General features: G+C 46.8%; 1 protein-coding gene across 1 annotated transcript; it reads right to left on the reverse strand.

Moving 5' to 3' along the window:
• Nucleotides 1-9,517: 9,517 nt before the first annotated feature.
• Nucleotides 9,518-12,824, reverse strand: LOC123061580 (single-stranded DNA-binding protein, mitochondrial). The gene is made up of 4 exons (XM_044484742.1): nucleotides 12,473-12,824; nucleotides 12,152-12,378; nucleotides 11,333-11,433; nucleotides 9,518-9,850 (listed from the first exon to the last, which is right to left on the reverse strand). The coding sequence occupies exons 1-4, from the start codon at nucleotides 12,716-12,718 to the stop codon at nucleotides 9,777-9,779; spliced, it is 648 nt and encodes a 215-aa protein (XP_044340677.1). The 5' UTR covers nucleotides 12,719-12,824; the 3' UTR covers nucleotides 9,518-9,776.
• Nucleotides 12,825-144,179: the final 131,355 nt, after the last annotated feature.

A 144,179-nucleotide genomic window follows, 5' to 3' on the forward strand; every position in this document is an offset into this window, starting at 1 on the left:
CTCCTTCAACTTGTCAAAAACCTTTTGCAACAAGTCGAGCTTTGTAGACGGTAATGTACAATAACATTACCGTCAGCGTCAGTCTTCTTCTTGAAGATCCATTTATTCTCTATTTCTTATCGATCATCGGGCAAGTCAACCAAAGTCCATACTTTGTTCTCATACATGGATCCCATCTCAGATTTCATGACCTCAAGCCATTTTGCAGAATCTGGGCTCATCATCGCTTCCTCATAGTTCATAGGTTTGTCATGGTCAAATAACATGACCTCCAGAACAGGATTACCGTACCACGGTGTAGATCTTACTCTGGTTGACCTACGAGGTTCGGTAGTAACTTGATCAGAAGTTTCATGATCATCATCATTAGCTTCCTCACTGATTGGTGTAGGAATCACTGGAACTGATTTCTGTGATGACCTACTTTCCAATTCGGGAGAAGCTACAATTATCTCATCAAGTTCTACTTTCCTCCCGCTCACTTCTTTCGAGAGAAACTCCTTCTCTAGAAAGGATCAATTCTTAGCAACACATATCTTGCCTTCGGATCTGTGATAAAAGGTGTACCCAACAGTCTCCTTTGGGTATCCTATGAAGACACATTTCTTCGATTTGGATTCGAGCTTATTAGGTTGAAGCTTTTTCACATAAACATCGCAGCCTCAAATTTTAAGAAACGACAACTTGGGTTTCTTGCCAAACCACAACTCATATGGTGTCGTCTCAACGGATTTAGATGGTGCCCTATTTAACGTGAATGCAACCGTCTCTAAAGCATAACCCCAAAACGATAGCGGTAAATCAGTAAGAGACATCATAGATCGCACCATATCTAATAAAGTGCGGTTACGACATTCGAACACACCATTACGATGTGGTGTTCCAGGTGGCGTGAGTTGTGAAACTATTCCGCATTGTTTCTAATGAAGACCAAACTCATAACTCAAATATTCATCTCCACGATCAGATCGTAGAAACTTAATTTTCTTGTTACGATGATTTTCCACTTCACTCTGAAATTCTTTGAACTTTTCAAATGTTTCAGAATTATGTTTCATGAAGTAGATATAGCCATATCTACTCAAATTATCTGTGAAGGTCAGAAAATAACGATACCCGCCGCGAGCCTCAACACTCATCAGACCGCATACATCGGTATGTATTATTTCCAATAAGTCTGTTGCTCGCTCCATTGTTCCGGAGAACGGAGTCTTAGTCATCTTGCCCATGAGGCATGGTTCGCAAGCATTAAGTGATTCATAATCAAGTGATTCCAAAAGTCCATCAGCATGGAGTTTCTTCATGCGCTTTACACCAATATGACCTAAACGGCAGTGCCACGAATAAGTTGCACTATCATTATTAAACTTGTATCTTTTGGCTTCAATACTATGAATATGTGTATCACTACTATCGAGATTCAACAAAAATAGACCACTCATCAAGGGTGCATGACCATAAAAGATATTACTCATATAAATAGAACAACCATTTTTCTCTTATTTAAATGAATAACCGTCTCACATCAAAAAAGATCCAGATATAATGTTCATGCTTAACGCTGGCACCAAATAACAATTATTTAGGTCTGAAACTAATCCCGAAGGTAGATGTAGAGGTAGCATGCCAATGACGATCACATCGACTTTGGAACCATTTCCCACGCGCATCGTCACCTCGTCCTTAGCCAATCTTCGTTTAATCCGTAGCCCCTATTTCGAGTTGCAAATATGAGCAACAGAACCAGTATCAAATACCCAGGCGCTACTACAAGCATTAGTAAGGTACACCGTACACATCAATAACATGTATATCAAATATACCTTTCACTTTGCCATCCTTCTTATCCGCCAAATACTTGGGGCAGTTCCGCTTCCAGTGACCAGTCCCTTTGCAGTAGAAGCACTCGGTCTCAGGCTTAGGTCTAGACTTGGACTTCTTCACTTGAGCAGCAACTTGCTTGCCGTTTTTCTTGAAGTTCCCCTTCTTCCCTTTGCCCTTCTTCTTGAAACTAGTGGTTTGTTAACCATCAACACTTGATGCTCCTTCTTTATTTCTACCTCTACAGCCTTTAGCATTGCGAAGAGCTCAGGAATTGTCTTATCCATCCCTTGCATATTATAGTTCATCATGAAGCTTTTGTAGCTTGGTGGCAGTGATTGAAAAACTCTGTCAATGACACTATCATCAGGAAGATTAACTCCCAGTTGAGTCAAGTGGTTGTGGTACCCAGACATTCTGAGTATATGTCCACTGACAGAACTATTCTCCTCCATCTTGCAGCTGTAGAACTTATTGGAGACTTCATATCTCTGAATCCGGGCATTTGCTTGAAATATTAACTTCAACTCCTGAAACATCTCATATGCTCCATGACGTTCAAAACGTTATTGAAGTCCCGGTTCTAAGCCGTAAAGCATGGCACACTAAACTATCGAGTAGTCATCAACTTTGCTCTGCCAGACGTTCATAACATCTGGAGTAGCTCCTGCAGCGGGTTTTGCACCTACCGGTGCTTCCAGGATGTAATTCTTCTGTGCAGCAATGAGGATAATCCTTACGGACCTAGTGCGTGTAATTGCTACCATCATCTTTTAACTTATTTTTTTGAACTTCTTATCTTTCAACTTAGCTTTCTTTAGGAATGCATTAAAATTCAAAGTACAAAGGAACGATAGCACGGGCCATTGATCTACAACAACATAGACATGCAAAATACTATCAGGTACTAAGTTCATGATAAATTAAATTTCAATTAATCATACTCCCTCCATTCCACAATGTAGTGTTTCATCTATCCCCGTGCTTCAACTTTGACCATAAATTTAACTATCAAGACCGATTGCCGCGGGATCAAAAGTTATATCAGTGAATTCATATTCGAAAGAAGTTCTCAATTATATAATTTTTTCTCCCGCCGTAGTCGGTCTCGTTAGTTAAATTTATGGTCAAAGTTGAATCTCGGGAAGCGCGGGCGCACTATATTTTGAAATGGATGGAGTATTACTTAAGAACTCCCACTTAGATAGACATCCCTCTAGTCATCTAAATGATCATATGATCCATATCAACTAAACGATGTCCGGTCATCACGTGAGATGGAGTAGTTTTCAATGGTGAACATCACTATGTTGATCATATCTACTATATGATTCACGTTCGACCTTTTGGTCTCAGTGTTCCGAGACCATATCTGCATATGCTAGGCTCGTCAAGTTTAACTCGAGTATTCTGCATGTACAAAATTGGCTTGCACCCGTTGTATGTGAATGTAGAGGTTATCACACCCAATCATCACGTGGTGTCTCGGCACAACGAACTGTAGCAACGGTGCATACTCAGGGAGAACACTTATACCTTGAAATTTAGTGAGAAATCATCTTATAATGCTACCGTTGTACAAAGCAAAATAAGATGCATAAAAGATAAACATCACATGCAATCAAAATAAGTGATATGATATGGCCATCATCATCTTGTGCCTTTGATCTCCATCTCCAAAGCACCGTCATGATCACCATCGTCACCGGCTTGACACCTTGATCTACATCATAGCATCATTGTCGTCTCACCAACTATTACTTCTATGACTATCGCTACCGCTTAGTGATAAAGTAAAACAATTACATGACGATTGCATTTCATACAATAAAGCGACAACCATATGGCTCCTGCCAGTTGCTGGTAACTGTTACAAAACATGATCATCTCATACAACAATTTATATATCATTACGTCTTGACCATATCACATCACAACATGCCCTGTAAAAACAAGTTAGACTTCCTCTACTTTGTTGTTGCAAGTTTTACGTGGCTGCTACAGGCTTCTAGCAAGAACCGTTCTTACCTACGCATCAAAACCACAACAATTTTCACCAAGTGTGCTGTTTTAACCCTCAACAAGGACCGGACATAGTCAAACTCGACTCAACTAAAGCTGAAGAAACAAACACGCGCTAGCCACCTGTGTGCGAAGCACGTTGGTAGAACCAGTCTCATGAACACGGTCATGTAATGTCAGTCCGGGCTGCTTCATCCAACAATACCGCCGAATCAAAGTAAGACGTTGCTGGTAAGCAGTATGACTATTATCGCCCACAACTCTTTGTGTTCTACTCGTGATATAACATCTACGCATAAACTTGGCTCAGATGCCACTGTTGAGGAACGTAGTATTTCAAAAAAATTCCTACGATCACACAACGATTTTTACCTACGTATCAAAAACACAACGATTTTTTGTCAAGTGTGTTGTTTTAACCTTCAGCAAGGACCGGATGTAGTCAAACTCGATTCAACTAAAATTGGAAAAACAGACACCCACCAGCCATCTGTGTGCGAAGCACGTCCGTAGAATCAGTCTCATGAACGCGGTTATATAATGTCGGTCTGGGCCGATTCATCCAACAATACTGCCGAATCAAAGACGTTATTGGTAAGCAGTATGACTATTATCGCCCACAAATCTTTGTGTTCTACTCGTGCATATAGCATCTACGCATAGACCTAGCTCGGATGCCACTGTTGGGGAACACAATATTTCAAAAAAATTCCTATGATCACGCAAGATCTATCTAAGGGATGCACAGCAACGAGAGTGGAGAGTGTGTCCACGTACCCTCGTAGACCGAAAGCGAAAGTGTTTAGTAACGCGGCTGATGTAGTCGAACATCTTCGCGATCCAACCGATCCAAGCACCGAACGTACGATACCTCCACGTTCAGCACATGTTCAGCTCGATGACGTCCCTCGAACTCTTGATCCAGTTGAGGCCGATGAAGAATTCCTTCAGCACGACGGCGTGGCGACGGTGATGATGAAGTTACCGGCGCAGGGCTTCGCCTAAGCACTACGATGATATGACCGAGGTGTGTAACTGTGGAGGGAGACACCACATACGGCTAAGAAAAGACTTGATATGTCTTTGGGGTGCCCTCCTCCCACGTATATAAAAGGAGGAGGAGAGGTGGCCGGCCCAAGAGGGGCGCGCCATGGGGGGAGTCTTACTTGGACTCTCGGCGCACCGGCGCATGTCTACCATCTCCCTGCCCTCCGTCCCCATGCGCGCAACGGCGACCCGAGGAGCTTGAGCCACAATGATGGTCCATGGAGCTGTTGCCGGCCTCCTTAGCAGGAGAAGCGCGGGTTGTAGAAATGGCCGACTCCATCATGTTCGTGCGTCACCGGCGAGAAGAAGCAGCAGCAGATGATTGGCATGAAGAAGACCCTTGTGTTCCACCGAGGACGTGCCCCGAAAAAGGAGCGTACTGGTTGGATCATGCACGAGTACCGCATCACCGAGCCAGAGTTTAAGTCTGGCGAGCAGGTATGGGTTTCTTATCTGACTGTTCAGGAATATGATTCTGAATAATCTTAAGCCTAACCATGTGTTGTTATCTGCCATTCTTTCAGCTTGTAATGGACCAGAATACTTGCTCAAAGGGAAGGAAGTTCATGAACATATTCTTCGTGTCTACAGAGAAATTATGTCTGTTAGCACTTGTCTGGTATTCCAAATGTCGAGAGGTACAAACAGCTAGAAGAATTTTGATGCAACTCCATGCAAAGATCAGGTCATGTTGTCTTCAATGGTATCTGGATACTCTACAAATGGTTGCACTGACGAGGCAATCTCACTATTTCAGCTTATGATGGCAGCTGGTTTTCAGATAGTTGGGTATGCACCTAAGGCAGAAATACTGTCTGATCTATTGGTAAGTACTAACTCCGTAAAGAAATATAAGAGTGTTTATAGATTACTAAAGTAGTGATCTAAACGCTCTTATATTTGTTTACAGAGGGAGTAGTTCACATGTGAAGTTGTACTCCAAAAATGGCAACCTGCATGATTCTCGTAAAGTTTTTGATGAAATAAATTCTCCAGATTTAGTTACTTGGACACTTGGACAGTTATAATTGATGGATATGCTCAGCATGGAAGTGGTCAGGATTCTTTGAGATGTTTGATTTGATGATTATGCGTGGAGTGAAACCAGATAATGTTGTACTAGTGAGTTTTTTAACTGCTTGCAGCCGTAATGGTTTAGTTGAAGAAAGCTTTAACTACTTTAAATCTATGAGAAACGTGTATGGTCTTGAGCCTGTGTTACATCACTATTGTTGCATGGTTGATTTACTTGGTCGATGTGCGAGCTTATAGAGGCAAAAAAATTATCGAGAGTATGCCTATCAAGCACGGCTTGATGGTATGGAGCACACTGCTTTCTGCTTGCAGAGCTCATGATGATGCTGTACTTGGATGATTTGCAGAAAATAAGATACGTGAAGATAATTATGACCCAGGCTCTTTTTCAACTCTGTCGAACAGTCTAGCAAACTCTGGAGACTGGGAGGTAGTAGCGAGAGTCAGAAAATCGTTAAAGAGCGGCAAGAAAGACTGAAAGAGCGTGGATTGAGTATGGTGTAAGAAGTGAAATGGTCAAAGTGTTTTATAAATAAAACAGTTGCATCACAATACATTGACTAAGATGAAATAATGGCATCATCTCGGGGATTTTTGAAAAGAGGGCCAGTTGGTTACATGTAAGCAATGTGCAATGGATATCATTGGTATATTAGATAAACTGTTGCGCCTTTACACTGTTCACCAGATTTGCATTAGTAATTGTTCTAAACATGTTAGGCCTTGTTCGGTTAATCCCCACCACAAGGGGATTGGAGAGGATTGGAGGGGTTTGATGTGGATTTTGACTTGCTGGGGATTTAATCCCTGCCAATCTGCTGCAAACCCCTTGAAACCCTGTGGAACCGAACAAGGCCTTAGGCATCTGATTAGTGACATTTGTTCCTGATCATGGAGAAGACTTGATGCCTATCTAAATTTGCACTGATAATACAACCGAGTCAGGCTCTTTGCTGAACTTAATTAGTCATTCACTTTATGATATTTGACATGTAGGGCACACTTCTAATTCTCAGGAAAAGTATATGTAATGCAGTGTTGCTAGATTCGGTTCACAGTTCGGTTCTACTCCCTCTGTCCCAGAATATAAAAACGTTTTTGACACTATGCTAGTGTTAAAAATGTTCTTATATTTTGGGACGGAGGAAGTAAGTTCTTACATATAGCAGGCTCATTGATGAACATCTTCAGAAACCTACCGCCTTTGTTTATTAAGGCAAACTTCCATCTCGTAGAGAAAAGAAAATCCTCAGCAATACAAGTATGCACATACGCCTCAAGAGGCATGCCACGGTCGTGCCCATCCACTAGTATCTACAATACGATGCTACTCCCTCCGTCCCATAACATAATAGTGTTTTTGACATTACTATAGTGTCAAAAATGCTCTTATATTATGGGACAGAGGAAGTACACGACAATGAACAGCAACTGCTACAGTGTTATATGACATAGTATGGAACCGAGATCCAAGTTAGATAGGGCATAGCGAACCAGCCTGTGGTTGGATGGTTAGGTGGACAGTGATATCCCAGCCCACCAGATGCTCGCATTTATCCTGGATTTATTTCAGGATTTCCGGCGATGCATGTCCAATGGGAGGAGACGTTCCCGTCGACTACGAGGTGCCTACAGTGACTTCGTAAAATCTCAAGATGATATGCCGGCTCAGTCTCTCGAAGGTGCTCATAAGGATAGGGTGTGCGTCTGTATTGTGTTAAAAAAAAGGTTAGATAGGGCGTGTCTGGTAGGTTGTATGAAGCTCAATAACTCTAGTGGGATAAGTCTGAGTTGTTTGGTTGCCTGGCTTGCAGAAAGAACAGGCTCACACGAAACTTAAATCACCCCTCAGCCAGACCCGACAAGAAAGCTCTGTTCGGCGGTTTTTTCAGATGCAGGCTCAGGCTAGTGCAATTTGCACTATGAAGGAGGATGCAATATGGGGTAAATGCAGACGACCAAACGACAAGCAGAACATGGCCCGGAGCCCGCATACCCTCAAACAAAACGGGGTAAATGCAAAGGACTAAACGACATGCAAAATGTGCCCCGGAGCCCGCGTACCCATACCCTTAAACAAGCTCTACTCGGTAGGCTCCCGATAAACGCGAAAAGAATGCAACCAAACATGTCAATACTGTAGCATTCCCTACGCACTGTCCTGTATCCTTCATCGGGTGAAGCGTTTCAAGATTTATCTGGACCATCATTTAGACCAATTATATATAGCATGTGGTGTACTCCCTCCATTTCTTTTTTGCTTTGCATATAAAATTTGGCCAAAGTCAAACTAAACAAAGTTTGATCAAATTTATATAAAAAATATCAACACCTACAGTACTAAATTTATATGGTATGAAAGTTAATTTCATGATGCATCTAATGATATTGATTTTATATTGTGAATATTGATATTTTTTCCTATAAAGTTAGTCAAATTTTATATGCAAACTAAAAAGAAACAGAGGAAGTACTAAAGAGTGCCATCGAAGGAAAATGCCAAATGGAGGCCAGCTCCATGGAGGCCGAATTTGAAAACTTCAAAATTCAACCTTTTCAGTTCTAAAAACTTTAAAAAATACACATATACCAAGAGATATGGTGTACCCGTGTGTAATTTTTCGAGTCAAACTGCGTTAAAATGAGGGCTATACCAAAAAAAAAGCCAAATTTGTGGCTTTCTAGCATATATATTGGTCATCCTCAAAGTCCATGATTTTGGTTTTTGCATGCAACTCGCAATTCAAGGTATTTCATCCTCAAATTTTACAGACAGATTACATCCTTGTATACATGTGTATTTGTTTTCAGAATTTTTTGAAACTGAAAGTTTGGTTTTGAATTTTTCAAATAAAGGCCTCCATGGATCTTGGTCTCCGATATGCCCTATTGGCAATCGAATTCATATTCGAAAGGAGTTTCCAATAGTATGATTTTTCTAGCATACATCTCATGTATTATCGATTTTATCATGGTCAACATAAATCTCAAATATACCATAAATACTATTTATGGATAGAGGGAGTACTTAAAATTAAGGGTATATAAATGTAATTATTGGTGCTAATGTATTCCTCTGTCCTCAAATAAGTGAACATTTAGCATTTGAAATTTGTCCACAAAAGAATGCTTCTATCTTCTCAATGCATTTTAAAGTAGAAAAACAATAATTCTCTCTCATCACAGGAATCAAGCCCAATAACATTTAACACATGATCTCATTTTCTACATACGCTTAGCTCATTGAAGGTGGGAGGAAATTAAAGAGGAGAGAGATGGTAGCTTGCACCTTTCCAATGCATTTTCTACTCCATTCCATAATTCGTCTTAAAATTTCTATACTTATTTGAGGACGGAGGAAGTATATTTATGTATGGAGGGATTAGCAGCGTGAATTATTCGTCCTAATGTATATTTTCAATCTTATTGCTATCGCACTAGCTTAATCCTGAAGTACCCAGCAACATCTGTGGCCAAAAAAGGGAGAAACACAGCGAGAAAGTAACTGTAAAAAGTACTCCCTCCATAGAGAAATATAAGAGCGTTTAGATCGCTATTTCTTTACAGAGGGAGTACATAGTGGGAGATTAAATTCTCTCCATAAGAGCATGCATTGTACTCCAACCAGAGTTAAACCGTACAAGTCAGACACTTGTCAATTACATGGCATCTACAATGGCGTTGAAAGCTTAATGAAGACAGGAATGTGACTAGGCAAGGGGAAACTAACAAACTGCGGCAACAACATACCATTATTTGTCCAATGCTAAGATGTTGACAATACTCCAAAGTGTAGCACACGTCCAGTACCTCAGTCTCAGTTCTCAAATGGATTCTGTTGGACCCAACTTTCAGAAGTACCCAACGCCCTTCACTTCACCTATCTTGGGGCCATTCCCATCGTTACCAAGAAACAGAAACCGACCTGTTCGTAAGAAACAACTTTATCATATTCTACCAAAACCTAAACACGGTCACAAAGCTGAACATAATTCCAAATGCCATGTAACTTTAATTCGTACGTTGAAACTGAGCATAAATCGCAATGCTTAACATAATTCCAAATGCCATGCAAGTTTTAATTCATATGTTGAAAACTGAGCATAAAAAAACCAGCACAGAAAATCAGCTTATCAATGTGACTACAAGGGGCATGTGGACATCATTAATGAGACAATTGGTATACTACATAAACTTTGTCACGAACCAAAATGAGTAAATTAAGGGACAACGCTGAAGCCGGCTATGGAACATTTATATGGTTAGTTGTTCTTTATCTGAAAGTATTAGATGGTGTTTTGATGATTTTAGAGTGGACTAGATCAAGAGTTGTTCTGAATAAAATAATTGTGTCGTCACATGGGTAAATAGTTAGAACCCTGCAGTAGTAACATACTCCCTCCATCCTGAACCGCGACAAGTAATTCGGGACGGAGAGAGTAGGTTAGAGCCTAACCCAATAATGTATGGAAAAAACACAAGCGGAGTCTAAGCTTTGGCGTGGAAAATCACAAACAACAGAGTTTTATCATGCTACAATTAGTAGTTCAAGAGACGAAATCAATACAGCTCTATTTAGCAATGATTTGATGTTTTAATTGACACAAAACAAATTACAATCGGCTACTTTTTTATGTTAAAATGCAGAAGAAAATGTGATCTAAAGTGAAAATGTAGAAGATGAAGATTCAAACTACTACATAATATGCAAGTGCTTATGCAGTTGGTATTTCAGTGCACAATCTAGACTCCTGAACACATTAAGTGTTTAGACAACAACACATTACATGTAGAGCACAGTTCGCAACAGCCTCATAAGTCCGTTTGAAACATTGGGAAGTATGGATCAAGGAGGAGATGCCCCATGAACTGAAGATGGCTGTTATATAGGTTTGCGGCAGAGCAGCTAGTAGTACTCTGCTTGTGCAGTTGTGAATCAGCCTGAAGATATACCAAACCCAGATAGTGGGAATGCAGAAAATATTTTGATTACAAGTGATTTCATTCATGGGGCTTCAAAAATGTATTTTCTATGTTTTTTCTTCACTACAGCACTGTATGTGGTTACACTAACATATGATGAGATGGCAATCTTTTTGTTCAGAACAAAAGTGGGGGAAGGAATGAAGTCAGCAGCTAGCCGTTATCCTGAATAACTGAACAATGATTATTCAATATGCTACCCTTAAAGCAAAGTTTGTAACAAGAAACATTTAGAAAAATAACAAAATTACTAATGGTGGCATTTAACCTATAATATTTAACAAGTTTCCCCGAGTAAAATTTAAAACTGAAGATTTTTCCTGTAACATAAAAACTTAAGGTTCTAAGACAAGGCTGAAAACAAATAATGGAGGTATAGACCAAAAAAAAAGGTGATTATGTGATATCTAATAAAGAAACATACCATTTCCTCGAACAGCTATTTCTCTTATGCGTCTAACGAGCCCAGTTATAGGATCGGAGAACACCTTTGTCTCAATATTTCCTTCCAAATAGAGAACAGATCTGAAATGTTGCAACTGATCAACTTTAGAGGTATAATTGAAGTCAATTAATAAAAGGAAGAAGAAACACAAAGGGGGCAGCATAAAGCTCAAACTACACTGACCATGTTGCCACTTGGCCAATATGCAAATTCAAATCTACAACCAACAGGACGCATATTCAGTTTCCAACTACAATTAAGATAACCAATCCACCGGAACTGAATAACAGTGCTCTCTAACTTCCACTAATTGGAACTTAGTAAAAGGTAAATGGTCCATACTCAATTATTCACCAAGAGAATCAAGTACTCAGATTTTGCAATCTAGGTGAATGAGTGGCTGGAAGGATGAACAAATGAATAGGCTTGAAAACGACATTAGAGGACTTAAGGATGCCTGTTTACATAATACTCCTCCGTTCACAAATAGAAGATGTTTTCGATATTTCAATATGGACTACATACTACGGAATGAAATGAGTGAACAAACACACTAAAATGTGTCTATATACATCCAATTCATTCACAAAAAAGTTAAAACATCCTATATTTATGAATGGAGCGAGTATTTCGCAAAGCTGAATTAGCAAGGGGTTTGGGCGGTATGATCCGAGTTAGCAAAGCTGAGACTGACGCGCTCAAACATCTCGCTACCTCTAAACTGATGCAGGTCAAAATTGCATCCAACAAAAGGAATATCTAAACAACGCAAGTTCGAGGCAAGGCAAAGGCGCTGACCCGGTCTTGACATGCTTCAGCGCGAGGCTACCCAGCCTGTCTGGGTAGATGCATACGCGGTGCCACTGCACGGAGCTGCGTTCCGCGTACTGGTGCGGCTCCTCGTTGTCCAACGGGCGGCGGTTGTTGCGGATGCCGCCGGTGCCCAGCGAGAACAGCACGACGGTCTTCCCACTCCGCAGCCGCTTCTGCACAGGCTCTTGACCCACCTTTCCCACCATTATAGCCTTCGTGAATCCACCAAAACAAAAAGCGCACATCACATTTCGGCTCTCGCCAAACAAGCCCAAACGGAGAAGAGAACCAAGGGTTCCATAAAACCTTGTAGATGCCGTGGTCGAGGCCATTCTCGAGAGGGCGGGTGGTGATGGGAGGCCTCGGCTGGCTCCGGTACTGATTACCCTGATCGGCGGGTGGCTCAGGGTCGGGCTCGGCATCGGATCCCGCGGCCGAGTGTGAGGACGGGGGCGCGGTGGTGGACAAGGAGCGGAGAGGAGAAGCGACGAAGCGGCGGGAGAGGAGGAGGAAGCGGCGGCCGAGGAGGGAGGAGGAGGTGGCGGCCGCCATGGATGCGCGTCGACGAGAGGAAGAGGGGGAGAGATCGCCGCTAAACCCTGTGCAAAGCCCTAGTTTTCGTGGGTTGCGTCCGGGGCTTTTGGTGGGCCGCCGGCTAGGACGATGACTGATGATGATGATTCGAAAACAAAATTGTGACATGCTCTGTGCACGTGTATAGCATGCGCAAATGCAATATACCGCTCTCAGCAGCATATAGAGTTCGCGTCGCCTATGCGAGCCCACATGGGTCTGCCCAGTAAGCCCATTTTCTTTCCTTCTTAACGGTTAGGTCGACCTGCCGGCAATCTTATCGCTTCTCTTTTCCATCGAAATCACTAGTTAAGTGTACCATTCTCCAAAAAAAAAACTAGTTAAGGGTACCCTTTGCAAAGATCACTCTCATTTGGTGATGATAAGTAACGCACTGCATGTGTGACACTTGTCACAAATATGGGAGTTTTGTGTTATTTCATTCATTTGTTTTTTTTAATGTTTTACCTCTTGAACATTGCATCCAAATCATAAATCGTTTTCTTCATCATGTTTCTTTCATTGAGATCTTTGAAACTATATCACATGTTAATAGATTTGGACAAAAAAATCAAAAAAGATGATACAATGAAAATAAAAAATAAAAATAATGAAAACAAAAAAACAGAAATTGATAGAAAGGAAAAACAAGCCCAAAAAATAGAAACCAAAGGCAAATTTGTGCTTTTCACTTTTTTGGGAAGCACACCGGTACCTTTTCACTTTCACTTTCTGAAAAAGCACCGTTGTGCATTTTACTTTTTGGAAGCACTGTTGTGGGAAGCATGTGTTAGGATCAATGTCACGGGATTTTTATTGTGCAATTAAGCTTGAGCCTTGCATGCCAATCTCTGTAAAACCATGACAGTGTGAGGACAAGGGTTTCATTGATCTCTTTTCTCCATTGGTACTCCCATAAAACTTCTCTTCTGTCTGTGCGGATTCAGTCATCTAGTAACCACGGTACGCAAAAGTGAATGGGTATAATTTCACAAGGGAAAAAGTCCAAAATAAACCATAAACTCGTAAACGAAAGCTAAATCAAGCCCTGAACTTCCAATCCCTCGAATCAGCATACCAAACTCTCTGATTCCTTTCTATTTTGAACCTTGAGAGCATTTCCAAATAGGGATTATCGATGTGGCACGTAAAATCCTGGGATTGTTGACTGCATATGCAACTGGATTGGCCCACCAGGCACTAAGTGAGTTTTTTTGTTTTTCCCTAACGTGCAATGTAAAGATATACCCAAAAAACATATCTCTATGAATCGAACTTCGAACTTGGCGATGCTCACTAGATCTAATGGGTGTTAGTGCTACAATGAGAGGCCCGACCAAGTTAACCACATTAAGCAGCGTGGAGATCCGAAACATTTATTCAAGGGCAAACAAATATTGAAAACGTAAACAATATTTGAAATCTCAGAAAAAAAAGTATGAACAGTTTTTGAATTTCTGAATACTTTTCAGAAAAAAATGAATACTTTTTTTAAAAGACATTTGAAAAGTGAACATAATATAAAAAAATGGGACGCATTTTGAAACCTAAATAAAATATTAAAGTGTGAACACTTTTTGCATTTTTTCAAAAAAAATGGGCACAAATTTAACCTGAAAAAATGTGTAAGAAAAATGTTTCTGGCATCTAAAAATGTCACAAGTTCAAAAAACTGTACGTGACATTTAAAAAAATGTATTTATACAATGTCAAAACATATTTGTGTGATTAAAAAAGTAACATTTCAAAAATGTTCATGAGTTTCAAAAAATGTGTTTGTGACACTATAAAAAGGTATACACTATTAAAACAATGTTTGTATAATCCATAAAAATATGTGATGCCATTAAAAAAATATGTGACACTTATTTGAAAAAGTGTGTGCAATTTTAAAAATGTTTAAACAATGCGAAAAATGTTCATTTATTTTTATAAAATGTTTATTGTCATTTAGAAAATGTAAATTGTGTATTTGGCAAAATGTTATTGCGTATTCAGAAAAGTGTTGAAAACAGATAATTTAAAAAAATGCACAAAATGTATTTGAAATTTTTCAAAAGTGTGTCCGAAAGTATTCCATGTGTGCGTCAAAATGTACATTGCGTACTTTGAAAAGTTAGACATGTGTAGTAAAGAAAGCCGGTTAAAACCGGCATAGAAACAAAAAAGTAAACCAAAACAAAAGAAAGAAAAACAGAAAAAACAAAGAAAAAATCTATTACAAAGAAGAAAAAAGCGAAACAAAACCAATGAAAAAAGAAAGAAAAAGAAAAGGAAAAAAATAAAAGAAAAAAAGAAAAAAGAAAAAACTTACAAAGAAAAAGCAGAGCAGCGGGAGCGCGATAGACTGGGCTAATGGGCCCGCCCGATTTGACTTGCCACATCAGCGAACACCAGCTAAAAACTCTCAAGGTTTGAAATAGACCAGATTAAAAATTTGATGTGCTGATTTCAGGGATTATAAGTTAAGGATTCGATTTAGCTTTCGTCTTTATTTTAATGTTTAGATTTAACTTTTGTCTATAAATTTAAGGTTTATTTCAAACTTTTTCCACTTGGTAGGCATCGTCTGTCGATCAAAATTTACAATGCACAAGCTCGACAGACACGAGCGCTGCTATACATGGTCCCATGTGGCAAATTTACAATGCACAAGCCCGACAGACACGAGGCTATACACGATCCCATGTGGCAACGCCAACAGCATGCGTACATGCATGAGGCAATTGGTTTTTTTGTTAGCTGATGCGTGCATAGTATATCGTTCCCAGACCATGCAGACCGTGTCATTTGTGAAGCAATTTGGCACACACACGTCACCACCACCACCACTACGGTTGTTTTGTTTTACAATTGCATTGCATCATTAGGGCATCTTCAAGACGGATCCGGAAACCTTCCGCGACCATCTGGATCGCGCTGTCCGGACCGTAAAAGCCATCCAACGTGATCTTGTATCGGTCTCAGGGCAGTCCGGACGCGATTTTTCTTGTAAACTGGGGACAAACGTGGGGTCTTTATGGGAGTCCTGGTCGCTCCTAAGTCCGTTTCTGACCGCTTCGGCCCATCCAAAACCCAACCCGCCCCTCCCGCGTTTTCCTGCCGATGCACGCGCCGATTACCGCACCACATTTATGCCACCCCAGAGCACGAAACGACCGACATTGATGTCATGATGTGACCGAAGGGAAGGAGGGCGACGCTGACCGACGCGAACTCTCGACGGCAGCCACTACAATGCGAACGCAGGTTCCGAGGAACCAACTCCGGCCGTTGCGACGCATTGAAGCGGACCGCCCTTCGCCTGGGCCTCGGCTATTTAAACCGTGCGTCGGCGATGCACAGAGCCGCACCCCCCCTCCCCGAGCACCGGCCCCCTCCGCTCTCCCGTCTTCGTGCCCGAGCCCCTCCCTCCTCCTCTTCGGCCCAAGCTCAGGCGATGCCGAAGTCGTGGTGCTCCGCACCGGCAGGCGGAGTAGGTGGAAGCTCCTCCTCCGGCGATTCTTGGCGCCGCCGCAGACGCTCTTCGGACCCGTCAGTTTCCATGGCGGCCGGCTCCTCCGCCAAGGAGAAGATCGTCATCTTCTTCGATGACGAGGAGGACCAGGTTCCGTCGCAGCGGCCGCAGGAGCCACCACAGCAGCCGCTGTCAGTGTCAAAACCGGCCGATCTCGGGTAGGGGGTCCCGAACTGTGCGTCTGAGGATCGAAGGTAACAGGAGACAAGGGACACGACGTTTACCCAGGTTCGGGCCCTCTTAATGGAGGTAATACCCTACTTCTTGCTTGATTGACTTTGATGAGTATAGGGGTTACAAGAGTAGATCTACCTCGAGATCGTAATGGCTAAACCCTAGATGTATAGCCTATATGATTATGATTGACTCTACGGACTAAGCCCTCCGGTTTATATAGACACCGGAGGGGACTAGGGCTATACAGAGTCGGTTTACACAAAAAGGAAACTACACGTGTGGCCGCCAAGCTTGCTATCCACGCAACGGAGAGTCCCATCCGGACACGAGGGAAAACCTTCTATCATGTATCTTCATGGCCCATCAGCCCGGCCCATGTCACATAGCCCGGATGCCCGAGGACCCCCTTATCCAGGACTCCCTCATTAGCCCCCAAACTCACCTTCAATGACGACGCAATATCCGGCTTTATGTCTTCGGCTTTGCAAGGCGGGTTCTCCATTACACTTCGGTTTGACGATAATCCGGCTCCACATTAAATATCATATTATATTGGTTCTTTGCTGCCGTCGCCCCGGCTTCCACGTGTCGGATGAATGCGAATGGCCTAGGTGGTTTTTTTTACAAATAACCCCTTGACCGCGCAGGGAAGGCGTCTATTTACGGAGATTGGATCTCAGATGCCATTCCACACCACGCGGAAATCCTTAGAACTCGCCATAGGAAACTGCCCAAACATGGTTGGCGCTCCTGGCTCTTCTTCACGCCCCCACGGCCTCCAAAAAGGCGAGTGGGAAAGATGCTCAATATCCCGCGCCCATCTGAATAAACTTCAGACGCAGGGATATCTTCCTCCCGAGGATCTAGTCTCCGTTCGGGCTGGATTAACCTCCCATAATGGCGAAGCCTTAGCGGAGAATTTCCCCAATCCTTCTAAAGAGGAGCGGGTGTGCTTCGTTTCCTTCCTTCTGAGGGGCGTAGGTGTTGGGGAACGTAGGAGAATTTAAAATTTTCTACGCATCACCAAGATCAATCTATGGAGTCTTCTAGCAACGAGAGGAAAGGAGAGTGCATCTACATACCCTTGTAGATCGCGAGCGGAAGCGTTCAAGAGAACGGGGTTGATGGAGTCGTACTCGTCGTGATCCAAATCACCGATGACCGAGCGCCGAACGGACGGCACCTCCGCGTTCAACACACGTACGGTTGGGGAAGACGTCTCCTCCTTCTTGATCCAGCAAGGGGGAAGGAGAGCTTGATGGTGATCCAGCAGCACGACGGCGTGGTGGTGGAAGCAGCGGTGATCTCGGCAGGGCTTCGTCAAGCTCAGCGAGAGGGAGAGGTGTCATGGGAGGGAGAGGGAGGCGCCAGGGGCTTAGCTGCACAGCCCTCCCTCCCCCCTCTTTATATAGGGGTCCAGGGGGCGCCGGCCCCTCTAGATCCCATCTAGATGGGGGGGGCCAAGGGGGGTGGCTTGCCCCCCAAGCCAAGTGGGGCGCCCCCCACCCCTAGGGTTTCCAACCCTAGGCGCAGGGGGAGGCCCAAGGGGGGCACACCAGCCCATTAGGGGCTGGTTCCCCTCCCACTTCAGCCCATGGGGCCCTCCGGGATAGGTGGCCCCACCCGGTGGACCCCCGGGACCCTTCCGGTGGTCCTGGTACAATACCGGTGACCCCCCAAAACTTTCCCGGTGGCCGAAACTGGACTTCCTATATACAATTCTTCACCTCCGGACCATTCCGGAACTCCTCGTGACGTCCGGGATCTCATCCGGGACTCCGAAAAACTTTCGGGTTACTGCATACTAATATCTCAACAACCCTAGCGTCACCGAACCTTAAGTGTGTAGACCCTACGGGTTCGGGAGACACGCAGACATGACCGAGACGACTCTCCGGTCAATAACCAACAACGGGATCTGGATACCCATGCTGGATCCCACATGCTCCTCGATGATCTCATCGGATGAACCACGATGTCGAGGATTCAGTCAATCCCGTATACAATTCCCTTTGTCAATCGGTACGTTACTCGCCTGAGACTCGATCGTCGGTATCCCAATACCTCGTTCAATCTCGTTACCGGCAAGTCACTTTACTCGTACCGTAATGCATGATCCCGTGATCAACCACTTGGTCACATTGAGCTCATTATGATGATGCATTACCGAGTGGGCCCAGAGATACATCTCCGTCATACGGAGTGACAAATCCTAGTCTCGATTCGTGCCAACCCAATAGACACTTTCGGAGATACCTGTAGTGCACCTTTATAGTCACCCAGTTACGTTGTGACGTTTGGCACACCCAAAGCACTCCTACGGTATCCGGGAGTTGCACAATCTCATGGTCTAAGGAAATGATACTTGACATTCGGAAAAGCTCTAGCAAACGAACTACACGATCTTGTGTTATGCTTAGGATTGGGTCTTGTCCATCACATCATTCTCCTAATGATGTGATCCCGTTATCAATGACATCTAATGTCCATAGTCAGGAAACCATGACTATCTTTTGATCAACGAGCTAGTCAACTAGAGGCTCACTAGGGACGTGTTGTGGTCTATGTATTCACACATGTATTACGATTTCCGGATAACACAATTATAGCATGAACAATAGACAATTATCATGAACAAGGAAATATAATAATAACCATTTTATTATTGCCTCTAGGGCATATTTCCAACAGTCTCCCACTTGTACTAGAGTCAATAATCTAGTTACATTGTGATGAATCGAACACCCATAGAGTTCTGGTGTTGATCATGTTTTACTCTAGGGAGAGGTTTAGTCAACGGATCTGCTACATTCAGGTCCATATGTACTTTACAAATATCTATGTCTCCATTTTGAACACTTTCACGAGTGGAGTTGAAGCGACGCTTGATATGCCTGGTCTTCCTGTGAAACCTGGGCTCCTTGGCAAGGGCAATAGCTCCAGTGTTGTCATAGAAGAGAGTCATCGGGCCCGACGCATTGGGAATGACTCCTAGGTCGGTAATGAACTCCTTCACCCAGATTGCTTCTTGTGCTGTCTCCGAGGCTGCCATGTACTGCGCTTCACATGTAGATCCCGCCACAACGCTTTGCTTGCAACTGCACCAGCTTACCGCCCCACCATTCAAAGTATACACGTATCTAGTTTGTGACTTAGAGTCATCCAGATCTGTGTCGAAGCTAGCATCGACGTAACCCTTTACGACGAGCTCTTCGTCACCTCCATAAACGAGAAACATATCCTTAGTCCTCTTCAGGTACTTCAGGATATTCTTGACCGCTGTCCAGTGTTCCATGTCGGGATTACTTTGGTACCTTCCTACCAAACTTACGGCAAGGTTTACATCAGGTCTGGTACACAGCATGGCATACATAATAGACCCTATGGCCGAGGCATAGGGGACGACACTCATCTTTTCTCTATCTTCTGCCGTGGTCGGGCATTGAGCCGTGCTCAATTGCACACCTTGTAATACAGGCAAAAACCCCTTCTTGGACTGATCCATATTGAACTTCTTCAATATCTTGTCAAGGTACGTACTTTGTGAAAGACCAATGAGGCGTCTCGATCTATCTCTATAGATTTTGATGCCTAATATATAAGCAGCTTCTCCAAGGTCCTTCATTGAAAAACACTTGTTCAAGTAGGCCTTTATGCTTTCCAAGAATTCTATATCATTTCCCATCAACAGTATGTCATCCACATATAATATGAGAAATGCTACGGAGCTCCCACTCACTTTCTTGTAAACACAGGCTTCTCCATAAGTCTGTGTAAACCCAAACGCTTTGATCATCTCATCAAATCGAATGTTCCAACTCCGAGATGCTTGCACCAGCCCATAGATTGAGCGTTGGAGCTTGCACACCTTGTTATCATTCTTAGGATCGACAAAACCTTCCGGCTGCATCATATACAATTCTTCCTTAAGAAAGCCGTTAAGGAATGCCGTTTTAACGTCCATTTGCCATATCTCATAATCATAGAATGCGGCAATTGCTAACATGATTTGGACGGACTTCAGCTTCGCTACGGGTGAGAAAGTCTCATCATAGTCAACCCCTTGAACTTGTCAATAACCCTTAGCGACGAGTCGAGCCTTGTAGATGGTCACATTACCATTTGCGTCTGTCTTCTTTTTAAAGATCCATTTATTTTCTATGGCTCGCCGATCATCGGGCAAGTCAGTCAAAGTCCATACTTTGTTTTCATACATGGATCCTATCTCGGATTTCATGGCTTCTAGCCATTTGTCGGAATCTAGGCCCGCCATCGCTTCCTCATAGTTCGAAGGTTCACCGTTGTCTAACAACATGATTTCCATGACAAGGTTGTCGTACCACTCTGGTGCGGAACGTGTCCTTGTGGACCTACAAATTTCAGTAGCAACTTGATCTGAAGTTTCATGATCATCATCATTAACTCCTCTCTAGTCGGTGTAGGCACCTCAGGAACATTTTCCTGAGTTGCGCCACTTTCCGGTTCAAGAGGTAATACTTCATCAAGTTCTACTTTCCTCCCACTTACTTCTTTCGAGAGGAACTCTTTCTCTAGAAAGGATCCATTCTTGGCAACAAAGATCTTGCCTTCGGATCTGAGGTAGAAGGTATACCCAATAGTTTCTTTAGGGAAACCTATGAAGATGCATTTTTCCGACTTGGGTTCGAGCTTTTCAGGTTGAAGTTTCTTGACATAAGCATCGCATCCCCAAACTTTTAGAAACGACAGCTTAGGTTTCTTCCCAAACCATAATTCATACGGTGTCGTTTCAACGGATTTCGATGCAGCCCCATTTAAATTGAATGCGGCAGTCTCTAAAGCATAGCCCCAAAATGACAGCGGTAGATCGGTAAGAGACATCATAGATCGCACAATATCCAATAGAGTACGATTATGACGTTCGGACACACCATTACGCCGAGGTGTTCCAGGCGGCGTGAGTTGTGAAACTATTCCACATTTCCTTAAGTGCGTGCCAAATTCATGACTCAAGTATTCTCCCCCACGATCTGATTGCAAGAACTTGATTTTCCTGTCATGTTGATTCTCAATCCCACTCTGAAATTCCTTGAACTTTTCAAAGGTCTCAGACTTGTGTTTCATTAAGTAGACATACCCATATCTACTCAAGTCATCAGTGAGGGTGAGAACATAACGATAGCCACCGCGAGCCTCAACACTCATTGGACCGCACACATCAGTATGTATGATTTCCAATAAGTTGGTTGCTCGCTCCATTGTTCCTGAGAACGGAGTCTTGGTCATTTTACCCATGAGGCATGGTTCGCACGTGTCAAATGATTCGTAATCAAGAGACTCCAAAAGTCCATCTACATGGAGCTTCTTCATGCGTTTGACACCTATGTGACCAAGGCGGCAGTGCCACAAGTATGTGGGACTATCATTATCAACCTTACATCTTTTGGTATTCACACTATGAATATGTGTAACATTACGCTCAAGATTCATTAAGAATAAACCATTCACCAGCGGGGCATGACCATAAAACATATCTCTCATATAAATAGAACAACCATTATTCTCGGATTTAAATGAGTAGCCATCTCGAATTAAACGAGATCCTGATACAATGTTCATGCTCAAAGCTGGCACTAAATAACAATTATTGAGGTTTAAAACTAATCCCGTAGGTAAATGTAGAGGTAGCGTGCCAACGGGGATCACATCGACCTTGGAACCATTCCCGATGCGCATCGTCACCTCGTCCTTCGCCAGTCTCCGCTTATTCTGCAGCTCTTGCTTTGAGTTACAAATGTGAGCAACCGCACCGGTATCAAATACCCAGGAGCTACTACGAGTACTGGTAAGGTACACATCAATTACATGTATATCACATATACCTTTAGTGTTGCCGGCCTTCTTGTCCGCTAAGTATTTGGGGCAGTTCCGCTTCCAGTGACCACTTCCCTTGCAATAAAAACACTCAATCTCGGGCTTGGGTCCATTCTTTGGCTTCTTCCCGGCAGCTTGCTTATCGGGCGCGGCAACCCCCTTGCCATCCTTCTTGAAGTTCTTCTTACCCTTGCCTTTCTTAAACTTAGTGGTTTTATTCACCATCAACACTTGATGTTCCTTTTTGATCTCCACCTCCGCTGATTTCAACATTGAATATACCTCAGGAATGGTCTTTTCCATCCCCTGCATATTGAAGTTCATCACAAAGCTCTTGTAGCTCGATGGAAGCGACTGAAGGATTCTGTCAATGACCGCGTCATCCGGGAGATTAACTCCTAGCTGAGTCAAGTGGTTGTGCAACTCAGACATTTTGAGTATGTGCTCACTGATAGAACTATTTTCCTCCATCTTACAACTGAAGAACTTGTCAGAGACTTCATATCTCTCGACCCGGGCATGAGCTTGGAAAACCATTTTCAGCTCTTCGAACATCTCATATGCTTCGTGTTGCTCAAAACGCTTCTGGAGCCCCAGTTCTAAGCTGTAAAGCATGCCGCACTGAACGAGGGAGTAATCATCAGCATGCTGCCGCCAAGCGTTCATAACGTCTTAGTTCTCTGGGATGGGTGCGTCACCTAGCGGTGCTTCTAGGACATAATCTTTCTTGGCAGCTATGAGGATGATCCTCAGGTTCCGGACCCAATCCGTATAGTTGCTGCCATCATCTTTCAGCTTGGTTTTCTCTAGGAACGCGTTGAAGTTGAGGGAAACATTAGCGTGGGCCATTTGATCTACAAGACATATTGTAAAGATTTTAGACTAAGTTCATGATAATTAAGTTCATCTAATCAAATTATTCAATGAACTCCCACTCAGATAGACATCCCTCTAGTCATCTAAGTGAAACATGATCCGAGTCAACTAGGCCGTGTCCGATCATCACGTGAGACAGACTAGTCAACATCGGTGAACATCTTCATGTTGATCGTATCTTCTATACGACTCATGCTTGACCTTTTGGTCTTCCATGTTCCAAGGCCATGTGTGTACATGCTAGGCTCGTCAAGTCAACATAAGTGTATTGTGTGTGTAAATCTGGCTTACACCCGTTGTATTCGAACGTTAGAATCTATCACACCCGATCATCACATGGTGCTTCGAAACAACGAACCTTCGCAACGGTGCACAATTAGGGGGAACACTTTCTTGAAATTATTACGAGGGATCATCTTATTTAAGCTACCATCGTTCTAAGCAAATAAGATGTAAAACATGATAAACATCACATGCAATCAAATAGTGACATGATATGGCCAATATCATTTTGCTCCTTATGATCTCCATCTTTGGGGCGCCATGATCATCGTCGTCACCGGCATGACACCATGATCTCCATCATCGTGTCTTCATGAAGTTGTCTCATCATCTATTACTTCTACTACTATGGCTAACAGTTTAGCAATAAAGTAAAGTAATTACATGACGTTATATGTTGACACGCAGGTCATAAATAAATTAAGACAACTCCTATGGCTCCTGCCGGTTGTCATACTCATCGACATGCAAGTCGTGATTCCTATTACAAGAACATGATCAATCTCATACATCACATATATCATTCATCACATCCTTTTGGCCATATCACATCACACGGCACATGCTGCAAAAACAAGTTAGACGTCCTCTAATTGTTGTTGCAAATTTTTATGTGGCTACTATAGGTTTCTTAGCAAGAACGTTTCTTACCTACGCCAAAACCACAACGTGATATGCCAATTTCTATTTACCCTTCATAAGGACCCTTTTCATTGAATCCGATCCGACTAAAGTGGGAGAGACAGACACCCGCTAGCCACCTTATGCAACTAGTGCATGTCAGTCGGTGGAACCAGTCTCACGTAAGTGTACGTGTAAGGTTGGTCCGGGCCGCTTCATCCCACAATGCCGCCGAATCAAGATAAGACTAGTAATGGTAAGTAAATTGACAAAATCAACGCCCACAACAACTTGTGTTCTACTCGTGCATAGAAACTACGCATAGACCTAGCTCTAATACCACTATTGGGGAACGTAGCAGAATTTAAAATTTTCTACGCATCACCAAGATCAATCTATGGAGTCTTCTAGCAATGAGAGGAAAGGAGAGTGCATCTACATACCCTTGTAGATCGCGAGCGGAAGCGTTCAAGAGAATGGGGTTGATGGAGTCGTACTCGTCGTGATCCAAATCACCGATGACTGAGCGCCAAACGGACGACACCTCCGCGTTCAACACATGTACGATTGGGAAGATGTCGGTGTACTAGAGTAGGGGTACCCTAGTATCCCGAACTTGTGCATGGGCAGTCGCAGCATCCTGCGGCAAGGCTTGCCGGGTGACCGCCAAGGTTCTCCATGGTTCCTTTGGAGCCATTCAAGGACAAAGTATCCAAGCCAAGGAGACAAGACCCCAGCAAGAAGAGCTTGCCGGGAAGGCCAACCAAGGCAAGGCGCTTAAGGAGACAAGACCCCGGCAAGAAGAGCTTGCCGGGAAGGCCAACCAAGGCAAGGCGCTTAAGGACACAAGACCCCGGCAAGAAGAGCTTGCTGGGAAGGCCAACCAAGGCATCTCAAGGAACTTGCCGTGACGCGCCACGCGTCCCGGCAAGGCCCGGTGAGCGACAAGCTCCCGGACGCGACAAGACGACGACCGCGGCAAGGCACTCACCGCGGCAAGCCACCACTCTGTGCCCGTGCTCCAGCACATCCACCAACGCGTCGCTCTGGGACCCTTCCAGGCGTACGTGGCGGGAGGCTGTGCATCCAGCGGTGCACGATGGCAAGCGGCACTGACAAGATTGCCATCGTGGCGAGCAGTGGCGTCCCTGGCGGTCCCTTTTGCACTATTTAGGCGACACAGACGGGCATTTAATGCCCTTGTCCCCTGCCGTTAGGGTTAGGTATGATACACTGTAGTAGGTAGTTGTACCAACTGCAACACCTTTCCATTTTTACCCTTGTCTACGTTGCCACCTGTTGGTGACCCCTTGAGCATATAAAAGGAGGCCCATGCACAACGTAGGGGAGGGGAAGAGAACACTCAGGCTCGGTCCCGTTAGCTGTTGGGGTGTACTGTAGCACTCCGCGCTCCCGAGCAAGAACTCAATACCAACCACAAAGCAGGAGTAGGGTTTTACGCATCCGTGCGGCCCGAACTTGGGTAAACCGCTCGTGTGCTTTGCCTCGATCCGCTCTTCGTGCGACCCTCGCCCCCGCCGAACCAAAAGGGACTCGGTCTGCCGGTCCCATAGGTGCTTGTGGATTCGTCCCCCGGCATCTCTGGCGCGCCAGGTAGGGGGCTCCGGGGTTGTGTGAACCAGATCCGGCGTTCACACGGGCTAGATCTTCATCATCTTCATCGACATGCCACCGAAGAAGAAGGCTTCGGAGGTGGCTCCTCCGTCCGCGCCGAACCCGCCACCGCCGGAGCAAATGGCTGATGGGGCAAATGCCGGCGGAAGAACGGGCGTCAACGAGGGAGCTTACGGTGCTGCCAGGTCCAAGGACAAGGCTGCGCTGCCCATCGGCGGCGTAGCCGGCTCCCACAACGACCGGGTGCACTCCAAGACCTCGGCGTCCGTACATGCACCACGCCCATCTCAGGAGGCGCGGGACCGGCAGCGTCATGGTGCACACAGTACCATGCGTTTGCTGGACCAAGATCGAGCTGGTGGATCTCGGAGTGCTCAAGACCAGCATGCACGCCAACATGCTGGCACGAGCAAAGCACGGTCACGTGGACAGGATACTGCTCCTTCTAACATAGTTAGAAGTCCGAGCATATCCCGCTCCTTGCACCGTTCGCCACCGCCACCCGCCACTCCAGCAGAAGCTTTGGCGCGAGCTCAACTGCTCCTGAACTACCCTCCAACGGCAGACAAGATTGACGACTGGAGGGCCACCATTCAGAGTCTCATCGGCTTCGCCAACGGCGACACTCAACGGCAGCCGAGCACGTCGCAGCTGCGTCAAGTCAGCCAGGCACGAGCCGGTGGCGACAAGACCGGTGGGGGTGCAACCACTGTGCACTCTCCGCCCCGGAGGCCAAGATCGCCGACTCGCCGGATCCACCCCGACAGCGACTCCACCGCGTCATCAGATCCACGAGCTCATCGCGATCAGCGCCAAGTTCTTCACGAACGACAGCAAGAAGACGCTCGTACTCGCATCGAGCGCCGAAGAGAAGCGCGACGTCAATCGGACCAGCGCGCTGGGCCCTCTGTCGACATGCATGCGCCAGGGGAACCAGGCGACTTGCCGTACGCGGTAGGTTGCCCTGCGTTTACTCGTGAGTTGCGGCAAGTCCAGTGGCCCAGCACGAAGAATTTCAAGCCAGACGTACCAGAGAAGTACGACGGCAAGTCGCATCCGTCGGAGTTCCTCAGCATCTACACCATCGCGGTGCAGGCTGCCGGGGGGCGGGATGACAAGATCCTTGCCAACTACTTCCCGCTGGTGCTCAAGCCCAACGCCAGGTCCTGGCTCATGCATTTGCCGGACGACTCCATATCCTCCTGGGCAGATATGTGCCATCAGTTTGTCGGCGCCTTTATAGGCGGCCACAAACCCCATGGCCAAGAGAGTGACCTTCATCTGCTCGCCCAGAAGGAAGGAGAGCCCCTGCGCAAGTACATTCAGAGATTCAGCCGTGTACAGCACAATATCCCAGATGTCCACCCTGCCGCGGTCATCAGCGCGTTCCATCAGAACATGCGTAACCGCAGGATGCGGGAGGAGATGGCGATGTGCAAGATCAGAGACGTCAGTGAGCTGTATGCCCTGGCCGACAAGTGTGCATGAGCTGAGGAAGGGAGGAAACTCCCCGGAGAGAATACAGGAGCAGGAGGATCTGACAGCGAGGATGCTGCCCCGGCAAAGAAAAACCGGCGGCGGAACAACAGGAAGAAGAAAGGCAAGGATGTGCTAGTCATTGAGCAGTCCGGCAACGAAGGTGGCGCCAAGAAAGCCAAAGCTGGTAGCTTCGGCAAGGAGATTGCCGCATGCACCAACTGCCAGACTGTGGCGGTCGCCGACAAGCAGGACGACACCGACAAGCAGTACTGCAAGATCCACCGCACCAAGGGCCATGACCTCCAGAGCTGCAAGAAGGTCGAACAGCTTGTCCAGCAGCAAAAGGCTGAATACGAGCGACGCGACAAGGAGATGGCCCAAGGAGGCGCTGGAGAATCCGACAAGAAGCGCGCCGGCCGGGGAGGACGCCGCGGCAAGGCCAAGCAGCGGCATGGAGACAGACCTCCCCGCGGCCGCGACAAGGATGAAGACAACGACAATGACGAAAACATGGATGATGTCGAGACCAGTGAGCAGGAGTTCCAGAAAGCCACAGACGTCTTGTGCGTTGACGGCGGTGCTTCCCTGCATACCTAGCACCGCCAACTCAAGCAGTGGGTGCGAGAAGTCAATGCGGCGGAACCACCTGTCGAGTCACGCAAGCCTCTGAAATGGTCCAGCACGCCTATCATCTTTGATATTGAGGACCACCCTGATCGCACAACTGCGGTCGGGTGCTTGCCGATGTTGGTTTCACCAACTATCCGCAACCTCAAAGTCACTAAAATGCTAGTTGACGGCGGGGCCGGCTTGAACCTGATCTCCTCTGCTGTACTCCAGAAACTCCAGATCCCTGACAGCGAGCTTGAAGAGACCGACACATTCCAAGGAATCAACCCGGGAAGGAGCAAGCCGAAGGGGAAGGTCACGTTGCCAGTAACATTTGGCAGCGAGGTGAACTTCAGGACTGAGATGGTCACTTTTGACGTTGCCGATTTTCCATTGCCTTACAATGGGATACTCGGTCGTCCAGCACTCGCCAAGTTCATGGCAGCCTCTCACTACGCATACAACATGCTAAAGATGCCAGGCCCGATAAGCGTCATCTCTGTCCCTGGCGACAAGAAAGATGCTCTTATCTGCGCCGACAGGATCTACCGGGAAGCGGCAGCCGCAACAGATCGCAAGTCACCTGCCGTTGAAGCTCCCGGGGGGAAGAAGAAGACCAAGTCCGGCAAGAGTTCTGATGCCCACTCTGGCAAGCGCACCTCTTCGGGGTGCTGCGCTGCCATCGAGGACGCACCATCGAGCTCCACCGGCAAGTGTAAGAAGACAATGGCAGCTCTGCCAGAGACCAAGAAGGTGTCCGCCAAGGAGGACGGCACTGGTGGTACCTTCACCATCGGTGCCACTCTCGACCCTAAATAGGAAAGCGCGCTCATTGCTTTCCTGCGGGCAAACGTCGAGGTGTTTGCGTGGCAACCGTCTGACATCCCCGGTGTTCCCAGGAAAGTAATTGAGCACCATCTTGCCGTTTGTCCTCATGCGCGGCCCGTCAAGCAGAAGGTCAGGAAACAAGTAGTGGAGCGCCAAGAATTCATCGCAGAAGAGATCAAGAAGTTGGAAGCAGTAGGCCTTGTCAGAGGAGTGCTCCATCCTACGTGATTGGCCAATCCTGTAGTCGTGCGCAAGGCGAACGGGAAATGGAGACTTTGTATCGACTTTACCGATGTTAACAAAGCTTGTCCCAAAGACCCATTTCCTTTGCCGCGCATTGACCAGATTGTTGACTCCACGGCCGGATGTGATTTGCTTTCATTTCTTGACGCATACTCAGAATACCATCAGATCTTCATGGCAGAAGAGGATGAGGAGAAGACTGCATTCATCACTCCATGTGGCACGTACTATTTCATACGGATGCCTTTCGGTTTAAAAAATGTTGGTTCAACATTTGCAAGGGTAGTCCATGTCGCTCTTGAGCCACAAATACACAGAAATGTGGAAGCCTACATGGATGACATAGTGGTCAAGAGCAAGGACAAAGAAACTCTGATTCAAGATTTAGACGAGACCTTTGCAAATCTACGCGAGATCAGCCTCAAGCTCAACCCCGAGAAGTGTGTGTTTGGAGTCCCCTCCGGCAAGCTTCTCGGGTTCTTCGTGTCTCAGCGGGGAATCGAAGCCAATCCCGACAAGATCAAGGCCATTGAGCAGATTGAAGCACCGAAGCGCATCAAGGATGTACAAAGACTTGCCGGTTGCGTGGCTGCTCTCAGCAGGTTTATCTCTAGGTCTGCTGAGCGCACCCTGCCGTTTTTTAAAATATTGAAAAAGGCAGGTCCAATGAAATGGACTCCAGAAGAGGAGGCTGCGCTGCAAGACTTGAAGAGATACCTGTCCTCCGCTCCAACACTTGTCGCACCTAAGCCACAAGAGAAGTTGCTGCTGTATATAGCGGCAACCAATCAAGTGGTTAGTGCTGCGTTAGTAGCAGAGAGGGAGGCGGATGACGAGCCAGCAACCGCGGCAGGCGCATCCAACGACAAGCAGGGGGCTTCCCCGACAAGCTCTGGTCCCGACAAGGATGGATCTGCGCAGATGCGTGAGGAGATACAGAAGAGAATGGTACAACGCCCAGTTTACTTTGTCAGTTCCCTTCTGTAGGGGGCTAGGTCAAGGTACTCTGGTGTGTAGAAATTGCTTTTCGGCCTTCTCATGGCCTCGAGAAAGCTGCGCCATTACTTCCAAGCACATGAGATCACAGTTGTCACTCGTTTTCCGCTGAAGAGGATACTACAGAATCCAGAAGCGACAGGCAGGATTGTTGAGTGGGCACTGGAACTGTCAAGCTTTGGCCTCAAGTTTGAGAGTACTTCAACTATCCAAAGCAGAGCATTGGCAGAATTCATAGCAGAATGGACGCCAACATCAGACGAAGAAATTCTAGAAACAAGCATCCCCGTCGAAGAAGCAAGCAAAGAGTGGCTGATGTACTTTGATGGTGCCTTTTCGTTGCAAGGCGCCGGCGCTGGCGTGCTGCTTGTCGCACCCACCGGAGAGCACCTCAAGTACGTAGTCCAGATGCACTTTCCCAAGGAGCAAGCAACAAACAATACTGCAGAGTATGAAGGCTTGCTTGCCGGTCTCAAGATCGTGGCAGACCTTGGGATCAAGAAGCTCATTGTCAGGGGTGACTCGCAGCTTGTCGTCCGCCAAGTGAACAAGAGCTATCAGAGTCTGTTGATGGAAGCCTACGTCGATGAAGTGAGAAAGCTAGAAGAGCACTTTGACGGCCTACAGATGGAGCATGTTCCAAGAGCTCAGAACGCCATTGCCGATGGCCTATCAAAGTGCACCGCACTTAAGTTACCTATCAAAGTCAACCGTCTATAACGCCATCAACTGGATAGAGCAAGAAGAGGAAGTTGATTTCTGGTGACTATTTTCCGGCAGAGCTTCCCGAAGCCGCCACCAAGAAGGTCGCCAAGATCAACGCCAAAAGCGCCGAGGAGCAGTCTGATCCGGCAAGCCCTAGGGTTTGTTCCGTCGAAGCAGAAGCTCCCGACAAGTTTTGCTCCGGCAAGCTTGCCGGGGAACGTCAAGCTCCGGCGGAGCCGCAGGTTCTCGCCGTAGAAGCGGATGTTCCCGCAGCAGCAGATTTGCCTTTAGTCCTTGTTGTCGAGCCACAAGCTCCAGCATGGGCACATCAGATTGTCCGTTTCCTTCAGACAGGAGAACTTCCCGAAGAGCAAGAAGAAGCGGAAAGAGTAGCCCGGCAGTCAAGTATGTACCAGTTTGTCCACAACACACTGTACAGAAGAAGACTCAACGGTGTGAAATTGAAGTGTATTCACCGGGAAGACGGACAAAAGCTGTTGGCAGAGATACATGGAGGCATATGTTGTCACCACATTGGCGCAAGAGCACTTGCCGGCAAAGCATTCCGGCAAGGTTTCTTTTGGCCGACAGCCCTCCAGGATGCAACTGCACAAGTAACCAAGTGTGAAGCGTGCCAGTTCCATTCCAAGCAGATACACCAACTAGCTCAAGCTCTCCAAACGATCCCTTTATCCTGGCCATTTTCGGTCTGGGGGCTCGACATCCTCGGCCCCTTTCCCCGAGCAGTCGGGGGCTTTGAGTACTTGTACATTGCAATCGACAAGTTCACAAAGTGGCCGGAAGTGGAAGCAGTGAGGAAGGTGACAGCACAGTCAGCAGTCAAGTTCTTCAGGTCGATTGTTTGCTGCTTCAGAATCCCTAACAGGATAATCACCGACAACGATACGCAATTCACGAGCCGCACCTTCATGCAGTACGTCCAAGATCTTGGCGCCAAGGTCTGCTTCGCTTTTGTTGCTCATCCGAGAAGCAACGGTCAAGTGGAGAGGGCAAATGCTGAAGTGCTGCGTGGGCTCAAGACCAGAACTTTCGACAGGCTGCACAAGTGCGGAAGAAACTGGATCGAGGAGCTGCCGGTGGTTCTTTGGTCGATCAGGACGACGCCAAATCGAGCCACTGGCCAGACACCTTTCGCTCTAGTCTATGGAGCAGAGGCAGTTCTCCCCACGGAACTCGTATACGGGTCACCTCGAGTGCTCGCTTATGATGAGCTTGAGCAAGAGCAGCTGCGGCAAGATGACGCGCTACTCCTTGAGGAAGACCGTCTTCAGGCTGCTGTACGAGCTGCTCGCTACCAGCAAGCTTTGCGCCGCTACCATAGCCGCAAAGTTAACGCCAGAAGTCTCGAGGAAGGTGACCTTGTTCTTTGGCGTGTTCAGTCCGCCAAGAATTCCAACAAGTTGACGCAGAAGTGGGAGGGCCCTTACCGGGTGAAACGAGTCACTAGGCCTGGCGCTGTCCGCCTTGAGACCGAAGATAGCATTCCGGTGAGCAATTCCTGGAACATTGAGCATCTTCGTAAGTTTTACCCGTAAGGCGCGGTTGCCGGAACCTGTTCCGGCAACCACCTTTTATACAAGTTTTGCCGCTGTTGCATGTAATCCTTTGTACAAAGCTGGGCGCAGACCCCGTGCATAAGTAAAGCTCATGTGCTCCACACATCTTGTCAATATCACGCTTTCTATTTTTTGCATATGTGATCTGACACTTTGTGCAGCATCTACTCCCAGGTAAGCGATAACGAGCTGTAAGGCTCCATATCTTTATTTTCTCTTCTTTCTTTTTTCTTTCTCAAGGAAAGGAAGGTTCCCTCGCCCACAAGTTTGCCGGGGGGAAAGGAGAAGATAATGGTATGGACCAGGCGTCGTTCAAGAAAGTTTCGCCTTACCGAGAAGCAAACGACAGAAAAGCTAAGTTGCCAAAGTTTGAGCAATTAGATTTTTAAATTTTTTAAGTTATCTCCCTTGAACGACCGCACTTTGTATGGAAAACCTGTGTGCGGAGGAACCAACTCGTAGCTAGTTGCGCCCTTATTTTGTTTCGAGTCCGCTCAACAACTTAAGTGAGCTGCGACTAGTTGCGACAAGGTTTCTTGTCGGTAGCGGCACCGCCAGCAGGCTGCTGACGTTCCGCACTCAGCGCTCGCGGCTAAGGTGCCTGCACCGGCAAGTTCCCTAAAAGCGTAGGGCAAAAACATACAAAGGGAGGAATCAAGTAAAGGGAATAACATTGCAATCATTACTCGGAATAGAGTTATAGTACAAGGTAGCTTGTCGCGGCTCTAACAGATTGTTCTCATAACATGACCAGCAGCGACAAGAAAAGAAGAAAACGGGCGGCTTAGTCTACGCGATCGCCCTCAATCCTCTTGATCCTGCTCACCTTGTCCACAATGGGTGCGACAAGGGTCTTGAGCGCCTCCAGATCAGCGTCCGGCGGCAGGATCTTGAGGACGTTGGTGAGGTTGAGGCCCAGGTTGCGGAAGGCCACCTTCACCAACACCTTTAAGAGCTCCCGCGCAGATCTTGCCCAACTCGTCGGCCAGCTGCTTTGGGATCCTCTCCCGGAGTCGCTGGAGGGCCGTCGCCACGCCTTTGAAGAACAAGATGAGCTTGGCGCTGGGTTGGAGGTTCTCGTCGGAGGGATACCCGAAATCCTCCATCCCCAGCTGCGCCAGCTCCCTGTCAATGTCGGCGGCAACATTCACGAGACCCTCCGTCCAGTGCTCCACATTCTCCCTAAAAGCATTCTGGGCGGCGGCAGCACTCGCCAGCAGCGCCTTGTCGGCCTTGATCTCCTTCTTCAAAGCCACCTCCTGCTCCCTGGCGCCATCCAGCGTCTTGGTCAAAGTGGTCAGCTTCAACTCAAGATCTGCGTTGGAGTCCTTGGCGGCGCTAAGCTCTTTGCCCTTCTCGGCAAGCTCTTCACCACTCGCCTTGAGATCGGCCCCCAGCTGCGCCACCTTCGTCTCCAGCTCCTTCTTGGCAGCCTCGGCAGCTGCGGCAGCATCCTCCGCTTGCTTGAGGGCTCCGCCGAATGTTCGCTCGCGCGCGGCAAGCTCCTCCTCGTGTGCGTCAAGGTTGACCTTCCGCTGCGCCAGCTCGCCCTCCTGCGTAGAAAGCTTCTCAACGGCAAGCCGCTGTTGCTCTTCAACTTCGGCCTTCTCGAGGAAGAAGGCCTTCTGCTCTTCGGCGAGTTGCTCCCGCTCCTCTGCCAGGGACCGGAGAGCTTCCTGGTTGAGACCCCGGAGCTCCTCCGCGCGCTTCTCGATGTCCGCTCCCGCCTTCGCGACAAGCGCCTCGCGGGATTCCAGCTTGGCTTGCCGCGCGTGGTAGAGTGACAACATCTTCCGCAGCAGCTGCTCCTCCTCAGGCTCGTCGCTGCTGTTGCTCGGCGCATCAACTAGCGTCAGCCTAGCGGAGGCGAGCACCTCTCCGTCGAAGCTCTCTCCTTCGACCGGCGCCCTGGAGCTTGACGCCCAGGGGAGGTTGATGAAGACGCCATCGCCGGCCTTCAAGTAGACGCCTGGCTGGGGCTCTTCAGAGCCTGACGCTGCGGCAGCGGCGGAGGGATCGGCGGTCGGCGTAGCGCCTGGCGCTCCTGCGGCCTCAGGGCCGTCAGTGCGATCGCCAGACCCCCCGCCTGCTTCTGCGGCGGCAGCTTTGGCGGCCTCCGCGCCGGCGGGATCGTCAGCACCGGCTGCTTCCTCGGTGGCAACGGCGTCGTCGGTGGCAACCTCGGTCTCCATCGGCTCCACAGCAGATGGGTCTGACGGCCGGAAAAGGGAGAAGAGTCAAGCAAATATCCAACAAAAAGAAGATCAAAAGAAGAAGAACCCAAGGGAAGTTTTGAAGTGAGAGGAGTACCTGTACCGGGTTTTGCAGTCATGGTCTCCGCCGCCGGAGGGCCGCTGGTGCTCTCCCTTGCCGAAGAACTCTCCCTTGCCGGAGGACTCTCCCTTGGCATTTCGGGGGCGGCCTCCGGGCGCTCCTGGTGGGGCTGCTCTGCTCCTACACAAACCAACAGTCAGATGTCAGCAAAGAAAGAGTATCCATGCGCGCCCGACAGCGGAAAGCGAACCATATACTTACGCTGGGGGCTGCTCTGGAGAACAGTTGCCGGGTCCGGCAAGGGTGTCTCGGACGCACCCCCTGCTGTCGCGGTGGGTTCGTCCTCGATGATAATCACCGGGACCTTGGCCCTCTTCGCTGCTCTCTGGGCCAGAGTCCTAAAAAGGAATAAGTTCAGAGTAAAGCAAATGAGATACAAGACAAAACAGCAAGAATTGAAGAACTACAAGTACAACAAGAGAATCTTACTCTTCTTCTTCCTCGTCGGAGCTGAACGCGGAGAAGTCGAAGTCTGGCTCAAGTCCGGCGCGAGGAGGCGGAGGAGTGGTTTCCCTTGGCCGCTTGGCGGGAAAAGTGGCGGTGGTATGAGACGACCCCGCTCCGGCTGCCGCCGCGGCGGGAGAAGCGGCAGGAGCAGAAGCGGTGGTCCGGGTGGACCCCGCTCCAGTTGCCGCAGCAGCGTGAGGTGCTCCCGCGGCAACAGTGCTTACCGCGGTGGAGCGTGTCGCGCGGCGCGGCGGCTGTTCACTTGCCCGCTGCCCCGCTACGTCCCCGACCTTGCGGAGACGCCTCCTTGGTGGAGATGGAGGTTCTGCTTGCAGCGAGCTGCCTGAAGATGAGGAGGAAGAGGAGTTGATCTCCAGCGAGCCGCTCGCATCCTCGGCGGGCTCGCTCGACTCGACGCCATGCCCGGCAAGCTCTTTCTCGCCGTCGGGCTCCCCTCGCTCGGCACGGCTTGCCGCCTCTGCTGCATCTGCCTCCTCCACGGTGAATCCAAATTCACCCGCGGCTGCGGCCGCCGCCGCCTCTTCCAGCCTAGTGGCGATGCGTGTCATCTCCGCATCGGTGGTGTCGCGGGTGAGGCTATCCTTTTCGTCGGATCGGACCGGCACTTCTACCAAGCCGTCAAAGAACTCCTGCACGACGTCGTCTGCAGGCTCTTGCCAAGTTGGGACAATTCCATGCGAATCGCACAGCGGCATCATTGCACGGATGTGGTCGAGCGCGGAGTTGTTGCATAGCGGAACGACACCCCCCGGCAACCTGAACACTTCGGGATGTTGAGGGTCGTACTTGAACAGCTCCTGGAGCATCGCGTTGAGCTCCAGAACAGTGAAGTTGAAGTTGAGGCCCGGACGCAGCCTCATGATATCCGCCGCATTCTTGAATTCCCAGGCGGGTCTCCCCCGTTCCTGCAGGGGGCGATGCGGCGGCGAAGAAAATCTGCGCCAACAGCGCCTACAGTGAGCCCGGCAAGCCTGAGGCGTAGGATCCAGGTGACGGCAATTTTCAGCCTATCGTCTTCCGGGGCCACGTCACTCCAATCGCTGCCGCGTGCTACTGGGGCTTGGCGCCGGGCGGTAAACGGCTGCGGGTTCTCCTCGACAATCCAGCACCAGTCTGCTCTCCATTCCTCCCACTTGCCGCGGAACTCTCCCTCCATATAAGTGTCCTTCTTGCCGGCCCTCGAGATCCAGGCGATTCCGCCAGATAAAGGCTCTTCTCTCTCTACTCGGGGCATAAAGAAGTGGCGAAAAAGGACTACATTGGGATTGACTCCGACAAAGTTTTCGCAAAGATGCGCGAAAACTGCCATGGTCAGAACGGCATTGGGGGTGAAATCAAGGAGGTGGAACCCGTAGGTGTTCATAATATCGCAGAAAAACTCCGAGAAAGGCGGGCAGAGCCCGCAGTAGAAGAACAAGGCAAAGAATGGATATCCATTTGGAGCCGTTTTCCAAGCGACGGTTGGAAGTACCTTCATGCGCGGGTGCGCTCGCGTCTCCGTCGACCAGAAGAGGTAGTAATTCTCCCTCAGCTCCCTCGCGGCGAGCTTGGGGGGGAAGATTGCCCACTCCTTTCGCAGCGTCGCAAGCCGCTGCGCCTCGGTCGACTTCACAACCTTCCCCTTGTCGGCTCTCAGAGCCATGGCGGAAGTGGTGGAGGAGGTCGACGGCGTTGGTGGTGCTGGTGGCGATGGGGGGAGGGACGCTGCTCTCTTTCAGCTTTGGGAAGACAAGGGAGCGGCGGAGATTTTCGAGATTGGAGTAGCAACCGGCGAATGGGCGAACTACCCCTGTTTCCCCTGCTTATAAAGAGGGAGAGGGGAGACGTTTCACCTTTCCGAATAAAGAAACCACCCACGATCTCTCCCATGACGCTGCATTCAACGCGTGCCGTTCGGGGAGGGCGCGGTGGATACGGGGAGAGATACGGCGTAACCCAGGCCGCGCGTGCCCGTGCCCTGTTTTGGGCCTGACCCAACAGCGCTCGGCACCGTGTATGGCCCAGGCCCGAGGGCTCCTGTCGGTGTACTAGAGTAGGGGTACCCTAGTATCCCGAACTTGTGCACGGGCAGTCGCAGCATCCCGCGGCAAGGCTTGCCGGGTGACCGCCAAGGTCCTCCATGGTTCCTTTGGAGCCATTCAAGGACAAAGTATCCAAGCCAAGGAGACAAGACCCCGGCAAGAAGAGCTTGCCGGGAAGGCCAGCCAAGGCAAGGCGCTTAAGGAGACAAGACCCCGGCAAGAAGAGCTTGCCGGGAAGGCCAACCAAGGCAAGGCGCTTAAGGAGACAAGACCCCAGCAAGAGGAGCTTGCCGGGAAGGCCAACCAAGGCATCTCAAGGAACTTGCCGCGACGCGCCACGCGTCCCGGCAAGGCCCGGTGAGCGACAAGCTCCCGGACGCGACAAGACGACGACCGCGGCAAGCCACCACTCTGTGCCCGCGCTCCAGCACATCCACCAACGCGTCGCTCTGGGACCCTTCCAGGCGTACGTGGCGGGAGGCTGTGCAGCCAGCGGTGCGCGGTGGCAAGCGGCACTGACAAGATTGCCATCGTGGCGAGCGGTGGCATCCCTGGCGGTCCCTTTTGCACTATTTAGGCGACACAGACGGGCATTTAATGCCCTTGTCCCCTGCCGTCAGGGTTAGGTATGATACATTGTAGCAGGTAGCTGTACCAACCGCAACACCTTTCCATTTTTACCCTTGTCTATGTTGCCACCTGTCGGTGACCCCTTGAGCATATAAAAGGAGGCCCATGCGCAACGTAGGGGAGGGGAAGAGAACACTCAGGCTCGGTCCCGTTAGCTGTTGGGGTGTACTGTAGCACTCTGCACTCCCGAGCAAGAACTCAATACAAACCACAAGGCAGGAGTAGGGTTTTATGCATCCGTGCGGCCCGAACCTGGGTAAACCGCTCGTGTGCTTCGCCTCGATCCGCTCTTCGTGCGACCCTCGTCCCCGCCGAACCGAAAGGGACTCGGTCCGCCGGTCCCATAGGTGCTCGTGGATTCGTCCCCCGGCAGAAGACATCTCCTCCTTCTTGATTCAGCAAGGGGGAAGGAGAGGTTGATGGAGATCCAGCAGCACGACGGCGTGGTGGTGGAAGCAGCGGTGATCTCGGCAGGGCTTCGCCAAGCTCAGCGACAGGGAGAGGTGTCAAGGGAGGGAGAGGGAGGCGCCAGGGGCTTAGCTGCGCAGCCCTCCCTCCCCCCTCTTTATATAGGGGTCCAGGGGGGCGCCGGCCCCTCTAGATCCCATCTAGATGGGGGGCGGCGGCCAAGGGGGGTGGCTTGCCCCCCAAGCCAAGTGGGGCGCCCCCACCCCTAGGATTTCCAACCCTAGGCGCAGGGGGAGGCCCAAGGGGGGCGTACCAGCCCATAAGGGGCTGGTTCCCCTCCCACTTCAGCCCATGGGGCTCTCCGGGATAGGTGGCCCCACCCGATGGACCCCCGGGACCCTTCCGGTGGTCCCGGTACAATAACGGTGACCCCCGAAACTTTCCCGATGGCCGAAACTGGACTTCCTATATACAATTCTTCACCTCCGGACCATTCCGAAACTCCTCGTGACGTCCGGGATCTCATCTGGGACTCCGAACAACTTTCGGGTTACCGCATACTAATATCTCAACAACCCTAGCGTCACCGAACCTTAAGTGTGTAGACCCTACGGGTTCAGGAGACACGCAGACATGACCGAGACGACTCTCCGGTCAATAACCAACAGCGGGATCTGGATACCCATGTTGGCTCCCACATGCTCCTCGATGATCTCATCGGATGAACCATGATGTCAAGGATTCAATCAATCCCGTATACAATTCCCTTTGTCAATCGGTACGTTACTCGCCCGAGACTCGATCGTCGGTATCCCAATACCTCGTTCAATCTCGTTACCAGCAAGTCACTTTACTCATACCGTAATGCATGATCCCGTGATCAACCACTTGGTCACATTGAGCTCATTATGATGATGCATTACCGAGTGGGCCCAGAGATACCTCTCCGTCATATGGAGTGACAAATCTCAGTCTCGATTCGTGCCAACCCAACAGACACTTTCGGAGATACCCGTAGTGCACCTTTATAGTCACCCAGTTACGTTGTGACGTTTGGCACACCCAAAGCACTCCTACGGTATCCGAGAGTTGCACAATTTCATGGTCTAAGGAAATGATACTTGACATTCGGAAAAGCTCTAGCAAACGAACTACACGATCTTGTGCTATGCTTAGGATTGGGTCTTGTCCATCACATCATTCTCCTAATGATGTGATCCCGTTATCAATGACATCTAATGTCCATAGTCAGGAAACCATGACTATCTTTTGATCAACGAGCTAGTCAACTAGAGGCTCACTAGGGGCGTGTTGTGGTCTATGTATTCACACATGTATTACGATTTCCGGATAACACAATTATAGCATGAACAATAGACAATTATCATGAACAAGGAAATATAATAATAACCATTTTATTATTGCCTCTAGGGCATATTTCCAATAGTAGGATTTTCTATCCACCCTTCTTTAGAGGTCTCCTGAAGTATTACGGCCTCCAACTGCACAATCTAACGCCAGGCTCCATCCTGCATATCGCGGGCTTCGTTGCTCTTTGCGAGCTGTTCCTAGGCAGTGAGGCTCATTTCGAGCTATGGCGGAATTTTTTCTGCCTCGTCCCCCGCTCCCAAAAGGGATCTATATTCGATGTGGGCGGCGCCGAGGTATGGCGCATAGCCGGGACAGGATACCTATCCGGCACTCCGAAGAAGCCATTTGAATAGTGGCCCTCGGAATGGTTTTATATGAAGACGTCCTTCTGCCAGACCCAATCCGGCGCGGTCTTCCCAAATTCTCCAGTTCTTCCTTAAAGAAGCGCGCCAGCTAGTATCCTCGAAGCCTCGAGGAAAAAGACAGTGCGGAGGTCGAGAGGCTAGCAAGCAAAATCAGAGTACTTGCCAACTCCAGGCTGTCTATAATCGAGGTAATGGCAATTTTCAATAATGTGATGTGTTCAGCCGCTTCAATCTAGGGATTTTCCCATGTGGCATTACAACGGGGAGGACGATGCATCTCGTTGTCTTCGCAAGGGTCCGGATAATTTTGCCGCCCTAGCCACCATCTTAGCTGACCTTTTCAAAGGGGAGAAGGAAGACTTCACTCGCTTGAAATGTTGGGAAGGTTTTTCTATGTATAACCCCATCGACTGGGTGAGTTTTTCGATTATTGGCCTTACTCAACCTTTTTCCAGAGTTATGCTAGTCGAACTTAATTCGGCTACTTTTAATAGGAATGTAGAAAGGTCGTCGAGGGGATCTACAACCCCTCTCCGTGGCCAGAGGACCATGTTCAAGACCTGGATCCTGGATATGAAGAAGATCCGGATATATCCATAGAACTTAAGGAGGGAGTCTTTTATCAACAAGCTACGATGGCACGGAAGTGGCTATTATAGCCGACTACCCCAGCCTTCTCCCCTCCTCACATGTAAGTACCCAGGAGACATCTCCTCCAAAAGAGTTTCCTCATTGCACCTCACCCACCGCACTGTCTCATGCTCCGAAGGGGTGGCGCTCATCTCGCCGAGCTGTATGAAAGGCGTCCTCTAAGAAGGCGACGCCCGCATAGGGCGAGTCTTTGAAAAGAAGGGTGAATGGTGATACTACCGAGCCCCTATGAGGGAGTCCTGGATTAGGGGGTGTCCGGATGGCCGGACTATACCTTCAGCCGGACTCTTGGACTATGAAGATACAAGATTGAAGACTCCATCCCATGTCCGGAAGGGACTTTCCTTGGCGTGGAAGGCAAGCTTGGCGATACGGATATGTAGATCTCCTACCATTGTAACCGACTTTGTGTAACCCTAACCCTCTCCGGTGTCTATATGAACCAGAGGGTTTTAGTCCATAGGACAACATACAGAACAACAATCATACCATAGGCTAGCTTCTAGGGTTTAGCCTCTCCGATCTCGTGGTAGATCTACTCTTGTACTACCCATATCATCAATATTAATCAAGCAGGACGTAGGGTTTTACCTCCATCAAGAGGGCCCGAACATGGGTAAAACTTCGTGTCCCTTGCCTCCTGTTACCATCCGGCCTAGACGCACAGTTCGGGACCCCCTACCCGAGATCCGCCGGTTTTGACACCGACATTGGTGCTTTCATTGAGAGTTCCTCTGTGTCGTCGCCGTCAGGCTTGATGGCTCCTACGATCATCAATAGCGATGCAGTCCAGGGTGAGACCTTCCTCCCCGGACAGATCTTCGTCTTCGGCGGCTTCACACTGCGGGCCAATTCACTTGGCCATCTGGAGCAGATCGAAAGCTATGCCCCTGGCTGTCAGGTCAGATTTGGAAGTTTAAACTACACGGCTGACATCCGCGGGGACTTGAGCTTCGACGGATTTGAGCCACTGCCGAGCGCGCCGCACTGTCACGACGAGCATGATCTAGCTCTGCCACCGAACAGTGTCCTGGAGGCCGTACCCGCATCGGCTTCGACCCTTAACTCGGAGCCAACTGCGCCGATTGAGGATGGGTGGTTAGGCGCCGCCTCGGGGGTTGTGATCCCAACGGCGATCGAGCCGAACACCAGCCCCGCACTCCGCGAGACTCGTGACTCCCAGGAGCCGGACTCCAAACCCTCCGCGCCCCTGCCGATCGAATCCAATTGGGCGCCGATCATGGAGTTTACTGCCACGGACATCTTTCAGCACTCGCCTTTTGGCGATATTCTGAAGACACTAAAGTCTCTCTATTTATCAGGAGAGCCCTGGCCGGACTACGGTCAGCAAGGTTGGGATACGGACGATGAAGAAATTCAAAGCCCACCCACCACCCACTTTGTAGCCACTGTCGACGATTTAACCGACATGCTCGACTTCGACTCCGAAGACATCGACGGTATGGACACTGATGAAGGTGACGATGAAGAACCAGCGCCTATTGGGCCCTGGAAAGCCACCTCGTCATATGACGTATACATGGTGGACGCACCAAAAGATGACGACGAGGAGCGGAAGGACGCACCGAAGGCTTGTTCCCTCGAGAAGCAGTCAAAGCAGCGACACAAGCCCCGCCCCAAATCCCGCCTCGACAGAAATAACGATCACACAGACCCAGCACTGGAGCAGGGCGAACCGCTACCGAACAACGGCAATCCGGATAATCAAACCGAACAAACAAATTCTATCAAGGATAATGGTCCGGACGACATAACAACGGACAGGCACCCGGAGCAGCAGAATGACCGTAAAGGCTTGTTGCCACCGCGAGGAGTCTTAAAAGGCAGAAGCAAAGGCTCAAGGCTGCGCAAGACACACTCCAAATCAGATGGAGTAAAATACTCAACACAGCAGCGATGTACGGCGACAATCGCCCCTCCAAGAGCTACCCAAAGCGGAAGCTGCTACGTGAATTCGATGAGGAGGCCTCAGACCTCCCACAACCAAATATCAAAGCAGCCACCTGGCCGGATAGATGACCCCTCTACCAACACAGAGCGGCATACAACGCCACTCACAATACAACACGCGACCCATGCGAGGGCTCGCACCCAAAGGACGGCGCAACAAGATCCATCTATGGACCACGCAAGCGCGCCCCAGCATATAATGCAACACAACAAACATCCGAACAATGCGGTACACCCAGCTACAGGGGTGCCGCACACCCCCTATGTTTCACCGATGAGGTGCTGGACCATGAATTTCCAGAGGAATTCAAACCCGTAAACATAGAGACATACGACGGAACAACAGACCTTGGGGTCTGGATTGAGGACTACATCCTTCATATCCATATGGCTCGAGGAGATGATCTCCACGCCATCAAGTACTTACCCCTCAAGCTCAAAGGGACAGCTCGTCACTGGCTTAAAGGCCTCCCCAAAAGCTCCATTAGAAGTTGGGAAGAGCTTGAAGACGCCTTTCGGGCAAATTTTCAGGGGACTTATGTCCGACCTCCGGATGCGGACGATTTGAGTCATATAACTCAACAGCCCGGAGAGTCAGCCCGAAAGCTTTGGAACATGTTTCTTACTAAAAAGAACCAGATTGTCGACTGTCCGGACGCCGAAGCCTTGGCAGCTTTTAAGCATAGCGTCCGTGACGAATGGCTCGCCAGACACCTCGACCAAAATAAGCCGAGAACGATGGCCGCATTAACAAGCCTCATGACCCGCTTTTGCGTGGGTGAGGACAGCTGGCTAGCCAGATGCAGCACCAGCGACCCTAGTACATCTGAAGTTAGAGATGGAAATGGGAAATCACGGTGCAACAGCAATGACAAACGCCGGAATAAAGAAGACAACACGAAGGGCACGGCAGTAAACACCGAATTCAAAAGCTCTCGGCCAGGTCAAAAGCCGCCCTTTAAAGGCACCAGGGATGAACTGTCCAGCCTCAACAAAATTCTGGACCAAGTATGTCAGATCCATAGTACCCCTGGTAAACCTGCTAATCATACCCACAGAGAATGTTGGGTCTTCAAGCAGTCTGGCAAGCTCAACACCGTACACAAGGGGAAGGATACACCAAGTGAAGACGAGGATGAGCCTCCCAAGCAAGACACTATGGAACAAAAGAAATTTCCACCAGAAGTCAAAACAGTAAACATGTTACACGTGATCAAGAGAAAAAACAACGCGGCACTCCCAGGAAAATATACCCAAGTGCCTGTCACCGCGAAGTCCTGCCACTGGTCGTCTCAACCGATCACTTTCGACCATCACGATTACTTAGCAAGTATCCGACGCGCAGGATGGGATGCCCTGGTATTAGACCCAGTAATTGGCGGATATCACTTCACACGAGTCTTGATGGACGGTGGCAGCAATCTAAACCTAATATATCAGGATACAATCCGCGGGGTGGGGTTAGACCCAACAAAAATTCGCCATAGCAATACTACCTTCAAAGGAGTAACGTCAGGCCCAGGGGCTCGTTGTACGGGCTCCCTCCTACTACAAGTTATATTCGGCTCCCCCGATAACTTCCGTCACGAGCATTTAACCTTCCACATCGCTCCATTCCAAAGTGGCTATCAAGCACTGCTCGGACGCGAAGCTTTCGCTCGCTTTAATGCAATACCACACTACGCCTCCCTCACACTCAAGATGCCCAGTCCACGTGGCATCATTTCAGTGAACGGAAATATCAAGCGATCTCTGCGCGCCGAAGAGAGTGCGGCTGCCTTGGCAGCCGCACACTACAGACGCCCGGACCAGCGAAAGCATCCAATAGGTCGTCAAGACGTCAGACACAACTAATCAAGTCCGGCGCCGCTATTTATACCGAATAAATGGTCACACCCCTATTTGTCAATACAAGGGGCTCAACGCGCGCAGACAAGTGGCAATTTCTTCTCATCTTGAATTATACATGGTTTCTTTAAAAACTATCTTTTTGCACGACAACTTTTTCACCTAAATTCCTCTCTTTTACAGACGATCATCGTGCTACACCCGTCCAGGATACGGCACAACGGAGACACAGGCGCAGACGTGCAGCAGGGACCCGCTCCAAGGATTCTTTTTAGGTTAAGACCCTGCGTAAACCTTTTTTGCTGTCTCTTGTTGATACATATCCACCATTGAGAAGGATGCTGACGTCTTGGCATGTGGCCACGCCAGAACAATGCACATACCTGGACACAAGGAGCTTCTTACAAAGGCCATTATTTAGGCCCGGTTTATACCACAAAGACCGAATACCTTAGGGAGTGTTCAGCGTCGCGAGTTTGGCCCTATATGCATCAGCTCCGAATCATTGTCTTTGGTCAAATGTTGGGTTTGCCCGGCTCTTGTGTTTTGGTGCCTTACGTTCCGCTTTACCAGCTACGGTAGCACCAGGAGAACTACTGCGATTGTGCCCTGGTTCATCCGGACGAGCACCTCAGTAGAGAAAACTGAAAACTGACTGTCATGATATAGTGTGAGACTGGTCAACCACTCGATGACCTGTTGGAATGTTAGAATTCCTCCGCCTTAACAAAGGTCCGTTTTCCGGCCAAGCATGTACGCACCCCGGGATCGGGAGAGTGCAGAGCCACCAGGGGCTATCTAGTAGCCCCACTGTCAAACTCCTATGGCTAAGTGAAAGTGCTAAAGCATTATAGTCCGGTTGCCTCGCTCGCTCCCCTATCACCTCCTTAATAGGACCAAGACGTTGGGTTATGTGTGAACGCGTGTTTTTTGCGAGCACCTCCGCATTATATGCGTGGGGGTTGAAGCCGACAGCTGCAATCTTTCAGGTTATACACATGTATACATAAACGGCCGCCCAGGAGGCATCATATTACTTTCAGGCAAAAGTATAAAAATAGCCTTATAAAAATTTATAAAAGCATTTCGCTTACAATGAGATTACATATCACTCAAACATAATATTTTTGAGCACTGGGTCTCTATCAAACGAGCACCCTCAAGAACTTCTTCAAAGTAGTGCTCAGCAACCATTCGACCTATGGCCGAATCCCGCGCTGCAACAGTGGTAGCATCCATCTCCGCCTAGTATGCTTTAACACGGGCAAAGGCCATCCGTGAGCCCTCTATGCACGCCGACCTCTTCATCGCATTAATGCACGGCACCACGTCAAGGAGCTGCTGCACCAAGCTGAAATAGCCGTTCGGTTTTGGCCTTTCCGGCCATAGCTGATCCACAACAGACCTCATGGCAAGTCCGGACAACCTATTCAGTTCGGCCCATTCGGCTAATTGGTCAGTCAATGAAAGCGGACGCTTGGGAGAATGGAATTGTGTCCAAAATAGCTAGTCCACTTCACGGTTCGTTTGACCCTGGAAGTACTTGGCCGCATCAGCAGCGCTCGCCGCCAAATCCATATACACATCCTCCGAACTCCACAGCCGATCCAGAGAGGCACACCGTGGATCTCCGAACTTCCTCCGCAACATAAAGGATTTCCCAGCTACAATATCCCTGGCTTCCCGCAGCTCCTCCTTCTTCGCCCTCATACCAGAGCGGATGTCTTTTCTTGTCGCAGCAGCCTTCTCAAGGTCCGATGCCTTCGCTAGGTTTTCCTTTTCAAGAACCCGGCAACGGTCGGCGACGGCTTTCAATTCTATGGCCATCTTGGCCATCTTATCTAGGCTCTCGCCATGCGCGGCCTTCTCGGTTTTCAACTCTTCGGCCGCCTTCAAAGCAGCCGCATTACCAAACCTCGCTTGTTCCTTGGCTCGGGCAAGTTCTGCCCGCAAGGCTTCAACAGTGGCAGCTCCATCTGCAGTCACAACATATTAAAGATACTGGCATCCTGCTGCTCTTACTATGTGGCGTTTACCAGATAATGACACTTACCCTGTGCCTCGTCAAGCCTTTTGTTAACGAGCTCGATGTCGGCGTCTGCCGCATCCAACTGCCGTTTTAAATGGGCAAACTCGCTAGTCCGGCTAGCCACCGGAGCTTCCATCACCTGCACATAGAGGCAGTATGGCTATTACCTGGGAATATGATCCTCTGTTCGTCGTCATTTCTGATGACAACCAGAGTCTCAGGGGCTACTATCTACACAGGGCACACCTAGCATGTGCAGGACTATCATACATTATTTTACGTACCTCAAACCCTGTCAGTAGACTCATAAAAGCTTCATGCAATCCGCTTTCGGCGGACGAGATTCTCTCCATCACCGTATTCATCAGCACACGGTGTTCATCTGAGATGGCCGCTCGCCCCACCAACTCCCTCAGAACATCCGATCGCACTCCAGACGGTGCCGAACTCTTTTTTCCTCTCTCTTCGGGGGCCGGACACTGGGAGCTTCGGGGGTCTATGGGATTATCTTCTGGCCTCACTGGACTCGGAGAGGCCCTCCGCGACGACACTTCGGGGTCGCCCGCTTCTGGAGCGGAGGAGTCTGGAGGAGGCGTTTCGCTCTCCATCATCTCTGGAAGAAGATCCCCCAAAGACGAGTTCATTTGAGAGGGGCTAAGGCCCGAACTGCAAAGATATATGCGGTGGTTATTTTCTCAGAAGAAAAAGATGGCATACCTGTACTATTAAAGTATTTCGGGTCACTTATGACTCGCTGGAGAATTGATCCCCCCACGGACTTTGTGCGGCAAAAGCACCCCCCAAGGTAGGACCCTCTGTTGGAGACTTATTCTCCCGTTTGGAAGCTTCGGCGTCCGAATCCCCGGGCGCAGTCCTTTTCCTCCTCCGATCGTCTTCCTTCATGGAGACGCTCGCTCCCTCGGTTAGAATGGGCAGCGTTGGGGGCCCACGTCCGCCCGTATTATCCTCCCCAGTATCTTCCTTCAAGGGCTCCGGGCAAGGTGCGACCTGGAGCATCTTTTCCAATACCGGATTATCCAAGCCCTCAGGGAGGGGGGCCGAACACCGAATCAACTTCGCCTTTGTTAGCCAGTCCTGGTCAAAAAGCGAACTCTCAGAAATAACTTTGTAACAAATGAGAGATAGTATGTTCGGCCGGAAGATTCCTTACCTGTTCGGCGGCGCGGTTACTGCTCAGGCCCACGTCCTCGGTGATTTCCGGACACTCTACCTGAGGTCCAAAGAATGACTTGTACATCTCCTCGTGCGTCAGGCCGAGGAAATTTTGGATGACACGCGGTCCCTCGGGATTGAACTCCCACAAGCGAAGGGGCCGGCGTTTGCAAGGCTGGACTTGACGAACCAACATAACTTGTATTACCGCAACCAAACTAAAATCTCCATTGAAGAGATCTCGAATGCGGCTTTGCAGTATAGGCACGTCCTTGGCTGGACCCCAGCTCTGACCTCTGCTGATCCATGACATCAGTTGTGGTGGAGGGCCCGAGCGGAAAACAGGGAAGGCCGCCCACTTGGCACTTCTAGGAGCCGTGATGTAGAACCACTCCTGTTGCCACAATTCAGACACCTCTCGAATGGAACCTTTGGGCCATGGAGCTCCCGTCATCTTGCATATTGAGGCACCTCCACACGCTGCATGTTGCCCCTTGATCATCTTCGGCTTTACTTCAAAGGTCTTGAGCCATAGGCCAAAGTGAGGGGTAACCCGGAGGAAGGCCTCACACACGACAATAAATGTCGTGATATGAAGAAAGGAGTCCGGAGCTAGATCATGGAAATCTAGCCCGTAATAAAACATCAAACCCCTGACGAAAGGATCCAGAGCAAGGCCTAGACCTCGGAGGAAGTGGGAGACGAACACGACGTTCTCGTTGGGTTCGGGGGAGGGGACGGCCTGCCCTCGGGCAGGCAGCCGATGCAAAACCTCGGCGGTCAGATATCTGGCCTCCCTCAACTTTTTGATGTCTTCTTCCGTGACGGAGGAAGGCACCCATCGGCCTTGAAGGCTAGATCCGGACATGATTGAAGGTTCGGAGCACCTGACCTGAACTTTGGGTGTTTGAGCTTGAGGTGGGGGAAGGATTCGATTGAGCACGGGAGGAAAAAATAAAAGCCTTGTTCCTTTATAAAGAAGGTGAATATCAAGCGTCCTCTCCGTGGCCGTTTGGACTTGCCTATAGTCTAGGAGTCCTAGAAGCGGTTGGGTTACCCACGCCCGTATTAATGAGAATCCCGGAATAAGGGGACACGATCTCTGCTTTAACAAGACGTGCCAAGGAAACCGCCTCGCATGACGCGCTGAGGTGGGACAATAAAACGACTCGAATAAAGGCTTGGCCGTGGTGCGATGTCACACTATAGAATACGTCAGCAGATTAGATTTGTGTAAATATTATTCTCTCTATGGCAATATGTGGAAACTTATTTTTGCAGAGTCGGACACTATCTTTGTGTTCAAAATCTTCTATGAAGTACTTGGAGGAGGAACCCGCCTTGCAATGCCGAAGACAATCTGCGCGCCGGACTCGTCTTCATTGAAGCCTGGTTCAGGGGCTACTGAGGGAGTCCTGGATTAGGGGGTGTCCGGATGGCCGGACTATACCTTCAGTCGGACTCCTGGACTATGAAGATACAAAATTGAAGACTTCGTCCTGTGTCCGGAAGGGACTTTCCTTGGCGTGGAAGGCAAGCTTGGCGATACAGATATGTAGATCTCCTACCATTGTAACCGACTTTGTGTAACCCTAACCCTCTCCGGTGTCTATATAAACCGAAGGGTTTAAGTCCGTAGGACAACATACAGAACAACAATCATACCATAGGCTAGCTTCTAGGGTTTAGCCTCTCCGATCTCGTGGTAGATCTACTCTTGTACTACCCATATCATCAATATTAATCAAGCAGGACGTAGGGTTTTACCTCCATCAAGAGGGCCCGAACCTAGGTAAAACTTCGTGTCCCTTGCCTCCTGTTACCATCCGGCCTAGACGCACAGTTCGGGACCCCCTACCCAAGATCCGCCGATTTTGACACTGACACCCTGCCTTCACCAAAGAGGTATAGTTTTCAACACGCACTCGGCGGACAGACCGAATTGTGACGTTATCCGCTAGGCCATTTTGTAGGAAGAGCATACTATTGGGGAACGTAGTAATTTCAAAAAAATTCCTACGCACACACAGGATCATGGTGATGCATAGCAACGAGAGGGGAGAGTGTTGTCCACGTACCCTTGTAGACCGAAAGCGGAAGCGTTTGCACAACGCGGTTGATGTAGTCGTACGTCTTCACGATCCGACCGATCACCTCCGAGTTCAGCACACATTCAGCTCGATGACATCCCTCGAACTCCGATCCAGCTGAGCTTTGAGGGAGAGTTTTGCCAGCACGACGGCGTGGTGACGATGATGATGTTCTACTGACATAGGGCTTCACCTAAGCACTGCTACGATATTATCGAGGTGGACTATGGTGGAGGGGGGCACCTGTGATGCCCCAAGACCGCAGCTTCAGATGCCTTCCAGGGTTTCCGATATTCGTAGTGTGTTTTGTTTTTGCTTGTGTGTCGCATCTTGCCATGTCATCATGTGCATTGCATCATGTCATCATGCCATCATGTCATTAATCTTTGCACCTCACCTCAACTAAATAAATTGCATAGATCTTTCGATCTATTTAAATCGAGGGAATTCACATGGTGTTTCTCTTTATAACATACCCTTCCAATATTTAGGGAGCTATATAAAACCATTCCATTGTCTTGGAATCATCCATAACACATTTGCACCGCTCTTGAAATTTCTTTTATCCAACTCAACTTCATTTCTTCCTTTGGGGCCTTTTAGTAGAATTGAGTTGCAATTTTACTTCATCCATAAATGTCCCAAATTTGCCCATAAATCACATCTAATGTGTGGGATCATCTCCTCAAATCTCAGCCCGTTTAGAGTCTTTTCAAATGGGCTTCAAAAATTCAAACATGTTCCTTTGTGTGAACTTTATTCTCTCTAAAATTCCTTTCGCCGTTTTATTTAAATTCATCATATTTTTATGAGTCCAGGGAATTTATCCACATGTCCAACTTTTCCCCCTAACCTCTCTTTCTTTTTCTTTCATATCTCTGTTTTTTTTGTTCTTTAGAGTAACGGAGAGAGAGAAGCCCAGCTGGCCACTTGGGCCTTAGAGCCAGGCCTGCCCGCTTCCCCACTGTCCCACCGAGGCCAGCTGAGCCCCTCCTGTCCTAACTCTCAGCCAGCCCACCTGAACCATTTCTAACTATAGCTGGCCAAACGGGCCGGCCCGGCCCGGCACGGCACGGCCCATCCTAATCGTGCCTGGCACGGCCCGGCCCGCCTAGGCACGATTATTATACGGGCCGTGCCGTGCCAGCCCGCGTGCTGCAGCCTGCAGCCCAGGCACGGCCCGTATGCTAATCGGGCCGGCCCACCGGCACGCCAGGCCCACTAATCTAGCTCCTATTTTGCGCATTGAGCGTTTTTAGCCTATTTTTACCTGTTGGCCCATATTAGAATACATAAAAAAAATATAAAAAAGTTAATCGGGCCGTGCCGTGCCGGCCCGCGTGCTCGCCCTTCAGGCCCAGGCACGGCCCATGGCGTGCCGCGTGCCGGGCCCGGCCCGTTTAGCACGTGCCGTGCCGTGCCAGGCCCGTGCCGTGCCGGCCGTGCTACCGGGCCGGCCCAACTATCCCGGCCCGTTTGGCCAGCTATATTTCTAACCCTAGCCGCAGGAGAGGCCTCTGCTCGATCCCCTCCTCCTCGTTCCTCCTCCCGCCGCCTCACAAACCCTGCACCGCATCGCCAGGGAGAGGAGCCCCCCAGCACGCGCGCGCCCCTCTCTTCCATCGCCCCCGCTCCAGTCCCTCGCCGTCGCCTCTCCTCCTCCGCGCCCCGCCGCCTCGGCCTTGCCAACCTCACTGAGACAACACCACTGCTCGAGCCTGAGGGCCCTGCCTCCGTCTCCGGTCGTCACCAGCGAGCGACATCACCGGAGCCACGCTCCCAGAGCCACCTTGAGCGCCCCAGCGCCACACCTCGCCGCCGCTTGCTCCCGTGACAAGCAGGACGCCGCTGTAGCGCCGACCAGCGCCGGCCTCGACCTCTAACCTCACGCGCGGCTCGCCTCCTGCCTCCTTCATCTTCTGCGCCTCCATGTTGTCTTCCGCAGCCCAGCCTCCTCGTCACTGCTTCGTCTGTCCCCGGCCACCGGTGCCCTCGCCGGAGCCACCTTACCTCGCCCGCCGGCGAGCCACTTCTCCGGCGACCCCGTACTCTACTCGCCCGCTTCCCCTGTTTCTCCTTCCCACTCGCCGACTCCTTCTCCCTCGTGCCGAAGCCTTTCTGCTGCCTGGGTTTTGCCCACCACTTGCAGCTGACCAGCAGGACCTCCTCGTCGTGGCTCTGCCTCCACCAGCAGCCTCCTGCTGCCTGTCATCTCCATGGCCTTAGGGAGCCGCCCAAGTTGCCGGTTGTTTTGTCCTTTGCATATCATTTTTGAACCGAGGAGACTAGCACCGCCAAGTCCAAGGACAATCCCCGAAGATTTTTGGACGCGCCAAGTTCCTCTTGAAAGTACATCTACATGATGACCCGCCAAGTACCATAGCCCCAAAGACCACGGATTCATTGAGTTCCCACAACGACTTAAGAGTACCCCACTGGATCGCCAAGCTCGGTTACCGCCGCAACCACGTACAACTACTTCCACGACGATACGAGAACAACTACCATCTCCGAAGAACCGTGTAATGGAACCGTCAAGTTCGACTATGACTCGTGTACGACTACGCGGGATTCCTCGGACGCCAAGTTCAATGATGCATCAAGTTCCTCGCCGTGACCCCGAACATCTACGGAAACTCGTGCAACGAGAAACATGTACCACTACCGTCGCTGAGATCGCGAGAACCTCTACCGTCGACCCTAGAGCATGCGAGAACGACTACTTCCACTACGAACGTCCCGAGAACGTCTACTTCCCCTACACCGCATCAAACTCGAACCACTCCGATAATGCACACAACAAAGGTATAACCGCCGAGATGACCTCCCGTGGACGAATGCAGGTGTTGTATGAGATGCATGTTTAGATGTTATCCACCCATGAACGTTAGTTGATCCCTCGTTTGACACCACCGTCGACCCGTGGGAACCCGGTTACCGGGAGCACCCCACCATCCTTGCATGACACGCTCCCGTCACTTTCTTTTGCACCGACGTCTCAATGAGTTGTCGGAACCGGAACGTTGCCGTGGCACCATTTTGTTATCATCACCGTGGCACGATGAAAAATGCTTCTTAATATGCTCTTATCAACATTTTCATAAATATTGCATAACACTTGAACATGTCATCCGCATCATGATAATAACATTTAAATGTTTAAAATTGTTGTTGCACCGAATTGCTAAATGCATATGGGGATTTACCGGAATTATTGTTTGTTATTTCTGGCCTCATTTAAACTTGCCTAAAGGTTTAGTTTACTTATGCTCCACCTCTTGCCATGTTCAAACAACATTTAATTTTGTTGAGTAGTTTAAACGAGAGAGAACTAAATAATTAAATGTGGTGTTTCGTCAATATGCAACTTGTTGCATATTGAGCTCCACTTAACTTGTAGTTTTGCTTGTGCACCTTGCCATGCCATGCATAATTAAACCGGACATGCATCATACTTGGTTGTGCATCATGCCATGTTTATGTGATGGTTGTTTACTATGTTGCTTGCTTCTTTCCGGGTTGCTTCTCTCGTTAGCTTCGGTTCCGTTCCAGAGTTGTGAGGATTCGTTCGACTCCGTCCGTTTGTCTTCTTCATGGACTCATTCTTCTTCCTTGCTGGATCTCAGGCAAGATGACCATACCCTCGAAATCACTTCTATCTTTGCTTGCTAGTTGCTCGCTCTTTTGCTATGCCGCGATACCTACCACTTGCTATATCATGCCTCCCATATTGCCATGTCAAGCCTATAACCCACCTTGTCCTAGCAAACCGTTGTTTGGCTATGTTACCGCGTTGCTCAGCCCCTCTTATAGCGTTGCTAGTTGCAGGTGAAGATGGAGTTTGTTCCTTGTTGGAACATGTTTATTGTTGGGATATCATTATTATATCTTGTTTACTTTAATGCACCTATATACTTGGTAAAGGGTGGAAGGCTTGGCCTTATGCCTGGTGTTTTGTTCCACTCTTGCCGCCCTAGTTTCCGTCATATCGGTGTTATGTTCCTTGATTTTGTGTTCCTTATGCGGTTGGGTTATAATGGGAACCCCTTGACAGTTCGCCTTGAATAAAACTCCTCCAGCAAGGCCCAACCTTGGTTTTACCATTTGACACCTAAGCCTTTTTTCCCTTGGGTTCTGCAGACTCAAGGGTCATCTTTATTTTAAACCCCCGGGACAGTGCTCCTCTGAGTGTTGGTCCAAACTGGGCGATGTCCGGCGCCCCCTGGGCAACCAGGGTTTATGCCAACCCGATGTCTTGCCCATCCAGTGTGCCCTGAAAACGAGATACATGCAACTCCTATCGGGATTTGTCGGCACATCGGGCGGCTTTGCTGGTCTTGTTTTACCATTGTCGAAATGCCTTGTAACCGGGATTCCGAGCCTGATCGGGTCTTCCTGGGAGAAGGAATATCCTTCGTTGACCATGAGAGCTTGTGATGGGCTAAGTTGGGACAACCCTGCAGGGTTTTGAACTTTTGAAAGCCGTGCCCGCGGTTATGGGCAGATGGGAATTTGTTAATATCTGGTTGTAGAAAACTTGACACTTAACTTAATTAAAATGCATCAACCGCGTGTGTAGCTGTGATGGTCTCTTTTCGGCGGAGTCCGGGAAGAGAACACGGTCTCGTGTTATGCTTGAACGTAAGTAGTTTCAGGATCACTTCTTGATCATTATAGCTTCTCGACCCTGCTTTGCTTCTCTTCTCGCTCTCATTTGTGTAAGTTAGCCACCATATATGCTAGTGCTTGCTGCAGCTCCACCTCACTACCTTTTCCTACCCATAAGCTTAAATAGTCTTGATCGCGAGGGTGTGAGATTGCTGAGTCCCTGTGACTCACAAATACTTCCAAACAGTTGCAGGTGCCGATGAGACCAGTCCAGGTGACGCAATCTAGCTCAAGTGGGAGCTCGATGAAGATCTTGTTCGTTGTGTTGTTTTGTTTCCTATTGATCAGTATTGGAGCCCAGTTGGGGCGATCGGGGATTTAGCATTAGGGGTTGTCTTTCTTTATTTGGTTCTATAGTCGGACCTTGATTGTATTCTGGATGATGTAATGTTATATTTATGTATTGTGTGAAGTGGCGATTGTAAGCCAACTCTTTATCCCTCTCTTATTTAGTACATGGGATGTGTAAAGATTACCCCTCTTGCGACATGCCTACTATGCGGTTATGCCTCTAAGTCGTGCTCTGACACGTGGGAGATATAGCCGCATCATGGGTGTTACAAGTTGGTAATCAGAGCCTTCCCCAACTTAGGAGCCCCCTGCTTGATCGAATCGCTGATGTTGTCGAGTCTAGAAAAATGTTTTGAGTCTTTTAGGATTATATATATCGGAGAGTAGGATTCTTTTTACTCCTCAGTCCCTTTGTCGCTCTGGTGAGGCCTCCTGACGTAGAGTTTTGACTCTTCTCTCCTCAAATTTCACTAAATTTTTTTTAGGATCGAGCGGGTATCTTGGAATCGTTCCGATGGTTTTGTGACGAGAACATTGTTCTTGGTGCCTCCTGACATTTAGGGGTTGTGGCAGTGTCAGTTGAGCTCCAAGGTGTTGTCGTCACAATTTTATCGCTGCAGTTCTGGAATACCTGAGTTCGCCGACATCGAAAATCTCTTTTTTGCAGTTGTTGGTGAGATAACCTCGACGCCACCCAGTACTGGGGCGGGAGTTCGGGAGTATTGCCATAACTCGTATAACAGATGCTTTTCGAAGGTTGAGGTAAACGATTTGCGAAGGTTTCTTGGTTTTGTGTTGAAGGATGGATACAGTTGGATGTAGGATTTGCTAGTTTTGGGTGAGATATTATGCTTCCCCTTTATCCCCAACACATGATTGCATAACCGGAAAGTTTCGGGAGTTTATAAGTGGGAATTCAAGTATATCGTAGGATATCTTTCCAACAGACACATGATATGATATGGGATCTATCATATGTTTGATTCCGGCTTATTTTGCAAGCCAATCCTTTGTTTTTTGTTTTGATTGTGGTATTCAAGTTGCTTCAATGTCAAGTGTTGATTCCATACCTTCCCTAAGCGGTGTTCTCATATTTCTATGTGGATGCTAATCCTTCATGATAATCGAGATTGTCATGTTAATTCTTTTCAACCGGTGTGCTTCTCTTCAAGTGGATCCGATCATTTTTAACATCCGCAAGATCTGTTCTAAGTTCTCTCAACGGTGTTCTTTTCATTCATCCCAAGCTGCCTTTGTTTTCCCGCCCTCCCATCCTTTTTTCTTCAAGGACTCAGATCTCTTAATTGAGTATCGATCTTATTGATGCAAAGTCTCTCCATTCTTTTCCGTCAATGTTCTTACCCAGTGGTTCTCGTGAAGATTGCTCTTCAAGTTCATCATCGTCATTCTTTTCTTCTTCGGTGGATTCAACTCAAGTTTTTGGTGTTGATCATATTCCTTTCTTTGTTTCAAATGTTTTCCCATGTCGTTGCACCTCTTAATCTTTCACTTCTCGTTATTCAATTGTTCCGGAGTGCTGAAGATATCTCTGAAGATTCGTGTTCTCATTCCTAAACCGTTCAAGCTATTTCGAGGTTGTTATCTCATTCAAGCCATTTTATTCAACTGGTGCAATCTCTCTTTTAAATCCTTCAACGGTGTTTCTTTTCAGTGGGCCCTAACCCACAGGTCTTTTCCCAGGATCTTACCCAACTCTTCTAATTTTCCCGGAGTTATTCTCAAAATCATTTCTAAGTTTGACGTAAGAATGAATTATCATCAGTCTTATGTATTTCTCCAAGATCGGTCAAATTCTTTTCATCGTTGGCTCAACCTCTTCGTTTTGATTCTTCTGGAGTGTCTAAATAATTCATGGTGGTGTTTCTCGTCGTCATTCTCAACACTTGAAGACCGAAGAAGTGTTTCCTCTAAATCTTGGTCTGTTCTCTCGAAGACTCGTGGTTCTAGCTTCATGCCATCCTCTCATAATTGTTTTCAATTGCGAGAACCCTTTTCACCCTTCCGGAGCAATTCAGGAGTCTTTTCAGTTTGTTTTTCTCCGGAGTCCATCATCTCAGGATTATTCATTCCAGCTTTCAGCTCTCGTTCTTCAAACCTACCGGTGCTTCATTCAAATATCCTCTTATCAGCTCGTGATCTCTTCGTTCTCATGTATCTAAACTCTCTCATGTATCTTCGTTCATTTGCTAATTCTTACCGGTGATTCATCCCTTTACTTCATTCGTTTTTTCAATTCTTACGGTGGTTCTTCCAGGATTCTCTTCCGTTGTTATCATATCAATTTATTCGTTGTTTCAATCCTACCGGTGGATCGTTGAAGACCTTCCCAAGTTTACGCCATATCTCTCTTAATCATTTCTATGAGAATAAGTAGTATGCCTAGTATGCCAAATCCGTTGCTTGTCATCAATTTAAATTGGTGAAGGATAAGCATAATGTAATTCTTAGTCTTGTTTTCTTCCAAGTGATCAATTCCTTCCTTCAAAGTTTATTCATGATGAATAAATTCTCATTTTCAATTGTTTCATCTTTTCTTTTCCCGAAGTTCCAAGCTCTCATCATCACAAAGATCCATCTAATCATTGCAAGGCTTCAACCTTATTCTTTTCATCCTTCATTTCGTTTGACCATTCTTTTATTACCGGAGTTTTTCAGGGAGGCTCTACATGATGGTTCATCAAGGATGTAATTCCTTCTCAAAGTGTTCATTGAGATTCTTTTCAGAGGAGTTCAAGCATTATTCATCTTGCATCCTAAAGTCCAATTCGTTCTATCTTATCTTTTGAGGCGGTGTTATGTCATTGTTGATAATTTTCCCTTCGTGTTTCATGATTCACAAGTTTTCAAAGAGTGACATAGTTAAATCCATCATTTTATCTTCGCTCAAGACATCTTTTCAATCCTTCAATCTCTTCATTGGAGTTATATTGGGTCATATTTCACCTAAAGTTTTCCCAGGGATTGTTGCTATCTATGGTGCTCATAAATGACCCAAGTTCTTCATTTATCCTCCCGGTGAAATAAGTTTCCCGTCTCCTTGTTCATATCAATCCAATCTATTGTTGTTTGTTAGTGGCAGAATTTCACCTCAAGATTTCAAGATGTTTTCCATAAGCCCACAACAAGCTTACTCTTTTCGTTGTTGGTTTTCCAACAACTCCATTCAACCTTTTTTCTCTTTCAAATTTATTTGCGAGACTTGTCATTCGTCTTCTCCATTTTTTTCTTTCTTTCCAACCATCTAGTTTTCCGTTCATTTGTTCCAGAGGCATGGTGATATTGCTCTCTTCGTCCTATCATCTCGTTTTGCCAAGATCATGCTCTTTCCTTGGTCTATCCATTCAACCGGAGTGTCATGTCCTTCATTCAAGTTCTCTCATCTTATCTAGTTTTGCCTCCCTTCTCAACCGGAGTGCTATCCGAAATCTTTCTTACCCCTTCTTCCATTCTTTCAATAGTTTCGGAGGCAGTGTGTTGTTGATTTCATCAAGTATCCTCTCATCTTTTCAAGTTCATGTTCAATTCCTTCCATTTACAGTCGGAGTGCTGTCCAAATTATATCATTCTTATTCATTCTCTATCTTGTTTCAACCGGAGTGTTGTCGTAATTGATCTTTATTGTTCCTTGTACATCTTGTTTCAACCGGAGTGCTTGCATGTACTTCTTGTCCATTGCAACCCCTTTTTCTAAGGTCTTTCAACCTACAGGTTTCTCGTGATGTTCCTTGTTCCTATTTTCTAACGGAGTGTTTTGAACTTCGTTCATCTCCGTTGTATTCTGCTTTCCAATTGTTTAACCTCTCAAGGTTCATTGGTTTCACTCGTTTGTCAAAGAAGCAACTTTGTTTTACCTCTTCCTCTTCCGTTTTCTATCCGGTGCCATCCTAGATCTCGGCACGAGATCCTCTCGTAGTGGTGGAGTGTTGTGACGCCCCAAGACCAGAGCTTCAGATGCCTTCCAGGGTTTCCGAGATTCGTTCTGTGTTTTGTTTTTGCTTGCGTGTCGCATTTTGCCATGCCATCATGTGCATTGCATCATATCATCATGCCATCATGTCATTAATCTTTGCACCTCAACTCAACTAAATAAATTGCATAGATCTTTCGATCTATTTAAATCGAGGGAATTCACTTGGTGTTTCTCTTTATAACATATCCACCCAATATTTAGGGAGCTATATAAAACCATTCCACTGTCTTGGAATCACCCATAACACATTTGCACCATTCTTGAAATTTCTTTTATCCAAGTTAACTTCATTTCTTCCTTTGGGGCCTTTTAGTAGAATTGAGTTGCAATTTTACTTCATCCATAAATGTCCCAAATTTGCCCATAAATCACATCTAATGTGTGGGATCATCTCCTCAAATCTCAGACCGTTTAGAGTCTTTTCAAATGGGCTTCAAAAATTCAAACATGTTCCTTTGTGTGAACTTTATTCTCTCTAAAATTCCTTTCGCCATTTTATTTAAATTCCTCATATTTTTATGAGTCCAGGGAATTTATCCACATGTCCAAGTTTTCCCCCTAACCTCTCTTTCTTTTTCTTTGATATCTCTCTTTTGTTTTTTTGTTCTTTAGAGTAAGGGAGAGAGAGAAGCCCAGCTGGCCACTTGGGCCTTAGAGCCAGGCCAGCCCGCTTCCTGCCACGTCTTGAGCTTGCGTTGGTTTTCCTCGAAGAGGAAGGGATGATGCAGCATAGTAGCGTAAGTATTTCCCTCAATTTTTTAGAACCAAGGTATCAATCGAGTAGGAGCCCATGCTCAAGTCCCTCGTACCTGCACAAAGCGATAGCTACTCGCAACCAACGCGATTAGGGGTTGTCAAGCCCTTCACGATCACTTACAAGAGTGAGATCTGATAGATAGAATATTTTTTGTGTTTTTGATATAAAGATGCAAAGTAAAAAGTAAAAGCAAAGTAAATAGCAAAACAATATAAAAGTGATGGAGATTGATATGATGAGAATAGACCCGGGGGCCATAGGTTTCACTAGTGGCTTCTGTCAAGAGCATAAGTATTCTATGGTGGGTGAACAAATTACTGTTGAACAAATTACGGTGGGTGAACAAATTATGAGAATATCTAGGCATGATCATGTATATAGGCATCACGTCCGTGACAAGTAGATCGAAACGATTCTGCATCTACTACTATTACTCCACTCATCGACCGCTATCCAGCATGCATATAGAGTATTAAGTTAAAAACAGAGTAACGCCTTAAGCAAGATGACATGATGTAGAGAGATAAATTCATGCAATATGAAATAAACCCCATCTTGTTATCCTCGATGGCAACGATACAATACGTGCCTGGTTGCCCCTTCTGTCACTGGGTAAGGACACCGCAAGATCAAACCCAAAGCTTAGCACTTCTCCCATGCCAAGAACTACCAATCTAGTTGGCCAAACCAAACGGATAATTCGAAGAGACTTGCAAAGATAACCAATCATACATAAAAGAATTCAGAGAAGATTCAAATATTATTCATAGATAGACTTGATCATAAACCCACAATTCATCGGTCTCAACAAACACACCGCAAAAAGAAGATTACATCGAATAGATCTCCAGAGAGAGGGGGAGAACTTTGTATTGAGATTCAAAGAGAGAGAAGAAGCCATCTAGCTACTAACTATGGACCCGAAGGTCTGAGGTAAACTACTCACACTTCATCGGAGGGGCTAGGATGATGTAGAAGCCCTCCATGATGACGGCCCTCTTCCGGCGGAGCTCCGGAACAGGCCCCAAGATGGGATCTCGTGGATACAGAAAGTTGCGGCGGTGGAATTAGGTTTTTGGCTCCTGTTCTGATCGTTTGGGGGTACGTGTGTATATATAGGAGGAAGGAGTACGTCGGTGGAGCACCGAGGGGCCCACGAGGCAGGGGGCGCGCCCTAGGGGGGCGCCCCCACCCTCGTGACCACCTCTTTGATCCCTTGCAGTAGGGTCCAAGTCTCCTGGATCACGTTCGGTGAGAAAATCACGTTTCCGAAGATTTTATTCCGTTTGGACTCCGTTTGATATTCCGTTTATCCGAAACACTGAAATAGGCAAAAAACAGCAATTCTGGGCTGGGCCTCCGGTTAATAGGTTAGTCCCAAAAATAATATAAAAGTGGAAAGTAAAGCCCAATATAGTCCAAAACATTAGATAATATAGCATGGAGCAATCAAAAATTATAGATACGTTGGAGACGTATCAGGCATCCCCAAGCTTAATTCCTGCTCGTCCTCGAGTAGGTAAATGATAAAAAGAGAATTTTTGATGCGGAGTGCTACTTGGCATAATTTCAATGCAAATCTTCTTAATTGTGGTATGAATATTCAGATTAGAAAGATTCAAGATAAAAGTTTATATTGACATACAAAATAATAATACTTCAAGCATACTAACAAAGCAATTATGTCTTCTCAAAATAACATGGCCAAAGAGAGTTATCCCTACGAAATCATATAGTTTGGCTATGCTCCATCTTCCCCACACAAAGTATTTAAATCATGCACAACCCCGATGACAAGCCAAGCAATTGTTTCATACTCTAACTTTTTCAAAACTTTTTCAATCTTCACGCAATACATGAGCGTGAGCCATGGATATAGCACTATAGGTGGAATAGAATGGTGGTTGTGGAGAATACAAAAAGGAGAAGATAGTCTCACATCAACTAGGCGTATCAACGGGCTATGGAGATGCCCATCAATAGATATCAATGTGAGTGAGTAGGGATTGCCATGCAACGGATGCACTAGAGCTATAAGTATATGAAAGCTCAAAAAGAAACTAAGTGGGTGTGCATCCAACTTGCTTGCTCATGAAGACCTAGGGCAATTTGAGGAAGCCCATCATTGGAATATACAAGCCAAGTTCTATAATGAAAAATTCCCACTAGTATATGAAAGTGATAACATGAGAGACTCTCTACTATGAAGATCATGGTGCTACTTTGAAGCACAAGTGTGGCAAAATGATAGTAACATTGTCCCTTCTCTCTTTTTCTCTCATCATTTTTTTGGGCCTTTTCTCTTTTTTATGGCCTCTTTCTTTTCGTCCAGAGTCTCATCCCGACTTATGGGGGAATCATAGTCTCCATCATTCTTTCCTAACTGGGACAATGCTCTAATAATGATGATCATCACACTTTTTTTCTTATAACTCAACAATTATAACTCGATACTTAGAACAAAATATGACTCTATGTGAATGCATCCGGCGGTGTGCCAGGATATGCAATATGACAATGATGAAGTGTGTCATGATGAACTAGATGGTGGAAAGTTGCATGGCAATATATCTCGGAATGACTATGGAAATGCCATAGTAGGTAGGTATGGTGGCTGTTTTGAGGAAGGTATATGGTAGGTGTATGATACCGGCAAAAGTTGCACGGTATTAGAGAGGCTAGCAAAGGTGGAAGGGTGAGAGTGCGTATAATCCATGGACTCAACATTAGTCATAAAGAACTCATATACTTATTGCAAAAATCTAGAAGTTATCAAAGCAAAGTATTACGCGCATGCTCCTAGGGGGATAGATTGGTAGGAAAAGACTATCGCTCGTCCCTGACCGCCACTCATAAGGAAGACAATCAATAAATAAATCATGCTCTGACTTCATCACATAACGGTTCACCATACGTGCATGCTACGGGAATCACAAATTTCAACACAAGTATTCTTTAAATTCACAACTACTCAACTAGCATGACTTTAATATTATCATCTCCATAACTCAAAACAATTATCATGCTTCAATCTTTTCTTAGTATTCGACACACTCAAAAGAGAGTTTCACAAATCTTGAATACCAAGCATATTATTATTAGGAAAATTACCATGCTATTAAGAGACTCTCAAATTAATTTAAGTGAAGCATGAGAGATCAATAGTTTCTTTAAAACATATCCACCACCGTGCTCTAAATGATCTAAGCGAAGCACATAGAGCAAAATTATAACGCTCAAAAGATATAAGTGAAGCACATAGAGCAAAATTATCTAGCTCAAAGGATATAAGTGAAGCACATAGAGCAAAATTATCTAGCTCAAAAGATATAAGTGAAGCACATAGAGCAAAACTACTTAGCTCAAAAGATATAAGTGAAGCACATAGAGTATTCTATCAAATTTTAATTCATGTATGGCTCTCTCAAAAGGTGTGTATAGCAAGGATGATTTTGGCATACTAACAAACAAATACACAATAATACAAGACGCTCCAAGCAAAACACATATCATCTTGGTGAATAAAAATATAGCTCCAAGTAAATTACCGATGGAAGTGGACGAAAGAGGGGATGCCTTCCGGGGGCATCCCCAAGATTTAACTTTTTTGTGTCCTTGGATTATCTTGGGGGTGCCATGTGCATCCCCAAGATTAGGCTCTTGCCACTCCTTGTTCCATGATCCATCAAAAGAATTCACCCAAAACTTGAAAACTTCACAACACAAAACTCAAAATAGAAAACTCGTGAGCTCCGTTAGCGAAAGAAAACAAAAGACCACTTCAAGGTACTGTAATGAACTCATTATTTATTTATATTGGTGTTAAACCTACTGTATTCCAACTTCTCTATGGATTATAAACTATTTTACTAGCCATAGATTCATCAAAATAAGCAAACAACACACGAAAAACAGAATCTCTCAAAAACAGAACAGTCTGTAGTAATCTATAGCTAGCGCAAGATCTGGAACCCCAAAAATTCCAAAATAAATTTCTGGACGTGAGAAATTTATCTATTAATCATCTGAAAAAAGAATTAACTAAATATAACTCTTCAAATAAAAATGACAGCAGTTCTCGTGAGCGCTAAAGTTTCTGTTTTTTACAGCAAGTTCAACAAGACTTTCCCCAAGTCTTCCCAACGGTTCTACTTGGCACAAACACTAATTAAACACAAAAAACACAACAAAACAGAGGCTAAATAATTTATTTATTACTAAACAGGAGCAAAAAGCAAGGAATAAAAATAAAATTGGGTTGCCTCCCAACAAGCGCTATCGTTTAACGCCCCTAGCTAGGCATAACGAGCAAGAATAGATCTAGGTATTGCCATCTTTGGTAGGCAATCCATAAGTGGCTCTCATGATAGTTTCATATGGTAATTTTATTTTCTTTCTTGGAAAGTGTTCCATGCCCTTTTTTAATGGAAATTGAAATCTAATATTCCCTTCCTTCATATCAATAATCGCACCAACCGTTCTAAGGAAAGGTCTACCAAGAATAATAGGGCAAGAAGGATTGCAATCTATATCAAGAACAATGAAATCTACGGGCACATAATTCCTATTTGCAACAATAAGAACATCATTAATCCTTCCCATAGGTTTCTTAATAGTGGAATCCGCAAGATGCAAGTTTAGAGAGCAATCATCAAAGTTACGGAAATCTAGTAAATCACACAAAGTCTTGGGAATAGTAGAGACACTAGCACCCAAATCACACAAAGCATAAAACTCATGATCTTTAATTTTAATTTTAATAGTTGGTTCCCACTCATCATAGAGTTTTCTAGGGATAGAAACTTTCAACTCAAGTTTTTCTTCATAAGATTGCATCAAGGCATCAACAATATGTTCGGTGAAGGCTTTATTTCGATTATAAGCATGTGGAGAATTTAGCACGGATTGCAATAAGGAAATACAATCAATCAAAGAGCAACTTTCATAATTAAATTCCTTGAAATCCAATATAGTGGGTTTAGCAACATCTAGATTTTTATTTCTTTCAATCCCACTTTCATCAATTTCATCATTAAAATCTAAATACTCCGAATTTTTAGAACGCCTTCTAGGTAAGGGAAGATCATATTCAGTTTCATCAAGATTCATATTGCAAAATAAAGATTTAATTGGAGACACATCAATAAATTTTAGATCTTCATCTTGATTTTCATAGATATTCGGTTTAGCGGCCATCTTATTGACTAAGGTGGCTTGCATATCCGAAATTTCAGCAGTCATCTTCTCTAGATGAGAAATCTAGGATCTTGTACCCTCAAATTCTTTAGACATATCATCAAGCTCTTTATTCATATAATTCATAAAACTTTTTTGTTCTTTAAGTTCGTTTCTAAAGAAATTATTATGCTCAAATTGCAAAACCATAAACTTCCTAACATTGTTTTTGATCTCCTCTAACCTTTTAAGGTGAAGATCACCAAATCTTGGTTGAGCCGTCACGACAAACAAGCAATCTAACACACAAGCAAACAAAAAGCAAGCAGACAAAAGAGGCAAACAGAGAGGGAGGATAGAGAGAGCGGGCGAATAAAACGGCAAGAGTGAATTGGGGGGAGAGGAAAACGAGAGGCAAATGGAAAATAATGTAATGCGAGAGATAGGGATTGTGATGGGCACTTGGTATATGACTTTTTGCGTAGACTCCCCGGCAACGGCGCCAGAAATCCTTCTTGCTACTTCTTGAGCTTGCGTTGGTTTTCCCCGAAGAGGAAGGGATGATGCAGCAGAGTAGAGTAAGTATTTCCCTCAGTTTTTGAGAACCAAGGTATCAATCCAGTAGGATCCCACGCTCAAGTCCCTCGTACCTGCACAAAGCGATAGCTACTCGCAACCAACGCAATTAGGGGTTGTCAAGCCCTTCACGGTCACTTACGAGAGTGAGATATGATAGATAGAATATTTTTGGTATTTTTGATATAAAGATGCAAAGTAAAAAGTAAAAGCAAAGTAAATAGCAAAACAATATAAAAGTGATGGAGATTGATATGATGAGAATAGACCCGGGGGCCATAGGTTTCACTAGTGGCTTCTCTCAAGAGCATAAGTATTCTACGGTGGGTGAACAAATTACTGTTGAGCAATTGATAGAATTGAGCACAATTATGAGAATATCTAGGCATTATCATGTATATAGGCATCACGTCCGTGACAAGTAGATCGAAACGATTCTGCATCTACTACTATTACTCCACTCATCGACCGCTATCCAGCATGCATCTAGAGTATTAAGTTAAAAACAGAGTAACACCTTAAGCAAGATGACATGATGTAGAGAGATAAATTCATGAAATATGAAATAAACCCCATCTTGTTATTCTCGATGGCAATGATACAATACGTGCCTTGCTGCCCCTTCTGTCACTGGGTATGGACACCGCAAGATCGAACCCAAAGCTAAGCACTTCTCTCATGGCAAGAACTACCAATCTAGTTGGCCAAACCAAACAGATAATTCGAAGAGACTTGCAAAGATAACCAATCATACATAAAAGAATTCAGAGAAGATTCAAATATTATTCATAGATAGACTTGATCATAAACCCACAATTCATCGATCTCAACAAACACACCACAAAAAGAAGATTACATCGAATAGATCTCCATGAGAGAGGGGGAGAACTTTGTATTGAGATTCAAAGAGAGAGAAGAAGCCATCTAGCTACTAACTATGGACCCGAAGGTCTGAGGTAAACTACTCACACTTCATCGGAGGGGCTAGGATGATGTAGAAGCCCTCCGTGAAGACGGCCCTCTTTCGACGGAGCTCCAGAACATGCCCCAAGATGGGATCTCGTGGATACAGAAAGTTGCGGCGGTGGAATTAGGTTTTTGGCTCCTGTTCTGATCATTTGGGGGTACGTGTGTATATATAGGAGGAAGGAGTACGTCGGTGGAGCACCGAGGGGCCCATGAGGCAGGGGGCGCGCCCTAGGGGGGGCGCCCCCACCCTCGTGACCACCTCTTTGATCCCTTGCAGTATGGTCCAAGTCACCTGGACCACGTTCGGTGAGAAAATCACGTTTCCGAAGATTTTATTCCGTTTGGACTCCGTTTGATATTCCGTTTATCCGAAACACTGAAATAGGCAAAAAACAACAATTCTGGGCTGGGCCTCCGGTTAATAGGTTAGTCCCAAAAATAATATAAAAGTGGAAAATAAAGCCCAATATAGTCCAAAACTGTAGATAATATAGCATGGAGCAATCAAAAATTATAGATACGTAGGAGACGTATCACTTCCCCATTGTCCCACCGAGGCCAGCTGGCCCCCTCCTGTCCTAGCTCTGGGCCGGCCCACCTGAACCATTTCTAACCCTAGCCGCAGGAGAGGCCTCTGCTCGATCCCCTCCTCCTCGTTCCTCCTCCCGCCGCCTCACACACCCTGCACCGCATCGCCAGGGAGAGGAGCCCCCCAACACGCGAGTGCCCCTCTCTTCCATCGCCCCCGCTCCAGTCCCTCGTCGTCACCTCTCCTCCTCCGCGCCCCGCTGCCTCGGCCTTGCCAACCTCGTCGAGACAACGCCACTGCTCGAGCTAGAGGGCCCTGCCTCCATCTCCGGTCGTCACCAGCGAGTGACATCACCGGAGCCATGCTCCCAGAGCCACCTTGAGCGCCCCAGCGCCACACCTCGCCGCCGCTTGCTCCGGTGACCAGCAGGATGCCGCCGTAGCACCAACCAGCGCCAGCCTCGACCTTTTACCTCATGCGTGGCTCGCCTCCTGCCTCCTTCATCTTTTGCACCTCCATGTTGTCTTCCGTAGCCCGGCCTCCTCGTCACTGCTTCGTCCGTCCCCGGCCACCGGTGCCCTCGCCGGAGCCACCTTGCCTCGCCCGTCGGCGAGCCCCTTCTTCGGCGACCCCGTACTCTGCTCGCCCGCTTCCCCTGTTTCTCCTTCCCACTCGCCGACTCCTTCTCCCTCACACCGAAGCCTTGCTGCTGCCTGTGTTTCGCCCACCACTTGTAGCTGACAAGCAGGACCTCCTCCTCGTGGCTCTGCCTCCACCAGCAGCCTCGTGCTGCCTGTCATCTCCATGGCCTTAAGGAGCCTCCCAAGTTGCCGGTTATTTTGGCCTTTGCATATCACTGTTGAACCGAGGAGACTAGCACCGCCAAGTCCAAGGACAATCCCCGAAGATTTTTGTACGCGCCAAGTTCCTCTCGAAAGTACATCTACATGATGACCCACAAAGTACGGTAGCCCCGAAGACCACGGATTCATCGAGTCCCCACGACGACTTAAGAGTACCCCATCGGATCGCCAAGCTCGGTTACCGCCGCAACCATGTACAACTACTTCCACGATGATACGAGAACAACTACCGTCTCTGAAGAACCGTGTAATGGAACCGTCATGATCGACTATGACCCGTGTACGACTACGCGGGATTCCTGGGACGCCAAGTTCAACGATCCATCAAGTTCCTCGCCATGACCCCGAACATATACGGAAACTCGTGCAACGATAAACATGTACCACTACCGTCGCCGAGATCGCGAGAACCTCTACCATCGACCCTAGAGCATGCGAGAATGACTACTTCCACTACGAACGTCCCGAGAATGTCTACTTCCCCTACACCGCATCGAACTCAAACCGCTCCGATAATGCACACTACAAAGGTATAACCGCCGAGATGACCTCCCGTGGACGAATGCAGGTGTTGTATGAGATGCATGTTTAGATGTTATCCGCCCGTGAACGTTAGTTGATCCCTCGTTTGACACCGGCGTCGACCCGTGGGATCCCGGTTACCGGGAGCACCCCACCATCCTTGCATGACACGCTCCCGTCACTTTCTTTTGCACCAACGTCTCAATGAGTTGTCGGAACCGGAACGTTGCCGTGGCACCATTTCGTTATCGTCGCCTGGCACCCCTTTCATTTCCGCCACGATGAAAAATGCTTCTTAATATGCTCTTATCAACATTTTCATAAATATTGCATAACACTTGAACATGTCATCCGCATCATGATAATAACATTTAAATGTTTAAAATTGCTGTTGCACCAAATTGCTAAATGCATATGGGGATTTACCGGAATTGTTGTTTGTTATTTCTGGCCTCATTTAAACTTGCCTAAAGGTTTAGTTTACTTATGCTCCACATCTTGCCATGTTCAAACAACATTTAATTTTGTTGAGTAGTTTAAACGAGAGAGTACTAAATAATCAAATGTGGTGTTTCGTCAATATGCAACTCGTTGCATATTGAGCTCCACTTAACTTGTAGTTTTGCTTGTGCACCTTGCCATGCCATGCATAATTAAACCGGACATGCATCATACTTGGTTGTGCATCATGCCATGTTTTTGTGATGGTTGTTTACTATGTTGCTTGCTTCTTTCCGGGTTGCTTCTCTCGTTAGCTTCGGTTCCGTTCCGGAGTTGTGAGGATTCGTTTGACTCCGTCCGTTTGTCTTCTTCATGGACTCATTCTTCTTCCTTGCGGGATCTCAGGCAATATGACCATACCCTCGAAATTACTTCTATCTTTGCTTGCTAGTTGCTCACTCTTTTGCTATGCCGCGATACCTACCACTTGCTATATCATGCCTCCCATATTGCCATGTCAAGCCTATAACCCACCTTGTCCTAGCAAACCGTTGTTTGGCTATGTTACCGCGTTGCTCAGCCCCTCTTATAGCGTTGCTAGTTGCAGGTGAAGATGGAGTTTGTTCCTTGTTGGAACATGTTTATTGTTGGGATATCATTATTATATCTTGTTTACTTTAATGCACCTATATACTTGGTAAAGGGTGGAAGGCTCGGCCTTATGCCTGGTGTTTTGTTCCACTCTTGCCGCCCTAGTTTCCGTCATACCGGTGTTATGTTCCTTGATTTGGCGTTCCTTATGCGGTTGGGTTATAATGGGAACCCCTTGACAGTTCGCCTTGAATAAAACTCCTCCAGCAAGGCCCAACCTTGGTTTTACCATTTGACACCTAAGCCTTTTTTACCTTGGGTTCTGCAGACTCAAGGGTCATCTTTATTTTAAACCCCCGGGACAGTGCTCCTCTGAGTGTTGGTCCAAACTGGGCGATGCCCGGCGCCCCCTGGGCAACCAGGGTTTATGCCAACCAGACGTCTTGCCCATCCGGTGTGCCATGAAAACGAGATACATGCAACTCCTATCAGGATTTGTCGGCACATCGGGCGGCTTTGCTGGTCTTGTTTTACCATTGTCGAAATGCCTTGTAACCGGGATTCCGAGCCTGATCGGGTCTTCCTGGGAGAAGGAATATCCTTCGTTGACCATGAGAGCTTGTGATGGGCTAAGTTGGGACACCCCTGCAGGGTTTTGAACTTTCGAAAGCCGTGCCCGCGGTTATGGGCAGATGGGAATTTGTTAATATCCGGTTGTAGAAAACTTGACACTTAACTTAATTAAAATGCATCAACCGTGTGTGTAGCTGTGATGGTCTCTTTTCGGCGGAGTCCGGGAAGAGAACACGGTCTCGTGTTATGCTTGAACGTAAGTAGTTTCAGGATCACTTCTTGATCATTATAGCTTCTCGACCGTGCTTTGCTTCTCTTCTCGCTCTCATTTGCGTAAGTTAGCCACCATATATGCTAGTGCTTGCTGCAGCTCCACTTCACTACCTTTTCCTACCCGTAAGCTTAAATAGTGTTGATCGCGAGGGTGTGAGATTGTTGAGTCCCCATGACTCACGGATACTTCCAAACAGTTGCAGGTGCCGATGAGACCAGTGCAGGTGATGCAATCCAGCTCAAGTGGGAGCTCGATGAAGATCTTGTTCGTTGTGTTGTTTTGTTTCCTATTGATCAGTAGTGGAGCCCAGTTGGGGCGATCGGAGATCTAGCATTAGGGGTTGTCTTTCTTTATTTGGTTCCGTAGTCGGACCTTGATTGTATTCTAGATGATGTAATGTTATATTTATGTATTGTGTGAAGTGGCGATTGTAAGCCAACTCTTTATCCCTCTCTTATTTAGTACATGGGATGTGTAAAGATTACCCCTCTTGCGACATGCCTACTATGCGGTTATGCCTCTAAGTCTGCTCCGACACGTGGGAGATATAGCCGCATCGTGGGTGTTACAGCACCGCACACGGCTAAGAGATCCAAGAGATCAATTGTTGTGTCTAGAGGTGCCCCCTGCCCCCGTATATAAAGGAGCAAGGGGGAGAGGCGGCCGGCCAGGAGGAGGCGCGCCAGGGAGGAGTCTTACTCCCACCGGGAGTGGGACTCCCTCCTTTCCTAGTTGGAGTAGGAGAAGGGGAAGGAGGAGGGAGAGAGGAAGGAAAGGGGGGGGGGGCTCCCCCTCCTTGTCCAATTTGGACTAGAGGGAGAGGGGGCACGCGGCCTGCCCTGGCCACCCCTCCTCTTCTCCACCAAGGCCCATCTTGGCCCATTAAACCCCCCGGGGGGTTCCGGTAACCCCCAGTACTTCGGTAAAATCCTGATTTCACCCGGAACACTTCCGACATCCAAATACAGGCTTCCAATATATCAATCTTTATATCTCAACCTTTTCGAGACTCCTCGTCATGTCCGTGGTCACATCCGGGACTTCGAACTTCCTTCGGTACATCAAAACACATAAACTCATAATATAACCGTGATCGAACTTTAAGCGTGCGGACCCTACGGGTTCGAGAACTATGTAGACATGACTGAGACATGTCTCCGGTCAATAACCAATAGCGGAACCTGGATGCTCATATTGGCTCCTACATATTCTACGAAGATTGTCGGTGTTAAAACCGGCGGATCTCGGGTAGGGGGTCCCGAACTATGCGTCTAAGGCGGATGGTAACAGGAGGCAGGGGACATGATGTTTACCCAGGTCCGGGCCCTCTTGATGGAGGTAATACCCTACGTCCTGCTTGATTGTTCTTGATGATATGAGTATTACAAGAGTTGATCTACCATGAGATCATAGAGGCTAAACCCTAGAAGCTAGCCTATGGTATGATTGTATGTTGTCATACGGACTAAACCCTCCGGTTTATATAGACACCAGAGGGGGCTAGGGTTACACAGACTCAGTTACAAGGGAGGAGATCTACATATCCATATTGCCTGGCTTGCCTTCCACGCCAAGGAGAGTCCCATCCGGACACGGGACGAAGTCTTCAATCTTGTATCTTCATAGTCCAACAGTCCGGCCAAAGGATATAATCCGGCTGTCCGGAGACCCCCTAATCTAGGACTCCCTCAGTAGCCCCTAAACTAGGCTTCAATGACGATGAGTCCAGCGCACAGATTTGTCTTCGGCATGGCAAGGCGGGTTCCTCCTCCGAATGCTCCATAGAAGATTTTGAACCCAAGGATAGTGTCCGACTCTGCAAAACAAGTTCCACACACCACCATGGAGAGAATAATATTTCCACAAATCGAATCTGCTGATACGTTTTGACAGCACGGCATCATGTCATGGCCCGATCATTATTCGAAACCGTTTTTCTCAACCAGCACCGCACATATCGCGAGGTAGTTTTCTTGACACGTCTTGTCAAAGCAGAGATTGTGTCCCCCTTATTACGGGATTCTCATCAATACGGATGTGTAACCCAACCGTGCCATCAATTACGGTGTTTGGGGAATAAGCGATTTTACCAGGCAAGTGGGGAGGTGCATCGCCTCTTCTGCCCCTATAAAGGGACAAGGATTCACCCTTTTTACCCACGCCTTCTTCCTCCTTACTTACCCATTCTTGCACACTCGAGCTCCAGCACCCAAGTTCGCGTCTTTCTTCTCAAACCACTCCAAGCATGTCCGGAGCGGGAGGCAAGTGGATGGTCTCCTCCGTCACGGAGGAGAACATCACAAAGTTACGGGAAGCCGGATATCTGCCCGCGGATATCGCGCACCGGCTGCCAGATGTAGGGCAGCTCATCCCTACACCCGAACCCCATGAGAGGGTACTTTTTCTTACCCACTTCGTTCGCGGACTGGGATTTCCCCTCCACCCGTTTTTCCGCGGGCTCATGTTCTACTACGGGCTGGATTTTCATGATCTGGCCCCCAATTTCATCCTCAACATCTCGGCGTTTATCGTCGTGTGCGAGGCCTTCCTCCGCATCAGGCCCCACTTCGGCCCGTGGTTGAAGACCTTCAATGTTAAATCGAAGGTGGTGGTCGGCCAACAAGCAGAGTGCGGAGGCGCCATGGTGGGCAAAATGCCTAACGTCACCTGGCTCGAAGGCTCCTATGTGGAGAACATAAAGGGGTGGCAATCGGGGTGGTTCTACATCACCGAGCCGCGCAACACCAACTGGGTGGCGGCCCCCAAATTTCAATCTGGAATCCCCACGCGGCTCGCTTCCTGGAAAGAGAAGGGCATGTCCTGGGGTTCTTCAGTAGAGCTGACCGGACTCCAGACCTGCATCAGGAACATGATGAGCAAGAAAATCAAACTCGTCAACGTGGTCCAGGTCATGCTCTTCCGCCGGATTCTCCCATGTCAACGACGAGCATTTAATTTGTGGGAGTTCGACCCGGCCCAGCACCAGACACTACGGGAGCTCTATGACACGACGCACAAGGACGTTTGGAGGGTGCTGTCAAGGGCACCGAGGTACCTCCTTCCCTCACCGAGGACCGCGGACTCAGCACAAAGCACCATGCCAATCCGGTAAGTTCTTGTATCTCACAGGGTATTTATTTGCCCCAGTTAAATGATGTGCGGGATCTAAGCTCCCATGCCATTAACAGGACTGGATAAAGACAGTGGAGCAGCTCAATTGCCCATCCCCCCTGCCTGAAGATCTCGCAGATGCTCTCCTAACGGAGATGCTGGCTCCGGCACCTTATGAGGTGCCGGCGAAGAAGACCAAGAAGAAGGCCACGGGGACCCGAAAGGGTCTCCGGCGCAAGGTTGTATCGGACTCATCGTCCGATGACTCCGACGCGCACTCCTCCCACGAAAACGAGGAGGAGGAGGAGGAGGAAAGTTCTCTCCCCCCAGCCGGGGGAGACAAGAAAAGGAAGGCCGACCCAACCGGGGAGGCCGAAGGGTCCAAGAAGGGAAGGACCCTCCCTCCGGACTGCTCCACGACGGCCACCTACAGCGACGATGAGTGGCTACCCAGGGTCAAGCCCCTGGCGCAGTCGTAAGTATCCGAACATCATAGTAATTCATGGTATGTTTTGCACTGCTTCTCCTCATGCCGAACATGATTGTGCAGTCCGTCCCGAGCTCATCTCGACGTATCTTCGTTGAGCGGTTCATTGGACTCGTCGGATATGAACATCGGTTCTCTTTCAGCCGCCTCCACCCCTCGCCCTATGGACAATGTTGAGGTGTTGTCTCGAAAGGCACCGAGCCGAGGGGAGGTGGTCCTGGGGGCGCCTCAAGGCGACCTCCCGGACCCTGGGCGCAAAGGGAGCAAAACTCCCTCGGCCTCCGAGTTCGGCCCTCAGCCAAACACTACGCCCGAACCTTCGATGGTTCCGGACTCCGGCAGGCAATCCCCCATTAAGGGGGGCCAGCCGCCCGTGCCGGTGTCCTCTGTCCAACCAGAGGCACCAGACAACTTGCTGGAAGCGCTTCACAACGCCTCCATCGACGAAGAGCACCACACTATCATGAGTGCGGTGATCGAGAAAGTTCAGTCCGTCAAAAACGGACCGACCGAAGCTTGCGCCAGCCTCCTAACAGGCTTTGAGGTAAGAAATCAAAATATAAGAAAATATTACCGCATAGATAGTAGCCCCTGATGCTCTGTTCGGCGTTCGAGAAGAAAGGCCGAATACATGATCAAATGATGACTCAGGAGTCTAATCAGAATATGTCTATGTGTATGTGTAGGCTTCACTGCTGGCCGCTGCCGCATGTACGGCGGAGGTCTCTGCACTGAAGCAGGACCTGGAGCGGTCTGAGAATGAGCTCGGCCTTATCAAGAGGCAGCTCGAGGAGAGCAAAGGTAAGCAATACCTTGTCTATGCTTTGAAAATAAGTTCGGTTGTAAAATAATAGGATCATCATGAATTTGCCAGGGGCCATGACCGAAGTGGCGACCCTGAAGAAGGCACTGTCCGAGGCTGAGAACAAAGCGGCCAAGGAGCGCCTTGAGCGGGAAAACCAAGAAGCCCGAGTAGGTGAGGTGCAAAGCTCGAGGCTCTCGCCAAAAAACACGAGTCCTTGGAGCTTGGCTCCAAGACACGAGAGTCCGAGCTTGCGCTGGTGCTTGAAAGCGCCTGGAGCGCCAAGGCTGAAGCCCACAAGACCCTCCAGGAGATTGATGCGGTGAAGAAGATAGCAGCGGGTAAGGCATTCATTATGCAAAGCAAGCATGTGAAGGAAACTTTCCTTTTTCTTACCCGGGTTCGGAGCTCTCTAGGAGCGTTCGCAGATCTTCCTCGCAGTGTACTGGATGCCGCGGAGTTTTACCGAGCTGAGGAGGGGAGCTCAACAGAAAAGTTGTTCTGGTCTCACTATACTGGGACTGAACACCCAATGCCCTTGAGCGACCAGCTGAAGCAATTGGTCGAGCTTCAGAAGGCGGCCAAACAGGCCATGAGGGGCCTTATAGTCCGGATGTGGCTTGGCGAGCCCCTGTCCGGCAGCTACTTCGGTCTGGTGAGGCGGCTTGTGGAGGCCTGCCCATGGCTTGAAGTCATAAAGCGGTCCCTCTGCATCAAGGGTGCGCGCAGGGCTTTTGCCCGGGCGAAGGTGCACTGTGCGAAGCTGGGCGCCATGAAGCTGGTGAAGGAGGGGCCGCCGGAGGGCAAGGAGCATCGCTGCCCCGAGATGTATTATGAGAGTGTCCTGAAGGGTTCCCGCCTTGTGGCGGATGAATGCGCCAAGGATGTAATTTTTGAGTGAACATGTTCATGTGATCCTGTAGTGTGAAATGAGTTCAACTGCGCTATGCAACGCTTTTTTAATTTAAAATATTACCTTCTCTGCGGTCGTTTATAAAATCTGAGAGTTGGCCAGTCGTCGGCTTCTGCCCCCATGTAACTAGTACTGGGGTGTTCGGGATAAACCTGAGCACTCTTTACCCCAATTTTGGGTCCTTCAAGGGAGGTGTTCAGCGCAACGAACTAGGCAATCGGACTGTAAGGCTTTATCACTCTCACTTAGCTATAGATATCTACAATTTTGAATTTTGGCGAAGCCCCTAGTATTCAGAAGGCCGAATTTGGGGCGCTATACACGCCTAAGCTGGACAAGGACGACTCCTCGCCCGAAGCGGAAAAAGTCTTTAAGGACTTGAGACCTCTCGAACAGCGACCAGTCTCTCGCCTTATCATGACAGTCGGTTTTCGGCTTTCTCTACTGAGGTGCTCGTCCGGAAGAACTGGGACACAATCGCAGTAGTTCTCCCACCGCTACCTTAGCCGATATAGCGGAACGTAAGATACCAAAGCATGGGAGCCGGGCAAACCCAACTATTGACCCAAGACATGATTCGGAGCTGATGCATATAGTGCTATAAGTTCGGGGTGCCGCACTGTCGAAAGTGTTCGGACTTCTCACGCCGTATTATGGGGTAAATGAAAGCCCCTGGCGTACTGACCATACCCGAATGTACGGGTGCGGATTGTCGCAAATGGACATATAAAAAAAAGATAAGTGATGCAATAATAGAATAATGCTATGCATTGTTATTTAAATAATACGTCGAAGCATACTGGTACAAGTAGTGCAATAAGCAGAAAGTAGGACTATTCGAAATGTCCTATCCAAGGGCAAGATGCGCATGGATAGTAGAAAGCGGGTATATCAATTATTGTTAGAGACCACCTGGGGGATCCCATGTACATCTTAGTTTCGTGCCCCCTTGGTTGTTCCTTCCTGTAATGTGTCCGACAACCGTACTGCCGGAAAGGGCTTCCAGAGAGTTATGCCCTGAAAGAGAAAAGAAATGATAAAGGTATACAACCCCTAGGGCGGTTAAGCCGCATTGCGGGACGTGCCCTGATCGTGCCCCCGCCTATGTCCATGGTATTTTCAGTGCGTAATTATGTACACACGACACGGATTTCATCGCTTGACTGGGACTGGGACGGGGGCCGAATTGCTTGGCGAGCTCTGAACGTGTCAGGCGATCCTGTTGCAGTTTACTCTGAACTCGCTGGAAGGTGTTCGGGGGCTGTAACGCCGAATTAGTGGTTTGCCTTAAAATGTTGCTTTGTGATTCTGCTGCGAGGGTCGCAGTGTGCTCTTCTGTGCGGAGCGAGCGTTTTGTGTTTCCATTTGCTGTTATGACCCCCCTAGGTCCTGGCATCTTGAGCTTGAGGTATGCGTAATGCGGTACTGCATTAAATTTTGCAAATATTGTTCGTCCGAGCAGTGCGTGATAGCCACCGTGAAACGGGACGATGTCGAAGATTAACTCCTCACTTCGGAAGTTATCCGGTGATCCGAAGACCACTTCCAGTGTGATTGAGCCCGTGCAATGGGCCTCTACACCTGGGATGACACCCTTAAAGGTGGTTTTGATGGGTTTGATCCTCGAGGGATCGATACCCATTTTTCGCACTGTATCCTGATAGAGCAGGTTCAGGCTGCTGCCGCCGTCCATAAGGACTCGAGTGAGGTGAAATCCGTCGATGATGGGGTCTAGGACCAGTGCGGCAGATCCGCCATGACAGATACTAGTGGGGCGGTCCCTGCGATCAAAGGTGATTGGACAAACGGACCATGGGTTGAACTTTGGGGCGACGGGCTCCATCGCATAGACGTCCCTTAGTGCACGCTTCCGCTCCCTCTTGGGAATGTGGGTTGCGTATATCATGTTCACCGTCTTCACTTGTGGGGGGAACCCCTTCTGTCCTCCCGTGTTCAGCGGCCGGGGCTCCTCCTCGTCATCACTATGCAGCCCCTTGTCCTTGTTTTCGACATTTAACTTGTCGGCCTGCTTGAACACCCAGCATTCTCTGTTGGTGTGATTGGCTGGCTTGTCGGGGGTGCCGTGAATTTGACACGAGCGATCTAGTATGCGATCCAAACTGGACAGAGCCGGAGTACTTCTTTTAAATGGCTTTTTCCGCTGACTGGATCTAGAGCCTCTGAATCCGGCATTGACTGCCGTATCATCATTGTTGCAATGCTTTGGTCTGTTATGACATGGTCTGCCGTTGGCATCTTTGGTATCCGAAGTGCCCAGATTCCTTGATGTGCTGTTGCTGCGAGCCAGCCATCTATCCTCGCCCGCGCAAAAGCGGGTCATGAGTGTTGTGAGGGCTGCCATAGACTTCGGCTTCTCCTGGCCAAGGTGGCGGGCAAGCCACTCGTCGCGGATGTTATGCTTGAATGCCGCTAGGGCCTCTGCATCCGGACAGTCGACAATTTGGTTTTTCTTGGTCAGGAACCATGTCCAGAATTGTCTGGCCGATTCCCCTGGCTGCTGAGTTATATGGCTCAAGTTGTCAGCATCCGGTGGTCGCACATAAGTGCCTTGGAAGTTGTCAAGGAATGCGTCTTCCAAATCCTCCCAACTGCCAACGGAGTCTGCTGGCAAGCTATTCAGCCAATGCCGAGCTGGTCCTTTGAGTTTTAGTGGGAGGTACTTGATGGTACTTGAATTGCTGTGGCGGGACTTAGAGCGGCGCTGCTGACGTCGGCTCTTGGGTTTCTTCTTGGAGGGGTCATCCTCCGCTGTCTCGTCGCCATTGCCTTCTTTGTGGGTGTCCACCATGTATATATCATATGATGAGGTGGCGGTACAGCGCCCTGTGGGCGGTGGTTCCTGTTCGTCTCCTGCATCATCGTCCATGCCGTCGATGTCTTCGGAGTCGAAGTCGAGCATGCCGGTTAAATCGTCGACAGTGGATACTAAGTGGCTGGTGGGTGGGCAGGGAATTTCTTCGTCGTCCGCATCCCATTCTAGCCGGACGTAGTTCAGCCAAGGTTCTCCTGACAAGGAGAGAGACCTTAAAGAATTTAGCACATCGCCGAAAGGTGAGTGCTGAAAGATATCCGTGGAGGTGAACTCCATGATCGGTGCCCAGTCGGATTCGATGGGTGCGGATGCAGGCGGCTCGGAGTCCGTGGCCGGAGACGAATCCAGTGGTTCGGTGACACAGCTCTCGTGAGGGGTGAAGTCAGTATCCGGCTCTAACGCCACTGAGAGTGCGGCCTCCATGGCGGGGTCTATCCCTTCGCTCTCAGATGGCGTGATTTGCTCCGGATTAACGGCCGGAGTAGTTGCAGATGCGATCTCCTGAATACTGTTCGATGGCAGAGTTACATCATGCTCGTCGTGACTATGCGGTGCACCTGACACGGGCTCGAATCCGTTGAATATCAAGTCTCCGCGGATGTCGGCAGTGTAGTTTAAGTTTCCGAATCTGACCTGATGGCCAGGCGCGTAGCTCTCAATCTGCTCTAGATGGCCAAGCGAATTGGCCCGCAGTGCAAAGCCGCCGAATAGAAAGATCTGTCCAGGGAGGAAAACCTCACCCTGGATCGCATCGCTACCGATGATTGAAAGAGCCATCAAGCCTTATGGTGACGACATAGTGGAACTCTCAGTGAAAGCACCAATGTCGGTGTCAAAACCGGTGGATCTTGGGTAGGGGGTCCCGAACTGTGAGTCTAAGGCGGATGGTAATAGGAGGCAGGGGACACGATGTTTACCCAGGTTCGGGCCCTCTTGATGGAGGTAATACCCTACGTCCTGCTTGATTGTTCTTGATGATATGAGTATTACAAGAGTTGATCTACCATGAGATCATAGGGGCTAAACCCTAGAAGCTAGCCTATGGTATGATTGTATGTTGTCCTATGGACTAAACCCTCCGGTTTATATAGACACCAGAGGGGGCTAGGGTTACACAGAGTCGGTTACAAGGGAGGAGATCTACATATCCGTATTGCCTAGCGTGCCTTCCACGCCAAGGAGAGTCCCATCTGGACACGGGACGAAGTCTTCAATCTTGTATCTTCATAGTCACACAGTCCGGCTATCCGGAGACCCCCTAATCCAGGACTCCCTCAAAGATCTTTATCGGTCAAACCGCATAACAACATACGTTGTTCCCTGATACGTCTCCAACGTATCTATAATTTTTGATTGTTCCATGCTATTATATTATCAACCTTGGATGTTTTATATGCATTTATATGCTATTTTATATGATTTTTGAGACTAACCTATTAACCCAGAGCCCAGTGCTAGTTTCTGTTTTTTGCCTGTTTTAGGGTTTCGAAGAAAAGGAAAATCAAACGAAGTCCAATTGACCTGAAACTTCACGGAACTCATTTTTGGAAGGAAAGAAGCCCAGAAGACTTGAAGTGCATGTAAGGGAAGCTTCGAGGAGGCCATGAGGTAGGGGGGCGCCCACCCCCTGGGCGCGCCCTCCACCCTCGTGGCCCCCCTGACGTATTTCTTCCGCCTATATATCTCCATATACCCTAAAACGATCGGGGAGCACAATAGATCGGGAGTTCCGCCGCCAGAAGCCTCCGTAGCCACCGAAAGCTAATCGAGACCCGTTCCGGCACCCTGCCGGAGGGGGCAATCCCTCTCCGGTGGCCATCTTCATCATCCCGGTGCTCTCCATGACGAGGAGGGAGTAGTTCTCCCTCGGGGCTGAGGGTATGTACCAGTAGCTATGTGTTTGATCTCTCTCTCTCTCTCTCTCTCTCTCGTGTTCTTGAGGTGATACGATCTTGATGTATCGCGAGCTTTGCTATTATAGTTGGATCCTATGATGTTTTCTCCCCCCTCTACTCTCTTGTAATGAATTGAGTTTCCCCTTTGAAGTTATCTTACCGGACTGAGTCTTTAAAGATTTGAGAACACTTCATGTATGTCTTGCCGTGCGTATCTGTGGTGACAATGGGATACCACGTGATTCACTTGATGTATGTTTTGGTGATCAACTTGCGGGTTCCGCCCATGAACCTATGCATAGGGGTTGGCACACATTTTCGTCGTGATTCTCCGGTAGAAACTTTGGGTTCTATGCGTTGGTTGAATAGATGAATCTGAGATTGTGTGATGCATATCGTATAATCATACCCACGGATACTTGAGGTGACATTGGAGTATCTAGGTGACATTAGGGTTTTGGTTAATTTGTGTCTTAAGGTGTTATTCTAGTACGAACTCTAGGGCTGTTTGTGACACCTATAGGAATAGCCCAACGGATTGATTGGAACGAATAACTTTGAGGTGGTTTCCTACCCTACCATAATCTCTTCGTTTGTTCTCCGCTATTAGTTACTTTGGAGTGACTCTTTGTTGCATGTTGAGGGATAGTTATGTGATCCAATTATGTTATTATTGTTGAGAGGACTTGCACTAGTGAAAGTATGAACCCTAGGCCTTGTTTACCAGCATTGCAATACCGTTTACGCTCTCTTTTATCATTAGTTACCTTGCTGTTTTTATATTTTCAGATTACAAAAACCATTATCTACCATCCATATACCACTTGTATCACCATCTCTTTTCCAAACTAGTGCACCTATACAATTTACCATTGTATTGGATGTGTTGGGGACACAAGAGACTCTTTGTTATTTGGTTGCAGGGTTGCTTGAGAGAGACCATCTTCATCCTACGCCTCCTACGGATTGATAAACCTTAGGTCATCCATTTGAGGGAAATTTTCTACCGTCCTACAAACCTCTGCACTTGGAGGCCCAACAACGTCTACAAGAAGAAGGTTGTGTAGTAGACATCAAGCTCTTTTCTGGCGCCGTTACCGAGGAGGTGAGTGCTTGAAGGTATATCTTTAGATCTTGCAATCGAGTCTTTTAGTTTCTTGTTTTATCACTAGTTTAGTTTATAAAAGAAAATTACAAAAAAATGGAATTAAGGTTACCTCATATGCTTCGTCTTTTTAATATCTATCATGAAAATAAGGATTCCGATAATTGTGCTCAAGTGCTAGAGGAAGAGTGCATTAGAATGTTTGGCACTAAATCTTTGAATGATGAGCATGATTGCAATGTTGTTAGTATGAATTCCTTGAATATCCATGATGCTAATTATATGCAAAGCCACAAGCTTGGGGAAGCTATGTTTGATGAAGATGATATTTTTTGTCCCCCAAGTTTTTATGAGAAAATTTATTATGATGAAAGCATGCCTCCTATTTATGATGATTATATTGAGGAAAGTGGATTTGGAGAGGTCATGACTTTATTTTGTGATGAATCCACTATTACGGAAGAGGTTCCAATTGATTATGAGAACAAAGTTGCTATCTATGATGATTATTGTGATGACTTGTATGCTATAAAGAATAATGATATCCATGAAACTTGTCATCATTATTTTAGTTTTCAATTGGATTATGCCTCACATGATAATTATCTTGTTGAGTTTGCTCCCACTATTATTCATGAGAAGAATCTTGCTTATGTGGAGAGTAGTAAATTTTCTATGCTTGTAGATCATGAAAAGAATGCTTTAGGTGCTAGTTATATTGTTTAATTCATTCATGATGCTACTGAAAATTATTATGAGGGAGGAATATATGCTTGTAGGAGTTGTAATAATATCAAGTTTTCTCTCTATGTGCTTAAAATTTTGAAGTTATGCTTGTTTTACCTTCCTATACAAGTTGATTCTTGTTCCCACAAGTTGTTTGCTCACAAAATCCCTATGCATAGGAAGTGGGTTAGGCTTAAATGTGCTAGTCATATTCTTCAAGATGCTCTCGTTATGTTTCAATTCTTATCTTTTATGTGAGCATAATTGAAATCATCATGCCTAGCTAGGGGCGTTAAACGATAGCGCTTGTTGGGAGGCAACCCAATTTTATTTTAGTTCCTTGCTTTTTGCTCCTGTTTAGTAATAAATAATTCATCTAGCCTCTGTTTAGATGTGGTTTTAGTTTCTTAATTAGTGTTTGTGCCAAGTAGAACCTTTGGGAAGACTTGGGTGAAGTCTTTATGATCATGCTGTAAAAAACAAAAACTTTAGCGCTCACGAGAATTGCTGCCATTTTTTATTGGAGAGTGCTATTTAGTTAATTATTTTTTAAGATGATTAATAAATAAATTCCTCAGGTCCAGAAATTTATTTTAGAATTTTTGGGGTTCCATAAGTCTGCGTTAGTTACAGATTACTTCAGACTGTTCTGTTTTTGACAGATTCTGTTTTTCGTGTGTTGTTTGCTTATTTTGATGAATCTATGGCTAGTAAAAGAGTTTATAAACCATAGATAAGTTGGAATACAGTAGGTTTAACACCAATATAAATAAATAATGAGTTCATTACAGTACCTTGAAGTGGTGTTTTGTTTTATTTCTCTAACGGAGCTCACGAGTTTTCTACTTTAAGTTTTGTGTTGTGAAGTTTTCAAGTTTTGGGTAAAGATTCGATGGACTATGGAATAAGGAGTGGAAAGAGCCTAAGCTTGGGGATGCCCAAGGCACCCCAAGGTAATATTCAAGGACAACCAAGAGCCTAAGCTTTGGGATGCCCCGGAAGGCATCCCCTCTTTCGTCTTCGTTCATCGGTAACTTTACTTGGAGCTATATTTTTATTCGCCACATGATATGTGTTTTGCATGGAGCGTCATTTTATTTCCTTTTGTTTTGCTTGCTGTTTGAATAAAATACCAAGATATGAAATTATTAAATATTAGAGAGTCTTCACATAGTTGCATAATTATTCGACTACTCATTGAGCTTCACTTATATCTTTCGGAGTAGTTTGTTGTTGCTCTAGTGCTTCACTTATATCCTTTTAGAGCACGGTGGTGGTTTTATTTTATAGAATTAGATGAACTCTCATGCTTCACTTATATTATTTTGAGAGTCTTTAGAACAGCATGGTAGTTCGCTTTGGTTATGAAACTAGTCCTAATATGATGGGCATCCAAGAGGGATATAATAAAAACTTTCATATAAAGTGCATTGAATACTATGAGAAGTTTGATACTTGATGATTGTTTTGAGATATGGAGATGGTAATATTAGAGTCATGCTAGTTAGTAGTTGTGAATTTGAGAGATACTTGTGTTAAAGTTTGTGATTCCCGTAGCATGCACGTATGGTGAACCGTTATGTGATGAAGTCGGAGCATGATTTATTTATTGATTGCCTTCATTATGAGTGGCGGTCGGGGACGAGCGATGGTCTTTTCCTACCAATCTATCCCCCTAGGAGCATGCGCATAGTACTTTGTTTTGATAACTAATAAATTTTTGCAATAAGTATGTGAGCTCTTTATGACTAATGTTGAGTCCATGGATTATACGCACTCTCACCCTTCCACCATTGCTAGCCTCTCTAGTACCGCGCAACTTTCGCCGGTACCTCAAACCCACCATATACCTTACTCAAAACAGCCACCATACCTACCTATTATGGCATTTCCATAGCCATTCCGAGATATATTGCCATGCAACTTTCCACCATTCTGTTTATTATGACACGCTTCATCATTGTCATATTGCTATGCATGATCATGTAGTTGACATTGTATTTGTGGCAAAGCCACCGTTCATAATTCTTCCATACATGTCACTCTTGAGTCATTGCACATCAAGGTACACTGCCGGAGGCATTCATATAGACTCATATTCTGTTCTAAGAATTGAGTTGTAATTCTTGAGTTGTAACTAAATAAAAGTGTGATGATCATCATTATTAGAGCATTGTCCCAGTGAGGAAAGGATGATGGAGACTATGATTCCCCCATAAGTCGGGATGAGACTCCGGATGAAAAAAAAGATTAAAAAAAGAGGCCATAAAAAGAGAAAAGGCCCAAATAAAAATAATAATAAAAAAATGAGAGAAAAAGAGAGAAGGGGCAATGCTACTATCCTTTTACCACACTTGTGCTTCAAAGTAGCACCATGATGTTCATGACATAGAGTCTCCTATGTTGTCACTTTCATATACTAGTGGGAATCTTTCATTATAGAACTTGGCTTGTATATTCCAATGATGGGCTTCCTCAAAATGCCCTAGGTCTTCGTGAGCAAGCGAGTTGGATGCACACCCACTAGTTTCTTTTGTTGAGCTTTCATACACTTATAGCTCTAGTGCATCCGTTGCATGGCAATCCCTACTCACTCACATTGATATCTATTGATGGGCATCTCCATAGCCCGTTGATACGCCTGGTTGATGTGAGACTATCTTCTCCTTTTTGTCTTCTCCACAACCACCATTCTATTCCACCTATAGTGCTATATCTATGGCTCACGCTCATGTATTGCGTGAAGATTGAAAAATTTTGAGAACATCAAAAGTATGAAACAATTGCTTGGCTTGTCATCGGGGTTGTGCATGATTTAATTATTTTGCGTGGTGAAGATGGAGCACAACCAGACAATATGATTTTGTAGGGATAGCTTTCTTTGGCCATGTTATTTTGAGAAGACATGATTGCTTAGTTAGTATGCTTGAAGTATTATTATTTTTATGTCAATATTAAACTTTTGTCTTGAATCTTATGGATCTGAATATTCTTGCCACAATAAATAAGAATTACTTAGAGAAATATGTTAGGTAGCATTCCACATTAAAAATTCTGTTTTTATCATTTACCTACTCGAGGACGAGTAGGAATTAAGCTTGGGGATGCTGATACATCTCCAACGTATCTATAATTTTTGATTGATCCATGCTATTATATTATCAACCTTGGATGTTTTATATGCATTTATATGCTATTTTATATGATTTTTGGGACTAACCTATTAACCTAGAGCCAGTGCCAGTTTCTGTTTTTTGCATGTTTTAGGGTTTCGAAGAAAAGGAAAATCAAACGGAGTCCAATTGACCTGAAACTTCACGGAACTTATTTTTGGAAGGAAAGAAGCCCAGAAGACTTGAAGTGCATGTAAGGGAAGCTTCGAGGAGGCCACGAGGTAGGGGGCGCGCCCAGCCCCCTGGGCGCGCCCTCCACCCTCGTGGGCCCCTCGTGGCCCCCCTGACGTATTTCTTCCGCCTATATATCTCCATATACCCTAAAACAATCGGGGAGCACAATAGATCGGGAGTTCCGCCGCCAGAAGCCTCCGTAGCCACCGAAAGCTAATCTAGACCCGTTCCGGCACCCTGCTGGAGGGGGCAATCCCTCTCCGGTGGCCATCTTCATCATCCCGGTGCTCTCCATGACGAGGAGGGAGTAGTTCTCCCTCGGGGCTGAGGGTATGTACCAGTAGCTATGTGTTTGATCTCTCTCTCTCTCTCGTGTTCTTGAGGTGATACGATCTTGATGTATCATGAGATTTGCTATTATAGTTGGATCCTATGATGTTTTATCCCCCTCTACTCTCTTGTAATGAATTGAGTTTCCCCTTTGAAGTTATCTTATCGGATTGAGTCTTTAAAGATTTGAGAACACTTGATGTATGTCTTGTCGTGCATATTTGTGGTGACAATGGGATACCACATGATTCACTTGATGTATGTTTTGGTGATCAACTTGTGGGTTCCGCCCATGAACCTATGCATAGGGATTGGAACATGTTTTCGTCGTGATTCTCCGATAGAAACTTTGGGCACTCTTTGAGGTTCTATGTGTTGGTTGAATAGATGAATCTAAGATTGTGTGATGCATATTGTATAATCATACCCACAGAGACTTGAGGTGACATTGGAGTATCTAGGTGACATTAGGGTTTTGGTTGATTTGTGTCTTAAGGTGTTATTCTAGTACGAACTCTAGGGCTGTTTGTGACACCTATAGGAATAGCCCAACGGATTGATTGGAACGAATAACTTTGAGGTGGTTTCGTACCCTACCATAATCTCTTCATTTGTTCTTCGCTATTAGTTACTTTGGAGTGACTCTTTGTTGCATGTTGAGGGATAGTTATGTGATCCAATTATGTTATTATTGTTGAGAGGACTTGCACTAGTGAAAGTATGAACCCTAGGCCTTGTTTACCAGCATTGCAATACCGTTTACGCTCTCTTTTACCATTACCTTGCTGTTTTTATATTTTCAGATTACAAAAACCATTATCTACCATCCATATACCACTTGTATCACCATCTCTTCGCCGAACTAGTGCACCTATACAATTTACCATTGTATGGGTGTGTTGGGGACACAAGAGACTCTTTGTTATTTGGTTGTAGGGTTGCTTGAGAGAGACCATATTCATCCTACGCCTCCTACGGATTGATAAACCTTAGGTCATCCACTTGAGGGAAATTTGCTACTGTTGTCGTGGTTTTGTCACGGCAGATGTCCTAGAGAAAGGACTTCGTCGTGGAGCCATCGCGACGGGTTAGCTTGAAGGGGTTAGAGCGGACACAAGGACGCAAGAGAGTTTATACTAGTTCGGCCCCTTCGATGAAGGTAAAAGCCTACGTCTAGTTGTTATGGAATTGATGGGGTTTCGATGACTAGGGAGCAAACAAGCTTCGCCTATGTCTCGAGTTGTTGTCTGTCCTCCTTGAACCGCCGCCGGGTCATCCCCTTATATACACGGGTGACTCCCGTCGGCTTACGAAGTCCCAATACCGGCTCATAGATGTGTCCGATTTGGTCTCTACTTATTCCTAACTTACAATACATGTTAACTACTAACGCCGGTTTACGGCTATAGGCCTTGAACCGACCATGGGCCTTGAGCCCTCCTCTGTCTTCTAGGGCTTTAACATACTTAACTACTGACGAAGTTAACCCGGCCCAGATAGGTCGGTTTACGCCCAGTAGTAATATCCCCAACATTAGGCCCCAGATTGATTTGAACGGGTTCATGTCAATCCTTTAATAAAAGCTTCATCTTCAACATCTTTTTATAAATTAGTAAACCGCCATGATGTCATCTTCTCTGATTGCTGTAAATCAGAGTGACGTCACCTGTCATAACGAAGCTATCCATTATGCTTCTTTGTTTAATAGATCGGCGGGAATCGAGGCAACAACTCTGTTTTGTGGCCCCTTGATTGTCGCGCCTGACTCATGTTCTTTTGCCTTATAAATAGGACCGAAGGGTCATTTCTTTTCTCCTTCCGTGTCTTCTTCGTCTTCCTCGCGTCGCCAGCCTCGGAGCTCCGCTGCCGCCGTCGACCTCTGCCTCATCCTTGGCCGCTGCATCAACCTGAGCACACCAGAACATCGCGGCAACCTTCCACATCTTCCTCAGCTCCGGTAAATCTTCTATCCTTTCCCCCGCAGATCTGGCCTAGGGTTTCGCAGTTCTTCAGTGTTCATCGTCTGCATCTTGCTCATACGATAGATCTTTAGATGAATCCGCAAATCTTTACTCTATGCAACGATAGTTGTTTGACCTTCGCCTTCACTTATGCATCTCAAACCATAGATCTATATGAACGTTTTGCTCATTGGTTCGGTACTGCTCCTTTGAACCTCTAAGCATTTATCTCTTTTCTGAACTTGCTTCAGATCCAATGCTTTAAAGAAATCTTGTGAAACCTGTTTCTGCGTACTTGTCCATCCGCAATCTCAGCTTTTCAATGCTTAGATCAGGCGGTTTAACCTTATAGAAAATTTTCCAAACCGGTATATGCCATTAGTCCCCTTGTTGAACCGCCAGATGTTGGTTGCTTCATGAAACTCCGGTTCAGATAGTTCTGTCTCCGGTTTAACAGTGCACATACCAACGTACCTTGATCAAATGCATTTTTGAACCGGGATCTTCTACCTTGCAGATTCCATCATGGCCAAGCAAGTATATGAGTGCAATTGGGTTCCTTCTCGCGTCACAGAGGATCAACTGGACGATTTAGTCCTGATTGGCGCTTTAGGCAGCAAAGATACCATCCATTGGAGGGATCCTGGCAAAGAATGCCCTCCCACACCTCGAGAAGGAGAGGTTGTTGTTTTCGTAGATCACTTAGCCCGGGGCTTTAAGCCACCCGGTTCTAAATTTTACCGGGATGTTTTAGCCGATTTCCAACTCCATCCGCAAGACACTGGCCCCAACTCTGTTACAAATATGTGTCACTTCCAAGTGCTCTGTGAGGTGTTCTTTCAAGAGGAGCCCACAGTGGAATTGTTCAGAGACCTTTTCCATCTAAACCGCCATACTGAGTTTACTGATGGCTCTAATACAGAGTTGGGTGGCGTGGCGATTCAGAAAAGGAAAGAGGTCACATACCCTCACGCCAAGCTGCACAGTCACCCCAAGGAGTGTAATCAGACATGGTTCTACTGCAAAGACACCTCCCCTGCTGGTGAGAATCCCTTGCCTGGCTTTTGTCCGGAGCGGCTCAGCAATACACACCCTTTTCCTCAAAGATTGGCTGCCTAGGAGAGAAGCAAATATGCTCCCCAACTATCAAAGCTCAGAGCCTTTATGGCCAACGGTTTAACAGGGGTTGATCTCGCTCGCTGTTGGATATCATGGAGCATACTGCCCCTTAGTCAGCCCTCCGGTTTGATGTGCGAGTATACTGACAGTGTTGATGACCCACTGCGACATTCAAAAATCCAGCTCTCCGATGAAGAAATCACAGAGGCTGTGAATAAGATGCTGAATGAACCCGAACACGTCTGCGCTAGAACCGGCCTGCTTCCCTTCTGTGCCACCAACAAACCGCCAGCTGTAAGACTTTGATTTTTCTCTTTGCTGAATCTGTTATTGATATGTCTGGTCATTTTTTAATATCAGTGTCTGCATAATCAGGGCAATGATCCGTTTTGGAGCAAAAACTTGCCGCAGGAGAAACCAGACAAACCGGAAGGAGCAACCCGGCAAAAGACTAAAGCTGTGAAGAAGACTGCCCACAGGAAAAGAACCACTGCATCTTCTAATCCGGCCCCTGATGATGATGTGGATAATCCGGACTTTGAGGTAGAGCTTGACTCACTTGGTTTATTTTTCATGCGTCTTATTGATGATGATATTTGTCAGGATGATGCCGAAGCCAGCCACGCGGATGTTGCAGAGGTAATTATTCTCTCTTCCGATTCAGAAACTTTGCCTTCACAAAAAATCCGCCAGGCAAACCGAAAGTTAAATTTTCTCATCCTCTTGCTTATTTGGATCCTAAATTTCTTATGAAGACCCAACAACACGAAGCTCGTCGCACAACCCGGCACAGCGGCCAGGTAGTTACCTCCGCCGGTTTACCGAATAGTCCGGTTCGGAAATGCCATTCAGAGGTCTCTAATTTGCTTGTCAGTGCTTGTCCTAAAGCGGGCTGCTTTCGTCAACCTCTTAATCCGTCTGACTCTGATTACCAGGTTACTTCCCACTCATCTTCTGGCGAGTCATCGGCTACTCAGCTCCCACCGCTTAAAACGGTGCTTGGGTAAGCTATACTTATTGTGATGTTTGCAGTACATCGCCTTAGAACATATGCTGTATTTGATTTTATTATTCTTCTCAGGGCCAAACCTAGGCCAAGCAAGAAGGCCCGCCTGGACAAAGCGGCTGAAGAAGATGTCATTCTTGAAGCAGGAAAGACACCCAATGCTGAAGCGGCTATTCCTGAGGATATTCCCAACGATCCACCGTAGCAAGATGATGATCTTATTGCTGAAGAGAGACCTACTGATACCTCAGGTCCTATCCATCAGCCCACAGGTTCCATCCGGATTGAAAGCTCCACCGGTCCAGCAAAACCTACTGACAAGCCAACAGCTCCAGTGCAAACCGGCGGTACCAAGGATGATGAGGTTGTCATTACTGGCACTGGCCATACCGAGCCAAGCAATCATGTCGCTTTATCCAAACATTCTGCCAAGGAAGAATTTGCTGCCTTTGGCAAAGGCAAGTGGAACGCTGATCTGACGACTTAGCTGCTCTGAACGCCCAAGATATCCATTCCGGCTATCTGAACCGGCTGTATACCAGTCGTGACTATGAAGCCGGTCTGGTTAATATGATGAAAGATAAATATGAGGTAACTTCCATATGCTCCTTCCTGCTTGTATGCTTCCATTCTTGCTGACTCTCCTAGCCCCCAAGGGCCGGTTTGAAATATTCTTTCAAACCGGGACTTAATAATATAAATCTTGATGCTTTGAAATTCGCTGATGTAGCCCCCAAGGGCCGGTTCAACTTAGCGTAGTTAAACCGGTACTTTAAGTAATTGAAACTGCCGCATCAGAATATATATGATCAAATAGCCATTAGCCCCCAAGTGCCAAGTTGAATACTTGTATTGATCTTGGGACTTTGTAAACAATTGAAAGATGAAGATCGAATATGCATTAGCCCCCAAGTGCTAAGCGCATAACTTGTTATGTGGTTGGTACTTGAATCCTTATACCGATTTGTTGAAGCATATATCTGTATGCATGCAGGCGGAGCTGAAGACGAAAGAAAACCAAGTCATCGATCTTCAAGAAAACCTGAAAACCCAACAGGCTGAAACCTCCAAAGCAAAAGAGGAATTGGCCAGCGCTTTAAGCGCCATGGAACAACTTAAGGAGAACTTCAAGAAGAAACGGGCGGATTGGGCCACTGAAAAGTCCGCTTTGATCAAACGAGCAGAGGATGCCGAGGCTGCACTAAAACCAGTGACGGATGAACTGACCAGCATAAAGCGGCACGTGCATGCCATGACCACTGCTATCTTTGGTAAGCCAGCTTGCCTTCTGAATTGGCTCTGCCTTCTTACAGAGTCGCCGGTTTATTAACCCTTTATGGTATTTCAGGGACACGCATTGGTCACTTGGGGTCAGATGTGCGGAAGAAATTGAAAGCCGCCTATACATTGGTTGAACAATTGTATACTGGTGCCCAGCGGATCATCTGTACCGCGTCTCATAACAAACCGGCGCCCACTTTGATTCAAGATACTCTGATGAAACTGTCAGTGCTTCCTGCCCGGGTTGAAGAGCTGAAGAAATCTGCTGCTCGAACCGGTGCAATCAATGCCTTAATCCGGGCAAAAGCCTGGGTGCCGGATTTTGATCCTATTGAAGCGGCTCAGGGCTATCCCAGCTTGAAGGAAGACGGGTCAGAATTTGGTGAAGCGGATCTGCGAGCAATAAACCGGGAGGTACGTCCGCTAGCTTGTCAGTTGGCTGAGGAAGCAGACTTGTCTCATTATCAAGCGCAATATGACAGTCAGAACAAGCGAATAGCTGCACCAATCCATGAATCGGAAAATCTGATCCCTCCAATCCGTAAGCATACTTACGCTCCCGATATTGACCCGTCATTGCTGATCCATGATGAAGCTATTTTTCAAGCATTAATGGGAATCGACTGGACAACTGTGGATTTCCAGCCACTGGGTAGAGAAACGGAGGCTGAAGCGGCGCAGGATGACCCACAACCATCAGGCCAGGCTGGTGACCAAGCTTGAACCGGAAGCCGGTTTTAAAACTGCCTCTCCTTTGTGAAAAACAATTATATTATTATGGGCACCATGTTGCCTTGTAATAGGCTAGCTGATACCTTTGATGTTGATATGCCTTCGTGCATAATTTGTTCTTCCTGTGGTAATGAACTTTCCAAAACACTTTCTGAAATGAGAAATTCGTCAAGTGCCACCGCGGTTGTACCGTCAGGCGGAATATGATGTCTGTATATATGAAATCAAAAACATCCAAAACAAAATTTTAAGTATATGATCAAATTTTTGAGATACATAATACCTGCCATCGTTGAGTGTGAAGTTGGCTTGGCCAATCTTGAAGCGGAGTTTTGCAAACCCACACTGTTGGAGGAGATAACAGCTCCTGTATATATATATATGTATATATATATATATATATATATGACGCTGGTTTACCATGTAAACCGTGCCGGGTTATAATAAACACCGTGTTACTCCATAAGAGGATGTTAACAACAAGGATCAAACCGGGCAAATAGTCTCCGGATTGACGTGAACTGTGTTCCGTCAATTGATTGGTTAAAAAACTTTGTCGGTTTAAAAAACACAATAAAAAGCAAAAAACCTCCCTTCAAAGAAAAGTGTGAAGCAAAAGCAATGACAAAACCGTTTGCCAAAAAAGGTTTATTTAAGCTGATCAAATGGCGTTACCATGGCCAAACACGACCAAGCTCCCGTTAGGTGTAACTATGGTTCTAGTCAGCCAGGTCCCCAAATGAAACTGTGGCATTTATGCCGACCAAATGGCATGGTCATGGTTCGGGTTTGACCAAGCCCCCAAGTGATTCTGTGGCCTTAGGCCGATCAGGAGGCATGACTGGTTCAGACATGACCAAGTCCCCAAGTGATCTGGTGGCTCTCGCCTATCAGGAGGCATGGTATTGGTTCGGACACGACCAATCCTCCAAGTGATATAACATGATGCTTTTAGCAAAGCGAACTCAAGGGGTAAACCGGAAGCCGCTTTAAAACAACTCCGTGTAACCACACATGATGTAAAAGAACAGATACCCCGCTTTAGTTGAGGTTCCGGTTTATTATAGTTAATATATACATCGCTGTAATATGTACATAAGTAGAACCAATGGCTCAGGTATAATAAGGCCAAAGATGAGCTATGTTCCACGGCCTGTTGGTCTCCTCCTCTGATGTACGTGAGTCCTTATGTTCTCGAATATCGATCAGATAATATGACCCGTTGTGAAGATTCTTGCTGACCACGAAAGGCCCCTCCCAGGGTGGGGATAACTTATGCATACCAGTCTGATCTTGGATGAGCCAAAGCACCAAATCTCCCTCCTAAAAGGTTCTGGTTCTGACCCGGTGAGTGTGATAACAACGAAGATCCTGCTGGTAAATCGCCGATCGGGTGGCTGCGATGTCACGCTCTTCATCCAACCGGTCCAAAGCATCTTGCTGTGCTGTCTCGTTGTCCGCTTCAATATAAGCCGTTACACGAGGTGAATCATGCCGGATATCACTGGGGAGAACCGCCTCCGCTCCATAAACCATGAAGAACGGTGTGTATCCTGTTGATCTGTTGGGTGTTGTATTGATGCTCCATAGCACAGATGGTAATTCTTCTACCCAACAACCCGACGTTCTCTGCAAAGGAACCATGAGCCGGGGCTTGATGCCTCTCAGGATCTCTTGATTAGCTCTTTCTGCTTGACCATTGGACTGTGGATGTGCCACTGATGAAACGTCGAGCCGGATGTGCTCCCGTTCGCAGAACTCCTTCATAGCACCTTTGGACAAATTGGTACCATTATCTGTGATAATACTGTGCGGAAAGCCAAACCGGAAAATCACCTTTTTGATGAACTGAACCGCCGTGGCCGCATCACACTTGCTAACAGGTTCTGCCTCCACCCACTTTGTAAACTTGTCAACCGCCACCAGGAGGTGGGTCTTCTTATCTTTGGACCTTTTGAAAGGCCCAACCATATCCAGCCCCCAAGTCGCAAATGGCCAAGTAATTGGAATCATTCTCAATTCTTGAGCCGGTACATGAGCACGTCTTGAAAACCTTTGGCAACCATCACATCGTCTGACCAGATCCTCCGCATCAGCATGAGCAGTTAACCAATAGAAGCCATGGCGAAACGCTTTAGCCACCAGAGACTTTGAACCGGCGTGGTGACCACAATCTCCTTCGTGGATCTCACGCAAAATTTCACGGCCTTCTTCAGGAGACACGCAACGTTGAAAAGCTCCTGATACACTGCAATGATGCAACTCGCCGTTGATGATAGCCATGGACTTGGATCGCCGGATTATCTGCCGGGCCAGAATCTCATCCTCTGGCAACTCGCCCCGGTTCTTGTACGCCAGGTAAGGAAGCGTCCAATCCGGAATAACATGAAGAGCTGCCACCAATTGAGCCTCCGGATCAGGAATAGCCAAATCCTCTTCACCAGGGATCTTCACCGACGGGTTGTGCAGCACATCCAGAAAAACATTGGGCGGGACCGGTTTGCGCTGAGAGCCCAGCCGGCTTAAAGCGTCCGCCGCTTCATTTTTCCGCCGGTCCACGTGGTCCACCTGATAGCCTCTGAAATAACCTGCAACAATATCCACCTCACGATGATATGCTGCCATGAGTGGGTCCTTGGAGTCCCAAGTGCCAGACACCTGCTGAGCCACAAGGTCCGAGTCACCGAAGCACTTAACTCGACTTAGATTCATCTCCTTAGCAATCCGGAGACCATGGAGCAAGGCTTCATACTCAGCTGCATTGTTAGTACAAGGGAACATTAAGCGGAGAACATAACAAAACTTATCACCTCGTGGGGAGGTTAATACGACTCCAGCCCCCGAGCCTTCCAATTGCCTGGATCCATCAAAATGGATGGTCCAATACGTATGATCCGGCTTTTCTTCAGGTGCTTGCATTTCCGTCCAATCATTGATGAAATCAACAAGTGCTTGAGACTTAACCGCTGTCCGAGGCACATACTTCAAACCGTACGGCCCCAGCTCTATAGCCCATTTTGCAATCCGGCCAGTTGCTTCCCGGTTCTGGATGATATCTCCCAAAGGAGCAGAACTGACCACTGTAATTGGATGCCCTTGGAAGTATTGTTTAAGCTTCCGGCTTGCCATAAAAACTCCATACACCAGCTTCTGCCAATGCGGATACCTTTGCTTGGACTCAATGAGCACCTCGCTGATATAATAGACCGGACATTGAACCGGATGCTCCTTACCTGCCTCCTTTCGCTCTACCACAATAGCCACGCTGACCGCCCGAGCATTAGCAGCAACATATAGCAGCAACGGCTCCTTGTCAATGGGAGCAGCGAGCACAGGCGGATTGGCCAATTGCCGTTTTAAGTCCTCAAATGCTTCATCAGCAGCAGAACTCCAGACAAACTGATCCGTCTTTTTCAACATCTGATACAAAGGGATTGCCTTCTCACCGAGGCGACTGATAAACCGGCTTAACGCAGCAATCCGGCCTGCCAGGTGCTGAACATCATTGATACACTTCGGTTTAGCGAGGGAGGTGATGGCTGTGATCTTCTCCGGATTAGCCTCAATTCCCCTATTGGACACCAAGAAGCCTAATAACTTGCCCGCCGGTACACCAAAGACACACTTGTCCGGATTAAGCATCATCTTGTATGTCCTCAGGTTATCAAAGGTTTCCTTCAAATCATCAATCAGAGTCTCCTTCTCCCTGGACTTAACCACGATATCATCCACGTAAGCATGTACATTACGGCCAATCTGCTTGTGAAGACAATTTTGTACACACCGTTGGTAAGTCGCTTGGGCACTCTTGAGCCCGAAGGGCATAGACACATAGCAGAAGGCTCCAAAGGGAGTTATAAATGCCGTCTTCTCCTGGTCCTTAACTGCCATTTTGATCTGATGATAGCCAGAATACGCATCCAAAAACTTAAACGCTCACAGCCCGCCGTAGCATCAATAATTTGATCAATACGGGGGAGAGCAAAAGGATCTGCTGGACAAGCCTTATTAAGATCTGTGTAATCCACACACATGCGCCAGGTGCCGTTTTTCTTGAGGACCAGCACCGGATTGGCAAGCCACTCAGGGTGAAAAACTTCAACAATAAAGCCAGCTGCTAAGAGCCTGGCTACCTCTTCTCCAATTGCCTTGCGTCTTTCTTCGTTAAACCGGCGGAGGAACTGTTTCACCGGTTTATATTTAGGATCCACATTAAGTGTGTGCTCAGCGAGTTGCCTCGGTACACCTGGCATGTCAGAGGGCTTCCATGCAAAAATGTCCCGATTCTCACGGATGAACTCGATGAGCGCGCTTTCCTATTTCGGATCCAAGTTGGCACTGATGCTGAACTGCTTGGACGAATCACCAGGTACGAAGTCAACAAGCTTAGTTTCTGCTGCCGATTTGAACTTCAGGGCCGGATCATGCTCCGTAGTTGGCTTCTTCAACGGAGTCATGTCCGCCGGATCAACATTGTCTTTATAGTACTTCAACTCCTCGGTGGCACAAACCGACTCTGCATAAGCCGCATCTCCTTCCTCGCATTCCAAAGCGATTTTGCGGCTTCCGTGAACCGTTATTGTCCCCTTGTGACCCGGCATCTTGAGCTGCAAATACACATAACAGGGCCGAGCCATAAACTTGGCGTAGGCCGGTCGCCCAAACAGGGCATGATATGGACTTTGGATTTTCACCACTTCAAACGTCAATATCTCCGACCTGGAATCATGATCATCCCCAAAGGCCACTTCCAGAGCTATCTTACCAACGGGATATGCTGATCTGCCAGGCACTACACCGTGGAATACTGTATTAGACGGTTTGAGATTCTTATCTGTTAGTCCCATACGACGGAAGGTCTCATAGTACAGGATGTTAATGCTGCTCCCTCCATCCATGAGCACCTTGGTGAACTTGTAACCTCCCACCTGAGGCGCCACCACCAGAGCCAACTGACCCGGATTATCGACCTGGGGAGGGTGATCTTCTCTGCTCCATATGATTGGCTGTTCAGACCAACGTAGATAACGGGGTATGGCCGGTTCAACAGAGTTGACCGCCCGCCTCTGAACTTTCCGGTCTCGCTTGTCCAAGCTAGTGGTGAAGACATGGTACTGCCCATTACTCAACTGCTTTGGGTTGCTCTGGTAACCTGACTGTTGCTGCTGTTGGTTGTAACCACCCTGGTTGTTCTGACTATTTTGACCATTATGTCCGCCCGGATTACCATTGAATCCTGAACCGGAACTTCCTCCTCCGTAACCCGGCCCGGATCCCGAGCCACCGCCAGATTCGTGATCATACCGGAAATTATTAGAATTCTTGAACTCCTGCATAATAAAGCAATCTTTCCAAAGGTGGTTTGCCGGCGCCTCCTTCGTCCCATGTCTTGGACAGGGCTGGCTTAGCAGATAGTTTAGGCGGTTTGGGTTAGGGTTGGGCGCTCCATTACGATTTTTCGGCCTACCCTTGCGTCGCTGGCCATTGTCCTGTGCGTTGGTATTAGCCACAAAGTCCATGTTACCATCCGCTTTACGCTTGCCTCCTCCACCATTGCCTGCCCAGTGATGCTGCTGACCTTTGGAGCTGCTGTTCTTCTTCCCTTTCCCTGTCTTGTCATCATCAGATTCGGGATCCTTGGTACTATCAGAATCAGCATATTTCACCAAAGCGGCCATGAGGGTCCCCATGTCGGTGCAATGACGCTTCATCCGTCCCAACTTCAGCTTCAGGGGTCCAAACCGGCAGTTGCCTTCTAGGGTTAATACTGCGGTGTCAGCGTTGATGCGGTCTGAGGAGTGCAACACTTGTGAAACCCGGCGCACCCAATGAGTCGTTGATTCTCCTTCCTCCTGGACGCATGCAGCTAAGTCCACTATCGACATAGGCTGTTTACAGGTATCTTTGAAATTGCTGATAAACTGGGCTCGTAATTGGGCCCATGAACTGATAGAATTAGCCGGCAAGCTTTTTAACCAAGTACGGGCCGTTCCTTCGAGCATCATGGTGAAGTATTTCGCACACGCCGCGTCATCCACATCAAGCATCTCCATGACCATCTCATAGCTCTCCACCCATGTCTCTGGAGGTTGATCCGCCATGTAATTTGGTACCTTGCACGGGCCTTTGAAATCCTTGGGAAGGCGCACGTTGCGTAAAGCGGGGATAAGGCATGGACGAACCGGCGTGAGCTGCCGAGCCTAATGCTGTGCGGCTAACTCGGCCTCCTTGCGCGCGCGGGCCCGGTCCACCACTCCCTGAGCGTCATCAGCACCACCCGCCGGGTGTTGTCACGGGGTGCCCCACGTCGTTCATTACTCGACACTGCCGGCTCATCCATATGTCTGCTATAGCTCCAGCTTGGACAAGGGGTCGAGTGGATCCGGTCGCGGCTGTACGAGTACGCTTCCTGTTGGGCCAAAGCTGTCCTCAGAAGTTCCTTGACCCGTCGCGTCTCTACTGCCTGCGGCGAGTCACCTTCAATTGGAATGGCCTCCAGCCGTGCAGCAGCGGCAACAAGATTGTCCATTGGGTTGGAGTAGTGACCCGGAGGTGTTAAAGCAGCCTGAGGTACAACGGTGTTTTGACGAGGCGGGTCCATCTGACGAGGCTGAACCAGTGCACTGATCCCAGGGGCTTCTGCCCGGTTTCCCTCCAGCGGATTGCCGACTCTTGGTCCTGGAGTGTTGAAAAGGTCTCTGGCCTCGAAAACCGGAGGTAAGCGGGATCGGTGCTTCCTCCTCATGACTTCATGCGACGCGCTCTGGTCCAACATAAGCTTGTAGGCCTGTGCGTCTAAAGCGGCCCGCTCTACGGCCATCCTGGTGTCCTCAGCCGCCAGATCCGCCTTGGCCTGGGTGATCTGTTCCTTTACCTTTGCAATCTCCGCGTTGTGAACGTTCTGATCCGGCGGATTAACTTCCACCATAAGCACAGCCAACACATCAAATAGTTCTGATAGAACCTGAGCCGGCGGGCGCACAGGGCCTCCTGCCCCGACAGCCGTCGGCGCTGCTGAACCGGAGATCGTTGCTGCAGCTGTCGAAGAATGAAGCGCTGCTTGTGTTCCGGCCATGAATATTCCAACCCGGTTGGGCAGATCAGAGGGGTCCGAAATACTATCGCCATCAGAACAACTCCCAATCCGGCCATCTTGTAGCTGATAAAGAGATTCGGTTTCTCTGGTCGAAGATTCGTCACCGGAACAAACGACGGTCGCGCCGCGAAATTCCGATCTGTCCTCATAACTTCCTCCATGGATGACTCCCACGAAGGCACGCTTCATGGCCGGTTTAACCCGGGCGGATCGCGCACGCTGAGCCGTCTCGACGAGGTCAGTGCAGATGTCCGGCTCAGGGCCCGGTTCACCGATCTTGCCAATGAAAACGTGAATGCTACCAAAGGGGACCCGGTACCCGTACTCAATTGAGCTGGCCTCGGGGCCCCAGCCTGCGTCGTCGATGTAGAGCTTACCGCGACGACTCTTAGTCATTCGGCCTACAACGTAGCCCTCGAGTCCTTCAAAGCGGCCCTCCAAGAACCGGAAACCATCATGCGACGGCCCCATGGTGGGCGCCAACTGTCGTGGTTTTGTCACGGCAGATGTCCTAGAGAAAGGACTTAGTCGTGGAGCCATCGCGACGTGTTAGCTTGAAGGGGTTAAAGCGGACACAAGGACGCAAGAGAGTTTATACTAGTTCAGCCCCTTTGATGAAGGTAACAGCCTACGTCTAGTTGTTATGGAATTGATGGGGTTTCGATGACTAGGGAGCAAACAAGCTTCGCCTATGTCTCGAGTTGTTGTCTGTCCTCCTTGAACCGCCGCCGGGTCGTCCCCTTATATACACGGGTGACTCCCGTTGGCTTACGGAGTCCCAATACCGGCTCATAGATGTGTCCGGTTTGGTCTCTACTTATTCCTAACTTACAATACAGGTTAACTACTAACGCCGGTGTACGGCTACAGGCCTTGAACCGACCATGGGCCTTGAGCCCTCCTCTGTCTTCTTGGGCTTTAACATACTTAACTACTAACGAAGTTAACCCGGCCCAGATAAGGCTGGTTTACGCCCAGTAGTAATATCCCCAACAACTGTCCTACAAACCTCTGCACTTGGAGGCCCAACAACGTCTACAAGAATAAGATTGTGTAGTAGACATCATTCCCTTTATCATCGGTATGTTACTTGACCGAGATTCGATCGTCAGTATCTTAATACCTAGTTCATTCTCGTTACTGGCAAGTCTCTTTACTCATTCTATAATACATCATGCCGCAACTAACTCATTAGTTGCAATGCTTATAGTGATGTGTATTACCGAGTGGGCCCAGAGATACCTCTTCGACAATCGGAGTGACAAATCCTAATCTCGAAAGACGCCAACCCAACAAGTACCTTCAGAGACACCTGCAGAGCACCTTTATAATCACCCAGTTACGTTGTGACATTTGGTAGCACACAAAGTGTTCCTCCGGTAAACGGGAGTTGCATAATTTCATAGTCATAGGAACATGTATAAGTCATGAAGAAAGCAATAGCAGAATACTAAACGATCGTGTGCTAAGCTAACGAAATGGGTCAAGTCAATCACATCATTTTCCTAATGATGTGATCCTATTAATCAAATGACAACTCATGTCAATGGCTAGGAAACATAAACATCTTTGATGAACGAGCTAGTCAAGTAGAGGCATACTAGTGACACTCTATTTGTTTATGTATTCACACAAGTATTATGTTTCCGGTTAATACAATTCTAGCATGAATAATAAAAATTTATCATGATATAAGTAAATAAATAATAACTTTATTATTGCCTCTAGGGCATATTTCCTTCAGTCTCCCACTTGCACTAGAGTCAATAATCTAGATTACACAGTAATGATTCTTACACCCATGGAGTCTTGGTGCTGATCATGTTTTGCTCGTGGAAGAGGCTTAGTCAATGGGTCTGTAACATTCAGATTCGTATGTATCTTGAAAATTTCTATGTCTCCCACCTGGACTTGATCTCGTATGGAGTTGAAGCGTCTCTTGATGTGCTTGGTTCTCTTGTGAAATCTGGATTCCTTTGCCAAGGCAATTGCACCGTATTGTCACAAAAGATTTTCATTGGACCCGATGCACTAGGTATGACACCTAGATCGGATATGAACTCCTTCATCCAGACTCCTTCATTTGCTGCTTTTGAAGCAGATATGTACTCCACTTCACACGTAGATCCCGCCACAACACTTTGTTTAGAATTGCACCAACTGACAGCTCCATCGTTCAATGTAAACACGTATCCGGTTTGCGATTTAGAATCGTCCGGATCAGTGCCAAATCTTGCATCGACGTAAACATTTACGACTAGCTCTTTGTCACCTCCATAAACGAGAAACATATCCTTAGTCCTTTTCAGGTATTTCAGGATGTTCTTGACCGTTGTCCAGTGATCCACTCCTGGATTACTTTGGTACCTCCCTGCTAAACTTATAGCAAGGCACACATCAGGTCTGGTACACAGCATTGCATACATGATAGAGCCTATGATTGAAGCATAGGGAACATCTTTCATCTTCTCTCTATCTTCTGCAGTGGTTGGGCATTGAGTCTTACTCAACTTCACACCTTGTAACACAGGCAAGAACCCTTTTTTTGCTTGATCCATTTTGAACTTCTTCAAAAATTTGTCAAGGTATGTGCTTTGTGAAAGTCCAATTAAGCGTCTTGATCTATCTCTATAGATCTTGATGCCCCATATATAAGCAGCTTCACCGAGGTCCTTCATTGAAAAAACTCTTATTCAAGTATCCCTTTATGCTATCCAAAAATTCTATATCATTTCCAATCAGCAATATGTCATCCACATATAATATCAGAAATGCTACAGAGCTCCCACTCACTTTCTTATAAATACAGGCTTCTCCAAAAGTCTGTATAAAACCATATGATTTGATCACACTATCAAAACGTTTATTCCAACTCCGAGAGGCTTGCACCAGTCCATAAATGGATCACTGGAGCTTGCACACTTTGTTAGCTCCCTTTGGATCGACAAAACCTTCCGGTTGCATCATATACAACTCTTCATCCAGAAATCCATTCAGGAATGCAGTTTTGACATCCATTTGCCAAATTTCATAATCATAAAATGCAGCAATTGCTAACATGATTCGGACAAACTTAAGCATCGCAATGGGTGACAAAGTCTCATCGTAGTCAATCCCTTGAACTTGTCAAAAACCTTTTGCAACAAGTCGAGCTTTATAGACAGTAACATTACCGCCAGCGTCAGTCTTCTTCTTGAAGATCCATTTATTTTCAATGGCTTGCTGATCATCGGGCAAGTCAACCAAAGTCCACACTTTGTTCTCATTCATGGATCCCATCTCAGATTTCATGGCCTTCAAGCCATTGTTGCGAATCTAGGCTCCACCATCGCTTCTTCATGTTCGATAGGTTCATCCCTGTCTAGCAACATGATTCCAGACAGGATGTACTGTACCACTTCTGGTGCGGAATGTGACTCTGTGTGATTCCAGAGGTTCAGTAGAACTTGATCCGAAGTACTGATCATCATCATTAACTTCCTCCCTATTGGTGAGGACACAAGGAACTTTCTGATGCTGCGCTACTTTCCTTAAGGAGCAGGTACAGTACCTCATCAAGTTCTACTTTCCTCCCACTCACTTCTTTCGAGAGAAACTCCTTCTCTAGAAAGGATCCAAAATTTAGCAACAAAAGTTTTGCCTTCAGATCTCTATGTGAATAGAAGGGTTACCAACCAGTTTCCTTTGGGTATCTATGAAGACACATTTCTCCGATTTGGGTTCGAGCTTATCAGGTTGAAGTTTTTTCACATAAGTCGCAGCCCAAAACTTTAAGAAACGACAACTTTGGTTTCTTGCCAAACTACTCTCAACGGACTTCGATGGTGCCCTATTTAACGTGAATGCAGCCGTCTCTAAATCATAACCCCAAAATGATAGCGGTAAATCAGTAAGAGACATTATAGGTTGCACCATATCTAGTAAAGTACAATTACGACGTTCGGACACACCATTACGTTGTGGTGTTCCAGGTGGCGTGAGTTGCGAAACTATTCCGCATTGTTTCAAATGAAGACCAAACTCGTCACTCAAATAAACCCCTCCATGATCAGATCATAGAAACTTTATTTTCTTGTTACGATGATTTTCAACTTCACTCTGAAATTTGTTGAACTTTTCAAATGTTTCAGACTTATGTTTCATTAAGTAGATATACCCATATCTGCTTAAATCATCTGTGAAGGTGAGAAAATAAAGATACCCGCCGCGAGCCTCAACATTCATCGGACCATATACATCTGTATGTATGATTTCCAACAAATCTGTTGCTCGCTCCATAGTTCCGGAGAACGGCGTTTTAGTCATCTTGCCCGTGAGGCACGGTTCGCAAGTACCAAGTGATTCATAATCAAGTGGTTCCAAAAGTCCATCAGTATGGAGTTTCTTCATGCGCTTTACACCAATATGACCTAAACGGCAGTGCCACAAATAAGTTGCACTATCATTATCAACTCTGCATATTTTGGCTTCAATATTATGAATATGTGTATCACTACTATCGAGGTTCAATAAGAATAGACCACTCTTCAAGGGTGCATGACCATAAAAGATATTACTCATCTAAATAGAACAACCATTATTCTCTAATTTAAATGAATAGCCGTCTCGCATCAAACAAGATCCAGATATAATGTTCATGCTCAACGCTGGCACCTAATAACAGTTATTCAGGTCTAAAACTAATCCCGAAGGTAGATGTAGAGGTAGCGTGCCAACCGCGATCACATCGACTTTGGAACCATTTCCCACATGCATCGTCACCTCGTCCTTAGCCAATCTACGCTTAATCCGTAGTCCATGTTTCGAGTTGCAAATATTAGCAACAGAACCAGTATCAAATACCTAGGTGCTACTGCGAGCATTAGTAAGGTACACATCAGTAACATGTATATCACATATACCTTTGTTCACCTGCCATCCTTCTTATCCGCCAAATACTTGGGGCAGTTCCGCTTCCAGTGACCAGTTTGTTTGCAGTAGAAGCACTTAGTTTCAGGCTTAGGTCCAGACTTGGGTTTCTTCTCTTGAGCAACAACTTGTTTGTTGTTCTTCTTGAAGTTCCCCTTCTTCTTCCCTTCACCCTTTTTTCATGAAACTAGTGGTCTTGTTGACCATCAACACTTGATGCTCCTTTTTGATTTCTACCTCCGCAGCCTTTAGCATCGCGAAGAGCTCGGGAATTGTCTTATTCATCACTTGCATATTATAGTTCATCACGAAGCTTTTGTAGCTTGGTGGCAGTGAATGAAGAACTCTGTCAATGACACTATCACCAGGAAGATTAACTCCCAGTTGAGTCAAGTGATTATGATACCCAGACATTTTGAGTATATGTTCACTGACAGAACTATTCTCCTCCATCTTGCAGCTATAGAACTTATTGGAGACTTCATATCTCTCAATCCTGGCATTTGCTTGAAATATTAACTTCAACTCCTGGAACATCTCATATGCTCCATGACGTTCAAAATGTAGTTGAAGTCCCAGTTCTAAGCCGTAAAGCATGGCACACTGAATTATCAAGTAGTCATCAGCTTTACTCTGCCAGACGTTCTTAACGCCATCAGCAGCATCTGCAGCAGGCCTGGCACCCAGCGGTGCTTCTAGGACGTAATTCTTCTATGCAGCAATGAGGATAATCCTCAAGTTACGGACCCAGTCCGTGTAATTGCTACCATCATCTTTCAACTTTGCTTTCTCAAGGAACACATTAAAATTTAATGGAACAACAGCACGGGCCATCTATCTACAATCAACATAGACAAGAAAAATACTATCAGGTACTAAGTTCATGATAAATTTAAGTTCAATTAATCATATTACTTAAGAACTCCCACTTAGATAGACATCTCTCTAATCCTCTAAGTGATCACGCGATCCAAATCAACCAAACCATGTCCGATCAGCACGTGAGATGGAGTAGTTTCAATGGTGAACATCACTATGTTGATCATATCTACTATATGATTCACGCTCGACCTTTCGATCTCAGTGTTCCGTGGCCATATCTGCATATGCTAGGCTCATCAAGTTTAACCTGAGTATTCCGCGTGTGCAACTGTTTTGCACTCGTTGTATTTGAACGTAGAGCCTATCACACCCGACCATCACGTGGTGTCTCAGCATGAAGAACTTTCGGAACGGTGCATACTCAGGGAGAACACTTATACCTTGATAATTTAGTGAGAGATCATCTTATAATGCTACCGTCAATCAAAGTAAGATAAGATGCATAAAAGATAAGCATCACATGCAATCAATATAAGTGATATGATATGGCCATCATCATCTTGAGCTTGTGATCTTCATCTCTGAAGCACCATCATGATCACCATTGTCACCGGCGCGACACTTTGATCTCCATCGTAGCATTGTTGTCGTCTCACCAACTTATGCTTCTACGACTATCGCTACCGCTTAGTGATAAAGTAAAGCATTACATGGCGATTGCATTACATACAATAAAGCGACAACCATATGGCTCCTGCCAGTTGCCGATAACTCAGTTACAAAACATGATCATCTCATATAATAAAAAATAGCATCATGCCTTGACCATATCACATCACAACATGCCCTGCAAAAACAAGTTAGACGTCCTCTACTTTGTTGTTGCAAGTTTTACGTGGCTGCTATGGGCTGAGCAAGAACCGTTCTTACCTACGCATCAAAACCACAATGATAGTTTGTCAAGTTAGTGCTGTTTTAACCTTCTCAAGGACCGAGCGTAGCCACACTTGGTTTAACTAAAGTTGGAGAAACTGACACCCACCAGCCACCTATGTGCAAAGCACGTCAGTAGAACCAGTCTCGCGTAAGCGTACGCGTAATGTCAGTCCGTGCCGCTTCATCCAACAATATCGCTAAACCAAAGTATGACATGCTGGTAAGCAGCATGACTTATATCGCCCACAACTCACTTGTGTTCTACTCGTGCATATAACATCTACGCATAAAACCTGGCTCTGATACCACTGTTGGGGAACGTAGTAATTTTAAAAAAAATCCTACGCACACACAGGATCATGGTGATGCATAGCAAGGAGAGGGGAGAGTGTTGTCCACGTACACTCATAGACTGAAAGCGAAAGCGTTTGCATAACGCGGTTCATGTAGTCGTACGTCTTCATGATCCGACCGATCAAGTACCGAACGTACGGCACCTCCGAGTTCATCACACATTCAGCTCGATGACATCCCTCGAACTCTGATATAGCCGAGCTTTGAGGGAGAGTTCCCAGCACGACGGCATGGTGACGATGATGATGTTCTACCGACGCAGGGCTTCGCCTAAGCACCGCTACGATATTACCGAGGTGGACTATGGTGGAGGGGGCACCGCACATGGCTAAGAGATCCAAGAGATCAATTGTTGTGTCTAGAGGTGCCCCCTGCCCCCGTATATAAAGGAGAAAGGGGGAGAGGCAGCTGGCCAGGAGGAGGCACGCCAGGGAGGAGTCCTACTCCCACCGGGAGTAGGACTCCCTCCTTTCCTAGTTGGAGTAGGAGAAGGGGGAAGGAAGAGGGAGAGAGGAAGGAAAGGGGGCGCCGCCCCCCTCCTTGTCCAATTCGGACTAGAGGGAGAGGGGGTGCGCAGCCTGCCCTGGCCACCCCTCCTCTTCTCCACTAAGGCCCATCTTGGCCCATTAAACCCCCCCGGGGGGTCCGGTAACCCCCGGTACTCCGGTAAAATCCTGATTTCACCCGAAACACTTCCGATATCCAAATATAGGCTTCCAATATATCAATCTTTATGTCTCGACCATTTTGAGACTCCTCGTCATGTCCGTGATCACATCCAGGACTCCGAACTTCCTTCAGTACATCAAAACACATAAAACTCATAATATAACCGTCATCGAACTTTAAGCGTGCGGACCCTACGGGTTCGAGAACTATGTAGACATGACCGAGACATGTCTCCGGTCAATAACCAATAGCGGAACCTGGATGCTCATATTGGCTCCTACATATTCTGCGAAGATCTTTATCGGTCAAACCGCATAACAACATACGTTGTTCCCTTTGTCATCGGTATGTTACTTGCCCGAGATTCGATCGTCGGTATCTTAATACCTAGTTCATTCTCGTTATCGGCAAGTCTCTTTACTCGTTCTGTAATAGATCATCCCGCAACTAACTCATTAGTTACAATGCTTGCAAGGCTTATAATGATGTGTATTACCGAGTGGGCCCAGAGATACCTCTCCGACAATCGGAGTGACAAATCCTAATATCGAAATACGCCAACCCAACAAGTACCTTCGGAGACACCTATAGAGCACCTTTATAATCATCCAGTTAGGTTGTGACATTTGGTAGCACACAAAGTGTTCCTCCGGTAAACGGGGGTTGCATAATCTCATAGTCATAGGAACATGTATAAGTCATGAAGAAAGCAATAGCAGAATACTAAATGATCGTGTGCTAAGCTAACGGAATGGGTCAAGTCAATCACACCATTCTCCTAATGATGTGATCCCGTTAATCAAATGACAACTCATGTCAATGGCTAGGAAACATAACCATCTTTGATCAACGAGCTAGTCAAGTAGAGGCATACTAGTGACACTCTGTTTGTTTATGTATTCACACAAGTATTATGTTTCTGGTAATACAATTCTAGCATGAATAATAAACATTTATCATGATATAAGGAAATAAATAATAACTTTATTATTGCCTCTAGGGCATATTTCCTTCACATACGCCCGACTATATCTGGGGACCTCGCCAGCCATGCATCGACCAATCCGGCCCTGGACCCCGCCATAAGGACTAGGGTTGATACGGGCAAAATGCCGGATGGTCATCTCCAAGAGGATTTGGATAATGTGTCCGTCACCAATTCCGAAGTGGGGAGCACGATGAATCATCGGCGGTGGAAATAGGCCATGTGCGACCCAAGTTTTACCGAAGAGGCGTACAACGCCCTTAGCTCTATGGATGCATATATCCGAGCTGCTCGGGATGGACTTGCCGGAGCCACTCACCAGCTTTCAAAGGATATGCGGATAAGAACTTTTGTGTAGATTCAGTAATCTTATGCCAGTAGCCCCCGAGACTTGAAGCAGTTAGCCCAACTGATTTAAGGGTCGTTAATATTATCAGGTGCTCACGGCTAAAAATAACACGCTATCCAAGGAGCTTGAAGAATGTCGGACCAAGCTAATTGTTGCCACCGCCGAACTGGAAAATTTGAAGGAATTCAAGAAGGCTCCGGATGGTAAGCACAACAGTGTCCGGAAAATACGATTATGTGCTAACAATGATTTTTGAATATTCATTGTTTTGTTTACAGCAGCATGATCGGCAGATCAGTTGGAGGAGAGGCTAAAGGCTGCTCAGGCGGACAAACAACATGCCGAAGGGCAAGAAGCCACTGGTCAACGTGTATTAACACGTGCCATTAATGAGAAGAACAAGCTACAATATGCCAACATCAAGCAAGCCGAGGAGCTAAAGGGCGTAAGAGCCCAACTGCCGGATGCCTTGAAGGAGAACCAAAAGCTGAAAGGCGGCATATTCAGTATGTCCCTGAACCTAACTTTCATGAGATCTCCTGATGGAAAACTTTTTACGAGATTTGTTCATGTAGGTTTGTTAACTGGGCGGCCCGAAGGAGAAGTGTCCGGATTTCAAGGCGACTTGCTGCAAGAGCTATCGAAAGTGCACGAGCGAGCTCGGAAAGCAATGAGGAACATGGCTAAGGCTTTATGGCCATCCGATTCTCCTCTAGGAATGATGGGGGAGCTCGCGGAGTTATTCAAGGGAGCTCGTCTTTGTTTTGAGCTATGGAAGGCATCAGCATGTCGAGAAGGTGCACGAGAGGCCTGGGCCATGGTGAAAATGCGGTATACTGGACTTGATCCGAATCATATGGCCCGGGTCAGACCTTGGGGACCAGAAGGACAGGAAATTCCGGTTAGCTTGGCGTACGATCAAGTAAAGATAGCCGCCAAATTCTCACAATTGGACTATAAACTAGACAACCTGATAGATGGCATAGATAAAGAGTAGGCGTGTGATTTCATGTAACAATACACTTTATCATCAAGCTTATCTCTGACCAAATTGTAAAAGATTGTCATGGCAGACCTTCCGCTTCGACCTCCGAAACCCAAGGGTTGGAGTGTTTCCGAATACTATATCTGTGGGAAACACCCATTATGTTCGAAAACCAGGCAATCTGGTCATAGTGCGTGAACAGACAGACTGTATTCGGGGAGCTATGTTATATTACTTTTTAACGTAAGAAACATCTTCTAGAGAGAATAGTTCCGTTAAGGGTTCCTCTCCCTAGGTCAGCATGCCTTATGTATACATGCCTAAGTCGTGGTGCGAAAGGATCACAGAGTCTTTGTGTTTTGATAGTTTATATTGCCATGAAGGCAGTTCATCGTTTGTCCGCCGACCAATTATTCCATTAAGAACGCGAGATTTCGGCTTCACCCGTCTGAGGTACATGCCCGGATGACCCGGTTGTAACAATCGCAGATGTGCTCCCTTTATGCCCTGGCCGAACAAGTAGGAACGTAGGGCATAAGCACAGGAGCCAAGCAACCCAGCTTGGCAAAAACTTAAGTATAGAGGTGCATATAATGGCGAAGACAGGACGTATGTGAAAAAACAACATATATATGGCGAGCTTTATGCTCAAAATAATAAGCTTCTATTGAGAGAAGCCCCCAGTTATGATGGGGTGTGTACATTTAAGGATGCATACCCCTCAAGTGTGCGGCTTACCTGAACACACGCTAGAAATCAAAAAAGAAACAACGAAAAAGAGGAAAAATGAAAAAGGAGAAAAAGGGAACGAACAAAGTATGTGTCCGGACTCAGGCGTAGAATCTTCGGAGTCGAGCAACGTTCCATGGGTTCGGCTCTAAGCGATTATCTGATGCATTGCGAAGGCGATAGGCTCCTCCAGTGAGAACTTCATCTATAATGAAGGGACCCTCCCATTTGGGCTTGAGCTTGTCCTTTTTCTTCTCTGGTAGGCGCAGAACGAGTTCACCGACATTATAAGTCTTTGCACACACTTCTCTGCTTTGGTATCTTTGAGCTTGTTGTTGGTAGAAGGCGGAACGGGCTTTTGCAACATCACGCTCCTCCTCTAGGCCATCTAAGTCGTCTTGCCGATCGAGCTCGGCCTCTCTCTCCTCATACATGTGCACTCAAGGTGAGTCATGAATAATATCGTAGGGCAAGATAGCCTCTGCGCCATACACCATGAAGAACAATGTGTATCCGGTCATGCGATTGGTCATGGTCCATAGCCCCCGGAGTATGGAGTCAAGCTCCTCGACCCAGTGTTTGTCCGACTCCTTTAGGGATCGCACTAGTCTGGGTTTGATGCCGCTCATTATCAGGCCATTGGCCCGTTCAACTTTACCGTTTGTCTGGGGGTGATATACGAAGGCGTAATCGAGCTTAATGCCTAGATTAGCACACCAAGTTTTCACCTCGTCGGCTGTAAAGTTAGAGCCGTTGTTAGTAATAATGCTGTGTGGGACACCATAACGGTGTATGACATCGGATATAAAGTTTATCGCCGGTCCAGCTTCGACCGTTTTAACTAGTTTGGCCTCTATCCACTTAGTGAATTTATCTACCATAACCAGCAAGTATTTTTTCTTATTGCTTCCCCCTTTAAGGGGTCCGACCATGTACAGCCCCCAGACCGCAAAAGGCCAAGTAATGGGGATTGTTCGTAGGGCAGTGGGCGGCAAAAAGCTGGCATCCGACACAGTGTTGTACGAGGTCCTGTGCATCTACTCGGGCCATGGGCCAAAATAAACCTGTACAGAAGGCCTTACTTACAAGGGCCCGAGCTATGGTGTGATGGCCGCCAAGACTAGCATGTATTTCGGCCAAGATTTGTCGTCCCTCCTCTTCGGAGATACATCTTTGAAGGACTCCGGTAGTACTTTTCTTGTAGAGTTCACCTTCATGGACTTTTTAGGCTTTGGAGCGTCGAACTATGCAACAGGCCTCGTTTTGGTCATCAGGGAGCTCCTGCCTATTGAGGTAGGCTAAGAAGGGTTCGGTCCATGGGGTGATCACCGCCATGATTACGTGGGAGGAAGGCGTTCGTTCAGTTCCCGAGCCCCCGATGATATCCGAATTGTGTTCGGCATCCGAGGGTGTGGTCAGCGCCGGACTGGAATTTCCGCTCTCGTCCTGCCATACCACGGATGGCTTGAAAAGCCTTTCCACGAAGGTGTTAGGCGAGATGGGGTCGCGTTTAGCGCCCATTCGAGCAAGGATGTCCGCTGCTTGATTACTGTCTCGGGCCACATGATGAAACTCGAGCCCCTCAAACTGAGCTATATTTTGAGTACGACGTTGTGTTAGGCCGCCGTGTTTGCATATTTTGCATCAAATTCTCCATTTATTTGGGATATTGCAAGGATCGAGTCTACGCGCACCTCCAGGCGTTGTATGCCCATAGAAACAACCATCCAGAGACCATGCAGTAGTGCCTCATATTCGGCTGCGTTATTGGAGTCCGTATGCATGATTTGTAATACGTAACAGACTGTGTCCCCTGTGGGGGATGTTAGGATGTCACCAGCCCCCAGTCCAACCAACATTTTAGAGCCGTCGAAGTACATCACGTAGTTGGAGTATGTGCTATATTCTTTAGGGAGTTTGGATTCTGTCCATTCGGCGACAAAGTCGGCCAACACCTGAGATTTAATAGCTCGGCATGACTTGTATGTTATTTCAAATGGTAAGAGCTCGATAGCCCATTTTGTAATGCGGCCGGTGGCGTCTCGATTGTTTATGATGTCATTGAGTGGTACCTCGGAGGCCACCGTGATCGAGCACTCTTGAAAGTAGTGCCGCAGCTTCCGAGACGCCATGAAAACCGCATATGCTATCTTTTGATAGTACAGGTATCGGGATTTGCATGGTGCGAGGACCTCCGACACATAGTATACTGGTTTTTGGAGTGGGAACTTATGTACCTCTTCCTCTTGTTCAACGACGAGCACAGCGCTCACCACCTGGTGAGTTGCAGATATATACAGCGGCATAGGTTCGCTGACGTTAGGTGCGGCAAGGATTGGGTTCTTTGCTAACAAAGTTTTTATTTCTTCCAACCCGGTTGTTGCCGCGTCCGTCCACTCGAAGTGGTCGGTATGTCGGAGCAGGCGATATAGCGGCAGCGCCTTCTCTCCCAATCTGGAAATGAAGCGGCTCAAGGCTGCCACACACCCAGCTAGTTTTTGGACCTATTTTAGGTCCGTTGGTGTTGCCAACTGTGACAGGGCTCGGATTTTGGCCGGATTTGCTTCGATTCCTCTATTGGAAACAATGAACCTGAGCAGCTTTCCGGCCGGAACGTGATACATCTCTAATGTATCTATAATTTTTGATTGTTCCATGCCATTATATTATCAACCTTGGATGTTTTATATGCATTTATATGCTATTTTATATGATTTTTGGGACTAACCTATTAACCTAGAGCCCAGTGCCCGTTTATGTTTTTTTCCTTGTTTTTGAGTTTTACAGAAAAGGAAAATCAAACGGAGTCCAATTGACCTGAAACTTCAAGGAACTTCTTTTTGGACCAGAAGAAGGCCATGGAGTAAAAGAGTTGGGCCAGAAGAGTCCCGGGCTGCCCACTGCTACCTCTTGACCACTGCGTTGGATTTCCCCGAAGAGGAGAGGATGATGCAGCAAAGTAGCGTAAGTATTTCCCTCAGTTTTTGAGAACCAAGGTATCAATCCAGTAGGAGGCTACGCGCGAGTCCCTCGTACCTACACAAAAATAATAGCTCAACGCAACCAACGCGCTTAGGGTTGTCAATCCCTTCACGGTCACTTACGAAAGTGATATCTGATAGAGATGACAAATAATATTTTTTGGTATTTTTGGTATAGAGATGCAAAGTGAAAAGTAAAAGGCAAAGTAAAAAAGCAAAGCAATAATAAAGTGATGGAGATTGATATGATGAGAAAGAGACCCGGGGGCCATAGGTTTCACTAGTGGCTTCTCTCAAGAGCATAAGTATTCTACGGTGGGTGAACAAATTATTGTTGAGCAATTGACAGAATTGAGCATAGTTATGAGAATATCTAGGTATGATCATGTATATAGGCATCACGTCCGAGACAAGTAGACCGACTCCTGCCTGCATCTATTACTGTTACTCCACTCATCGACCGCTGTCCAACATGCATCTAGAGTATTAAGTTAAAAACAGAGTAACGCCTTAAGCAAGATGACATGATGTAGAGGGATAGTTTCATGCAATATGATAAAAACCCCATCTTGTTATCCTCGATGGCAATGATACAATACGTGCCTTGCTGCCCCTTCTGTCACTTGGAAAGGACACCGCAAGATCGAACCCAAAGCTAAGCACTTCTCCCATGGCAAGATATATCAATCTAGTAGGCCAAACCAAACTAATAATTCGAAGAGACTTGCAAAGATAACTAATCATACATAAAAGAATTCAGAGAAGATTCAAATATTTTTCATATATAGACTTGATCATAAACCCACAATTCATCGGTCTCAACAAACACACCGCAAAAAGAAGATTACATCGAATAAATCTCCACGAGAGAGGGCGAGAACATTGTATTGAGATCCAAAAAGAGAGAAGAAGCCATCTAGCTACTAACTATGGACCTGTAGGTCTGAAGTAAATTACTCACACTTCATCGGAGGGGCTTGGATGATGATGTAGAAGCCCTCCGTGATCGATGCCCCCTCCGGCGGAGCTCCGGAACATGCCCCAAGATGGGATCTCGTGGATACAGAAAGTTGCTGCGGTGGAATTAGGTTTTTGGCTCCGTATCTGATCGTTTGGGGGTACGTGGATATATATAGGAGGAAGAAGTACGTCGGTGGAGCAACAGGGGGCCCACGAGGGTGGAGGGCGTGCCTGGGGGTAGGTGCGCCCCCTACCTCGTGGCCTCCTGTTAATTGGCTTGACGTAGGGTCCAAGTCTCCTGAGTTGTATTCGGTGAGAAAATCACGTTCCCGAAGGTTTCATTCCGTTTGGACTCCGTTTGATATTCATTTTCTTCGAAACCCTAAAACAGGCAAAAAACAGCAATTCTAGGCTGGGCCTCCGGTTAATAGGTTAGTCCCAAAAATAATATAAAAGTGGATAATAAAGCCCAATAATGTCCAAAACAGTAGATAATATAGCATAGAGCAATCAAAAATTATAGATACGTTGGTGACGTATCAAGCATCCCCAAGCTTAATTCCTGCTCCTCCTCGAGTAGGTAAATGATAAAAACAGAATTTTTGATGCGGAGTGCTACTTGACATAATTTCAATGTAAATATTCTTCATTGTGGTATGAATATTCAGATTCAAAAGATTTAAGACAAAAGTTCATATTGACATAAAAATAATAATACTTCAAGCATACTAACAAAGCAATTATGTCTTCTCAAAATAACATGGCCAAAGAAAGTTATCCCTACAAAATCATATAGTCTGGCTATGCTCTATCTTCACCACACAAAGCATTTAAATCATGCACGGCCCCGATGACAAGCCAAGCAATTGTTTCATACTTTTGACATTTTCAAAACTTTTTCGATCTTCATGCAATACATGAGCGTGAGCCATGGATATAGCACTTTATGTGGAATAGAATGGTGGTTGTGGAGAAGACAAAAAGAGGGGAAGATAGTCTCACATCAACTAGGCGTATCAACGAGCTATGGAGATGCCCATCAATGTGAGTGAGTAGGGATTGCCATGCAACGGATGCACTAGAGCTATAAGTATATGAAAGCTCAACAAAAGAGACTAAATGGGTGTGCATCCAACTCGCTTGCTCACGAAGACCTAGGGCATTTTGAGGAAGCCCATCATTGGAATATACAAGCCAAGTTCTATAATGAAAAATTCCCACTAGTATATGTAAGTGACAGAATGAGAGACTCTCTATCATGAAGATCATGGTGCTACTTTGAAGCACAAGTGTGGTAAAAGGATAGTAACATTGTCCCTTCTCTCTTTTTCTCTCATTTTTTGGGCCTTCTCTTTTTTATGGCCTCTTTTTCTCTTCTTTTTTTATTTTTCATCCGGAGTCTCATCCTGACTTGTGGGGGAATCATAGTCTCCATCATCCTTTCCTCACTTGGGACAATGCTCTAAAAATGATGATCATCACACTTTTTATTTTTCTTACAACTCAACAATTACAACTCAATACTTAGAACAAAATATGACTCTATATGAATGCCTCTGGCGGTGTACCAGGATATGCAATGAATCAAGAGTGACATGTATGAAAGAATTATGAACGGTGGCTTTGCCACAAATACGATGTCAACTACATGATCATGCTAGCAATATGACAATGATGGAGCGTGTCATAATGAAAGGAACGGTGGAAAGTTGCATGGCAATATATCTCTGAATGGCTATGGAAATGCCATGATAGGTAGGTATGGTGGCTGTTTTGAGGAAGGTATTTGGTGGGTATATGATACCGGTGAAAAGTGCGCGGTATTAGAGAGGCTAGCAATGGTGGAAGGAAGGAAAGTGCGTATAATCCATGGACTCAACATTATTCATAAAGAACGCATATACTTATTGCAAAAATCTAGAAGTTATCAAAGCAAAGTATTACGTGCATGCTCCTAGGGGATAGATTGGTAGTAAAAGACAATCGCTCGTCCCCGACCGCCACTCATAAGGAAGACAATCAATAATTAAATCATGCTCCGACTTCATCACATAACGGTTCACCCTACGTGCATGCTATGGGAATCACAAACTTTAACACAAGCATTTATCAAATTCACAACTATTCAACTAGCATGACTCTAATATCACCATCCTCATATCTCAAAACGATTATCAAGCATCAATGTTTTCTTAGTATTCAACGCACTTCAAAGAAGGTTTTACAAATCTTGAATACCAAGCATATTATTATTAAGAAAATTACCATGCTATTAAGACTATCAAAATAATCTAAGTGAAGCATGAGAGATCAATAATTTCTATAAAACAAATCAACCACCGTGCTCTAAAATATATAAGTGAAGCACTAGAGCAAAATTATATAACTCAAAAGATATAAGTGAAGCACATAGAGTATTCTATCAAATTCCAAATTATGTATGGCTCTCTAAAAAGGTGTGTACAGCAAGGATGATTGTGGCAAACTAATAAGCAAAGACTCAAATCATAAAAGACGCTCCAAGCAAAACACATATCATGTGGTGAATAAAAATATAACTCCAAGTAAAGTTACCGATAGAAGTAGACGAAAGAGGGGATGTCTTCCGGGGCATCCCCAAGCTTTGGCTTTTAGGTGTCCTTGGATTATCTTGGGAGTGCCATGGGCATCCCCAAGCTTAGGCTGTTGCCACTCCTTGTTCCATAATCCATCAAATCTTTACCCAAAACTTGAAAACTTCACAACACAAAACTTAAAGTAGAAAATCTCGTGAGCTCCGTTAGCGAAAGAAAACAAAAGACCACTTCAAGGTACTGTAATGAACTCATTATTTATTTATATTGGTGTTAATCCTACTGTATTCTAACTTCTCTGTGGTTTATAAACTATTTTACTAGCCATAGATTCATCAAAATAAGCAAACAACACACGAAAAACAGAATCTGTCAAAAACAGAACAGTCTGTAGTAATCTATAGCTAGCGCAAGATCTAGAACCCCAAAAATTCTAAAATAAATTGCTGGACGTGAGGAATTTATCTATTAATCATCTTAAGAAAGAGTTAACTAAATAGCACTCTCCAAATAAAAATGACAGCAGTTCTCGTGAGCGCTAAAGTTTCTGTTTTTTACAGCAAGTTCAACAAGACTTTCCCCAAGTCTTCCCAACGGTTCTACTTGGCACAAACACTAATTAAACACAAAAACACAACCAAAAGAGAGGATAAATAATTTATTTATTACTAAACATGAGAAAAAATCAAGAAATAAAAATAAAATTGGGTTGCCTCCCAACAAGCGCTATCGTTTAACACCCCTAGCTAGGCATAACAAGCAAGAATAGATCTAGGTATTGCCATCTTTGATAGGCAATCCGTAAGTGGCTCTCATGATAGATTCATATGGTAATTTTATTTTCTTTCTAGGGAAGTGTTCCATGCCCCTTTTTAATGGAAATTGGAATCTAATATTCCCTTCCTTCATATCAATAATTGCACCAACCGTTCTAAGGAAAGGTCTACCGGGGATAATAGGGCAAGAAGGATTGCAATCTATATCAAGAACGATAAAATCTATGGGCACATAATTCCTATTTGCAACAATAAGAACATCAATAATTCTTCCCATAGGTTTCTTAATAGTGGAATCCGCGAGATGCAAGTTTAGAGAGCAATCATCAAAATTACGGAAATCTAGCAAATCACACAAAGTTTTGGGAATAGTAGAGACACTAGCACCCAAATCACACAAAGCATAAAACACATGATCTTTAATTTTAATTTTAGTAGTTGGTTCCCACTCATCATAAAGTTTTCTAGGGATAGAAACTTCTAATTCAAGTTTTTCCTCATAAGATTGCATCAAGGCATCAACGATATGTTTAGTAAACGCTTTATTTTGACTATAAGCGTGAGGATAATTTGACACGGATTGCAACAAGGAAATACAATCAATCAAAGAGCAATTTTCATAGTTAAATTCCTTGAAGTCCATAATAGTGGGTTTAGCAACATCTAGGGTTTTAATTTCTTCAATCCCACTTTTATCAAATTTAGCATCAAGATCAAAAGATTTAGAATTCTTGGAACACCTTCTAGGTAAAGGTGGATCATATTCAGTCCCATCATTGTCAAGATTCATATTGCAAAACAAAGATTTAATAGGGGACACATCAATAACTTTTAGATCTTCATCATTATTTTCATAGGAACTAGAAGACCACGCTTTTATAAAGGCATCTTTCTTAGCACGCATCCTAGCGGTTCTTTCTTTGCACTCGTCAATGGAAATTCTCATGGCTTTGAGAGACTCATTGATATCCTGCTTAGGTGGAATAGATCTAAGTTTCAAAGAATCAATATCAAGAGCAATTCTATCAACGTTCCTAGCCAAGTCATGAATCTTAAGCAATTTTTCTTCAATCAAAGCATTAAAATTCTTTTGCGAAGTAGTAAATTCTTTAATATTAGATTCAAAATCAGAGGGCATCTTATTATAATTTCCATAAGAATTGTTGTAGGAATTACCATAATTATTAGAGGGATTACTAGGATAAGGCCTAGGGTTGAAATTTCCTCTATACGCGTTGTTACCAAAATTGTTCCTACCAACAAAATTCACATCCATAGATTCATTATTATTCTCAATCAAAGTAGACAAGGGCACATCATTAGGATCAGAAGAAACACTCTTATTAGCAAATAATTTCATAAGTTCATCCATCTTTCCACTCAAAACATTAATTTCTTCTATCGCATGCACCTTTTTAGTAGATCTTTCAGTATGCGATTGAGAATAATTAACCATAATATTATCTAGGAGTTTAGTAGCTTCTCCTAAAGTGATTTCCATAAAAGTGCCTCCCGCGACCGAATCTAAAAGATTTCTAGAAGCATAATTCAATCTGGCATAAATTTTTTGTATAATCATCCACAAATTTAAACCATGAGTAGGGCAATTACGTATCATTAATTTCATTCTCTCCCAAGCTTGTGCAACATGTTCATGATCAAGTTGCTTAAAATTCTGTAACACCCTCGATGCGGCTATAGCTCCCACGTGTCGAGGCACGACTTAGAGACATAACCGCATTGAAAGCAATGTCGCAAGTTAGGCAATCTTCACAACATCCCATGTAATATAAATAATAGAGGGGAGATACATAGTTGGCTTACACTCGCCACATCAATCAAGAACATAAATAGCATTACAACATTCAAACACTCACGGCCCGACTACGGCGCCAAAATAAAAGATAAACCCAACATGCGACACGGTCCCGATCACCCCAACTGGGCACCACTACTGATCATCAGGGAAAGACACGTAGTATCAGCGTGAGTCCTCGTCGAACTCCCACTTGAGCTCAAGCGCGTCATCTGGAACGGAATCATCAGGCCCTGCATCTGGTTTGGAAGTAATCTGTGAGCCACAGGGACTCAGCAATCTCGCACCCTCGCGATCAAGACTATTTAAGCTTAATAGGTAAGGCAAGGCAATTATGTGGAGCTGCGGCAAGCGACTAGCATATATGGTGGCTATCCTGTTCGCAAAAGAGTGCGAGAAGAGAGGGCAAAGCGCGAGCGAGAAACTAGAGAACAACCTGCGCAAGCATTACTCCAACACCGTGTTCACTTCCCGGACTCCTCCGAGAAGAGACCATCACGGTAACTCACGCTGTTGATTCATTTTAATTAAATTAAGGTTCAAGTTATCTACAACCGGACATTAACAAATTCCCATCTGCCCATAACCGCAGGCACGGCTTTAGAAAGTTCAAATCCCTGCAGGGGAGTCCCAACTTAGCCCATGACAAGCTCTCATGGTCAACGAAGGAATAGACCTCCTCCCGAGACCTTCCGATCAGACTCGGTATCTCGGTTCTTCAAGACACTTCGACAGGTTAAAACAAATCCAGCAACACCACCCAGATGTGCCAACAAATCCCGATAGGAGCTGCACATATCTCATTCTCAGGGCACACCGGATGAGCAAGACGTCGGGTAGGCCAGCCCAAAGTTACCCCTGGTAGCCCCGGACATCGCTCGGTTGGACCAACACTCAGAGGAGCACTGGCCCGGGGGGGCTAAAATAAGATGACCCTCGGGCTCCGGAAACCCAAGGGAAAAAGAGGCTAGGTGGCAAATGGTAAAACCAAGGTTGGGCATTGCTGGAAAAGCTTTAATCAAGACGAACTATCAAGGGGTTCCCATTATAACCCAACCGCGTAAGGAATGCAAAATCCGGGAACATAACACCGATATGACGGAAACTAGGGCTGCAAGAGTGGAACAAAACACTAGGCGAGAGGCCAAGCCTTCCACCCTTTACCAAGTGTATAGATGCATTAAGATAACATGATAATATAATGATATCCCAACAAGTAAATAATGTTCCAACAAGGAACGGTCTCCAATCTTCACCTGCAACTAGCAACGCTATAAGAGGGGCTGAGCAAAGCGGTAACATAGCCAATCAACGGTTTGCTAGGACATGGTGGGTTAGGGTTTGACATGGCAATTTGGGAGGCATAATAAGCAAGTGGTAGGCATCGTAGCATAGGCATAGCAAAAGAGCGAGCATCTAGCATAGCAAAGATAGTAGTGATTTCGAGGGCATGATCATCTTTCCTGCAAAGTTGTCAGAGTTGACTGGACCCTCGAAAGCAAACTCAACGGGCTCCTCGTTAGCGAACTCGTCTCCCGGATCTACCCAAACAAGACAAACAAGCAAAAAGGACACAATCAACCATGTGCAAACTCAAACAACATGATGCAAATATGGTATGCTATGCGGGATGCAAAATGTGATGCATATGCAAGATTTGACAAGGAATAAATGAACCTGGCCTCAACTTGGAAATCCAATTGTGCCACTGGAAAGGTGAGATGAAATCGCTTGAAAACGATATAAAGAACGCCGGAATCGGAGTTACGGTTTGGAAATAGCAAGCAATTTAAATATGGCCATGTTCTGCAATTTACAGCTAGTAGCCAACTAAATGCGACAAGATGAACATGCTACAACACCCAAACATGGCATCAAAATACATGATAGGGATCCATTCATGATGCCTACCAAAAGACTAGCACTGAGCTACGGCCAATTCATCCATTAACAGGTTCAAACAAGCATGGCAAAAATGCATATGGTAAACAGATTTCAGACTTAGTGATATCAACACTTGTCTGGAATCCCAGATCAGATAGCACTCTTTGGAGCAACAAAACTACATGCTACAGGACCTGAACATGGCAAAGTAAAACTTGGCATGGAGCTACTCAAAAAGCTTAACAAAATTCCCTTAGTGACCTTGAGCCACAATGGATCAGAAAACACATTTGCAAGCATGTGAACATAGCAAAAGCATAAACAGTTCTCATACTTAGTGAAAACTGGAGCATGCTGAAACATATCTCAAGTAGGCATGTTTACGAGCTCGATGCACTCACTACGGAGCATGTCATGATAATCTAAGCATACACCCATCAAGAATACACAAAATACAAGCTAGACATGGCAAGAACAATAACATAGCATGCACGGATCAACTACAACATCCTCGGCAAAATCGCTAACAAGTAGACAATCTGCCCAGATTCATAAAATGACAAAAGTAGAGCTCGATTGACTCAAGCTAGGGTGCTCCATAATTGCAAACAAAGACATGGATGGATAGAGCACTACAAGATTAACAAAACATCCTTACTGAACATCCTCAAAAGAGGCACGGATCAGTAGGAAACAACATGAACATAAGGCCATATGATATAAACAGATCAAGGACTTAGTGGAAATGCTAAGTCCCTGAAATCAGCATTACCAAGTGCCTCACTTTGCAAGCTTGTGCTAGTCACTACACACATCACAAAAATACATGGGTTGCACCTCTGGATAGATGGCAAAATATATAACAAAACTCATGAAGAGCTCAGGGGCATATCATGCACACAATAATCATGGCAAAAATGACAAATATCTAATTGGAGCAGCAGATCTGACAAATATCTCAAATAGCATTCTTCCAACAGCATTTCGAGCATCAAGATGAACTCAAATGAAAATGATGCAATGAGATGAAATGATTTGCTCTCTGAGACGAACATTTTGATATGCTATATGCCCAAAATGGAGCTACGAATGCAAAGTTATAGCACGATGAACATGAGCAAATAATTAGGGTTTCGGGCAGAAAAGTCAACCGAGACGGGATCTCAGATCCAGATCCGGGGCACATTTCCCGAGGTTCGTCGAGATCTCGCCGGAACAGTGGAGTCTACCGCCGGAGTCGTACTTGCCGGTGACGACGCGGAGGACGGCGGGGGCGGCGGAGGCGGAGATGGCCGGAGCTGGCCTCGGGGGCGGCGGGCGAGGACGCGGCGGCCCGGATCCGCCGGAGGAGGCGAGGGCGGCGCCCTAGCGCGGCGGCGGGCGAACGCCCGCGGGGAGGCGGCGGATGGCGGCGGGCGAGGGAGCCGGGCGGCGGGCGGAGTGGATCGGGCGAGGCCCGATCGGGCGGCGGTGAGGGCCGGCGCTGGGCCTGCGGGCCCGCGTCGGTGGCGGCGGCGAAGTGGCCTCGGCAGGGACACGTGGCGGCGGCTGATTGGTTGGCAGCGGCGGGCGGACGTGTCCGGCTCCGCCCGGACGTGTCCGGTGGCGGCGGGGACGAAATTTTTTAGGGTTTGAAGGAGGGGATCCGGGATTTGAAGGAGGGGGTCTATATATAGAGGTAGAGGGAGCTAGGAGTGTCCAAATGAGGTGCGGTTTTCGGCCACGCGATCGTGATCGAACGCTCTAGATGATGGAGAGGTTTTTGGTGGGTTTTGGGCCAACTTGTAGGGGTGTTGGGATGCAACACACACGAGGCCTTCTCGGTCCCTCGGTTAACCGTTGGAGTATCAAACGAAGTCCAAATGGTACAAAACTTGACAGGCGGTCTACCGGTAGTAAACCAAGGCCGCTTGGCAAGTCTCGTTCTAATCCGGAAATGTTTAATACCCACACACGAAAGAAAGGTAGAAATGACCACTGGAGGAGAACGAAGCGCCGAAATGCAAAACGGACAACGGGGAAAATGCTCGAATGCATGAGATGAACACGTATGCAAATGCAATGCAGATGATGACATGATATGAGATGCATGACAATGATAACAACACACGGAGACAAAAACCCGAACCCAAGAAAATAAAATAACTTAAAGCCGGAAACGGCAAGAGTTGGATTACATATTGGGTAAACCATATCCGGGGTGTTACAAATTCATAATATCGTTTCTAGGAGAGATTATCTTAGCGGGAGGAAAATACTTAGAGATAAAAGCATCTTTGCACTTGTTCCATGAATCAATACTATTTTTAGGCAAAGACGAAAACCAAGCTTTAGCACGATCTCTAAGCGAAAAAGGAAATAGCTTCAATTTAACAATATCATTATCGACATCTTTCTTCTTTTGCATGTCACACAAATCAATGAAGCTATTAAGATGGGTAGCGGCATCTTCACTGGGAAGGCCGAAGAACGGATATTTCATGACAAGATTCAGCAAAGCAGTATTAATTTCACAAGATTCAGCATCGGTAAGAGGAGCAATCGGAGTGCTAAGGAAATCATTGTTGTTGGTATTGGTGAAGTCACACAATTTAGTATTATCTTGAGCCATCACGACAAACAAGCAAACTAACACATAAGCAAACAAAAAGGCAAGCGAGCAAAAAGAGGCAAATAGAGAAAGAGAGGAAGGATAGAGAGAGAGCGAATAAAACGGCAAGGGTGAATTGGGGGGAGAGGAAAACGAGAGGCAAATGGCAAATAATGTAATGCGGGAGATAGGGATTGTGATGGGTACTTGGTATGTTGACTTTTGCGCAGACTCCCCGGCAATGGCACCAGAAATTCTTCTTGCTACCTCTTGAGCACTGCATTGGATTTCCCTGAAGAGGAGAGGATGATGCAGCAAAGTAGCGTGAGTATTTCCCTCAGTTTTTGAGAACCAAGGTATCAATCCAGTAGGAGGCTACGCGCGAGTCCCTCGTACCTACACAAAAACAATAGCTCAACGCAACCAACACGCTTAGGGGTTGTCAATCCCTTCACGGTCACTTACGAAAGTGAGATCTGATAGAGATGATAAATAATATTTTTTGGTATTTTTGGTATAGAGATGCAAAGTGAAAAGTAAAAGGCAAAGTTAAAAAGCAAAGCAATAATAAAGTGATGGAGATTGATATGATGAGAAAGAGACCCGGGGGGCCATAGGTTTCACTAGTGGCTTCTCTCAAGAGCATAAGTATTCTATGGTGGGTGAACAAATTACTGTTGAGCAATTGACAGAATTGAGCATAGTTATGAGAATATCTAGGTATGATCATGTATATAGGCATCACGTCCGAGACAAGTAGACCGACTCCTGCCTACATCAACTACTATTACTCCACTCATCGACTGCTATCCAGCATGTATCTAGAGTATTAAGTTAAAAACAGAGTAATGCCTTAAGCAAGATGACATGATGTAGAGGGATAGTTTCATGCAATATGATAAAAAACATCTTGTTATCCTCGATGGCAATGATACAATACGTGCCTTGCTGCCTCTTCTGTCACCGGGAAAGGACACCGCAAGATCGAACCCAAAGCTAAGCACTTCTCCCATGGAAAGAACAACCAATCTAGTAGGCCAAACCAAACTAATAATTCGAAGAGACTTGCAAAGATAACCAATCATACATAAAAGAATTCAGACAAGATTCAAATATTATGCATAGATAGACTTGATAATAAACCCACAATTCATCGGTCTCAACAAACACACTGCAAAAAGAAGATTACATCGAATAGATCTCCACGGGAGAGGGGGAAAACATTGTATTGAGATCCAAAAAGAGAGAAGAAGCCATCTAGCTACTAACTATGGGCCCGTAGGTCTGAAGTAAATTACTCACACTTCATCGGAGGGGCTTGGATGATGATGTAGAAGCCCTCCGTGATCGATGCCCCCTCCGGCGGAGCTCCAGAACAGGCCCCAAGATGGGATCTCATGGATACAGAAAGGTGCGGTGGTGGAATTAGGTTTTTGGCTCCGTATGTGATCGTTTGGGGGTACGTGGATATATATAGGAGGAAGAAGTACGTCGGTGGAGCAACAGGGGGCCCACAAGGGTGGAGGGCGCGCCTGGGGGGCAAGCGCCCCCCTACCTCATGGCCTCCTGTTAATTGGCTTGACGTAGGGTCCAAGTCTTCCGAGTTGTATTCGGTGAGAAAATCACGTTCCCGAAGGTTTCATTCCGTTTGGACTCCGTTTGATATTCCTTTTCTTCGAAACCCTAAAACAGGCAAAAAACAACAATTCTGGGCTGGGCCTCCGGTTAATAGGCTAGTCCCAAAAATAATATAAAAGTGGATAAAAAAGCCCAATAATTTCCAAAACAGTAGATAATATAGCATGGAGCAATCAAAAATTATAGACACGTTGGAGACGTATCACCCACGAGGGTGGGGGGCGCGCCCACCCCCTGGGCGCGCCTCCCTACCTCGTGGACAACCCGGAGACCCCCCTAACTTGTTCTCGACGCCAAAACCTCTTATATATACTGAAACTTCTAGAAAGAAACCTAGACCGGGAGTTCCGCCGCCGCAAGCCTCCGTAGCTACCAAAAACCAATCTAGACCCGTTCCGGGACCCTGCCAGAGGGGGGGATCCCTCTCCGGTGGCCATCTTCATCATCCCGACGCTCTCCATGACGAGGAGGGAGTAGTCCACCCTCGGGGCTGAGGGTATGTACTAGTAGCTATGTGTTTGATCTCTCTCTCATGTTCTTGATTCGGAACGATCTTGATGTATCATGAGCTTTGCTATTATAGTTGGATCTTATGATGTTTCTCCCCCTCTACTCTCTTGTAATGGATTGAGTTTTCCCTTTGAAGTTATCTTATCGGATTGAGTCTTTTAGGATTTGAGAACACTTGATGTATGTCTTGCATATGCTTATCTGTGGTGACAATGGGATATCACGTGATCCACTTGATGTATGTTTTGGTGATCAACTTCGAGTTCCGTGACCTCGTGAACTTATGCATAGGGGTTGGCACACGTTTTCGTCTTGACTCTTTGGTAGAAACTTTGGGGCACTCTTTGGAGTTCTTTGTGTTGGTTGAATAGATGAATATGAGATTGTGTGATGCATATCGTATAATCATACCCACGGATACTTGAGGTGACATTGGAGTATATAGGTGACATTATAGTTTTGGTTGATTTGTGTCTTAAGGTGTTATTCTAGTATGGACTCTATGATAGATCAAACGCAAAGAATAGCTTCATGTTATTTTACTACGGACTCTTGAATAGATCGATCAGAAAGAATAACTTTGAGGTGGTTTCGTACCCTATAATAATCTCTTCGTTTGTTCTCCGCTATTAGTGACTTTGGAGTGACTCTTTATTGCATGTTGAGGGATAGTTATATGATCCAATTATGTTATTATTGTTGAGAGAACTTGCACTAGTGAAAGTATGAACCCTAGGCCTTGTTTCCTATCATTGCAATACCGTTTACGCTCACTTTTACCACTTGCTACCTTGCTGTTTTTATATTTTCAGATTACCAAAACCTATATCTACCATCCATATTGCACTTGTATCACCATCTCTTCACCGAACTAGTGCACCTATACAATTTACCATTGTATTGGGTGTGTTGGGGACACAAGAGACTCTTTGCTATTTGGTTGCAGGGTTGTTTGAGAGAGACCATCTTCATCCTACGCCTCCCACGGATTGATAAACCTTTGGTCATCCACTTAAGGGAAATTTGTTGCTGTCCTACAAACCTCTACGCTTGGAGGCCCAACAATGTCTACAATAAGAAGGTTGTGTAGTAGACATCAGAACGCCGTAAACACATTTTTCCAGATTGAGCCGTATGTCATATGTTCGGAGGTTGTCAAATGTAAGGCGTAACTCGTCCACCAATGATTCGACATGTTTAGTTTTGATGACTACATCATCTACATATGCCTCTACCGTCTTGCCAATTTGTTTTTCCAGTCACGTTTGAATCATGTGCTGGTAAGGGGCGCTGGCGTTTTTGAGTCTGAAAGGCATAGTGTTGAAGCAAAAAGGCTCATACGGAGTAATGAATGCCATTGCGGCCTGATCGGATTCCTTCATCTTAATCTGATGGTATCCGGAGTATGCGTCGAGGAAACATAGTGAATCGTGTCCCGCAATTGCATCGATATTTGGTCAATGCGGGGCAGTGGGAAGGGGTCCTTAGGGCAAGCCTTGTTGAGGTCATTGAAATCGACACAAAGGCGCCAGGGATTCGTCCTTCTTTGGCACCATGACCAGGTTAGCTAGCCAATCTGGGTGTTTGATCTCTCTGATGAACCTGGCTTTGAGTAGTTTGGCTAGCTCCTCCCCCATAGCTTGTCGCTTGGGTTCGGAAAATCGCCGCAGCGTTTTCTTAACTGGCTTGAACCCCTTTATTATGTTGAGGCTATGTTAGGCCAATCTGCGTGGGATTCCTGGCATATCCGAGGGATGCCAGGCAAAGATGTCCCAATTGTCGTGTAGGAATGCTCTTAGAGTGGCGTCGACCGTCGGATCCAGCTGTGCTCCAATGGCTGTAGTTTTATTAGGATCCGTTGGGTGAACTTGGAATTTGACTATTTCGTCTGCTGGCTGGAAAGAAGTGGACTTAGGCCTTTTATCGAGGATTACATCATCTCTATCCACTGTGGAACGCAGAGCGGTGAGCTCCTCGGCTGCAAGGGCCTCGAATAATGCCTCGAGGGCTAGGGATGCAGTTTTGTTTTCGGCACGGAGTGCTATGTCCAGATCACTAGTGATTGTGATAACTCCATTGGGCCCGGGCATTTTGAGCTTCATGTACCCGTAATGGGGTATGGCTTGAAAGCGTGTGAATGCGTCTCACCCCAGCAGGGCGTGATATCAACTGTAGAAAGGTGCCACATGGAAGATTAACTCTTCAGACCTGTAGTTCTCCGGCGTGCCAAATACACATCAAGTTTAATTTTCCCCGAGCATCGCGCTTCTCGGCTGGGGATAATGCCTCGAAAGGTTGTGCTGCTCTGCTCGATGCAACTCTTGTCTATTTGCATTTTATCGAGCGTGTCCTTATAGATGAGGTTCAGTCTGTTGCCGCCGTCCATGAGTACTTTAGCGAGCCTAAAGCCATCGACGATTGGATTTAAGACCAAAGCGACAGGTGCGCGGACTGATCGAGCCCTTGGCTCGTTGTTGGTGGTGACAGTTATCGCCGTATCGTTCCAAGGGTTTATTGCGGCTACTTGGTTGACTTTGGCGAGGTCGCGGAGTGCCCTTTTACGCCGATTATTTGAAGAGAAGGTCGAGAAGACCGTAAAGACGTTGAGGCCGTCGTCCTCCGGAGGGTACTTCTTGGAGGTCGTATTGGTGAGGATAGCCTCACTGCTCTTGGCTACCTGTCGGAGCACTCAACATGCCCGAAGGCTGTGAGTTGGTTCGGAATTTGATGTCGTGTGTATCCGACAGGGCTTATCAAGCCATTCATCAAGGACAGTTCTTTGTCCCGTTGAGGGCTTAATTCTCTTGTCCGTAGGGTGATGATCAGGTGCCCTGTGAGGGTGCATCCTTTTTGCCCGTCCGGTGGGTGGCTTAAAGGCAGGCGGTTCCCACCGAGCTGTCTGGGCTTTCCAGGCGCTTTCCATGGCGCAATATTTCTGTACTATGTGTGCCAAATCTGCAAAGTGCAGTATGAGGCGTCGGTTGAGGGCATTGAGGATACCCTCATCCGTATAGTTGCGGCAAAATACTGAAACCGCGTCGTTGTCGCAACAATCTTTGATCTTGTTTTTAACAAGGAGGAATCTGGCCCAAAAGTGATGGACTGTTTCCTGAGGTTGCTGCCGCACATACATTAGGTCGCATATGTCTGGAGGACCAGAATTGCTTGGGGAATATTGCTTGTGGTGGGTGGGCGGGTTTGAATCCGAACCCTGACCCACTGTGAGATCCGGAGTTTTAAGAATTTCTGAGATCACTAGCCCAAGATCCGGAGTTTCCTGGGGGTTTTCAGGCTCGGCGCCTGCTTCTATGTTCGGAGGACAGGGAGTCTCTCCCCGAAGATGGGTATCCGGCTCGCAGGGCTCGGAAATTCGAACATGGCTTGTTCCCAGCATAGGGGGAGAGTTATCCTTGGCTTTCTCCTCCACAACCACAACTAGATGGGTGATCAGCGGGGACTTGATTTCCCTTTGATCGGGCTTAATCCTGACCCGATCGTAGTCTGTTGTGACCCCTAGGGCAGCGATGCGATCTAGCAGTTCATTCAAAGATGAAACATCTGCCGGATCCATCTTCTCAGAGTGTTCGAGGCCAATGCGGAGATGATTTTTGGTGGTTTGGGGGCCAGCTTTGGCTTAACGGCGAGCGGGCGCCCATGGTAAAACTGCCGGGCTGGAGGATCTACCTAGGAGCTAGGGCCCTTCCAGAGGCGATTTTGTCGTTGACGACAAGACGAGCCATCGATCCTTCTATTGACAACAGAGAGAAACTCTCAATGAAAGCACCAATGCCGGTGTCAAAACCGGCCGATCTCGGGTAGGGGGCCCGAACTGTGCGTCTGAGGATCGAAGGTAATAGGGGACAGGGACACGATGTTTACCCATTCGGGTCCTCTTAATGGAGGTAATACCCTACTTCCTGCTTGATTGACTTAGATGAGTATAGGGGTTACAAGACTTGATCTACCTCGATATCGTAATGGCTAAACCCTAGATGTCTAGCCTATATGATTTTGATTGCCTCTACGGACTAAGCCCTCCCATTTATATATACACTGGAGGGGACTAGGCTGTACAGAGTCGGTTTACAGAGAAAGGAAACTACACGTTTGGCCGCCAAGCTTGCTATCCATGCAACGGAGAGTCCCATCCGGACACGTGGGAAAAACTTCTATCATGTATCTTCACGGCCCATCAGTCTGGCCTGTGTCACATAGCCGGATGCCCGAGGACCCCCTTATCCAGGACTCCCTCCACCGCCCCGATGATACGTCTCCAACGTATCTATAATTTTTTATTGTTCCATGCTATTATATTATCTGTTTTGGATGTTTTATATGCATTAATATGCTATTTTATATGATTTTTGGGACTAACCTATCAACCTAGAGCCCAGTGCCGGTTTTCTGTTTTTTTCCTTGTTTTAGAGTTTCATAGAAAAGGAATACCAAATGGAGTCCAAACGGAATAAAACTTTTGCGATGATTTTTCTTGGACCAGAAGACACCCAGGATACTTGGAGTGCAAGTCAGAAGAGCCGTGAGGCGACCACAAGGTTGGAGGGCGCGCCTAGGGGGTGGGGCATGCCCCCAACCTTGTGGGCCCCTCGGTGACCTCTTGAACTAGATCTTCCTCCTATATATACTCTTATACCCCAAAAACATCCAGGGGAGCCACAAAACCACTTTTCCACCGCCGCAACCTTCTGTACCCGTGAGATCCCATCTTGGGGCCTTTTTCAGCATCCCGCCGGAGGGGGATTCGATCATGGAGGGCTTATACATCAACACCTTGCCTCTCTGATGAAGCGTGAGTAGTTTACTTCAGACCTACGGGTCCATAGCTAGTAGCTCGATGGCTTCTTCTCTCTCTTTGACTCTCAATACAAAGTTCTCCTCGATGTTCTTGAAGATCTATTCGATGTAATACTCTTTTGCGGTGTGTTTGCCGAGATCCAATGGATTGTGGATTTATGATCAGCTTATCTATGAATATTATTTGAATCTCCTCTGGATTATTTATGCATAATTTGATATCTTTGCAAGTCTCTTCAAACTATCGATTTGGTTTGGCCAACTAGATTGGTTTTTCTTGCAATGGGAGAAGTGCTTAGCTTTGGGTTCAATCTTGTGGTGCTCGATCCTAGTGACAGAAGGGGAACTGACATGTATTGTATTATTGCCATCAAGGACAACAAGATGGGGTTTTCATCATATTGCTTGAGTTAATCCCGCTACATCATGTCATCTTACTTAATGCATCACTAAGTTCTTATGAACTTAATACTCTAGATGCAGGCAGGAGTCGGTCGATGTATGGAGTAATAGTAGCAGATGCAGAATCGTTTCAGTCTACTTGACACGGACGTGATGCCTATATTCATGATCATTGCCTTAGATATCGTCATAGCTTTGCGCTTTTTTATCAATTGCTTGGCAGTAATTTGTTCACCCACCGTAATAATTTCTTTCTTGAGATAAGCCTCTAGTGAAATCTATGCCCCCGGGGTCTATTTTATGACATATTAGTTTCCCGTCAACTTGCCAATTTTTGTCGCCGTTCCCTCACTTTGCAATCTTTTACTTTCCGTTCCATAAACCAAAAATACCAAAAATATTACTTTATCATTTATCCATCTCTATCATATCTCACTTTTCGAATAACCATGAAGGAATTGACAACCCCTTCATCGTGTTGGTTGCAAGTTGGTGTTAGTTTGTGCAGGTATTCGGTGGCTTGTTGTGTTGTCTCCTACTGGATTGATACCTTGGTTCTCAAAACTGAGGGAAATACTTACACTACTTTGCTGCATCACCCTTTCCTCTTCAAGGAAAAAACCAACGCAAGCTCAAGAGGTAGCAAGAAGGATTTCTGGCGCTGTTGCCAGGGAGATCTACGCCAAGCCAAGACATACCAAGTACCCATCATAAAATCTCATCCCTCGCATTACATCATTTGCCATCCGCCTCTCGTTTTCCTCTCCCCCACTTCTAAAACGATTTTCGAAAAGATTCGCCTTTTCTTCGCCCCTCTTACGTTCGTCTTTTTTGTTTGATTTTTGTGTGCTCTTGTGTTGGATTTCTTGCTTTGTCGCAATGACTTCTCCAGAAAACGTTGACCCTCACCTTAGGAGGTTAGATGAAATTGAGAATAATGTTAGAAGCTTCGTGTCTTTGCAATCTGAGCATAACAATTTCTTTAGAAATGAGCTCAAGGAGCAGAAAAGCTTTATGGGATACATGAATAAAGAGCTTGATGATATGTCTAAAGAATTTTATGGTTTGAGATCTCAGTTTGCGCATCTTGAAAATTTAGTAGGCAAATTTCTGATAAACAAGCTACTTTAATAAACAAAATGGCCGCCAAACCGGAGGCTAAATATGAAGATCTTAAAATGATTGATGTGACTCCTATTGAATCTTTGTTTTCCAATGTTAATTTTGATAAAAATGGGACTGGAGATGAGTCATCTTTATTTAGAAGGCGTCCCAATGATTCGGAGTTTTTAGATCTTGATGCAAAAATTGATAAAAGTGGGATTGGAGAGGTCAAAATGTTAGGTAGCAATGAACCCACTCTTTTGGATTTCAAGGAATTTAATTATGATAATTGTTCTTTAATAGATTGTATTTCCTTGTTGCAATCCATGTTGAATTCTCATCATGCTTATAATCAAAACAAAGCTTTTACTAAACATATCGTTGATGCTATGATGCAATCTTTTGAAGAAAAACTTGAATTGGAAGTTTCTATCCCTAGAAAACTTTATGATGAGTGGGAACCTACTATTAAGATTAAAATTAAAGATTGTCAGTGCTATGCTTTTGTGATTTGGGTGCTAGTGTTTCCACGATTCCAAAAACTTTATGTGATGTGTTAGGTTTCCGTGAATTTGATGATTGTTCTTTAAATTTGCATCTTGCGGATTTCGCTATTAAGAAACCTATGGGAAGAATTAATGATGTTCTTATTGTTGCAATTAGGAATTATGTGCTCGTAGATTTCATTGTTCTTGATATAGATTGCAATCCTACATGTCCTATTATTCTTGGTAGGCCTTTCCTTAGAACGATTGGTGCAATTATTGATATGAAAGAAGAAAACATTAGATTTCAATTTCCGTTAAGGAAAGGCATGGAACACTTCCATAGAAAGAAAATTAAATTGCCTTATGAATCTATTATGAGAGTTCATTATGGATTGCAAGCCAAAGATGATAACACTTAGATATATTCGTGTTTTTATGCCTAGCTAGGGGCGTTAAACAATAGCGCTTGTTGGGAGGCAACCTAATTTTATTTTTCTTCTTGAGTTTTAGGTCATGTTTTGCAATAAATTTTTCATCTAGCCTCAGGTTAGATGTGGTTTTGTGTTTTAATTAGTTTTTGTGCCAAGTAAGACCTTTCGGATAGCCTACGGTTATAGTTAATTTGATCCTGCTGAAAAATAGAAACTTTTGTGCCCAGGAGTTTAGTTTTCATTTTTAACAGAGGCGCGATAAAATACTGATTCTTCTTGCAGACGGTTTATAAACAAATTGTATAGGACTTCCTAATTTCTCAGGATTTTTGGAGTTACAGAAGTATTAGAAATATCCATATTGCTACAGATTGTTCTGTTTTTGATAGATTCTGTTTTTCGCGTGTTGTTTGCTTATTTTGATGCATCTATGGCTAGTATCGGGAGGTATGAACCATGGAAAAGTTGGAATATAGTAGATATATTACATCAATACAAATGAAGAATGAGTTCACAACAGTACCAAAAGTGGTGAATTATTTTCTTATACTAACGGAGCTTACGAGATTTTCTGTTGAGTTTTGTGTTGTGAAGTTTTCAAGTTTTGGGTAAGGATTCGATGGACTATGGAATAAGGAGTGGCAAGAGCCTAAGCTTGGGGATGCCCAAGGACTCCAAGGTAATATTCAAGGATGTCAAAAAGCCCAAGCTTGGGGATGCCCTGGGATGGCTTCCCCTCTTTCGTCTTCGTCTATCAGTAATTTTACTTGAGGCTATATTTTTATTCACCACATGATATGTGTTTTGCTTTGAGCGTCTTGTACGATTTGAGTCTTTGCTTTTTAGTTTGCCACAATCATCCTTGCTGTACACACCTTTTGGAAGACACACGCATGAATCGTGATTTATTAGAATGCTCTATGTGCTTCACTTATATATTTTGAGCTAGGCAAAATTGCTCTAGTGCTTCACTTATATCATTTTAAAGCACGGCGGTGGTTTTATTTTATAAAAATGGATGAATTATCGTATTTCAATTATATTATTTTCAGAGTATTTAGAACAACATGGTAATTTTTTTTGGTTATAAAATTAGTCCTAATTTGATAGGCATCCAAGAAGGATATAATAAAAACTTTTATATAAAGTGCATTGAATACTATGAGAAGTTTGATTCCTTATGATTGTTTTGAGATAGGAAGATGATGATATTAGAGTCATGCTAGCAAGTAGTTGTGAATTTGAGAAATACTTGTGTTAAGGTTTGTGAGTCCCGTAGCATGCACGTATGGTGAACTGTTATGTAACGAAGTTGAAGCATGAGATGTTTTTTTTATTGTCTTTCATATGAGTGGTGGTCAAGGACGAGCAATGGTCTTTTCCTACCAATCTATCCCCCTAGGAGCATGCGCGTAGTACTTTGTTTCAATGACTAATAGATTTTTGCAATAAGTATGTGAGTTTTTTATGACTAATGTTGAGTCCATGGACTACACGCACTCTCACCTTTTCGCCATTGCTAGCCTCTCTAGTACCGCACAACTTTCGTCTGTATCATAAACCCACCACACATCTTTCCTCAAAACAACCACCTACCTATTATGGCATTTCCATAGCCATTCCGAGATATATTGCCATGCAACTTTTCACCGTTCCGTTTTTATGACATGTTCCATCATTGTCATATTGCTATGCATGATCATGTAGTTGACATCGTATTTATAAAAAAGCCACCGTTTGTCATTTTTTATACATGTCACTCGATCCTAGTGACAGAAGGGCAATCGACACGTATTGTATTGTTGCCATCGAGGATAATAAGATGTTGCTTTCATCAAATTGCTTGAGTTAATCCCGCTACATCATGTCATCCTACTTCATGCGTTATTCTGTTCTTATGAACTTAATACTCTAGATGCAGGCAGGAGTCGGTCGATGTGTGGAGTAATAGTAGTAGATGCAAAATCATTTCGGTCTATTTGATACGGACGTGATGCTTATATTCATGATCATTGCCTTAGATATCGTCATAGCTTTGCACTTTTCTATCAATTGCTCGGCAGTAATTTGTTCACCCACCGTAATAATTTCTTTCATGAGAGAAGCCTCTAGTGAAATCTATGACCCCTGGGTCTATTTTACGACACATTAGTTTCCTTTCAACTTGCCAATTTCTGTCGTCGTTCCCTTACTTTGCAATCTTTTACTTTCCGTTCCATAAAGCAAAAATACCAAACATATTACTTTACCATTTATCCATCTCTATTAGATCTCACTTTGCGAATAACCATGAAGGGATTGACAACCCCTTTGTCGCGTTGGTTACAACTTGGTGTTTGTTTGTGCAGGTATTCGGTGGCTTGTTGCGTTGTCTCATACTGGATTGATACATTGGTTCTCAAAACTGAGGGAAATACTTGCGTTATTTTGCTGCATCACCCTTTCCTCTTCAAGGAAAAAACCAACGCAAGCTCAAGAGGTAGCAGCCTACTCCTCAAGGAGGCCGCTCTGGCGGACGAATATTTCGTCCGTCGAATCCAGATAATGACGGAGCAGTCGCTCCGTTACATGGGGCCGTCGCAGGCTCCCGTGAAGGAGGAGTCGCCGTCCCTGCCGTGTCACCGCGTGAAGCTCGAGCCAGCGTCCACGATCCTGATTGTGAAGGAGGAGCCGGCCTCGCCCCGGCACATCCACTGCGTCCAGATCGAACGCCACATGAAGGAGGAGCAGGCCTCGCCTCCGCACCACTGTGTCGTCCAGATCGGACGCCGGGTCAAGGAGGATCCCGCGTCCCCGCCACGCAGCCGGTACGGCCGCATCGATGTGCCATTCTCGCCATCGTGCCGCGACCGCCTCACCGTCAAGGAGTACCTGCCGCCCGCAATCAAGAAGGCGCGGGGCCGCCTCCTCCACCACCTCGGCGGTCCCTTGGGCACGAGGGCTATCGTTTTGAGGTGGAGCGCCTGGCTCGACAGCATGAGCGGGGGGGGGGGGGCTCCTCCACCACCTCGGCGGTCCCTTGGGCATGAGGGCTGTCGTTTTCAGGTGGAGCGCCTGGCTCGACAGCAGGAGCGCGGGGGGGGGGGCTCCTCCACCACCTCGGCGGTCCCTTGGGCACGAGGGATGTCATTCTGAGGTGGAGCGCCCGGCTCGACAGCAGGAGCGATACAACCAGCGCAATGCCAGTCCCCGCTCCGCATTCGCCAAGAGCGACGCAGCGCCAGACTGGGTCCACAACGACCCAGACCTTGCCACTGCCTGGGCGCTCAACCGCTCTGTGACCACTGCGGAGACGCCCGCTAGGCGTTGTCGCCGCCTTGACAACGAGGAGTGGTCACTTAGCGACTGCTCCGCCAATGTCGGTCGCGGCAAGGCCGCTGCCAGGGATTCAAAGGCCACGTCGGCAGTGGCCGTGGCGGCACTTCGCACGGCACATCAGGAGCACGGAGCGACTCCTCCGTGAGCGACAGGCAGCTGTCGGACGAGGCTGCCGCGACCCTCTTCGTCGTTCCGTCGCTGGAGGGACCACCACGACGACGACACTGACGGAGACAGTGGTGCGGCAAGGCATGGCGGCCACGCGTACGAGGGTGATCGTCCGGTATAGGGTTTAGATTTTTTTTCTAGTTTTTTTGTTAAACTGTTGAAAGATCGACCTTTTTATGTAAACTATATCCGAATGTGAATGAAATTCGTCCGGTTTGACCGAATTTTAAGAGGTTGGTTCGAATTGTTAGCTGGATGTATGCTGTTAGGATTAAATGCCGTTCTTTCGCATCCGTGTGCGTGGACTCGTCCACTTGTCTGTAGATAGATGTGAGAGGAAATTTACGGGTTGCAGTTGAAGATGCTTAAGCCCGACGGTGGTGCAGCGTTATCTGGATTGACATTGCACATGCCATGGTCCATGAACGCGACACACATGCATGAAGCTGCTTCAGTTTCTGTTGCGTACAATTCGATTAGGCCGCAGGCTGCATGGTGTAAAACGACGCACTCATGGCTTCGTGACGGTAGGGATCGATCGCGCGCCAAGACCACGAGACGTGACGGCGCCAACTCGGGCGTGGGCCTGTGGCTGCTCCTAGCTGTAGCACAATCGGACGGATGGCAAAAGCAAACCGGCCATGCATGTGACGCGAGATCTTGGGCGACGACAAATCGCCCGCAGCTTTTTCTGCGTGTTTCCTTCGCGACACCACGTCTCGCCGGACCACGTCGTGCATGCATGCACGGCCCGCGTGGGTTCAGTCCCGGGCTCCCGGCCAGCCGGCCCGGCGTTGCATGTGATGTCTCTGCCAGTGTGCCTGCCGCGTTCTTTATGAACTCTACCCAGTGGCCTACTACGTTTTGTTGTTTAATGATTTGAACTCACGACCGATCATCGAGTTCCCGCGTAGTAGTAGTACCGCTGTACTGCGAGATGGACCGGCTTCGAAGGATTAATCCGACGAGACGTGACACAAAAATCGAAGGTTATTAAAAAATCAAGGGTCCCGATAACTGCCACACATGTGGTGTATCGGATAGTTGTGCCACACGCTTCATGTGACATGGACAGCAACCAGCCCACATATCTACGTGTGGGCAAAACAACTAATGCCCACACACATCTTTTTTTCCCTCCTAAATCCTCTCACACGCGTGCTTGTGGGTGAAGTTGATAACGCACACACGCCCGTATGTCAGGCCTCGTACCCTTCTGGCCCCGCACGCGACGCGTGACGCCCACCGCGCGCCCGCAGTTGCTATGGTCCAGATCCTCGTCCATGTTCGTTTATCTGCAGTTGCCATGTCGCTGAACTACGGTTGCCATGTCGGACAACTGCAGTTGTCATGATTGCTCAATTGCAGTTGCCATGTATGGTCTGATCTAATGTAGTTGCTATGATTTCATAACTTTAGAGTTGCCACATACCAACACTAGACAGTTGAGAGAGTTGCCATGTGCTCACAAGCATGCTAGGGCAGTTGCCATGTAAAAAAGGAAGAGTTGACATCTGCTTACGTGCACGTTAGGGCAGTTGTCATGTACGTGCACGTTGGGGCAGTTGCCATGTACCATGCAAAAACATATGGCAACTTGGTAAAAGACAGTTGACATCTGCTTATGTGCACACTAGGCAGTTGCCGTGTACTCTGCAAAAACACATGACAACTCGGGTAAAAAAAGAGAGTTGTCACCTACTTATAAAGCACACTAGAGGCAGTTGCCATGTGCGCTGCAAAAACACATGGCAACTAGCAGCTTACGTGTGGGAGAGGAGACGGGCGTGTGGGCGAGATGGAAAATGCCCACACACCAGCCCTTGTGCGTGACTGAAAACTGATGTGTGGGTGAACTGCTAAACGCCCACACACCGGCCCCTCCGTGTGATAAAACGGATTGTGGGCGAACTATGTCACACACCACACACACGCCTTGTCCTACGTGGCACAAAAAATCAGCCAGATTGTGTCAAGATTCATGCATATAGTACTGGACGGTGATGAATACGTGTGGTCGAGATGGTCAACACCCACACATGTGGGCATTAACATTTCCAAAAATCAAAGGTTAGTGAAGAACTGGAAAGATTGAAAATAATTTACCTATCTTTTAAGCTAACCTTGAGGACATGTATAATCTACTACTAATAAGAGAGGCACGAGGCGAGAGAACGTTGCCCTAGCGCCCAACACAGCATCTCAACTATACTTCGTTTTAAATTACTTGTCTTAAATTTGTCCAGATACTGATGCATCAAGAACATGTTATACTGATGCATCAAGTACATATTAAATACATCCATATCTTGCTAAATGTAAGACAAGTAATTTAGGATGAAGATAATGGTAACCAGTGTTCAAACATGAAAAATGGAAACGATCTTGATGACCAATCGTTAGGCACCAATCAGCCGATCTTACAATCCCTTTTTTTTTAGAAAAAGAGGATTACCCCCGGCCTCTGCATCTCTGTGATGCATGTAGCCATTTTATTAATTATTCTTAGAGATCTTACAAATCATTACATCAGTAAGTCTGAAGCCATCATCTAGGCGACACATATCGCTACTCCTATCCCCTTGATGCAGGGGTGCCGAATGTTTGAGCCTAATACCAAATAGACATCACACCAAAGCCTAACATCTAATGTCGGATGCCCCATCCCAGCCACATGCCGGGAATGGGTCACACACCAGTCCGGCGCACTCACCGATGCTACCGCCGCCGTCATCCACCTAACCATCTTTAGAGCAGGTACCGACGCAAAGACCTTGCCAGGTCAGCTGTCGACGCCACCATGGCGCCAGATAGCGCCACTGCCCTGCGCGAGGCCATCATGCCATGTTCAGCGCCGAGACCCTACTGCTCCATGCCGCCGGGACCCGCCATCGTCGACACGAGAGAAGGCACGCCACACCACCACACACCTCTTCCATCCGGCGCCGCTCCACAAACGATGCCCCCAATAGGGAACACGACACCGCAGCACCGCCATCGCCCGATCCGATGATCTTAGGATTTCTCCGGGAGCAGATCGAGAGCTACGCCCCTGGCCATCAGGTCAGGTTTGGAAGCTTAAACTATACTGCTGACATCCGCGGAGACTTGATCTTCGACGGATTCGAGCCCATGTCAGGTGCGCCGCACAGTTGCGACGAGCATGACTTAGCTCTGCCGCCGGATAGTGTTCGGGAGATCACACCTGTGGCTACTCCGGCCCTCAATCCGGAGCAAATCGTGTCGTCCGAGGACGGGTGGATGGACCCCGCCATGGAGGCCGCACACCCAGCGGCGATAGAGCCGAATACTAACTTCACCTTCGGTGAGACCTGTGTTGCCAGACCCTTGGATTCATCCCCGGCCACAGGCTCCGAGCCGCCTGCGTCCGTGCCCATCGAATCTGATCGGGCACCGATCATGGAGTTCACCTCCGCGGATATCTTTCAGCACTCGCCCTTGGGCGACGTGCTAAATTCATTAAGGTCTCTCTCATTGTAAGGAGGCCCTTGGCCGAACTGTGTTCGGCTCGAGTGGGAAGCGGACGACGAAGAAATTTGTCCCCCACCCACCACCCACTTAATAGCCACTATCGATGACTTAACCGACATGCTTGATTTCGGCTCTGAAGACATTGATGGTATGGACGACGATGCAGGAGAAGAATAGGAACCACCACCCACAGGGCGCTGGACAGCCACCTCATCATATGATATGTACATGGTGGACACCCCCAAAGAAAGCGATGGCAATAAGGCAACGGAGGATAATCCCCTCGAGAAGCAATCTAAGCACCGGCGTCATCGGCGCCGCTCTAAGCCCCGCCATAGCAAAAGCAGCGATACCGGCACAAAAGACAATAACGCTACGGACAGTGCCGAAGACAATCCCCTCCAGCCAGGCTTCGAGCGGGAGGATGGGCAAGCTAGCCCTAAGGAACAGGCGGCAGACGAAGAATCAGAGGATGACAATTACATGCCTCTCTCCGATAACGAGGTGAGCCTCGGCGACGAAGAATTTATCATGCCTGAGGATCCCGTCGAGCAGGAGCGCTTCAAGCACCGGCTTATAGCCACAGCAAAAAGCCTGAAGAAAAAGCAGCAGCAACTTCAAGCTGATCAAGATCTGCTAGCGGATAGATGGACCGAAGTGCTGGCAGCCGAGGAATACGAACTCGAGCGCCCAACCAAAAGTTACCCAAAGCGCAGGTTGCTACGCCAGCTCGAGGAGGAAGTATTAAATCCTACACTACCAGCGTATGATGCGGCTGACCGGCCACCTCATGGCCGAGACAAAGCGGCGTATCAGCCCGAAGTCTAGCCTGCACCCTGTCACTAGTCAAACAAAAACACCAAGGCCCGGGGCAACACGCAGGACCTGCGAGACGTATTGGAAAACAAAGCAGGACATACAAGATCGATCTACGGATCACGGGGGCGCGCCCAACGAGTACGACGACCGTCACACCGGATATACTAAAAGCAAATCCGACCGGGCCGAATATAGCATACAAGACTCGTATGAACTGCGTCGTGATATAGCCCGGCACAGAGGCGCCGCACACCCCCTATGCTTCACGGATGAAGTAATGGATCACGAATTCCCAGAAGGTTTTAAACCCGTGAATATTGAATCATATGATGGCACAACAGACCTCGCGGTATGGATCGAAGATTTCCTCCTCGACATCCACATGGCCCGTGGTGACGATCTACATGCCATCAAGTACCTCCCATTAAAACTCAAAGGACCTGCTCGGCATTGGCTCAATAGCCTGCCGACAAACTCCTTTGGCAGTTGGGAGAGCTTGGAAGACGCATTCCTTGATAACTTCCAGGGCACTTATGTGCGACCGCCGGATGCCGATGACTTGATTCACATAACCCAATAGCCAGGGGAATCAACCAGGAAATTCTGGACCCGGTTCCTAACTAAAAAGAACCAAATCGTCGATTGTCCGGATGTCGAGGCCTTAGCGGTGTTTAAGCATAACATCCGCGACGAGTGGCTCGCCCGACACCTCAGCCCAAAAAAGCCGAAGTCCATGGAAGTCCTCACGACACTAATGACCCGCTTTTGTGCAGGCGAGGATAGCTGGCTGGCTCGTAGAAACAACACTTCAAAAAACCCTGGCAATTCCAATGCCAAAGATAGCAACAGCAGGCCACGTAGCAACAGACACAAGCGCCGCAACAATGGTGACAACGCCGAAGACACGACAGTCAATGCCGGATTCAGTGGCTCTAAATCTGGTCAGCGGAAAAAGGCGTTCAAAAGAAGCAATCCGGGCCCGTCCAGCTTGGACCGCATACTCGATCGTTCGTGTCAAATTCACGGCACCCCCGATAAACCAGCCAACCACACCATCAGAGAATGATGGGTGTTCAAACAGGCCGGCAAGTTAAATGCCGAAAACAAGGAAAAGGGGCCGCATAGCAATGAGAAGGAGGAGCCCCGGCCACCGAACACAGGAGGACAGAAGAAATTCCCTCCCCAAGTGAAAACGGTAAACATGATATACGCAACCCATATTCCCAAGCGGGAACGGAAGCATGCACTGAGGGGCGTCTATGCGATAGAGCCAGTCGCCCCAAAATTCAACCCATGGTCTTCTTGTTCGATCACCTTCGATCATAGGGACCACCCCACCAGTATCCGTCATGGCGGTTTTGCCGCGTTGGTCCTTGACCCCATCATTGACGGTTTTCATATCACTCGAGTCCTTATGGACGGTGGCAGCAGCCTGAACCTGCTCTATCAGGATACAGTGCGTAAAATGGGCATATGCCCCTCGAGGATCAAACCCACCAAAACCACCTTTAAAGGTGTCATCCCAGATGTAGAGGCCTGTTGCATGGGCTCAATAAAACTGGAAGTAGTCTTCGGATTTCCGAACAACTTCCGAAGTGAGGAGTTAATCTTCGATATCATCCCCTTCCGCAGTGGCTACCATGCACTGCTTGGACGAACCGCATTTGCCAGATTCAATACGGTACCGCATTATGCATACCTCAAGCTCAAAATGCCAGGACCTCGCGGGGTCATAACAGTTAATGGAAACATAGAACGCTCGCTCCACATGGAGGAGCACACTGCACCCTCGCAGCAGAAGCGCAAAGCAGCCTTATGAGGCAAACTACCAATTCGGTGAAGAAGACCCCGAACACCTTCAAGTGAGTCCGGAGTACCCCGCAAGAGGATCGCCAGGCACATTTAGAGCTCGCCTAGCAATTCGGCCTCCGTCCTAGTCCCAGTCAAGCGCCGAAATTTGTGCCGCGCGTACATAATTATGCACTCAAGATACCATGGGCATAGGCGGAGGCATGGCTATAGCACGGCTCACAATGTGGCTCAACCGCTTCAGGACCCATATACCTTTAACATTTTCTTCCTTTCAGGCTCCTATTCTCTGAAGGCCCTCTCCGATCGTCTGATTATCGGACCCATCATGGGAAAGAAACACCAAGGAAGTAAGAAGCTTTGACGTATAAGGGAATCCTCAGGTGGTCTCTGATAACGATCGATATACTTGTTTTACATACCCACATGCAGCTTGAACTTGGACAGGACATGTCAAATAGTCCTATTTTTTACTTATTGTACTACATGTATGCATACACTTTGACGTATCATTTAAATAACAATATACAACATCAGCTCATTATTGCATTCCTTTATCTTTTTTTCCTCTTTCTTTCCTGTCTGCTTACTTACGATAAGTTGCACCAGTACATTCTCATACGACCAGTGCGCCAGGGGCTTCAGTTTACCCCATAACACGACATGAAAAGTTCGAACACTTTTGACAGTGCGGCACCCCGAACTTATATCATTATATGCATTAGCTCCGAATCATGTCTTGGGTCAATAGTTGGGTTTGCCCGGCTCCCATGTTTTGGTACCTTACGTTCCGCTATATCGGCTAAGGTAGCACTGGGAGAACTACTGTGATTGTGTCCTGGTTCTTCCGGACGAGCACCTCAGTAGAGAAAGCCTAAAACTGACTGTCATGATGCAGCGAGAGCTGGTTGCTATTCGAGAGGTCTCAAATCCTTAAATATTTTTTCCGCTTCGGGCGAGGAGTCGTCCTTGTCCGATTTAGGTGTACATAGCGCCCCAAGTTCGGCCTTCCGAATACTAGGGGCTTCGGCCAAATTTAAAATTGTAGACTTCTATGGCTAAGTGAGAGTGATAAAGCCTTATAGTACGATTGCCTGGTTCGTTGTGCTGAACACCTCCTTCGAAGGACCCAAAACTGGGATAAAGAGTGATCAAGTTTATCCCGAACACCTCAGTACTAGTTACATGGGGGCAGAAGCCAACGACTGGCCAACTCCCAAATTTTGTAAACGGCCACACAGAAGGTAATATTTTAAATTAACAAGTGTTACATAGCGCACATGAACTTGTTTCATGTTACAGAATCAAAGAGTACATTCATTCAAATATCACATCCTTAGCACATTCATCTGCCACAAGGCGAGCACCCTTCAGGACAGTGTCATAATACTTTTCGGGATGGCGATGCTCCTTGCCCTCCGGTGGCCCCTCCTTCACCAGCTTTTTGGCGTCCATCTTCGCCAGTGCACTTTCGCCCGGGCAAAAGCCCTGCGCGCACCCTCAATGCAGGCAGACCACTTTATGACTTCAAGCCGGGGGCAGGCATTTACAAGCCGCCTTACCAGGCCGAAATAACTGCCGGGCTGGGGCTCGCCAGGCCACATCCGAACTATTAGGCCCTTCATGTCCAGTTCGGCCGCCTTGTGAAGCTCGACCAGCTGCTTCAACTGGTCGCTCAAGGGCATCGGATGTTCGGTCCCAGTATACTGAGACCAGAACAACTTCTCCGTCGAGCTCCCTTCCTCGGCCCGGTAGAACTCCGCAGCATCCGACACACTGCGGGATAGATCTGCAAATGCTCCTGTCGAGCTCCGAATTCGAGTAAGTAAAAGGAAAGTTTCCTTCACGTGCTTGCTTTGCATAAGGAATGCCTTACCCGCCGCTATCTTCCTGACTGCCTCAATTTCCTAGAGGGCCTTTTGGGCTTCGGCCTTAGCATTTTGTGCGTTCTCGAGGGCCTTTGCAAGCTCGGACCCTTGCGTCTTAGAGTCACGCTCCAAGGACTCATACTTCTTGACAAACTCCTGGAGCTCTTGCTGAACCTCGCCAACTCGGGCCTCTTGCTTCTCGCGCTCGGCGCGCTCCTTGGCCGCTTTGCCTTCGGCCTCGGACAGCGCCTTCTTCAGGGTCGCCACCTCGGTCGTGGCCCCTAGCAAAATTCATGACAATCCTGTGATCTAACAACCAGTTTCCTCTTTCTTTATCAATAAACAGACGAGGTATCACTTACCTTTGTTCTCTTCGAGCTGCCTCTTGGTAAGGCTGAGCTCTTCCTCGGACCGCTCAAGGTCTTGCTTCAGTGCGGAGACTTCCGTCGTGTGAGCGGTAGCGGACAGCAGTGAAGCCTGCATATTCACATAGACATATTCTGATTAGACTCTTATGATTATTATTTGATCCTCTGTTCGGCC

This window comes from Triticum aestivum, chromosome 3A, assembly GCF_018294505.1.
Source record: "Triticum aestivum cultivar Chinese Spring chromosome 3A, IWGSC CS RefSeq v2.1, whole genome shotgun sequence".
Classification (NCBI taxonomy): Eukaryota; Viridiplantae; Streptophyta; class Magnoliopsida; order Poales; family Poaceae; genus Triticum; species Triticum aestivum.

What these genes read in the sequence shown, in the direction of transcription:
- LOC123061580 (XM_044484742.1), bottom strand. Translation starts at nt 12,718, where the DNA reads ATGGCGGCCGCCACCTCCTCCTCCCTCCTCGGCCGCCGCTTCCTCCTC. An exon ending in TCGACCACGGCATCTACAAG is followed by an intron (nt 12,379 to 12,472) that starts GTTTTATGGAAC and finishes GGATTCACGAAG; the next exon opens with GCTATAATGGTGGGAAAGGT. An exon ending in CTGAAGCATGTCAAGACCGG is followed by an intron (nt 11,434 to 12,151) that starts GTCAGCGCCTTT and finishes GCAACATTTCAG; the next exon opens with ATCTGTTCTCTATTTGGAAG.